Source organism: Taudactylus pleione, unplaced genomic scaffold, assembly GCF_031769625.1.
Source record: "Taudactylus pleione unplaced genomic scaffold, aTauple2 ptg000755l, whole genome shotgun sequence".
Classification (NCBI taxonomy): Eukaryota; Metazoa; Chordata; class Amphibia; order Anura; family Myobatrachidae; genus Taudactylus; species Taudactylus pleione.
This window is the reverse complement of record NW_028285157.1, coordinates 1,619,371-1,763,549: the sequence shown is the minus strand read 5'-3', so window position 1 is coordinate 1,763,549 and position 144,179 is coordinate 1,619,371. Positions and strand designations below refer to the sequence as shown.

At 43.3% G+C, this 144,179-nt stretch overlaps 1 protein-coding gene and 1 long non-coding RNA gene across 4 annotated transcripts; one reads left to right on the top strand and one right to left on the bottom strand.

The window, feature by feature from the left end:
* Positions 1 to 42,674: 42,674 nt before the first annotated feature.
* LOC148477053 (uncharacterized) lies at positions 42,675 to 110,659 on the bottom strand. 3 transcript variants are annotated; one of them, XM_088457301.1, is made up of 9 exons: positions 110,449 to 110,659; positions 68,302 to 68,412; positions 68,150 to 68,212; positions 62,063 to 62,227; positions 61,445 to 61,616; positions 59,527 to 60,785; positions 50,141 to 50,193; positions 49,775 to 49,811; positions 42,675 to 45,455 (listed from the first exon to the last, which is right to left on the bottom strand). In XM_088457301.1, the coding sequence occupies exons 1-8, from the start codon at positions 110,524 to 110,526 to the stop codon at positions 49,778 to 49,780; spliced, it is 1,935 nt and encodes a 644-aa protein (XP_088313427.1). In that variant the 5' UTR covers positions 110,527 to 110,659; the 3' UTR covers positions 42,675 to 45,455; positions 49,775 to 49,777. The 3 variants fall into 3 exon arrangements, with proteins under 3 accessions (XP_088313427.1, XP_088313429.1, XP_088313428.1); XM_088457303.1 differs by having other exon boundaries at positions 110,394 to 110,457; XM_088457302.1 differs by lacking the exon at positions 110,449 to 110,659 and adding an exon at positions 69,483 to 69,839.
* On the top strand, positions 109,764 to 119,462 carry LOC148477052 (uncharacterized). Its single transcript, XR_015872563.1, has 3 exons — positions 109,764 to 110,006; positions 118,716 to 119,024; positions 119,346 to 119,462. It is a non-coding gene; the product is annotated as an uncharacterized LOC148477052 (long non-coding RNA).
* Positions 119,463 to 144,179: the final 24,717 nt, after the last annotated feature.

Sequence of the window (144,179 nt, the reverse complement as noted above, 5' to 3'; positions counted from 1 at the left end):
ACCGAAATCCCTCTGGTTTGTCATTTATGGGCATACAGAAAATCTGCCCTAACTGGAGAGGAGGTGACATTTCAAAAGAATTGAGAAAAAAGGAAACAAAATGGATTTTCTGGATGCAAACCTTGCAACCTGCAGGTTTAAATATGGATATAGAGATAAATGCTTTCCTTTAAATACCTATTAATCAATTAATTCTATACATTGCTTAAATTTCTCTAATTTTTACATCACTTTTTATAATATAATACCATTCTCATAATAAAAACACAAAAACGCAATACCTTAATTTTTATTTATTTCTAAAAGGAAATTATACCTAATTATACCTAATTATAGAATTAGGTTTTTAATTGAATCAATTAAATCTTTCAATAAAATGGAGCACACAGGATGGAACGCTATCCTTGAAAAAGGGCCAGGAGCCTGAAACGCGTTGGTTTTAGCGCACATCTGACACACAGCAGAGACATAGTGACGTCATCACACTGCACCTTTGCAGCATCGGGCCGTTTACACGGACGAAGAAGACGATCACCCCGTGCAGGGAACCAGCCGGACGGAGCGGAAGCCGTTAAAGGTATTGCGTTACATTCATACATGTTTATTCACAAGCGCTCTTTATTTGTTACATATCCATAAAGACATGCCATTCCCATATCTCCATACGCATTATGAACACCGTGACAAAAGAAACATGATACCTGGTGAAATACATACAGCTACACAGTTGATTAGCGAAACAACTGGTTTACAACTTTTGGTAGCACTAGATCCCACCAGGATCGCTCGGGGAACTTTAAATTTTAGATACATCCAACATCTTGCTAAATTATTAGATAATATCACCTAGATGTATGATGACATGTTCAGGTATACAGGTAAGGAGTTACAGGCTTATAAGAAAGAACTTGTGCAACATAGGCTAGTGTTAAATTATTTAACAGCTGTTACTGGTAGATACTGTGTGACTCTAGCCACCCAATTTGGTGTAAAGTGTTGCACGTACATCACCTATAACACTAGTGGCCCCAAGAAGGTGATAGATCGGAAGATGAAATTCTGCAGCTGAAATGGGAATTTCAAAAGAACCATAATGCTTCACTGGCTGAAGTAGAGGCAAAGGTAGAAGAGTGGTTCTCTTGGCTGAACCCTATGAAATGGTTCTCTGGTCTAGGAGAGTGGATCCAGGAACTGGTTGCTATTGTGGGTAAGCTCCTTGTCCTCATACTTATTGTCATACTAGTAATTGGCTTCTGTGTCAGATGTGTTCCTAATGTCTTAAAGTGTGAAAAATGTACAAGAGCAAACACAGAAACAGAGATTATGATGTTGGCAAGCAATGATATTATGGATACCAAGGTCAAGGAAGAACTGCATTACAACCCTGAATTAGAGTGTACCATCAGATGATGGAATATAGAATCGTGTGGTCATGCATAGATGTATTATTAATGTTATTTTTAAACATCCTAGATAATGTAGTTTCAATCCTCCCCCAAACTTCCTTTATAGGTTCGATGAGATCCCACATCCCACCAATGATCCCTATAGATCCGCAGATGGCATATAAGGGTTGTTCTACCCTCTTGAAATGCATTATTAATGGTTCAGTGACCTACTTGTGGTGCACCATTTATAATCTTGAATAATACATTATTATGCATGACTACAAAAGGTTAAGATCAGAGTATGATAGCGTATTGTTTGCTATCAAAGCGTGGACTGTGAAAGTCAAATAATTGGTTATGATCATTTATAATTATTGTCTGATGATCTAGTCGTTTATGGGCTTATAAAGAGTAAATCAGGCGCTACTCTGCGTCGGAAGCAAGCCGATATGCACAAATTCGTATATATATGTCATTCAAGGTTTAGTCAAGTGTGTAAGAAGCAGAAAGTATGTCTGTAACAAGTAATTAAAAATACACAAAGATACTGTGTGTTTGCACATATATTGAGAAGCTCTGCATACAGATACAGTATGTCTGTGGCAATTGAAGTGTAACACAGACACTGATATGCTCAGAGGAAGTGTTCTGAATGTAGAGTTTGAAACAATTGTCAGAGGTTTGATTAGCATTAGCAATTGTATGCCTTGTGTCCAATGCTGATGTGGTTAAGAAGTACTGACAATTGTATTCTAAATAAGCATAAGAAAGCCTTTGTTAAAGTTATCAGACTTCTTAAATATGGCCAAGGCTTGCCCCACCTGTGAGCAGGACAAACTTCATTTTATATGACCTTTTGTAATCAGATTCAGATGGATATAATACCAAAATACCAGTTACTGGATAAAGCTATATATATATATATATATATATATATATATATATAAAATAATAATCCATGACACACACACTAATGCACATTTGCACACACATGCATACGCATAGACAATCACATGTGTATCCACAATGCGAACACATACTCGCTCTTATGCTTACGAACATACCCTGAAGACGTACAAGGCACATTAGCGTATGTAAGATAAAATGCATAAACACACAGGGCATAATTGCATTGTGCACAATACATACACGCACTGCAACATTTGCGCTGTGCTCAGACGCGCAACGCATACTTATGTATTTCTGTAAATATCTCACTATTACTTATGCAAGCACATATAGAAAAGGTTTAATTGGGCAATCATTGTGGTATAAAGTGTGCATATATGATATTTAAGGTATACAACATGTTAGACATGGCATGTTTGGTACTATACTGACACCCCGTTTATTTCCAGATATTCGGATCTATGAGCGAGAAAGTCGCATCTTGCATTCAATGGTTATGGATTATAGGAAATTATTGGTTAGAATGTATACTCTGTATGTAGTGTCTTAAACCAGTTAAAGAAAGACAATGTAATCTCAAGACATTGTTGGAGAACTGGGACATACCCCTAGTGACAACATATGAATTGTCCTATGAACTACAAAGACCAAGAACCAATGGAATTATGTTTGTCTGTCTACATTGTTATCATGATCTGTAGAGTTTATAACCTGCGCACCGGTTCCAGTCAGAAGCCATTCTCTTGGATGACCTCAAGATTGACTTCTGTATACTGGGACCGGTGCACATGCATATGTATCAAGCTGTACCTTTTGTATTTAATAGTCTTTGCGCTAATTGTGATAGATCAAAGTGTGTAACTTACTTTTTGTTGCAATAAGAACTTTTTGTGCTTTGGAACCACAATGAAAATCTGGAAAGCAATTATTTCTGTTTAGCTATATTGTGGTATTCACAATATCCACATTCTTGCAAAAGTATTGCACATAGTATCATGGTTCAACTGTGTCTATTATCAATCGAGCCTAATGATGCACCCTTCATGCATAAATTGGTTCATTTAACTCAGAGTACATCAACCCTGCAGATGCATGTATGAAATATTCAGGCAAATCCTGTAGCTCATAGACCTGATAGATTTATCATAAATCAATGACCACAATACACCATCCATATATAACTAATGCTGGGCATACACTATACAATTATCTGTCAGATATCTGTCCAATCTGACTGGTTGGAATGAAAATCTGGTAAAACAGACAAAAATTGTCATTCTCAGACAAATTGATTATATCAAATGAATTTAAGCAATTTGGACAAACATTTTTGTCCATTTTCCAGTGTTTGTGCAGCATTATTTGTAGAACACATGCCATACTTACTGGGATTATGATAAATCTATCTGGTCTATGAGAGATATAATTTTGGTACTCAATATCTGTTTAAAGCTACAGAGATCTGGTCTAATTTAGACTATAAACTATTGGTACAACTGCTATATACATGGCTATATTTTCTGTGAAATTATGAAATTTATACTACAAATGCAATGAATAGCTACAGGATTTGGGATGCAGTCAGGTAGCCGATGGTCTAAATGCCGACCGCCAGCTTCATGACTGTCTAATCCCGGTAGGGGTCTAATGATAGGCATCAAAATCCTGACGCTTATCATTATCCCTACGCCAGGAGCCTGGCAAACCAAACGAAGGTAAACCAGGCGGCAGGCACAGACAGCCGCGGGGGTGGAGGGTTAGGTTTCAGGGCTCCCGGGGGGGAATTAGGGTTAGGCAACCCCCAGGAGGGTTAGGCTAGGGAAAAGGTGGGCTAGGGTTAGGCACCCCCGGGGGGAGGTTATGGTTAGGCACCCCCCGGGAGACTTAGGTTTAGGCTGTGGGGAAAGGGGGGGTTAGGTTTAGGCACTTACAGTGGGGATTAGGGTTAGGCACTTGGGAGGGAGGGAGGTTAGGGTTAGGCACCCCAAAGGGAGGGTTAGAGTTAGAGGGGGAGAGGGTTAGGTTTAGTTAGAATACTTACCGATCAGGATTTTCACTTGTCAGTGTTGCAGCGTTGGGAATTGAACCGCCAGGCATAGGTCTGGCGGTCATTCATACAGATGCCCAGGATTTGCCTGAATATTTGATACATGCATCTACAGAGTTGAGACTCGATTGATAATAGACACAGTTGAACCATTATACGTTGTCAACAAGATATTATGTGCAATACTTTTGCAAAAATGTGGATATGCACAATACATATGTGATTTTTTTTATGGATTTGTAATTATATGTGATAAATCGAAACAATTAAAGTATGCATATGCATTAGTTTCTTTGAAATTTTGTGTCATTGAATAAATTGGACTTCTGATGGGAGAGAGTCCTACAAATACTTTTGCTCTGTGTGTGTACCAAAGCATTTACACTTCCCTGATTGTACAATAAACCTACAGCCATACCATACTAATAAGCCCAATCTTGTCTGATCTTGGAAGCTATGCAGTATTGGGCTTGGTTAGCACTGGGATGGGAGACCACCTGAGAATACCAGATACTGTAGGTCAATGAATATAGGAGGATAATTGGACAAATGGTTCACAGCATTGCATTAGTTTATTAAGTTAGTAAGGGTAACAATCCTCACGCTTAATCAGTATAATATCTGGAAGAGTGTGCAAGTTTAGGAGATTCATTACCTTACCTTAATAATTTTGCCACAGATCACACAGGTGTAACACAAAGAAATATATATTTTTTTACACCTCATATTTTTATGAATTATATAACTGTATTCAGTGAGAATACAAATTAGTTTTGAACAATGTGTAGCATGGGTACCTTTTAATTTTTAAAGTACTAATAAAAGTTACATTTTATATGAATCTAGTATAAATTCATACTTAAGAGTGCCCTAGCAACAAGTCCTTTCTTTTTCTTCTTTTCCTTGTGCTATAAACTATAATTGGGCTTTGGGAGCACCACCAACAATGAAACATAATAAACAATATATGATATGTCATGAATGTATTACGGTTGGTACGTACATACAAATAATTTACAGTCATTCTGTGCAGAATCTCTCCTTCGTTGTCTTTGATCAAGGAAAGCCAAGCCCACCAAGTTGGTATCTACAAATCAAGGTTGAACAATGGCATGAGTATCTTGCAAGTATACCTATTTGTGATTTTAGTTTTAAATAAATACAGTCTGAAACTATAAAAATAAAGTAAGCATCAGAGCAGCAGCACAGTAGCACGGCAGTTTAAAAAAATATAGGACATCTATGAAACATTTGCCACACAGCAGTGGCAGACAGGATTGCAGTTTAGTAAACAATAACATTAAAAATGTCAGGGAGCAATGCCCCAAACAGGAAATAATGCAAAGAACAGAGGTGCAAGATGGAATTGTCCTTGGCCCCTTCCACTCACCCTGATGTTGTATATATTAAACAGGACATGCACAGTTTAACAAACCAAACAGTTCAGTGACAGGGACTGCTAATTGTCGCTGAAGCGATTGGTTTGTTTGGGCCCCCACAAAACAAGCTGCCTATGGGTAGCTGACATTGCTGGCAATGATCTCTACATGCACGATATGGCTTTAAAAAGGCAAGATATTGTCACCATCATCATCCTCATCAGTGTGTTCATCATCTTCACACAATATTAATTTTTCTTCACTTGTATCCACCATTACAGGTGCCTCTGTAATTTTTGGATGTAATTGGTGGTAACGATCTTCCTCGTGGAATTTGTAGTATATTTTGATAAACATCATCTTTTCAACATTTTGAGGTAGCCCCCTACCCCGATCACTTACAAGGTTCCCGGCTGTACTGAAAACTCTTTCAGAGTACACACTGGAGGGTGGGCAGCTCAAGTAAAGCAAAGCCAGTTTGTGTAAGGTCCTCCAAATTGCCATTTTTTCCTGCCAGTAGTCAAAAGGACTGTCTGACGCTATCATTAAAATAGTCCTCAACCATGTTTTGAATGGTGACCGTATCAAATGGAGTCACAGTAGAGGTCTCATTAATTGTATGTAATTCTTTTAGACCCGACAAGATGTTAAAACTTGGTTGTGTTGACTCATCTGCATCACCAATGGGTCTTTTGGGAAAGTTTAGTTTTTTTCTTGGCAACCGCACTTGCTGGATAAACTGAAGAAACATCGCTGCATCATGTGTGCTTGAGCTGACAATTTGCTTACCAACAGCTCTTTGCATCTCTTCAGATCTGTGGGGCCGATTCAGACCCAGACGTTAAGCCATGTTCGCTCACTATGGGCAATTATCGCATGCATATGCGGCAAAATACGCATGCGCGAACCAGTCTGTGCGATGGGGAAGTGCTCACACATAGCCCGCAGCTCCAGGAAAATGGGGGAGCGGATTTGTGAATGCAGGCATGTCTGAGCAGCAAATAGGCATTTTATAGGCATCCATAATTACAAGGCAGCATCATTGTACATGTCACAAGGCTTTATTTTGTGACTGAAGCACTCGCAGTGCTTGCGGTAGGGTAGAGTCTACCACAAGCACTGCGTATGCCTCCGATGGTTCCCGATGTTACTGATTGTTTTGTACACTTCCTGGAGATGATGTGCGTAACAAAGGGCAAGTGAGCACCATTATGCTGGCTTGCGAGGACATTGCTGCCGCATGCTAAGACATAGAGGGCGTCATTATCTCTTGCTGTGCGATAGCAGGATTTGAATACCCGGCCGCCTGGCGGCTGCGTGCAAGTGCAGCATTGCGTCTGTGTCTGAATCACCCCCTGTGTCGAGTTGATAGTGTGAGCCAAACATGGGACGTATTGGAATTCAATCAACTGTAATGCTCTCACAATATTGGTGGCTTTGTCAGAAATCACAAATCCCTCGGAGAGTCAAAGTGGGGTAAGCCATTTTGAAATGACTTCTCTGAGTTTTTCTAAAAGGTTATTAGCGGTAGTGAAACCGGTGAAACACAGTAGCCTGCCTCTGAATGAGCTGCTGTTTCATAGATGCTGCTTCTGCTGTTGGTGCAGTTGAAGGCAATACACCCACCAGTGGGCTGTTACAGAATGTAATCTTGTGTTTGCCCTTTTCCGCTTGTCTATAGATCTGTGGTTAAGTGGACAGTGGATACAACAGCATTTTTTGAGGACACTAATTAAGTTTTTTTAACGTCCCTGTACAGGCTGGGAATTGCTCTTTGTTAGGATCCGCGACAATGGATGATCTTGGTGGCAGGTCCATGCTATAGTAGCCACTGGGATACTGCATCTTGTCTTGATCCATGTTCCGGCTGTTGCAGGCAACCAGATTTTTGTCTTGTCTTTATACAACTCTAGCTGTTTGTCTGTGTGCTGGATTCAGCTGCACACTAATTATGTCTTGTCTGTGTGCACAGTTCTGGTGCACATTAGCAGTCATTAGGATGGGCTCTCTGCAGGAAATGCCTTTGATTGGATCCTGCATCGCATAAGGTACAGCCAGCCCTTCACTCCTTGCCGGCTATAGTGTTTGTAGTGGCTTCTGGTTCCAGTGAGAGGTTATCCTTCTGTGTGTTCCAGCTCCTCATGTTCAGTGTCTGTGATCTCAGTGCAATTTACATCCAAGCAGTGGCTGCTGCTTCCCAGCGTGTGTGTGATTTACCTGCAAGTGACAACAGAGCAGTATCTGCCACACCTCAGTGTCTGTGTGGATTCCCAGCAAGTACATTAAAGCAGTGTCAGCTGCATTTCAGCATTGTGAACTTTTGTTTATTCATTCCAGCACTCTCAACAGCCTCTCTGTGTCTATGTGGCCAATCAGCTAATAACACCTAGCTGTCTGCAGTACTATTCAGTGATATGCGCACTATCTCCAATTTACAACTCCTCAATTTCAGTTGCAATTCCTTGTCAGTATATTCAAGCAAGCAAAAACTTTACATCAATTCCTGATATCACTCCAGCAAATCAGGCTGCAACTAGCCAAGTGCATACTAGGGGTGTGCACCGGCCACTTTTCGTGTTTTGTGTTTTGGTTTTGGATCTGGATCTTTCTTCGTGTTTTGGATCTGTTTTGGTTTTGCCAAAACCACCCTTCCGTGTTTTGGGTTCTGGGTTTTGTGTTTTGGATCTGTATTTTTAAAAAAAAAAACATAAAAACAGCTAAAATCACAGAATTTGTGTGTTTTTCTGCTCCTATGCTATTATTAATCTCAATAACATTAATTTCCACTCATTTCCAGTCTATTCTGAACACCTCACACCTCACAATAGTGTTTTTATATCCAAAAGGTTGCACCGAGGTAGCTGGATGACTATGCTAACAGATACGAGTGGGCGGCACAAACACGTGGTCCATCTAGGAGTGACACTGCAGTGGCAGACAGGATGGCAGTTTGAAAAACTAGGCCCCAAACAGTATATAATTCAAAGAAAAAAAAGAGGTGCAAGATGGAATTGTCCTCCCACCCACCCTTATGTTGTATAAACAGGACATGCACACTTTAACAAACCAAACATTTCAGCGCCAGGGTCTGCCACACGACTGTGGCTGAAATTATTGGTTCGTTTGGGCCCCACAAAACAAGCTGCCAATTAATCTGTCCCTGCACAAACTGGCTCTACGGAGGCAAGATGTCGTCCTCATCCTCCTCATCCACCGATTCCTCACCCTCTTCAGTGTTGTGTACATCCTCATCCTCACAGAGTATTAATTCGTCCCCGCTGGAATCCACAACCACAGGTCCCTCTGTACGTTCTGGAGGCTGGTCTCCCTGGAAGAGTTGATAATTCATTTTATGAACATCATCTTCTCCACATTTTGTGGAAGCAACCTCCTACGCCTTTCGCTAACAAGGTTCCCGGCTGCACTAAACACTCTTTCGAAGTACACACTGGAGGGGGGGCAACTCAGGTAAAATAGAGCCAGTTTGTACAGGGACCTCCAAATTGCTTCTTCTTCCTGCCAGTACAGGTACGGACTGTCTGACATGCCTACTTGGATGCAGTCACCGATGTAATCCTTTAACAGACAGACGCACGCTTGTTGCTGCTGCTTTGAGGATGCAAGTGCGGCTACAGCCCACACAATTCACAAAGACAGAAAAAAAAAGAAGAATTTTTTTTATTGTTTGTGGAGCGCACTTTGAGGGTTACACCACCCTTTAACAGACAGACGCACGCTTGTCGCTGCTGCTTTGAGGATGCAAGTGCGGCTACAGCCCACACAATTCACAAAGACAGAAAAAAAAAGAAGAATTTTTTTATTGTTTGTGGAGTGCACTTTAAGGGTTACATCACCCTTTAACAGACAGACGCACGCTTGCCGCTGCTGCTTTAAGGATGCAGGTGCGGCTACAGCCCACACATTTCACAAAGACAGAAAAAAAAAGAAGAATTTTTTTATTGTTTGTGGAGCGCACTTTGAGGGTTACACCACCCTTTAACAGACAGATGCACGCTTGTCGCTGCTGCTTTAAGGATGCAAGTGCGGCTACAGCCCACACATTTCACAAAGACAGAAAAAAAAAGAAGAATATTTTTATTGTTTGTGGAGCACACTTTGAGGGTGTTACCACCCTTTAACAGACAGACGCACGTTTGTCGCTGCTGCTTTAAGGATCCAGGTGCGGCTACAGCCCACACATTTCACAAAGACAGAAAAAAAAAGAAGAATTTTTTTATTGTTTGTGGAGCGCACTTTGAGGGTTACACCACCCTTTAACAGACAGACGCACGCTTGTCGCTGCTGCTTTGAGGACAGTATCATATGCAGTGACAGTAGACTTGTCAGAAATTGTTGACACGTCCTTCAGTCCGGACCAGATGTCCAAACCGGCCCTTGACTTATGACACAGGCGCACACTTGGCTCTGCTACTGTGTTGATGCACATGCGGCTACATCGCACACATGTCACAGACACATAAAAAAAAAGTTTTTTATTTTTTGGAGCACTTTGAGGGTTACACCACCCTTTAACAGACAGACGCACGCTTGTCGCTGCTGCTTTGAGGATGCAAGTGCGGCTACAGCCCACACAGAGTAGTGCACTTTCTGGGTTACACCACCCTTTAAGAAATGAGCCAGCCGGCTCTTTACTTATGGGACACAGGCGCACGCTTGGCGCTGCTCCTTTGTTGATGCCCTTGCAGCCACAGTGCACACAATTCACAAACACAGAAAATATTTTTTTATTTGGTTTGGAGTGTACTTTGAGGGTTACAGCACCCTTTAACGGTCAAGCCAGCCGGCCCTTTACTTATGACACAGGCGCACGCTTGGCACTACTTTGTTGATGCACGTGCAGCTACTGCGCACACAATTCACAAACACAGAAAAAAAATATTTTTTTTAGCACTTGGGGGGAGCACCCCTGATGGACAGAGCACCCCCTGGACAACACTACAGCACCCCTTTAGGACTGGGACACTGCACAGGACTTTGGAGTGGACACAGCCCCTATGGAAAACTGACTGCACAACACAGTCCAGCCAGCCCCTATGGACTTTGAAGTAGTGGACACAGCCCCTATGGACAACAGCAGCACAGCACAACACAGCCAGCCCCTATGGACTTTGAAGTAGTGGACACAGCCCCTATGGACAACAGCAGCACAGCGCAGCACAGCACAACACTACTCTGCACTACACTACACTACACTACACAGCCCAGCCAGCCCTAACTCCCACCCTCCCACTTCACTGTCCACAGCCGAGTGAGAAAATGGCGCCGACGCGGGTACCTTATATAGGATCCAAAACCCGCAAGACCCGGAAGGCGGGATGATGACGTTTTGCCTCAATTTCAGATCCGAGTCAGGCGGGAAAAGTCGAGCCTGACTCGGATTGGCCTCGGATCGGGGGGGCTCGGGGGGGTTCGGATTTCAGAAATCCGAAACTGCTCACCCCTAGTGCATACCAGTCCTCAAGACTGCAACTAGCCAAGTGCATACCAGCTATTCAGGCTGCAACTAGCCAAGTGCATACTAGTTCTCAAGAATGCAACTTGCCAAGTACATTTCAAATAGGAGCCATCTTGTCCTCACATTTCCTTATCAATTGACTCTTTATGTATCTTTTATCAATTGACTCTTGATCAACAAATTCACTATACTCTCCTGAACTTCACGTTCCTGGTATGATTCAATTGTGAATCTTCTCTGAGACCCATAACTTTATAGCCGGCCTCATTACAGGCATTGAAGCCATATGCTTTTGCCATGGGTCCTGCTCGGCAAAATCTGGTCCAGTCTTTACTCTCAAGCCAGGCAACCTCAAGTCAGAATCCAGATGAGGATCCAGTTCTGGTCCCTGTTCAGCACATTGAAAATCTGTTAAGACATGCACATTCTCACATCACAAGCCTTCCTGGGGTTATCCATCCATGTAGATGCTCTGCAGCAGCAGATTTCTGCACATACAAATTTTCTGAAAATTCTAAGCTTTTTCAAACTTGTGGACAAAGAGTTTTTGGCACCTTTCAAAATGACTGTTCTCTGCCCCCTCAGTTTACCAGTAATGGTAGTCCTGCACAACTAAGGATCAGGGCCGGATTTCCCACAAGGCAACATATATACAATATGCCTGCATATATATATACACACATACTGCTTTTCCTATGTGGCCCCGTCCTCTTAATTTTTTCAGACAACAGTAAACCTAGTAGCACCAAAATAAATATTATTTTAGCTAAAAAATTGGGCTCTTGCCAGCCCTGTCCCCTACCCAGCTCCAGTTAGCTCCAGCCCGCCAGCCCCAGCACAGTAGCCTCTGCCACTGACTGCCAGTCTTGGCACATGCCACCAGCACCATGCAGCGGCAGCACACAGTGAGGAGCAGAGGGACGGGCAGTGGCTGTCTAAGTCTATCTAAGTGAGAAGGTGAAGGATCCAGATCTCAGGGAAGCACAGCAGCCAGGCATGTAGGGTACTACTACTGTATTATCCTTAATTACTCTAATATAGATTGAATTATGTAGGATTTTATTTGTATGGTAGGTGGGGTCTATGGGGTGGACAGGTCTTCCTTATATTACAAGTATATTGTAATATACATTATGATGATCATGATATTATTAGTACAATAATTCAGGATGATGGTATTTTTTATGTTAGGTACTTGTAATATACTTGTACTATAAGGCAATCCTGTCCACTTCCAATCTACCATAAAAAATAAATCCTACAGTGTACTTTAAAAAGGTTGGTGGGTGCGAGGGAGGTTTGTGGGGTGGGAGGGTGATGGTGATGGCTCATTGTCATTGTTGCACTAAGCTGGCGCAGTCACACACATTACTGTGCATGTCCGGTGTGAGTCTCCACTGCAGATGCCACCTCTCAGCGACCTTCTAATCCTTAGCACTCATTCAGATCAGGCTTATATGTTGTATGTAATGGGTAATGGGGAGGGGGCCCCCGCCTTTATAGTACTGAGAGGGAAGATCTTAGGGTTAGGGTATTCGAGTTAGTTGAAGACCTTGGGTTAGGGTATTAAGGATAGCATATTAGGATTGGAGTATCAGTTTGGATTAGGGAAGTAAAGTTAGTTTAGGTGTTTGGGTTGGGGTATTAGGGATAGGGTATTAGGGTTGTTGTAGTATTTAGTGGTTAGAGTATTGGGGTTAGGGTCAGGAATAGGGTAGGGATGCTTTAAATGAATCAGGAATGCAAATATAGTACTATGGATTGTTTGAGGGAGGGGGCCCTAAACTGGTATCTTGCCTAAGGCCCCATGAGGTCTAAATCCAGCTTTGCTAAGGAATTTTTATGCTCCTGATGAGCAGTTAATAACATCATTCCCTGAAAAAAGTCAGCAAGTTTCTAAATTATTTGTAAGTTCTTCGGATGCCACAAATGTCGCTTCCCTATTTACTGAGATCGAAAAGAACAACATATTCTGGTTCCCCTAATCTAGGGTTGACTCCTTCCAGGTTGTCTGAAAGGAGATTCCAGAGTTTTTGGTGTGTCAAACTTTCCGAGGCTGAATGTCAGCGACGAAAGGATGATCTGATATGCATGTATTGTGGAAGCACAAGTCACTTAATTAAATACTACTCCTTCAGCAGCTTAAGAAAAAGTGACACTCAAAATCTCGAAGTACAGACCGACATGTCACCTCAAGTGATTGTTCCAGACTACCTTACTTCCAATACTGCCAAAAGTTCCCCAAAAGGGATCAGGTCTGTAACTGGGGTCCTCTGACCTGGAGCCCCAAGTTAAGATTGGGAACCAAATGAATATTGCAAATCTCTCCTATAACCCTAGGATATACATCTAACACTACCATTCGTGGAGGGCCTTTTAGCTCTGCTGCCCCGAGAGGGGCATTTCATTTATCAACAACCTCTGGAGAGGTCTTTGATAACATTGCTGATGTCCTAGTCGATGACCGATCTCCAAGAGTTGTTCCCTATGTACAGAATCCTGAAGAGGTACTTGAGGCCCAGACTCCAGGAGTGTCTAATGCACCTACTCCAGAAGGGGTGCCCGATATCCCGGGTCCAGGAAGGGAGCCTGAAGTACCGACCCCAGATGATGGGGATAATGTCTGGTTCCTTGAAGGGGTATCCAAGTCTCCAGTTCCAGGAACAATATCGGATCTGTCAATCCCAGGAGTGACATCTGATTCTGTGGACTTAGAAAAGACATCTGATTCTGCAGTCCCAGAAAGGACATATGTCTTCGTGTCTTGTACCGTAACCCTTGGAGGGGGATCTAACTCTGTGTAAAGTCCACAAGCCCCAGAAGGGGAATCTGTCTTTGTGTCTAGTACTGTAACCCCTGGAGGGGTATCTGATTCTGAGTCTAGTCCTGTAGCCCCTGGAGGAGTATCGATTCCAGCTGAGACCCCAGGGGGAGAGAGATCCTGCTAAGTTCCCTGAGGAGGAGATTTCAGCTAAGACCCCAGGAAGGGGGATAGATCCTGCTGAGTTTCCTGAAGGGGAGATTCAAGCTAAGACCTCAGGAGGGGTAGATCCTGCTCAGTCTCCTGATCGAGTGATTCCAGTCAAAACCCCAGGAGGGATGGCTCATCTCTTGTCTCCTAAAGAGACTTCTGAATATCCAGCTTCTGTAAAGACTTCTAAACATTTAATTTCTGAAAAAAACTTCAAACCTGTCAGTCCTGGGAGGGGCCCTGCACCCTGTAAAGTCTGGAAAGAAATACCAACCAGTTATTTCAGCAAGGAATTCACAGCATCCTCCTAAAGACTTTTAATCTATTGTTCTGGACCAAGAACATGATCTAGTCATTTTTTATGGAAAATTAGAACAATATCAGGATCTGATGCTTCAGTGTCTAGAAGTAGCTCCACTACTTACTCCAGCTGAGAACATACAATGCTTGACTATATCCTTCATAGGAATGGGTTAAGCCACTTATTTGGTCCAATGACCCTATTCTTAAAAATTTACAAGCCTTTAATAATGCTGCTATTAAAATATTTGGTGGCCCTGACTTAATCCCTTCTGATAAGCCAATGCACCAACAAAAAGAGTCAAGCTTGTAAGAACCCAGCTTCTGAGAACTTCCAGTCTTGAGTTGATCACAACACAGCATTATCTTCTTCAAGGTCTCCAACCAGGAAGTTAACTGTTGGCTTTACCTCTTTGTCCTCATCTTGCAAAGGAGTTTTGAACAACTCTGATTTATTGTATCCAATACCCGTCCAGGCCGTTGGACATTCTACCTGGGCCCAATCTAATCATGTATCTTTTCCATCTGTCTCTGAGAAGAACAATGTAATCCTTCCTCTGGATGTGGATTCTAACTCTGATTACAACTCTGAAGCTGAAGAAACTCCTTTGATTGATGGTACTATCAGTTCTGACAATATTTTTGAACTTACCTTGGTCAGACCTCAGCAATCTCACAGAAAGAAGATGTCTCAATGCAAATTAGGCATCTGCTTTGTCCATCTGTTTTCTTGTTTTTGGTTCCCCTTAGTTCTGTTGAGGTGTCCGGAGTCCACCATTAAGGGGGGAGCAGGTTACTGTTAGGATCCATGACAGCGGATGATCTTGGTGACAGGTCCATGCTATAGTTCTCACTGGGATACTGCATCTTGTCTTGATCCATGTTCCGGCTGTTGCAGGCAGCCGGATTCCTGTCTTGACTGAATACAGCACTAGCTGTTTGTCTGTGTGCTGGATTCAGCTGCACGCTAATTAATCATGTCTTGTCTGTGTACACAGTTCAGGTGCACTCTACCAGTCATTAGGAAGGGCTCTCTGCAGGAAATGCCTTTGATTGGATCCTGCATTGCATAAGTTACAGCCAGCCCTTCACTCCATGCCGGATATAGCATTTGTTGTGGCTTCTGGTTTGAGTGAGAGGTTATCCTTCTGTGTGTTCCAGCTCCTCGTGTTCAGTGTCTGATCTTCCTGCAAGTTACATCTAAGCAATGGCCATTGCTTCCCAGAGTGTGTGTGATTTACCTGCAAGAAACAACAGAGCAGTACCTGCCACACCTCAGTGTCTGTGTGGATTCCCAGCAAGTACATTAAAGCAGTGTCAGCTGCATTTCAGTATTGTGAACTTTTGTTTATTCATTCCAGCACTCTCAGCAGCCTCTATTTGTCTGTGTGGCCAATCAGCTAATAACACTTAGCTGTCTGCACTACTATTCAGTGCTATGTGTAATATCCCCAATTTACAACTAAATTTACAACAGATATTCAGGTTGCAATTAGCTAAGTGCATACCAGTTCTCAAGACTGCAACTATCCAAGTGTATACCAGCTATTCAGGCTGCAACTAGCCAAGTGCATACTACTCTTCAAGACTGCAACTAGCCAAATGCAAACCAGCTATTCAGGATGCAACTAGCCAAGTGCATACCAGTCCTCAAGACTGCAACTAGCCAAGTGCATAGCAGCTATTCAGGCTGCAACTAGCCATGTGCATACCAGTCCTCAAGAATGCAACTGGTCAAGTGCACATCAGCTAATCAGGCTGCAACTAGCCAAGTGCATACCAGTCCTAAAGACTGCAACTAACCTAGTGCATACCAGCTATTCAGGCTGCAACTAGCCAGGTGCATACCAGTTATTTAGGCTGCAACTAGCCAAGTGCATATTATCTATTTAGGCTGCAACTAGCCAAGTGCATACCAGTCCTCAAGACTACAACTAGCCAAGTGCATATCAGTCATCAAGACTGCAACTAGTCAAGTGCATACCAGTCATCAAGACTACAACTGGTCAAGTGCATACCAGCTATTCAGGATGCAGCTAGCCAAGTGCAAACCAGTCCTCAAGACTGCAACTAGGCAAGTGCATAGTAGCTATTCAGGCCGCAACTAGCCAAGTGCATACCAGTCCTCAAGACTGCAACTGGTCATTGTGCTGATGATGGAAAAACCCCGGGACCTTAAGACGGATGTCTCAAGAGTCACGCTGTCAAAGACAGATGACCCAGATCCAGGTAAAGGAAGGGCCCCTGAGACAACAGGTCCCGATGTTGAGGCAGAAGAAATGGAACGTCAATGGATAGGCCCAAAGATCGGAGTACCTGGGATGCCTGGGCCAAGCCGTAGCCACTAGCAGAAACGTGCCACCATCCTGTTTGAATTTCCGAAGGACCCGAGGCAGCAGTGTTATCGGAGGGAATAGATACGCCAGCTGAAATGGCCATTTCACTGACAGTGCATCCACCAGGCTTGCACCAGCGTCTCTTGTCCTGGACCTGTACACAGGCAGATTGTGATGGGAGGCCATGAGGTTCATCTCCAGCAGTCCTCACCTGTCCACGAGTAGTTGAATTACCTCTGGGTGAAGGGACCATTCCCCAGGATGCACATCGTGATGGCTGAGGAAGTCCACTTCCCAGTTGAGATCTCCTGGAATGAAGACTGCCGAGATTGCACTCCACCCAAGACAGGATGCGTGACACTTCCGATATTGTTGCTCGACTGCGAGTCCCCCTTTGTCGGTTGATGTATGCCATGGTGGTGGCATTGTGTTGAAGCTGAATAATTGGCTGAGACAAGTTCATTTTAAAATTTAATCGCAGCGACGCCATCTTGCGAATGGCCGCAAGACTCCATTTTAGAAATGAGATCGCAAGACGCCATTTTGCGAATGGCCGCCTAAGCGCCATTTTAGGTAAACTCACAGTATAGTACATGTGGCGATATTTATGTTAGCACTATGCGATCCCTTCTTTCATCATTTCTCATACACACAATCATACCCACAAGAGCGCTATTAACTAGTCGCATATTAGCGAATGCATAAGACTTTGAATGAAACCGCTGTAAAAGTAGCTTTATGCGCACGCATCTGCCCCAAGTTAACTAGCGTCCTTATATCAAACCCTGAATACCCACACATTCCATATTCACACATAAGGTTCCCTTAAGCATCAAAATGTATGATTTCAGTTGGTTAAGTTAGTTTCATAGCTGAGAAATAAAGGTTTTTGATAACTAAGGTATTATACATGATAAGCAAGTTGTGTTTGGTCTTGTTCTGATGCGTACGCTTTTTACAGCATTCTGGTATTATCGGTGGAGAGATCGCATCATGCAAACTCAAGTTATGGATCGCAGAACCTACAAGCAACAAAATGTTTAACTGTTGGAATGTACAGAAGGCGTTACTAGAAAGATTCCCCTGCTGTTAGAGGCAGGGAGAGTCTATTTGAACCAGCCTGTTAAATGTGCTGTAACATATGCTTCTCCTCTGGGAACCAATGACATCAGCAAGAAACTTCCCCTTTGTCCTGTTTTAGTCTGAAGGGGATAAATATGTGTGCCCGTATACTGGTTTTTGATTCCATGCTGAATGCTGTATGAACTGAGGGTCTCTATTCTGAGGTCTATCTCTGGGTCCGGAGGCGCAGCATATGTATACTGTACATGGGTCTGTAATATTTCCTTTTACGCCTAAATTGTGTATGTATCAATTGCGTGTAACTGACTGTACTTTTACCTGAATAATACTTGTGCGTTGGAACCACAGATTCCACTCCTGTCTTTATTTGCGGTCAGACTGCGTACGCAAATTAGCGTTATTCTTAGAGGTTTATAGGAAGGATTTTAGAAGGTATAGGCAGGGGTATATAAAGGTTCTGATCCAGTTTTGTTAGTTGGGGGCTCGTAAAGAAGTCACTTACCTGCTTACACGGTACATACGGTCATTGATATTTCAGCAAAGGGTGGAGTGGCCACATGCAGGGTTTGCCTGCAACGGCTTTGTGCTGAAAGATCGCTATCCATCTCCATGTGAATTAAGGAAGCTGACTAGAATCCAGGGACAAGAGAGGAAAAAGTTTGTTTTCCTCTGTTGATAGAACCTTGCGTTTAGAGGGGTGCCGCAGTATTGCGTACGCGGCTAAAATGCATTTTTGCATACACAGTTAGAAAGTCATTAAACGGTTGTGTGGTAGTCGCATTAATGTGTATGCGGATGGTCGCACAATAGCGTATACGCACTTCCGGTTCTGCTGCCACGTGTTTGAACAAAGCCATTGAGGTTTACATTTTTTTCTATTACCAATATCTGGGTTAAATGTGTATTTTTCTGCTCAGGAAAAAAGTGTGTAACAGTGAATACTTGTTGAACAAAGTTAAGGGTATCGTATGATCCTTAAGGGCTAGGTGCAAGGGTTAGCCTAGTCGCTCAGTAAGCAGCTTTACCGTTCTATACACAGTAGCAGGTGTACATGTTGTCTTTGTTGTTTAGAGGTGCGTGAGAGTAGCAGCCGACATACTGTATAAACTCTCATAGGTTTGGAAGTAGCCTTACTAAAACTTATCTGGGTGTGGAAGTTGCCTGTTTCAAATCTTATCTAGGTGTGGAAGTTGCCTTACTAAATCTTATCCAGGTGTGTGGGCACCGCCGACTTAAATCATCCACAGGTAAGTGAAAGTATCTTGATTGTCTTTCACCAGTTTAAATTTTTATTGAAAAGCGTAGGAGTTGTCTCAGAATGGGAGCCACGCAAACAGTAGAGATGTTAGGCAATGATGTGCTGCTAATGGAGGCTCCGATTGGATCGGCCCGTCGTATTATGCATACGAAGTACGGTACTTATGCAATAAGGTATTGTGATTTATAGTTTAATATGACGAGGAAGAGTGTTAGACCGTTTCCCAGAATTGGTAGTTTTGACAAAAATGTGTTAGACAATGTCCAGGATCACATCAGTATGGTGTGATCCCGAGAGAAAAAGATTAAGTATTTTGAATGTTTAAAACTATGGCAGCATGAAGGGGATGCTTGGCTTAAAAATGTGCAAACGACACAAGCTAGCGTTGCGAGCGCATTGCCAGAAAATACGTCCACGATGCTGAGTTGCAATACGGGCGAGCCGCAAATTGGCGCACACGTGCGGCAAGGTAGCGTCATGGAGAGTATTGTCAGCAGTTCACGCTCACCTCCCCCACCTTATGTGGATGGAGGTACAAGTACAGTTACCAAAAATACCCATAAAAATGTAACAAGTAATTTGTACCCCCTCTTAAGTAACCATAAAGAAAGTGTTTATGATATAGATGATGAGCCTACTGTAATGTCTGCCATTTCCCATGCTGTGCAAATGATAGATGCTGCATCACCACAATCATGGGTGGTGCTGCCATCTCCATCGGTAACAGCAAGGGAAGTGTTAACACACTCTGCACCCATTGAGGAAATTGTTAATACCATACGTAGCAGCAGCAGATTAAACCCCCAGCCAGGTAACCAGGTCAGAGGTAGCAACGCTGCCGGTCTGCATCCCATTCGGACAATAACTGTTCCGAATGGAAATGCGGATGCAAACGGTGTAGTGCCCACGAGGGAAGTAGTAATGCATTGTCCATGGACAAGAGCAGAACTAAATTCCATCATAAATGATTTCCCTGCTCCAAAAAAGGAATTAGCCAAATGTCAAAGATTTTTGAGAAATTTGGGTAGTTCTCATGAGCCCCACTAATAAAGATTGGCGTGTGGTGTTAAGGGCCTGTCTACCACGCAATACCGACGTGACAAAATTTATCACGGATTGTGTATTGGATGGCGACGTTCCCTTAACAGACCAAGTAAACCAAGGTAACATTTCCCGCATTGTGACTCAATTGGGTGTATATTTTCCAGTAGTAGTTAACAGGAACAAAGGCCCTCATTCAGAGCCGTTCGCTATTTGCGTTCGTTCGTTCAAAAACAAGGGGTGGCTATGCAAATGATCCGTTTGCACATTGCAGTCTGTTCACACCTCTAAGTCTGAACGAGCGAGCAAAACATACGCTCTTTTATTTCTTAAAAACGCCCCCTGGCCGCTCACACCATACGTCATGTCCGCTATTTATTAGATTAATCGAGTACATCGAACAGGATATGAACTGCTCGCTATTCTTGTGGTTGGTTTTTTCAACCGCTATTTTGCGAGCAGTTCTGAGTTAAAAAAAACCAGGTGACGTGGTCATTGATGCTGCTATATTAATTATGCACACCCATAAAACGCCCGTTTTGACCTTTAAGCACGCCTGCGATCGGATCTCAACTCCCCGTTTTCAAGCACCTTCCCCTGTTACCACCCACATACGCCTCATTCTGTCACTCAAAATAGCAGGCATTCGCTATATTGCATACAAATGATTTTCGGCCGCACTGCCTGGTTCGCGCATGCGTACTAAAAACCGTACGCATGCGCAGATGTGCGAACATCGCTCGGAACGAGCATACTGCCGATAGTGAGTGGCTCTGAATGAGGGCCAAAATCTTCACAATCAAACAAAAGGAGAGTGAAACTGCAGAAGACTATTGCGACCGGGCTCTACAGGCTATCACCCAGTACACTGAGATATAAGATATTAAAGATAGCATTCACCACAGGGGAATGATAGTCACAACATTGATGGACGGTTTAAAAGAGAATTTAAAAACTCGGATTCAGACCTCACAGCCTGGCTGGAGGGGACTTACAATAAATAACCTCATAGAGCCTGCAATAGAACATGACAAAAACATCTCAAAAAAGAGGGAGACCCAGAGCGAAAAATTAATGGCTGTCAGTATACAAGCTCTGGAGGGAATGATGGTAACATCACAGCCAACAGACACGCTTGCACTTGCACACACACTCATATCAGAACAAGTTGCTCTCACTAACCCCACTCAACAACAAACACAACTCTATCCCACTAACCCAATGCAACCAAAGGTCCCAAAATATCCTACTTCTTACCCCCCACAATACCCTTACCCTCCCTATCCTTACCCATATCCACCACCTTTACCCTCTGCTCAAACTTCACAACAACACATGCTTTCACCTGAATCACGGACATGTTTTAATTGTAAACAAACAGGACACTTAAGTAGAAACTGTACAGTAAAAAGAGTATGGACCCCACATCAAGGGAAACCTGGATACCACCATAAGGGATATGCACAGAGACCAGCAAATGTTCAGCAAACACCAGCTCCAATTGTAGCCGTAAATGCTTTATTGGAGAATGGTAGCCAACGCTAGGGGTCAGGTCATACCTGTGGTCTACAGATAGTCAGGTTAACGGGAAGTACTAGGGAAGAACCGGTCTTGATGGTTGATGTAGTTGGTACTGAATATCCTTTTCTTGTAGACACAGGGGCTACCAAGTCAGTGATGAAATCTCCCGTTAATTTACAGGTGACCAATGAGACAATACCAACAATGTGTGTGACAGGTAAAGTGGAACGTTATCCTTTAACAAAGTCTGCAGAGGTTAGGGCCGTTGCATACCAGACATTCTTTTCTACTGGCTGCTGCGGCTCCTACTAACCTGCTGGGCAGAGACTTGTTATGTAAAATGGGATGTGTTATATATTGCACCCCTGATGGTGTATATTTAGATATCCCAGAGAGAATGGTATACGAGGTGTGGGATATGTTAGACACTCCTCAAAGGTTAATGTATCACTCTACCGTTTTAAAAGAAAATCCATCACAAGTAGATGAAATGTTGTCCCAAATTCCAGATTCCCTTTGGACAAAAGATGGACAGGACACTGGATTAATGGCAAACGTAAGCCCAGTAATGGTAAACTTAAAAGGCGGTAGGCAAGCTCCAAAAATTCCCCAGTACCCACTAAAACAGGAAGTAGAACTAGGGGTGATTCCAATAATTGAGCGATTATTGCAACAGGGAATTTTAGTTCATACAGCTAGCGTAGCCAACAGTCCCATCTTTCCAGTAAAGAAGAGTGGTGGGAGGGGTTATAGGCTGGTGCAAGACCTTAGAGGTGTTAATAAGGTAGTAGAGAGCCAATTCCCTGTTGTGCCAAATCCAGCTGTCATCCTGATGCAGATCCCACCAAATGCAACCCATTTCATTGTCATTGACCTCTGTTCTGCTTTCTTCTCTGTGCCTCTCCACCCTGACTGTCAGTACCCATTCGCATTCACATACAGAGGTGTGCAATATACATGGACACGATTGCCCCAAGGTTTCATAGACAGCCCCAGTATTTTCTCCCAGGCATTGCATGACTGTTTACAAGCTTTTCAACCTGCCAATGGATCAGTTCTAATTCAATATGTGGACGATTTATTGCTATGTTCTGACTCGTTTATGTCATGTTTGAATGATACTAAACTTTTGTTACTTCATCTCTCGCATACAGGACACAAAGTGGCTAAGGACAAGTTACAACCGTGCCAATCCAGAGTAAAATATTTGGGACACTGCCTAACCCAGGGGTTATGACATCTTACAAATGATAGAATCCAGGCCATACAAAACATGACACTGAGGCAGAATCAACAGCAAATTCGTACCTTCTTGGGAATGTGTGGATACTGCCGAATGTGGATCCCAGGTTTTTCTATTTTGGCCTTGCCTTTACAGGAACTAGTCTCTTCCTCAAAGCCCGATCGCGTCATACACACTGAGGAATCAGAACAGGCTTCTCTTAATCTTAAGGATAGTCTGACAAAAGCTCATGCATTGGGAATACCCAATTATGAAAAACCTTTTGATTTCTATTGTACGGAAGCCGATGGTTGTGCTGCAGGTGTCCTTACACAAAAACATGGTGATGCCAGTAGGCCCGTAGCATACTACAGTGCCGAATTGGACACGGTAGCAAGATCACTCCCCACCTGTTTGAGAAGTGTAGCTACCGCTTTATTGGTGAGTAAAAGTGAGGACGTAGTATTGGGCCATGATATGATTGTCTACACTCCCCATGCTGTATCTGCTCTGTTGAACTCAGCTCAAACCAGACACGTCTCCTCGGCTAGGTTCACCAAATGGGAACTAGCTCTAATCGCTCCTGCAAATATTACTGTCAAACGTTGCAGTACGCTGAATCCAGCAACATACCTACCATATGTACAACATGATGTACAAAGGGTGGAAGGAGAAGAGTTGCTGGCGGGAGGTAAGTTCGGCAGACATGATGATACTCACGATTGTATGACATATTTGAATCAGACCTTTACTGCTAGACCTGACATACATGACACACCTTTAGAGAATGTTGATGTAACTTTCTATACGGATGGGAGTTGTCATAGACAAACAGACACAGGTGAATTATGTACAGGTTATGTTGTTGTAAATGACAGACATCATGGAAGCTAAACCTCTCGGTCCTCCTCACTCAGCCCAGGTGGCAGAGTTAGTAGCACTGACTAGAGCATGTGAACTGGCAGCAGGCAAATCTGCTAACATTTACACTGACTCGAGATACGCGTTCGGGGTGGTGCACGATTTTGGGGCTCTATGGCGTCTGAGAAATTTTATGACAGCAGCAGGCACACCAGTTGCACATTCCCGACATATAAAACATCTTTTAGAAGCAATCCAACTGCCAAAAGCAGTGGCAGTAATTAAATGCAAAGCCCACACATGTGAGGATGACCCGGTGTCACTGGGCAACAATAGAGCTGATGAAGCAGCAAAATGGGCAGCAGGGTTAAAAATGTCTTCCCCAATTGAAACAATTATGTCATTCCAAACCAATGATATGCTGAAATTAATTGAGATGCAAAGTTTGTGTTTAATTCAGGAAAAATCCATTTGGAAGTCCAAGGGATGTGGGCCAGAGTCCTCTGGGCTCTGGAGGGACGGACATAATAAGCCAGTAGCCCCCAAGGCATATTACCCCAGCCTGGCTGAGGCAGTACACGGTCTAACTCACCTAGGTAAACAGGGTATGTGCAAGCTGGTGAAGGCATACTGGTGCGATCCAGGTTTTTCTTCACAAGCAGAGAAGATGGCAATGTCCTGTCTGACCTGCTTGAGAAAGAACATAGGGAAAGCGATCCCTACCGAACCGTCCCACATTCCACCTACTGATGGACCTTTCCAGGTGATACAAATTGATTTCATCCAATTACCACCCTACAGGAACCTTAAGTATGTACTAGTGTGCACAGACGTATTTTCCAACTGGGTTGAGGCCTACCCAGCGGCCACTAATACTGCTGCGTTTACTGCCAAGAAAATAGCCCAGGAATTTGTATGCAGGTACGGTATCCCTAAGATCATCGAGAGTGACAGGGGTACTCATTTCACAGGTGATGTGTTCCAAAATATGTGTAAGCTGATGGGTATTAATAGCCGACTTCATACCCCCTACCGACCGCAAGCCAGTGCCAAAGTGGAGAGAACGAACGGGACTATTAAAAATAAATTAAGTAAAATTATGGCAGAAACTGGACTAGGATGGCCCGAAGCGTTACCTTTGGTCCTACATAGCATAAGGACCACTCCTAGACTTCCTCTGAATCTGTCCCCATTTGAAATACTATTCGGCAGACAACCTCATTTGATTATAAGTCCCCAGGAAGACTTGAAGGGTAACAACGAGGTAACTGTAAAGTATCTTATATCAATTAATAGGCAGTTAAAGCAACAGCAACAGAAACTGAAATTGTTGTCTAATGATATGCCTGAAACTAACTGTCATGATGTTGAACCAGGAGAATATGTAATGATCAGAAATTTCTTGCGTTCAGGTTGTTTGACTGATCGATGGGAAGGTCCATACAAGGTGCTGCTGACGAGTATTACGTCTTTGAAGATGGCCGAGAGAGATACCTGGGTCCATTCCACTCACTGCAAAAAGGTCAATCAACCGGTGGAGAAACAAGGCGGAGACAAGGCTGATAGTGTGGACCTGTCACTCGCGAACTTGTTCCGGGAGGATTGTAAAGGTCATAGTGAGATACCTGAACCGAGAGAAATTTTGCAGGACTTGTTGTTAAAATGGACGGGCCTGCTGTGTTCATTCTCATATTCTCTTTTAGAGTGTTCACCATCCTGGTCAGTTCGGGAATATCCAGTGTCTGTGATGGGGGACCTATTGAGGAAATGGGAGCTGATGGCAGTGCTGATGGAGTGGAATCAGGAGGAGTGCAATGCCAATCAGGGGAGTGTCTGACCAATCTTAGTACTGTTATTGTTAAGAGAGCTGTCATTCCGGATACTCGGGAAAGGTGTGGAGGTTTATCGTCTGAAAATTCCTGTATTTGTGAGTTTTGTGGGTCCCTAGTTGATGAGAACTGTATCCAACGATGCCAACCCAAATATAACCCGTACTGGGGAGGGTATCCTTTAGAGGATTATCACAGCATGGTAGGCAAAGTGTTAAATCAAACTGATTGCTGGGTGTGTTCACATGTGCCACAGAGACAGCATAATGTAGGGTTGGTGCCATTTCCACTGAATGTCACAGAAATTTTAGAACTGCAAAAAGGGAAAACATTGGATGGAAAATTCCTCTCATCCAAACCACCTCATTTCAAACTCTATCAATTCCAAGTAGATAGATCACTTTTGTGTTTAAACATAACCAACCCCAATAAACCCGGAGGTTGGGCAGTGATGGGGAATAATCAGACGATGACCTTCTCACCAAGAGAAACTTGCATATACCAGATGGAAGAGCCTGAGATAGGATTGTGTGCAAGGGAAATGTGTGTAATGATAATGATGCATGCCATTCCTTATGTTCTCCCCTATAATGTATATTTTATATGTGGAAGAAAAGTGTACAAATGGCTCTCCCCGAGTTCCGAAGGTTTGTGTTATCTGGGAAGAGTAGTCCCAGAAGTTATGACCCTCACACATGTTGAAATGTTGGGAATACATAAAAACACACCGTCACCATATCTTCACACACAATATGAACACAGAGGCAAGAGAAATATGATACCTGGAGATATGCATAAAGCCACTCAGTTAATCAGTGAGACAACTGGCTTCCAAGTTTTAGTCGCCCTGGATCCCACCAGGATTGCTAGGGGTACATTAAATTTTAGATATATCCAGGAACTTGCTAAATTAATAGATAATATCACCGAGATGTACGACGACACATTCAGGTATACAGGGAGAGAATTGCAAGCATGCAAGAAAGAACTAGTGCAACACAGGCTAGTGTTGAATTATTTAACTGCTGTTACTGGAGGGTATTGAGTAACGTTAGCCACCCAATTTGGAGTAAAATGTTGCACTTATGTCACCAATGGTACCAGCAACCCTAAGGAGGTGATAGATCAGAAGATAGATGAGATTCTGCAGCTAAAGTGGGAATTTCGTAAGAACCATAATGCATCAGTGGCTGAAGCAGGGGAAAAGATAGAAGGATTGGTGTCATGGCTGAACCCAGTGAAATGGTTCGCAGGTCTAGGGGAATGGGTCCAGGAAGTGATCGCCAGCATAGGCAAATTCTTGATCCTTATACTGATTGTCTTCATAGTAATTGGCATATGCGTCCGGTGTGTTCCTATAGTGTTGAAGTGTGGAAAATGTAAAAACAGAGTAAAAATAAAGAATGAAACTATGATGGTGGTCAGAAATGATAATATGTATACCGAGGTAGATACAGAACTGCATTACAACCCTGAGATAGGAAGTACCATCATTTAAATGTATAATATTTAGACATGCATAGAAGATATTATTGAAATGTTATTTATAGAACACCTCAGACAATGTAAAGTCTCAATTTCCCCTTCAAGACTGCTGTTATAAGACTGGTGCATTCCCACACCTGTCACACGATCTTCCAAGATCCGCGGTGTGCGTATAATAGTAGTTTTATGTCCCCACCCAGAGACACATTATTGATGGATTAAGATTCACCTTGTGCCATCCCATAATAACACTAAATAATATGTAAATGTAAGCCTAAAATAAATTTAAATAGCAGATTGTGATAGCATGTTGTTTGCTATCAAAGGGTGGACAGTCGAAGCTGAATAATTGGCTGAGACAAGTTCAGTTTAAAATTTAATCGCAGCGACGCCATCTTGCGAATGGCCGCAAGACTCCATTTTAGAAATGAGATCGCAAGACGCCATTTTGCGAATGGCCGCCTAAGCGCCATTTTAGGTAAACTCACAGTATAGTACATGTGGCGATATTTATGTTAGCACTATGCGATCCCTTCTTTAATCATTTCTCATACACACAATCATACCCACAAGAGCGCTATTAACTAGTCGCATATTAGCGAATGCATTAGACTTTGAATGAAAACGCTGTAAAAGTAGCTTTATGCGCACGCATCTGCCCCAAGTTAACTAGCGTCCTTATATCAAACCCTGAATACCCACACATTCCATATTCACACATAAGGTTCCCTTAAGCATCAAAATGTATGATTTCAGTTGGTTAAGTTAGTTTCATAGCTGAGAAATAAAGGTTTTTGATAACTAAGGTATTATACATGATAAGCAAGTTGTGTTTGGTCTTGTTCTGATGCATACGCTTTTTACAGCATTCTGGTATTATCGGTGGAGAGATCGCATCATGCAAACTCAAGTTATGGATCGCAGAACCTACAAGCAACAAAATGTTTAACTGTTGGAATGTACAGAAGGCGTTACTAGAAAGATTCCCCTGCTGTTAGAGGCAGGGAGAGTCTATTCGAACCAGCCTGTTAAATGTGCTGTAACATATGCTTCTCCTCTGAGAACCAATGACATCAGCAAGAAACTTCCCCTTTGTCCTGTTTTAGTCTGAGGGGGATAAATATGTGTGCCCATATACTGGTTTTTGAGTCCATGCTGAATGCTGTATGAACTGAGGGTCTCTATTCTGAGGTCTATCTCTGGGTCCAGAGGCGCAGCATATGTATACTGTACTTGGGTCTGTAATATTTCCTTTTATGCCTAAATTGTGTATGTAACAATTGCATGTAACTGACTGTACTTTTACCTGAATAATACTTGTGCGTTGGAACCACAGATTCCACTCCTGTCTTTATTTGCGGTCAGACTGCGTACACAAATTAGCATTATTCTTAGAGTTTATAGGAAGGATTTTAGAAGGTATAGGCAGGGGTATATAAAGGTTCTGATCCAGTTTCGTTAATTGTTGGACTGAACTTGCACTGCCCTTACTTGAAGAGCATGACCAGACAACTGGAAGGCCCTGTACACGGCCCAAAGTTCCAGAATATTGATGGGAAGAAACGCTTCCTCCACTGTCCAATGGCCCTGAAGTGAAAGTGGACCCGACACTGCCACCCAACCTCAGAGACTGGCATCTGTCGAACCCAGTCTGGGATCCAAAAGGGACGGCCTTTGGTGAGATGAGATGTCTGAAGCCACCAAGCCAGCGACAGGTGCACCTCCGGAGACAACACCAGCATCTGATTCCTGATCCGGTGTGGTAACCCGTTTCATTTGGATAGAATCAGTCCCTGCAGGGTCCTTGAATGAAAATGGGCATACTCCACCATGTGGAATGTCGACACCATGGACCCCAGAACTCTCATTGCTGCGTGAACCGACACCTGGGAACTCTTTAGACAATTGCTCACTCGTAGTTGTACAGAGGAAACCTTTTCCAGAGTCAGAAAGATCCTTTGCTGACGAGAATCCAGAAGGGCTCCTAAATGAACCATTCTCTGTGATGGAATGAGGGAGGACTTCTTTCGGTTTATCAGCCACCCGTGGCTTTGCAGAAAAGCGATCGTCAGGTCCAGATCTTGCAGAAATACCTCCAGAGAGCCTGCCAGCAAAAGCAGAAGCCGTATCCCCTGGCTGCGCAGACTGGCAGCCATGACAGCCATAACTTTGGTGAACATCCTTGGAGCCATGGAAAGACCAAAGGGCAGAGCCTGAAACTGAAAGTGAATCTGGCGTATAGAAAACCTCAGATACCGCTGGTGCAAAGGGGCTATAGGAACATGAACGGGAACAACAACCTCTGCTTTCAGCAAGGACTCTATGGTTTCCTGAATCTGCAAAGCCTTGGTCTTGTCCTGAGAAAGACTTGTGCAGAAGAACTTTTGGGGGGGTCTGTTACGGAAAGACAGGGCATACCCCTGAGAGACCTTCTTGTACCCAAGCATCCGTGGTGGTATTGCACCAACACTGGGAGAATTGAAGAAGTCGGACCCCCACTCTGGGATCCCCCAGAGAGAGGCCTGTCCCATCAGGCTGAAGGTTTATTGTCTGGCTTGGAAGCAGGGCGTCTAGTGCTTCAGGTCTGCTTCTTTGGTTTATGGGCAGTCTTGGTTGACAACTGCCTCAGGAAGGACTGACCCTTGGACTTACCCTGTGTCCAAAAGGACCGAAAGGCTGAGGTCCTAGCCTTAGAAGGCACTGCTGCTGACGGCAGAAACGCCGACTTAGATTTTGCCAAGGTATCAACAATTTTGTCCAGGTCAGGACCGAACAAAATCTCCCCATTAAAGGTTAAGGCCTCCAGGCCCTTCTTGGAATCCACATCTGCTCTCCAAGAATGAAGCCACAAAGACGGGCAAGCAGAAAGCGCTGCCACCGAAACCCTGGAAGTCAGAAGACAGGTATCCAAAGACGCTTCCCAAATATAGGAAGCGGCATCCCTCATCTGTCCAACTAAAGCTCTCTGAACCTCTGGAGCATCCTCAGGAAAAGTATCCTCCAGTACACTGGCCCATCTCTCATTGGCTTTAGCCACCCAAGAGATGGCCATGGACAGACGGGCCACTTCCCCAGAGAGAGATGTATTTTAAACAAGTCTCCACTTTCCTGTCTGTGGGATCCTTTAGGAATGAAATGGATGGCATAGGCAAAGTGGCACTCTTAATCAAGCGAGTAACGAGAGAATCCACCGCAGGCGGGGTTTCCCACTTTTTGCAATGACTTGCAGGAAACAGATAACTGGATGCTAAATGTTTCTGCGGCTGGAATCTCTTACTAGGCGACTGCCAGGCCTCCGCTATATGATAAGTTAGGTGGTCGGAGAGAGGAAAAACAGCCGAAGTCACTTTTGCCTGTTTAAAATTTGGATACTTGGATATCAAGGACGGTGCATCATCGTCTATATCAAGAATGGACTGCATCAATGCCAGCACATTAATGGAAGATTTCGGCTCTACTTCTGCTGCAGGGGAATTCGAATCAGAGTCTTCATGAATTTCTCCCTCATCCGAGGATGCCTCCAAGTCTGATAGCTGCGCAGACTGGGATGACATAACCGTGCGTTTTGATGCCTTGTGAGGCGTGTCACTAAACAGCATGGTTTGAAAGGTGGAAGATGAGGCTGCCAAACTTTGGACTGAATTGGAGGACACATCGACCCAAGGTGGTTGACCCGTTTGCGGGAGACCCTGGAAGGGAATGATGGACTGCCGCATCATTTGAGGAGAATAAGCATACATAGGGAACCCAGCATATGGATGAACAGTCTGAGGCCCAGGGGGAGACTGCAATAATTGCGGTACACCCAGAGAAGGGGGGATGACTGGTTGGGGTAACCCCCTATGGGGGAGAGCAGTCGGGACCGCCAGACAGTCCACAATGGAAGGCAGCACCTGAGAAAACACCGACCAAGGGAGATCCTGTCCCAAAGTTGGTGGATTAGAGGGACCAGGTAACTGACGGCACCTCATACACAACCCATCCTGTGACAAATCCTTCATATTCCCCCTGCAGTGCAGCGTCTGCAGGAGAGTAGAGTGGGAGCCGTAGAGCACTGAACTTCCTCATCAGACATGATAATATATATATATATACCCAAACATATATAGCAATACAACAGGGAAGCTCAGAAAGTATTCTTGGCACACCCACAAGTATGCAGCACACAAGCCCACAAATATGGCACCATGTAGCACACCACAGTATGTGACCGACCTCACAAATACATGAATTTATACAAGTGAGATCCTTGAAAAGCCCTTCCTACAGACACCTGCCAGGGCTGTAGGAGAAGGTTATAGACTGACAGTAAGTAGAAATAAAGTACAGACAGTCATCACTAGCAAAAGTCACATACAATGCAGAAAGTCAATACTCACTGCACCTTGTCACTACATTCAACCGCCCATATTCAGTGTCTGGGAAGGCTACAGTGCTGTGTACACTGACCTTTAGCCGGGGAAAGGAAAACAGGGGGACCAACTGCATGCTGCCTGCGAGATCTGCGCTGCCCACCAGAGAAAAGCTGGCCGTCGGAGACCTCAGAGGAGGAGTGGCGATAGGAGGAAGCAGCTCAGCATTGCCAGACTGAAGCAGAAAGGCACGCTGAGCTGAGGGGAGGAGCCACTAAACAGGGAAGGCTTCCTCTCCTGGCTCCCGCATAACACCCTGGTGGTCTAGTGGTCCTGAGGGGTATGCCTCCAGAGAGGGGGAGCCTGCCGCCACTTGCTAGCACCTTTGGTTACCTGATCCCTGGCATTCTGGCAGCAGTCGAGGGAGAGCCCAGAGCCCATGCTAGTACAGACTCTGGGGTCCCACCACGATCCCCAGATCTGTACTGGCATCACGGCACCAGCGGGGTGAAGGAGCGGCAGCTTGGACGTCCAATGGACAGTCTGATGCTGCCGCTCTGAAGAGTCCCTTAAAGAGTAAAATAAGAAACTCTAAATAAGAAGCTTAGGGGCTGCTAAGCAGCCCCCCTGCTCTAGGGTGACCCGACTCCGACCAGGCACCAAATATGAATACCCCAATATCGCTAAACATGAAATAATTGCTTTCCAGACTTTGATTGTGGTTCCAAAGCACAAAAAGTTCTTATTGCAACAAAAAGTAAGTTAAACGCTTTGATCTATCACAATTAGCGCAAAGACAATTAAATACAAAAGGTACAGCCAATACATACGCATGCGCCCCGGATCCAGGTCATCAATCCTGACGTCTGCGGTCATCAAATGGGTATGACTGAGATCTAGCCCCAAAATCACTAGCCTATATACCCTCCAGAGTGTTACACCAACAATAGAGACAAGTATACGTGATTCATTGGTTCTTGATTCTTGTCATTCTGGTACAATGCAGGTCATAGGACAGTTCATATGGTGACAACAGGGATATGGTCCATCCCTCCAAATGAGTTAAAATTGGTTAAGACACTACATACAGAGTACACATTCTAACCAATAATTCCCCATAATCCATAACCACCGAACTCAAGATGCGACTCCTTAGCCGATAGGTTCGGATTTCTGGAATTAAACAGGGTTTCAGTTTGATACCAAACACAACATATCTACTAAGTTATATACCTTAAATATCATATATGTACATTTTACACCATCATGATTAGCTAACAAAACCTCTAATATCATGCTCAATGCTAGGGAACCTTTTATATATGTGCTTGCATAAGTGAATGTGAGATATTTACAGGAATTCATCTGTAAATCAACTGGCATTTTTGATATTATGTCTGTCTGAATCTAATTCCAAGGAGTCATATACAATGAAGTTGTTCTGCTCACAGGTGACATAGCAAGCTTTTGCAGGAGTCAAGAAGTCTGATAACTCAACAAAGGCTTCCCTCTGCTTATTTAGAATATAATTGTCAGTTCTTCTTAACCACGTTACCATTGAACACAAGGCATACAATTGCTAATGATAGTCAAACTTCTGACAATTGTTACTAACTTTGCAATTAAAATATTCCTAAACACTTCACAGTATCTTTGTGTATTTTAATTACTAGTCACAGACATTTATGCAGAACCTGTTTCTCATCCCTGACTAAACCTTGCATAGATATAAATATACATATATGCATTTGTGCAAATCGGATTTCGCCGATGCAGAGTAGCATCCGATCTATTCTTTATCAGCCCACAGACGACTAGATCATCAGATAATAATTACAAACGATCATAACCAATTATTTGACTTTGACACAACTAAGTATAGAGGAGGATGGACCCAGTGCATCCTGGGAGCAACAATAGCTTTAACTGCGTGGTGCCCATGGATCCAGATCCAGCTATACCCCACGGTCAACCCTGTGGACCCCCTATGGAACCTGAAGTAGAAATATCTGTTATTATAATATTAATAAATAAGGGGCACTACTTTAGGGGGCCCTGCATATAGGGTAAAACTACAGGGGGCACTGGATAAGGGACACTATTTTAGGGGGGTCTGCATATGGGGCACTACTTAAGGGGGCACTGCATATGGAGAAAAACTACAGGAGGCACTGCAGAAGGGACACATACAGGTGGCACTTCATAAGGGGCATAACTACAGGGGACACTGCATTTGTAGACAACTACTTGGGGCACTGCATAATTGATACTATTGCCTGAGACCCAGTGGGGGGGGGCAGCCTGAGAGCTGGTGAAATGATGCCTGCTTTCATGCTTATAGGAGCAGAGTGGAGTATGAATGTGGGCTGGAATGGCAAGGGAGGGGGCTGGAGTGACACATGGAGGAGCTGAAGTCTGTAATTTGTGAATCTTGCTTTATCAATGTATTTTATGTGGTTCTGGATTTAATAATGCATTTTATGTGGATGTGGTTTTTAAAACAGTTTATGTGTCTCTGGCTCTTTTAATATACAGTATTTGATATGAAAGTGGCTTGTTGCAGTGTATTTTATGCTGAAGTGGCTTGTTTCAGTGTATTTTATGTTGATCTGGCTTGTTTCAGTATATTTTATGTTGATCTGGCTTGTTTCAGTGGGTTTTATGTAGGGGTGAGCGGGTTCGGATTTCTGAAATCCGAACCCCCCCGAGCCCCCCCGATCCGAGTCAGATCCGAGTCAGGCTCGACTATTCCCGCCTGACTCGGATCTGAAATCGAGGCAAAATGTCATCATCCCGCCTTCCGGGTCTCGCGGGTTTTGGATCCTATATAAGGTACCCGCGTCGGCGCCATTTTCTCACTCGGCTGTGGACAGTGAAGAGGGAGGGTGGGAGTTAGGGCTGGCTGGGCTGTGTAGTGTAGTGTAGTGTAGTGCAGAGTAGTGTTGTGCTGTGCTGTGCTGTGCTGTGCTGCGCTGCTGTTGTCCACTACTTCAAAGTCCATAGGGGCTGGCTGGACTGTGTTGTGCAGTCAGTTCTCCAAAGGGGCTGTGTCCACTCCAAAGTCCTGTGCAGTGTCCCAGTCCTAAAGGGGTGCTGTAGTGTTGTCCAGGGGGTGCTCTGTCCATCAGGGGTGCTCCCCCCAAGTGCTAAACAAATCATATTTTTTCTGTGTTTGTGAATTGTGTGCGCAGTAGCCGCACGTGCATCAACAAAGTAGTGCCAAGCGTGCGCCTGTGTCATAAGTAAAGGGCCGGCTGGCTTGACCGTTAAAGGGTGCTGTAACCCCCAAAGTACACTCCAGTCCAAACCCCCAAAAAAATATTTTCTGTGTTTGTGAATTGTGTACGCAGTAGCCGCACGTGCATCAACAAAGTAGTGCCAAGCGTGCGCCTGTGTCATAAGTAAAGGGCCGGCTGGCTTGACCGTTAAAGGGTGCTGTAACCCCCAAAGTACACTCCAGTCCAAACCAAAAAAAATAATATTTTCTGTGTTTGTGAATTGTGTGCGCAGTAGCCGCACGTGCATCAACAAAGTAGTGCCAAGCGTGCGCCTGTGTCATAAGTAAAGGGCCGGCTGGCTTGACCGTTAAAGGCTGCTGTAACCCCCAAAGTACACTCCAGTCCAAACCAAAAAAAATAATATTTTCTGTGTTTGTGAATTGTGTGCGCAGTAGCCGCACGTGCATCAACAAAGTAGTGCCAAGCGTGCGCCTGTGTCATAAGTAAAGGGCCGGCTGGCTTGACCGTTAAAGGCTGCTGTAACCCCCAAAGTACACTCCAAACCAAATAACAAAATATTTTTTGTGTGTTTGTGAATTGTGTGCGCAGTAGCCGCACGTGCATCAACAAAGTAGTGCCAAGCGTGCGCCTGTGTCATAAGTAAAGGGCCGGCTGGCTTGACCGTTAAAGGGTGCTGTAACCCCCAAAGTTCACTCTAAACCAAATAAAAAAATATTTTCTGTGTTTGTGAATTGTGTGTGCAGTAGCCGCACGTGCATCAACAAAGTAGTGCCAAGCGTGCGCCTGTGTCATAAGTAAAGGGCCGGCTGGCTTGACCGTTAAAGGGTGCTGTAACCCCCAAAGTACACTCCAGTCCAAACCAAAAAAATATATATTTTCTGTGTTTGTGACTTGTGTGCACTGTGGCTGCACGTGCATCAACAAAGGAGCAGCGCCAAGCGTGCGCGTGTGTCCCATAAGTAAAGAGCCGGCTGGCTCATTTCTTAAAGGGAGGTGTAACCCACAAAGTGCACTACTCTCCAGCAAAAATAAAAAAATATTTTCTGTGTTTGTGTGCGCTTTAGCCGCACGTATATATCAATATAACATAAATGGAGGACCAAACTTTCTCTGATAAAAATAAAATAGGGAAAGATCAAGAACCACTTCCTCCTAGTGCTGTTGCTGCTGCTGGGAGTTGTTCATCATCCCAGAGAGGAAGTAGGAACACCACCACTTTTACTAAACAATTGACCCTCCAACAGTCCCTAGCGATGAGGATGAAGTACGACAGCAGTCATCCTGAAGCAAAACGTATAACTGAGGCCTTGACTGCTATGTTGGTGTTAGACGTGGGTCCGGTATCCGCCATTAGTGCAGTTGGATTTAGAAAATTGATGGAGGTAGTGTGTCCCCGGTTCCAAATCCCGTCTAGATTCCACCTGCATCCTCAAAGCAGCAGCAACAAGCGTGCGTCTGTCTGTTAAAGGGTGGTGTAACCCTTAAAGTGCGCTCCACAAACAATAAAAAAATTTCTTTTTTTTTCTGTCTTTGTGAAATGTGTGGGCTGTAGCCGCACCTGCATCCTTAAAGCAGCAGCGACAAGCGTGCGTCTGTCTGTTAAAGGGTGGTGTAACCCTCAAAGTGTGCTCCACATACAATAAAAATATTCTTCTTTTTTTTCTGTCTTTGTGAAATGTGTGGGCAGTAGCCGCACCTGCATCCTTAAAGCAGCAGCGACAAGCGTGCGTCTGTCTGTTAAAGGGTGATGACACCCTCAAAGTGCGCTCCACAAACAATAAAAATAGTCTTCTTTTTTTTTCTGTCTTTGTGAAATGTGTGGGCTGTAGCCGCACCTGCATACTTAAAGCAGCAGCGACAAGCGTGCGTCTGTCTGTTAAAGGATTACATCGGTGACAGCATCCAAGTAGGCATGTCAGACAGTCCGTACCTGTACTGGCAGGAAAAAGAAGCAATTTGGAGGTCCCTGTACAAACTGGCTCTATTTTACCTGAGTTGCCCCCCCTCCAGTGTGTACTCCGAAAGAGTGTTTAGTGCAGCCTGGAACCTTGTCAGCAAAAGGCGTAGGAGGTTGCTTCCACAAAATGTGGAGAAGATGATGTTCATAAAATTAATTATCAACTCTTCCAGGGAGACCAGCCTCCAGAACGTACAGAGGGACCTGTGGTTGTGGATTCCAGCGGGGACGAATTAATACTCTGTGAGGATGAGGATGTACACAACACTGAAGAGGGTGAGGAATCGGAGGATGAGGACGACATCTTGCCTCCGTAGAGCCAGTTTGTGCAGGGACAGATTAATTGCCAGCTTGTTTTGTGGGGGCCCAAACGAACCAATCATTTCAGCCACAGTCGTGTGGCAGACTCTGGCGCTGAAATGTTTGGTTTGTTAAAGTGTGCATGTCCTGTTTATACAACATAAGGGTGGGTGGGAGGACAATTCCATCTTGCACCTCTTTTTTTTCTTTGAATTATGTACTGTTTGGGGCCTAGTTTTTCAAACTTCCATCCTGTCTGCCACTGCAGTGTCACTCCTAGATGGACCACGTGTTTGTGCCGCCCACTCGTGTCTCTTAGCATATTCATCCAGCTACCTCGGTGCAACCTTTTGGATATAAAAACACTATTGTGAGGTGTGAGGTGTTCAGAATAGACTGGAAATGAGTGGAAATTAAGGTTATTGAGGTTAATAATAGCATAGGAGCAGAAAAACACACAAATTCTGTGATTTTAGCTGTTTTTATGCTTTTTAAAAAAAAATACAGATCCAAAACACAAAACCCAGAACCCAAAACACGGAAGGTGGTTTTGGCAAAACCAATCCAGATCCAAAACATGAAGAAAGATCCAGATCCAAAACCAAAACACGAAAAGTGGCCGGTGCACACCCCTAGTTTTATGTTGATCTGGCTTGTTTCAGTATATTTTATGTGGATCTGGCTTGTTTCAGTATATTTTGTGTGGATCTGGCTTGTTTCAGTATATTTTATGTTGATCTGGCTTGTTTCAGTATATTTTATGTTGATCTAGCTTGTTTCAGTATATTTTATGTGGATCTGGCTTGTTTCAGTATATTTTATTTGTGGGCTGGCCCCCAGCGTGACTAAAAATGGAGGTATAACACAAGGCGACTCCTGCACATGTCAAACGAAAAACGTGCACATAAAAATGGGGCGTGGCCTTGTGACAGCTAGGCCACGCTTCATTTTTATGCGCACGCATGCTCTTGACTCTTTAACTTGACTACAGATATTTTTGGACTCTTTGCCTCCTGGAACAATAATAGGTAAAAAGATTTATATGCTGCCTGGCAGAGGCAGAAGGGGGCTAGCTTTGTTTGTTTGTTTGTATGTGTATATGTATGCAAAACAAAAAATAGGATGACAACAACCTCTGGTGTCCCAAGCCCATAAAATTATGACTGAGCAGTGTGTTAAAAATATAACAGCAGTTTTATTTAGTAAAAACAAATCAGGCAAACAATATATTCCGTAAAATATCACTGTAAACGTAGGCTAGAAATAGGTAGAATAATAAAACAGCGCTAAAATAAAATCAGACACTTTTGCACTAGTAGTCAAATAAAAACGGCACTTAAAAAATATATATATATAAGTAAAAGATGGTAAGATGCTTATCTTTCAGGAGAGGGCGTGGCCTCTGGGACGTAGACGTGGTGACGTCAGACGTGGTCTTTCCAGTACCCGAGACTGTGGTCCGGTGTGACTTTTTTGGTGCAGGCACGGATGTGTGTCCGGTGACGGGAGACGGACCGTTACACTATCTGGAAGTGTCGGAACGGACCCCCGGGATCCATCAACGTTACCTGCGGTTACTTTTGTTGATGTAAGTGAGCTACACTTTGTATTATTAAAATTTTGTATATACACTCACTAGTGCGCCCTCCGCTGTCTTTCTCTTTTATATGTTCCTGATACACCTGTGGTAAGGTGTCGATTGGAGAGGCTGCAATACATCCTGATTTGTTGGAAAAAGACTGCCTTATCTGAACTTTTAGAGACTGTGGCGCATGCTGATGTATATATTATATATATATATATATATATATATATATGTGTGTGTGTGTGTTTTTAAAACCAGGCGCATATGCTGCATTTCGATATACAGGGCTGTAAGGAGGGGTGTGCGGCCGCACAGGGCGGGTTCGCCTGGGGGTGGTACAAGCCATACCTGCCATTGGCTGCAGTCCACGCCCTCTTCCGGCTCACAGTTTATGTACTGTATGGGGCGCCCTGCCTATTTTGTCAGTCCCGGGCCCCACAATTTCTGATGGCAGCCCTGAGGGGGACCAGTACTGGGGGCAATGCATTGGGGGGGGGGGGACTACTACTGGGGGCATAATATAAGGGGCACTGCATAGGGGGGACCACTACTGGGGGCACTGCATCACTGCATCAGGGGACCACTACTGGGGGCACAATATACAGGGCACTACTGGGGGCACTGCATAGGGGAGGAGGACTACTATTGGAGGCACTTTATAAAGGGCACTGTGTAGGGGGGACCTCTACTGGGGGCACTGAATAGGGGGGACCTCTACTGGGAGCACTGAATAGGGAGGACCACTACAGAGGGCACTGAATAAGAAGCACTGCATAGGGGGCATCACTACTGGGGGCCTGCATAAGGGGGACCACTACTGGGGGCAATGCATTGGGGGGGGCTACTAGTGGGGGCATTATATAAGGGGCACTACTGGGGACACTGCATAGGGGGGACTAGGGCCGTAACTAGGGTAGTGCGACCTGTGCCATGGCACAGGGCACAGCAGGCTAGGGGACGCTGTTTGGGCTGTCACTTTTCCTGTTTATTATCATTCTCACTTGTAGCTTCCTCTTCTTTTATACCCAGCATCTCCTGGCTGCCTCTATCTCTTCCCTGGCCCTTCCCCATGAGGCCATGGCCCTTTTTCAGGTGCACTATCTTATGTCCCTATTTTAAAAAAATGGGGGGGGAGGCAATGCTCTCTCTGGCACAGGGCACCAAAAAGTCTATTTATGTCTCTGGGGGGGACCCCTACTGGGGGCACTGCATCAGGGGACCACTACTGGTGGGAACTATATAAAGGGCACTGCATAGGGGGGACCTCTACTTGGGGCACTGAATAGGGAGGACCACTACAGGGGGCACTGAATAAGAAGCACTGCATAGGGGGGCCTGCATAATGGGGACCACTACTGGGGGCACTGTATAAGGGGCACTACTACTGGGGGCATTATATAAGGGGGGGCTACTACTGGGGACACTGCATAATGGAGACCACTACTGGGACCACTGCATAGGGGGGGACCACTACTGGGGCCACTGCATAGGGGGGACTAGTGAGGGCACTGCAGAGGGGGGCAGTTATGGGACATAATTAAAATTGTAGGAGGGGGGCAGTTATGGGTCATAATTGTGTGAGGCCAGGGGGCAGAGTTTAAATACCACAGTATAGCTTAGTGGCCCTCGGCTTCTTTTAAATTTTTAATGTGGCCCACACTACCTTAAAAGCTGAAGACCCCTGGCTTAAACCAACAGGATCCTGAAGTGAGAGCTATGGCTTGGTGGGTGTCCCAACTTCTACAGTCAAGTTCAACTAAAGTATCAGCCATAGATTCAACAGGACAGTATAACTGTACAAGCTATCATTAAATCGATTGACACTGGCTTTTTTTTTGTAAAGTAAATGCACCTTTATACTCTCCCTATAAAATGTGTTTATATTTCTTTAAACTGGTAATCCCACATTTTTGTCTCTTTCAATGAGAACCCTGCAGTCAGCTGTTTATAATTGTGGGCCTGATATAGAGATGTACACTAATGACATTGCCACTGCGATTGCGTATGCAGCTGCTGTGCTAAAATATGCAAATGTCACAGATGCCGAGGAATGTATTGCGACACCCACTTGCAGCTTTGCAAACCCAAGCATCGGCGTACAATGATGCAGCATTTGTCGTAGATCATTTGATTATCACAGTTCCGAGAAACCTTATGGCTACTCAGAATGGACACGGGAACAGATGCTGGATCCACTTTCACTGCATATGGAATCGCAGACAGACTGTGACACACCCCAAAAACTGTTGCGACAAGCTGCGGCTCCAGAGGTGAGTCTGCAGCGCAGTCCAAAATTCAAATAGGGGAGTCACACCAACTGCCCTTCCAAACATTGCCAGCCGGGACTCACTGGCAGTTGTTGTGACTCCATTTGAATTTTGGACTGCGCTGCAGCCCCACCTCTGGAGTGGTCACTGGTTGTGACACACCTGCATTCTTTGCCGCCATTCTCTATTACCTCCCCACAAATGTTCCCTGCCTGTCAATCACGCTGCAAGTAAAAAGTTGCTGCGAGTGACTATGGTACCTTGACACATGCGCAGTGCGACTCAGATTCAGGCGCAGATTGACGTTTATCGCTCAACTGCACAAACATTACAATAGTGTTAATCTCTGAATCAGGCCCTGTGTCCCCGGAGGATCCTAGATGCTGAACCATCTCTAAAATTGTTGGAATTCCAAACATGACCATTGCTGTGTGGGGGTGGTTTCCAGCTTATCTAGAACCACTGTCCATTCTTCTTTATATTGCTAAAGTGATATATAAAGTGCCTGATTTCAGTATATACATCCTCACACCATTTTTTTCTTTGGAGTTTAAGTTTTTTTTTCATTTAGTGTAAATATTCTCTTATTAAATTGATGCTTGCAAATTATAGAATTCTAAGCATGTTGAAATATTTGCTATTTTCTTATCTTTACTGATTCATATGAATCTCACTAATATATTACAGATGTAACAAAGTGATAGAACAGTCATAGCCCAAAAATTCAGTTTTGACAATAAACAGACAGGGGCTGTAATCTGTACCATGTAAAGGGTGGAAATTACAACACTGGTTATGTATGTTATATACTAGCATATTTAGCAATATTATTTTTACTAAAATAATATGAGAACAGGAGTTTTCAAACCCTTTTCACATTATTTTGTTATCTCTTAAAATATATTAAAGGACTTGTGAAGCAGTTTTCTTTTTTTTTTAATATTCTACTCCAAGCCCTTACATTGGCATTATTTTAGTAAGCAGATCGCATTTCCAATACTTGTAATGGGAAATGTGATCTGCCCAAATTTTCTAAAATTAAATAAATAAAAAAAAATAACGGGGGAAGCCCTGAAATAAAAACACGACCTGGAGATGGCATTATTAGGGCTTTCCCCCTGTTACACTGACAGGCAGAGCAGGGAACGGGCCCCTGTGATCTGCTTTGTGTGTCACTCTAAATAAAGCACAATATGATCACTGTAAAAATATAATTAAAGAAAAACACTTACTGTGCCTGCACCCAGGGACTGGTGATCTGGTCAACTCCTCAGTGACCGCAGTCAGCTGATCGTCGGGCTGCTCTGTGCTGTAAACTGAGATTCCGACATGTCAAGTGGTCAGCTGCTCTGTGCTGTAAACAGAGATGCAGGAATCTGTTTACAACACATTGAAGCTGAACGGGGTCAAAGAGCATGAGCCCATTCAGCTGACCGGAGTCACAAAGGAGCTCACTGTATCACTAATCAGCGGTCCCCATAGTGAAGGTAAGTGTAACCCTAGTGGGGGTCCACGGGAAATGGGGGGGTGGTCATGGGGGAGCATTCTGAGAGGCATAGCATACTGCTCATGCTCGGTTACACTCTCAGGGTAGTGCATGGAGAGAGATTCGCAGGGAAGAAGCTTTCTCGCAAGCATCCTCGATAAATTCTTGCAATATATTCAAACATCGCACTGCGATTTTGGGAGAATTTATCACATCCCATCCGCATCTCAGATAGTGACTTCGAATTGTGATAAATATGCCCCATATTGAGAATTATAGGATTTTGTTTCTTTTTAGAAACATTAAAAAGAACACAACCACAAGATACATATAAAAACATTTATTAAATATACAATTTTTCCTTTTTTTAAATAAGCATATTTAAAAATATACACAATTGTGTTAAAATATAAAAATACATTAAAAAAAGGCTCTTAATCGAAACAAAAAAAACAAACTACGAGAATAAAATTCTGTGTCCAGCACAGAAAGATCTAAACCTCCCAGAGATCAACTCCTGTTAAAAAATCCCAAATTAATGACACAGCATTTTTTAGCCAAGTGCAGATTCTTTAAAGGGAAACTAAAGTCATTTTAGTAAGTTATCATACATTGTAAAAATACACTGCCTTCCGCTGTTGACAACAGATCTGCTGACTCGGAAAATTATTATATGGTCTCCCCATCCTTATTGAATTCAGGGGGTCATTCAGACCCGCTCGCGAGCGCAGGACGCTCGCAAGTGGGTCGATGTTGCCCCACTGCGCATGCACACGACGGAGGGAGCTCCGTCGCGCGCATGCGCGAGACCCGGATAGTGACGGGCTCTCCGTCGCTCCGGGTCTCGCACCAAAGGGGGCGTGCTGTCGATGTTGATTAACAGCACGCATGGCTGCCAGATGGAGGCGTTCCCATGGGAGCGCCTACCGTCTGAAGCCGGCCCCACTGCCATCACTAGTGATGTCAGTGGGAGTGATTTTGGCTCTGATAGAGCCAAAATCACTCCAGGGCTTGCGGCAGTGAGACCCTACCGCAGGGTCTCCGTCGCAACCCCGATGGTCGCGATGGTCTTGACCATCGCGACCATCATCATGGACGCTCGCATAAGCTGTGGGTGGTCACCCACAGCTATGCGAGCGTCCAGGAGGACGCTCCATTTTCATGGAGGGCCCTGATTCAGAGCGAGCGCTCTGGTCAGAGCGTTCGGCTCTGAATCAGGACCTCACTTATAATTCATCCCACTCCTGAACTTAAAAGGCAAATTCCAACAAAAACAAAAAGTTTATTTTTAGTAGAACTGCTGTAGCAATGCCACAATCAGCATGAATCCTGCAATCATGTGAGAGTCCAGCACAGGGGATCCTCCCTAAAAAGTTCTAAATATTATATTTTATTATTGCTTTTAGTTCTCCTTTAAGTAGGAGACTCCACCAGTCTGGCCCAGTAATGAACTAAGGGACTGATTCACTATGGATGACTATTATAATCACAGCTGTGATTACGCACGCAAGTCTGCTGCAAAAATATGCTAATAAAATGTAATCGCAAAGCCGTGGCACAGCCAGCATAGACGCACACTACCGCAATCTCAAATCTGTAAAACCTTATAGTCCTGCGTATATATCGGCCCTCACGCAGAATTACAACAGGTCCGACCTTACTCAGAAATTGCTAACCTTGTCAAATGCAGTTAGTGCTCAAGCTGCGTATTCCGTCGCAGTGGCTAATTTATGCACACCTAAGTAACAGCGTTCAAATGGACAGGCACGCCTGCATTTCTCTTGCCACTCCCACGTCACCACCGCCATACGCTGACCCCCCCCTCCGTCACTCACTCTGTGATGGCTTTGTATCTGCGTAAGTGATTGCAGTGCGATCGCTATGTTAATTCACGCACGCACACTGCGGTGCATACACATGTGCAGTACACACCATCGGCCGATCTGAGTACGCTGTTGCAATTGCGATCTGTAATGAATCAGGCCCTAAGCTGACTGATGAGTGTTGTACTCTCTATAGTTCATGTATAGGTTTGATTACAAAGTGCCCATCATCTGTGTTCCATGGGGCAAATACATCAAGCACAGAGTAATGTTCTGAGCACAATTTAGCGACTTCTTGTCTAAAACTTTAGATGGAAAAATCGTAGTACCATGCTATCACAGAAATTAGGGTTACCATTTCTAATGAAGTGCAAAACAAATATTGTCTATGTCATAATACCACATTGTTTGTGTTATTTCCTATGACAGTTTGTAAAATGCCATGCTCATATACATTTACACAGCTTCTTATAACGAATATATAAATTACAATCTTTTGTTTTAAAACAGAAATGAACCTATACTGGTAACATTCCATTCCTATCCATAAAGTGACGGCAGCATGAACAGAGGCCATGCATAAATTGCTTTTATCTGTCTGCCCACTCGCCATTGCTGGCAGCTTTCCTAAGACTAGAGTCCTTAGGGAGGAGTTTTAAGCAAAGAGGAAGCAGATGAGTGTACATAACTAAACAAATAAACCTGAAACAAATGACTAACATGATATAATGGCAGTTTGACTGATATCCAGTATATCTTTTTACAATGTACTATAAGCAGCTTGAAAACTACCGAAACTCCTTCAACTCTGTTACAATGTCAGTTCAATAAGGCTACCAGCAGTTGTTAGCCTGACTGCTTATCTGTACAAACCTCTGCTTCTATTCACAGAGTAAAAAAATGTATTTACAGAAATGCACTACTGGTGTGATCAGCTTTCACCTTTGTACTTACATAAACCAATAGCTGTGTATATGACAGTCTCAGTTTTTCAAACCCTTCCTATATATGAGACACTTTACGCTATCCCCCCCCAGTCTGTTCCTTGGGTAGGTCATGCCAATAAAATGTGTTCAGTAGAGTAAATAATAGTCACATGAAAACCTATGGACGGAAATGATTTTTCAGGTATTTGTCTGGCTCATGAGAAAAGCCAGCCTCCGGCTAAGTAAGAAGCAGGGTGAGTCTGCTTTACATGTTTTAACCTCACAGGTGACAAGATGTACACTAGGCGATAATCAGGATGCAGTCTTTCGCAACTCATGTGCATTCCAAGTAAGACCTGCTCCGTTGGCTGTCAGCAACCTTTACAATTCCTTCTTCAAACAGTGAAATCAGTTCTATAAAACAAAAGTTGCTTGCATTAACAGTTTGTAGCAGAAAGAGTTAACAATTTAATGCTATACAGTTTGTTTACTCGACCAACAAAGCCTAGGACTAGCCTACCTCTCTCAGGCCTTTGTATGGCAGTTACAAAACACACCTGTCTGAACATAGAATGGAGTTATTTCTTACCAGGTTTTGCCTTCCCCAGGAATTTGGCACTATCAACACTGCTTTTCATTGCTAAATTACAATTGATAGCTCCTGAGCAGAATAACACACACACACACACACACACACACACACACACACACACACACACACACACACACACACACACACACACACACACACACACACACACACACACACACACTTCAAAGTTTAAGATCACCCCAATATAGACATTAAAATGGACCATTCTTTTAAACTGTAGCGAATCCATGAAAATAGTCAGGTCTCGGTGCTTCATTTTTAAAACTGTATATACTGTAATTAGATTTATTAGACACACAATGAAACAGCTACAGGATTTTGGAGAGACAAAAAGGATATGGGCCAATTTATTAAAAAAGAAAAAGCTCTATCGCTGGCAATAGAGCTATTTCTCGCTTCACCTATACAACAAAGATTTACTGCTGGCATGAGGAAGCTCATGTATATCGTGGCTAGCCAGGAACACAGTCACATATTTATCCTTTATTTATTCATGCCATTATTCCTGAGGCAACCTTGGCAATATATTTTTGATAAATTGCAGCAACATATAAAGAATTTTCTTTTTTGTTTTTAGTTTTTTAAAGTGATTGTACAATAAAAATGTCAAAACTAGTTACTGTAATATGCATGACAAATAATATTTCAGTGCACTATTTTTTAACACCAGGTAATCTTGTTCATACAGTATATGGTGTATTGATAATTTTGTTTATAGTACATTTTTCAGGTATTATTGCTTGCTTTCTGTACCACACTCTACCCACCAGTAACCTGATTAGCATGTTGACCATCCATAAAGCCTCCTATTAAGATGGGTAATTTTCGAGTGGTCAGTCTCTGATTCAGCACTGCCTGCTCAGAGCTGCCAATACTGTATGTATTGATCGCACAGTACCTCTGCCTCTGAGATAAGAACAAACATAAAAATAATTTGGGGTGCTACACTGTCAACCAATATGACTATTGGCTGCACAAACATTGGGAGTGCTTAAGCACCCACAGAAATAGAGATATGACCTCCCCTACACAAAAGGAAATTCCACCATCCCTCCATTAAAAACCAGCAAGCTCACTCCTTCCTAAGCTTACCACTTATATCTATAAGTCTTAAGGTGTGTACACACTAGACTATGTGCTCACGATGTGATATCATGAACGATTTCTCTGGAACTCTCCCCGGCAGCTCCTACGGACTCCAGGACACGATATGCAGCAAAAACTGCACAATGTGACACAAGATCTATTGTGCATGATCTAACAATTTGCATATCATTAGATCGTGTGCGATAGCAGACAGAAGCAAGCATAGGCTCAGGGAGATCTGTGATGCATGCATCTGTGTTAAAAAAGAATATTCACAGATGCACGCACGGATCAGTGAGATCTGTGCTGTAAGCATCAAGAAACAGATGCATGGATGGATCAGTAAGATCCATCAAATTACGTGCCCCCCAAAGCACAACCAACCCCAGACTTTTCACAGCCGGTCCTGGTTGTGAAAATACAATGGACAAACTACGTAGGGGTCCCCTGTATTTAGCACAACCAGCACTGGACTTTTCAGAGCCAGTGCTGGTTGTCAAATACAGGGGACAAAAAACGTAGGGATCCCCTGTATTTAGCACAACCAGCACTGGGCTCAGCTGAACTGGTTCTAGTTTTGGAAATACAGGGGACAAAAAGAGTATGGGTCCCCTGTATTATCCATAACCAGCACTGAGTTCTTTCTAGAAGGGTAGTAATGCCACAGCCAGGGGAACCCTTTCACCGGTTCCCCCGGCCAAAGCATTACCCTTGACCGCTAGTCAGCCCAGGCCAGTCAGCCCAGGTGGTCAGGGGTAATGCTTTGGCCAGGGGACCCGGTGAAAGGGTTCCCCTGGCTGTGGCATTACTCCCCTGCTAGAAAGAGCTTGGTGCTGGTTATGGATAATACAGGGGACCCCTACTATTTTTGTCCCCTGTATCTCCAAAACCAGTACCAACTCAGCTGAGCCCAGTGCTGGTTGTGCTAAATACAGGGGATCCCTATGATTTTTGTCCCCTGTATTGTCACAACCAGGACTGGCTGTGTAAAGCCCGGGACTGGTTGCGCTTTTATGGGAGACATGTATTTAAGAAAAAAATACACTGTTTATTTTTTATTTTTTTAACACAGATGCATGGACGGATCTTCCTGATCCATCCATGCATCTGTGTCAATGTTGTCAGGCAATGTGCGGGTCCGAACGACATATCGTTCAGGCATTAACACTGAATGATATGCCACCAGATCGTGTATGAAATTGATAGATCTTGCCTGCTGTAGGCAAGATCTGAAGATACGACTTACGGTCCGCGGGTATGCGCCTATCGGCATCGTTATCTTGAGTGAACATATTATGCACGATCTGTAGTTCAGATGCGATGATAGCGGCCAGAATGTGCATAATATCGTCTAGTCTGTAGGCACCTTTAGAAAGAACAGAACATATTTATGATTGGTGGAGAATTTCCCATTGATGTAAGGGAAGGTGAGATACTGCAAGACCAGAGCCATGACCGTAGGTGGTTCTAGTGATATACACTCACAATATAATATAATTAACTTAAATATATACACAATATAATATAATTAAATAAAAAATATATTAAATGATATATATATATATATATTTAATACACCTAAAATATACCACCGAAAACTCTTTTTGAATCTTACGACTGAAGTCTTAGGGGTAAATTTACTAAGCATCGAGTCTGACAGAGTTTGTTTCTTTTTTAACTCTATTAGCATCGCCGAAAATCAGGTGATATTCCAGTTTTTAAACTCGCAAATTTACTAAGAAGTGAGTTTAGCTGAAAGTGAGTTTTCCGATGGTGAAGCAGATCGAGATTTCTCCCCCAAGTAGTAAGTTTAGATGAGGATATTCACCCGAGATTGCAGTGTTTTCTCTCTGCATAATTCTCCCGAGCAAGCAGCCTGCACATATCAGTGAGATATGTGAAGGCTGCTTGTGTGGTCTACCTGTTAAACAAGGGTTAAATCTTTTTAAAAAAATGACGTAGGGTTCCCCCCCACAAAAGCATTACCAGCCCAGGACTGCTCAGCCAGTTCTGGTTCCTAAAATTACAGGGATCAAAATGAGTAGGGTTCCCCCATAATTTAGGAACAAGCACCTGGCTGCATGGCCAGTGCTGGTTTTAAATATAGAGGGGAAAAAAATGCATAGTGGTCCCCCTATGTTTAAAACCAGCACCGGACCCAAAGCAATCGGGGTGTAATGCCACAGCCAGGAGACCCTATCACCGAGTCTCCATGACCAAAGTACACATGCAAAAACATCCAAAATTCACACAGATATGTGTATGTTTCTACAAAACTCGCAGCTCAGTAGGTGGAGTGTTTGAAACTTCAATTTATCAGGGAGTTTGCTACAACCTCACCCAAGATTGAAATCTGGATTCTTGGTAAATTCCAGAGTTGCATCTTTTTCATGAAAAGTACTTCAGAGTTTGACCCATGGTGAGTTGACTTGAGTTTGCAATCTCACCCGAGAAGAGAGAAATCTCTCCCAAACTCACACGAGTTTGTCTTTAGTAAATTTGCGAGATGTAAAACTTGCCTAAACTCACCCGAGATTGTCATCTAAACAGGATTCTTAGTAAATTTACCCCTTATTGTCAGGGTGCACAATGGAAATCCAGGATTTCCCAATAAAAATCCCATAGTCAGCATAAAAATAAAGAAACCAGGTCCCTTATAAGGCTTCAGCAAGGTTGTACACAACTAGTGATAAAGCCTGTGTGGGCCAATTGCATTTTTTATCCTTTGGTGCACTGCGCAATTTTTAGAGTCTATTATTGTTACTTAAGCAAGGTTGATTACAGCCAATATATTGATAAAAACCCAGCATCAGCAAAACCAGTCACATTGTTTACTCCAGAGTAAGAAGGTTTGTGCATGGGTGACTCTCAGCTCCTGTTGATGCTATGTTTTCCTTTTTTATACACACAGTATTCCATGGTAAAAAAAGGTGCATTGAAATGCAATTAATGGTCCAAATCATTACAATATCTGATTTCATCCTGTATGATACCATTCTTTTAAATAACCTGGCACAAAGGATAAAATACTCACCAACTACACCGTTTCAGTTGTTTGTACCTGTAAGGGCCTGGAAGAAAGAAAAAAAAAACAGATTAGTGACAAAACTGACATATGACAGAAAGAGTGTAGTGGTATATTTACTAAAGTGTGGGTTTTTAGAAGTAGAGATGTTGCCCATAGCAACCAATCAGATTCTACTTAACATTCATTTAGCACCTTCTAGAAGATACTAGCTAGAATATGATTGGTTGCTATGGGCAACATCTCCACTTCTAAAAACCCGCACTTTAGTAAATATACCCCTAGGTGTGATAAATGTTAAGATATAACAGACTGAGAATGAAGGGAACACAACAAAATGATGGCATATGGGGAGTATATAAAGACAAAGCTTACCTCAATTCAGGCAACTGTAGGTCACAGTCTCTATGTAGTCGTCTTTGTAATAACTGTAAAGCAGAAAAAACAATTGGAACCACATTAAAGCCCATAACATTGTTACATAATTCCAGATATCTCATATTTATGACAAACATTGACTTTTTTCTGCAATAAAGCCACAATCGCATAATGAATTGAACATGAAGATATTTGCACAAGTCTGATACTGTAATCCAAAGAAGTAATTTCAGGAAGTGCGGAGCACCAAGGAGGCTTTGCCAGTCATACAAGCAATACGGGTTATTTTGGTTTGATTGGCTTCCAAGATCTTGCTAACATGTAAGCTACAGTATGTGTATGTTATTACTGTACACCAATGTTGTATAGAACATTGTACGTGTTTAGTGTTTCCTGGTTTTTTAAGTAAAAAACAATAAGTGTTACTGCCAAACATCAGCTAAAAACACTTTACAGAAATTATGACTCCAGAAATGTAAGCGGATGTCAAGTTAATACTAGGGGTTCTGTTCAGCAGTAGTGACTATGTTGCACAGATTATTATCGGGCAACATCGTCACAATTTTTTTTTTATCAATTATAAATATTTATGGCCCCTATTCAGCAATATTTTTTGCAGGGACAGCGATTGTGGTAACACGCTGTCCCTGCGAAGTTACAGAAGGCATTGATTTCAGTTTTCGAAAACAATCCCTTCTGTTTCTGCGCATGCTCAGTCATGCGCTCGTGAACAATCTCGGTCCCTGCTTTGCAGTGACCGTGTACGGGTAAGTACAACTCCAGCCTGTCTAAATAGATGGACATGTGTATACATCCTTTATATTAGTCTGTATACATGAATATTTATGTGCTTTTATATTTAAAATGTATATATACATTTTAAATATAATAGCACATAAATATAAATGTATACAGGCAAATATAAAGTCTGTATACACATGTCAATCACTTTCGGCAGGTTTAACAGGCTCTAATTGGTCCTACCTGCCAGCGGTCAACGGGAAGTAGGGACTGAGACTGGGGCGGTGTTACAGGATGCTGCAGGGACTTATGGGAAAATTTTCCTTTGTCCCTGCAGTTTTCGGGAAATTTAATGCATTTTCTTCATACAACGCCATTCTGAGATGTAAAGTAATGATTGAGTAATATAACACTTTTAGCTATGCTGAATAGCAAAAAGCATCAAAGCATTGTAGAGATCAATGGCTGATCCTTACAGTGCGAGATGGAGAAGATAATTATGTTATCTTCTTCATTTTCCCATTTTTGAATAGGAGATTTACATAAACAATATGAAAATCATAGTTTCTGGATTTTTTAAGTAAAAAAAATTATTGCTGAATAGACCCCTAGATCATAATATATTTTAAGGTGTAATATAAGATAGCTGTGCATATTAGTTTAAGAATAATCATGTTTTTCATTTAAGTTATTTATTGCACTCACAGAATATAGAAAATGATATTTTGTTTAATTCTTGCAATCTTCTTAGGCCTAAATAACATTCCAGGGCACAAAAGGCCATTCTTCAGAAATAACTCTTGCTTACTTTCGTATTGTAGTAATAAATTAGATATACTCAATGAAGAATGTCACATGAGCACTCTAGTGGGCGGGGGGATGTAGTCGGCATCCTGGTGTGTGGGATGCCGAAGATCTAAATACTGGCGCCGAAATCCCGACAGGTCGGGCTCCCGGAACCAGTATCCAGACCACTGGCATCCCGAATGGTAAGTTTCGGGGTGCTCGGGAAGGGGAGCGTTAAGTAGCTGGGTTAGGTTTAGGCATTAGGGGGAGAGTTAGGGTTAGGCCCCGGGAGGGAGGGTTAGGATTAGGGTGCGAGGAGGGAGAGGTTAGGTTTAGGCACCGGGGAGGGGATCTCAGGTTTAGGGTGCCGCAGGGGCGGATTGGGCCGCCGGGAGAGTTCCCGCTGGGCCGGTCCCATTCTCCCCTCATCAGGGCCGGCACACCCTGCACTCGTTCATAGTTCGGCCGGGCTAGCTGCAGAGCTTCCTGGATTTGCGTTCTGCTGTGGATCGCAAACCAGAAGCTTTAACAGTCATCTACTCAGGCTAGCTCTGGGAGCAGAGCAGCGGAGAAGTGTCCTTATTACCGTCATCCATTATTAGCTGTACCGATTAGTGTGTGTAGAGCACGCTGCTGCATGCCCTGGCTCTGCATATGAAAAGTGGGGGTCATTCAGACCCGCTCGCGAGCGGCAGGACGCTCGCAAGCGGGTCGATGTTCCCCACTGCGCATGCGTACGACGGAGGGAACTCCGTCGTGCGCATGCGCGAGACCCGGCGAGCGACGGGCTCACCATCGCTCCGGGTCTCGCACCAAAGGGGGCGTGCTGTCGATATTGATTGACAGCACGCCCCCTTTGGTGGGCGTGCCGGGGGCGTGCCTGCCAGACGGAGGCGTTCCCATGGGAACGCCTACCGTCTCAAGCCAGCCCCACTGACATCAGTAGTGATGTCAGTGGGAGTGATTTTGGCTCTGATAGAGCCAAAATCACTCCAGGGCTTGCGGCAGCGAGGCCCTACCGAAGGGTCTCCATCGCAAGCCCGATGGTCGCGATGGTCAAGACCATCGCGACCATCATCACGGACGCTCGCTATAGCTGTGGGTGGTAACCAACAGCTATGCGAGCATCCATGAGGATGCTCCAAAAAAAGGTAGGAGGGCCCTGATTCAGAGCGAGCGCTCTGGTCAGAGCGTTCGGCTCTGAATCAGGCCCAGTGGCCTCATGGGAGTTGTAGTGTTCTTTCCAATCCGTGTTAGTCTGTGGCTTGGGAAACTCCATTTCCCAGCATGCTCTGGGACCCGAAAGCTTGCTAGAGCTGGAACATGTTTTAACAGGAAGTGCAGGGATCACCGAGGAGAGCTGCCGATCTACCTACACACAGGAGACAATCTGATCTGGCCAGCCCTTTTTATGTAAGCCTTCTGCTCTGGACATCTGTAGTAAATGTGATTATAACACACTTAACTCAGCTCTGTCCTGTTCTTCTACATCTATCACACACTATCCTCCTCTGCTACATCTATCACCCTACACACTATCCTACTCTGCTACATCTATCACTGTATACACTATCCTCCTCTGCTACATCTATCACACTATCCTCCTCTGCTACATCTATCACCCTACACACTATCCTCCTCTGCTACATCTATCACACTATCATTCTCTGCTACATCTATCACCCTACACACTTTCATCCTTTGCTACATCTATCACCCTACACACTATCCTCCTCAGCTACATCTATCACCCTACACACTATCCTTCTCTGCTACATCTATCACCATACACAGTATCCACCTCTACTAAATCTATCACACTATCCTCCTCTGCTACATCTATCACACTATCCTCCTCTGCTACATCTATCACACTATCCTCCTCTGCTACATCTATCACCCTACACACTTTCATCCTTTGCTACATCTATCACCCTACACACTATCCTCCTCAGCTACATCTATCACCCTACACACTATCCTTCTCTGCTACATCTATCACCATACACAGTATCCACCTCTACTAAATCTATCACACTATCCTCCTCTGCTACATCTATCACACTATCCTCCTCTGCTACATCTATCACACTATCCTCCTCTGCTACATCTATCACCCTACACACTATCCTCCTCTGCTACATCTATCACACTATCCTCCTCTACTACATCTATCACCCTACACACTATCCTCCTCTGCTACATCTATCACCGTACACACTATCCTTCTCTGCTACATCACACTATCCTCCTCTGCTACATCTATCACACTAACCTCCTCTGCTACGTCCATCACCCTACACACTATCCTCCTCTGCTACATCTATCACACTATCCTCCTCTGCTACATCTATCACCCTACACACTATCCTCCTCTGCTACATCTATCACACTATCCTCCTCTGCTACATCTATCACACTATCCTCCTCTGCTACATCTATCACCCTACACACTATCCTCCTCTGCTACATCTATCACACTACCCTCCTCTGCTACATCTATAACACACTATCCTCCTATGCTACATCTATCACCCTACACACTATCTTCCTCTGCTACATCTATCACTGTACACACTATCCTCCTCTGCTACATCTATCACCCTACACACTATCCTCCTCTGCTACATCTATTACACTATCCTCCTCTGCTACATCTATCACACTATCCTTCTCTACTACATCTATCACCCTACACACTATCCTCCTCTGCTACATCTATCACCGTACACACTATCCTCCTCTGCTACATCACACTTTCCTCCTCTGCTACATCTATCACACTATCCTCCTCTGCTACATCTATCACACTATCCTTCTCTACTACATCTATCACCCTACACACTATCCTCCTCTGCTACATCTATCACCGTACACACTATCCTCCTCTGCTACATCACACTTTCCTCCTCTGCTACATCTATCACACTATCCTCCTCTGCTACATCTATCACACTATCCTCCTCTGCTACATCTATCACCCTACACACTATCCTCCTCTGCTACATCTATCACACTACCCTCCTCTGCTACATCTATAACACACTATCCTCCTATGCTACATCTATCACCCTACACACTATCTTCCTCTGCTACATCTATCACTGTACACACTATCCTCCTCTGCTACATCTATCACCCTACACACTATCCTCCTCTGCTACATCTATTACACTATCCTCCTCTGCTACATCTATCACACTATCCTTCTCTACTACATCTATCACCCTACACACTATCCTCCTCTGCTACATCTATCACCGTACACACTATCCTCCTCTGCTACATCACACTTTCCTCCTCTGCTACATCTATCACACTATCCTCCTCTGCTACATCTATCACACTATCCTTCTCTACTACATCTATCACCCTACACACTATCCTCCTCTGCTACATCTATCACCGTACACACTATCCTCCTCTGCTACATCACACTTTCCTCCTCTGCTACATCTATCACACTATCCTTCTCTGCTACATCTATCACCGTACACACTATCCTCCTCTGCTACATCTATCACCTTACACACTATCCTACTCTACTACATCTATCACCCTCAGTTACACACAATATACCCTACTGCTGTAACACCTCTCTGCTATATCAACCCCCCCACTCCTCACCCTACCTCTTGGCTACCTAGACACTGTACTCAACATCCCAGGGGCAAGCACTATTCACCATGTCACACATTCCCAGCCCCCCAGGGAGATACACTGCCCACCCTACCCCTGTCCCAGGTTTTTATTTTTTTTTAGTGTGGGGGCCATTGTATTTAATATTTACCTATTGTGACCAATATGTATGTATGTTTGTTTTTTCCTTCAGGGACAATCTGTTTTATTTTATTCTTGTGCAATGTATTTTTTGTCGGCGCTTGCATTGCAGCATCTGTACACACTACTGTAGGCCCTCAGTCCTTGCATATTCAGATGTACACCAAGGAAGGACTGCGTAGTGGCGTTAGCATAAAGTCGCATACACAGATTCAGCAAAATATGCAAGGAAAGCTACAACTGTGTCCAATTCAGAATTAGGCCCTCCCCTTTTGACAGACCCCGCCCCCATTAGGGCTGCTTCCATAAATTTCCCAGGCTGGTTTTCTAACCCAATCCGCCCGTGGTGCCGGGAGGTTAGGTTTAGGCACTAGGAAGCAGGGCCATGACTAGGGTAGTGCAGCCTGTGCCATGGCACCTCAGGGCAGGGGGCGCTGTTTGGGCCTGTCAATTATCAATCTCACTTGTAGCTTCCTCTTATTTCATCCCCAGCTTCTCCTGGCCTCCCCTATCTCTTCCCTGGCCCTTCCCCATGAAGTATTATGTCCCTATTTGAAAAATGGGGGGTGGGCGCCATTGCGCTTTCTGGCACAGGGCACCAAAAAGTCTAGTTACGGCTCTGCTAGGAAGGGGGGGGTTAGGTTTAGGCACTGGGGACGGAGGGTTAGGATTAGGCTAGGGGAAAAAAAAAACCTTGGGATCCAATGGGTATCGGTATACTGGCTGTCGGAATGCCGCTGTTGGTATTCTGAACAGCGGCATCCCGACAGCCGGGATATCATACCCAACCCCTCTAGGGTACATACTCAACCCCTCTATGGTGAGCTAACATCGAAAGTGCATTGACCTACAACAACCAATTAAATATTTCCTCTCATTAAGCAGACTTACACAGGAGCAAGTGGTGAAGGAGGAGTTCTTAAGGGGCTCAAGAGAGGTAGGTTCAAAAGAGCTGTATGAGGGGGGAAACCACACGAGGTGAGATAAACTGAGGTATAAGATAGCAGGGCCCATGGAGAGCTGTGACAGGGACAGAGATGTGTGGCATACTGTGTTTTAAGGGCTATTAATGTGTGGCATATTGTGTATAAGGGGCATTACTGTGTGACATAATATGTTATAAGGGGCACTACTACTGTGTGACAATGTTTATAAGGAGTATTACTGTACTATGTGGCATAAAGCGATAGGCTCTACTATTTGGCGTATTATGCCTTTCCTTTTCTTTGTATGTGATCTACATCAATCTAGTGCCAGCTTTACCTAACAGAGACGGGGGCTGACCTCTCTCAGCCAATGACGACCAGATACAGCTCTACAAAGGTAGTAGCCACGTCTGAGCTCTTCATTCGGGAGGTAACAACCATTGTGGTTGTTGCCTGTTGCGTGTATCGCGTTACTCTTTTTTTTTAAATTTTACCAAGGATGCCTACGGGGAGAAGGGGACAAGCCCAGGTAATGTAGGGGAGTACGTGTGAGTGTGTATGTATGTATTAAAACTTTACTATCATGGTGTGTATGTATTGCGCTTATTTAAACATTTCTTTAAAGGTGAACTACAGGGACCAGCAGGCCCTTAATGTCCTGCATGCTGGTACTTGTGGTTCTCCAAGTGGACCTGAAGTTCTACTAAAGACAATTTTTACACTTATCTTTGTTTACACTACACTTACGCTATCAGCCTAGGCCAGGGGTGCCCTGGAGAGGGGGACCCCTTTATTGGGGGGGAGGGGGGTACCCAACTCCCCAGGGATTCCTGGCTTGGGCTGACTAGCGTTCAGGGCTGATGCTTCAGCTGGGGGGCCCAGTGAAAGGGCTCCCCTGGCTGTGGCATCAGCCCCTCACTAGAAAGGGTCCAGTGCTGGTTGTGAAAATTACAGGGGAACCCTAAGCATTTTTTCCCCTGTAATTCCAGAACCAGGACCAGATCAGAGCCCAGTGCTGTTTGTGCTAAGTACAGGGGAACCCTATGCAATTTTTTCCTTGTACCACAACCAGGATTGGCTATGAAAAGTCCAGGGCTGGTTCTGTTTTAGGGGGGCCCCACGTCATTTTTAAAAAAAAACTTTAACACTTTCTAAGCTTTTTACAGTAAGGTACACACATGCATCTCACTGATGTATGCATGCATGTATCTGTCAATCCGACCTGCTCATGCTAAAATCGAAAGCATAAAGCAGGTCTATTCATTTTGGGATTTGAAGTTCAATTTGAAGTTAGATTCTGAGTTCGATTTCAAATTGAATAATAGTAAATAAGGGATTTGTGTGTTGGTCAAAAGCATTTTACTTTCAAATTTGCCTTTAGTAAATCTCCAAATGCAAAATTCGAATTTGAAATCACACTAAGATCGAACTTTAGTAAATTTACCCTAAGTGACTATTTGCTTTATGACATAAATAGTGCACAAGTTAATATAGAAGTGTATTTTACCTCATTTTGTACTAACTAACCTATGCTCTGGAACTAGAGTAGGAGAAAAAGATCTGAAAGCACTTATTTTATAATTCTGTATATGAGAATTACATGTAACAATGGTGAACGTGTTTTTTTTTAAACTCATAAAAAAAAAACATCTGCAATCCAGCTTCATCTGAATGATGAGCTCTGAAGTTTTAGTTAACACACACACACACACACACACACACACACACACACACACACGTTTAAACAGTAAAGGTGTATGGGGGATATAGGCCCTCCATTCAGAGCCGCTCGTAAAGCGGCCGCTCGCTCGTTCTGACCCATGTTCGCACATCTGCGCATGCGTACGGATTTTAATACGCATGCGCGAAACAGTCAGTGCGGCCGAAAATCGTTTGTTCGCTATATAGCAAATGCCTGCTATTTTGAGTGACAGAGGGAGGCGTATGTGGGTGGTAACAGGGGAAGGTGCTTGAAAATGGGGGTGTGGAATTAGATCGCAGACGTGCTTAAAGGTCAAAACGGGCGTTTTAAGGGAGTGCATAATTAATACAGCAGCGTCATTGACCACGTCACTTGGGGTTTTTTTACTCCGAACTGCTCGCAAAATAGCGGTTGATAAAACCAGCCACAAGAATAGCGAGCAGTTCATACGCTGTTCGATGTACTCGATTAATCTAATAAATAGTGGACATGACGTAGGATGCGAGCGGCCAGGGGGCGTATTTTTCAAAATTACAACCGCAAGTTTTGCTCGCTCGTTCAGACTTAGAGGAGTGAACAGACCGCAATTAGCGAACGGTTCATTTGAATGGCCACCATAGTCTTTGCAGTCAGTTATTGGATTTGTGAGGCTGACTTTCACAGAAATATAACACCCAGCATACAAACAAGGAAAAAAAATTCTTCTCTACAACATATTAAAATATACATTTTTTATTATTTTGACTTTAAATCAGTTTTGACATCTCAACCTCTTCATATTGCAACATATTCACTGTGCAAATTAAGCTGCCATGATAATCTCTCTAAAAGATGGTGCTGCTACACTAGTAAACCAAAGTAGATTATATAACAGTGGAAATGTTTTGTTCTAACCCCTGACTAGACAAGATAGAGGAACAAACCGATACAAATAGCTAACAGACAGTTTTATTAGAAAATCACCTACAAATTTCAATGTTGGATTAATCAGGGCCGTAAGTAGCTATGGGCGACCAGTGCCACCGCACAGAGTGTAGAGCTCTGTGGACAGCACCGCTGCTCACCCATGGTCCCTGTGAAGCCTGAATGCAAGGCAGGACCTAATCATCTATTTCAATTTTGTAATCCTTCTTTAACTCTTAACTGTGCCTGAAAGTAGCCTTTTTTCTGGCTGAAGTTTAGAAATCAAAACTCTTTACTTGCAGAGAGCTATGGCAGGAATTAAGGTGTCAGCTATTTCATCGGAAATTATTTAAGAATAAAATAAAATAGGAATAAAAATAGATTTCTGGAGCTCCTCAAGTAGTATTACATTTATTAGTGCTTAATCAATACATGTGCTACATTAGGATAAAATATTCCTCATGTATGCCATAAAGCAATCTGCCATACACATATATAGCTGCACCACAAATACACTCTGTACTCAATATAAAATTAGGACTCACCCGATAATGATATCTGTAGTAAAGAAGGCCACATAGACACAGTAGTCCCAGGAGGATTAGAATGATGGGGAAGATGACGAAAAAGTTGGACTGTCTATGTTCTTCCGTTCTGCCATTACCATGCTTCTCTGTTTCAATGACAGGGAGCAGATTAGAGCCTTGGTTGGGACCAGCAAAGCGGTTTTCCCTGTTGTCAGATATGAAAGCAGCTAGCTCTGCCTCTTGCTGTGGAAGAATGTTGTGTGTGTACACTCCCTTATGCACTGTTAAAGCTGGGTGTTGCTTAGAAACCTCTGACAATATAGGCGTGACTCCCGAACCAGGAGAGGACATAGGGAGTCCAGTTCTAGAGGACTTAGTAGCAAGCATACTAGAAGAAAGGTAGTTGGAAGCCCAACCAAGGTTTCTGTCCACTGTCCCTTTCTCCTGTAACTCAGATTTTGGGAATTCAGAGTTAGACAAGCCATTTCCAGTGGATGGGAAGCTGGCATACAGTGAAGTAAGAAAGGGAACATCTGTACCACTGACCACCGTGGATTGGGTAGGTGTTCTCACAAATTCTCTGGAAGTGTCATCCACATCTATAAGAGACCGTCGTATTTTGGTCACACTGCTGAATGAAGACTCTATGCCAGGTTCTTTGCTGGGCTTAGAAATAGATTTATCAAAGATTATCACTTTTGAGTGCTGAGAAACAATGTCACGCTCTAAAGTTTCCAGCATTTCACCAACTGCTTTTGTGACAAAAGATAATTCTTCATTTATGACAGAATATGTATTGGTGCTTGGACCACTGGTGGTAGGGGACTCTCTTTTAGCATCTAAACCTTCTGTATTTGAAATTGAAGGTACTTTGCGGACTTGCTGTGGATCTGCACTAAACTGAGATGGATTTAAAGTCATGTATAGGGTCTCAGTGGTACCTTTTGGGAATTCTGTGCTTATGAATGTAAGATCCATAGCATTATGTGAAGATTCTGTGTTAGCCCCAGCATGCATTGTGGTAGCGGTATGTGACTGATCCATGATGGTTGTCAGTGCCTGTAGTTCAATTTGCATATTTGTTGAGATGACTGATGACGTATCTGCGTCTTGAGTGCTCTTCTGAGGATTTGTTGGCTTGTGTGGATAAGTGCCACTCATGTCCTCTACCAAGGAAATGGTATGGGAAGGGGGGCTTGTTGAATATGTAGCACTCTTATGTTCTGACAAGTTCTGGGTAATTAATGTTGTTGAGGAAGGACAAGCACATTCAGAACCTGCAAGATTCAGAGAAATAGGGAAAGGCTTCGATGAAGCCATGGTCTATGATAGCACCACACACATGCTACATGCCATACAGGAAGTTAGTGGTTAGTGTACTTGCTGGAAATTTTAACTAAAGCTGCATACACACGTAAAGATTTTCTGTCCAACCATCCAACTAGTTTGATTGGTTGGAATGAAAATCTGGTAAGGTATGAAAGCAAATGGCAATCAGCAATTTGCTCCCAAACGCCGGAAAATGGACAAAAACTGTTGTTTGAACAAATTGTTTAGATCAAACATTTAACAAACTTGTCTGACAACCATTTTCATCTGTTTTCTGGCATTTAGGAGCAAATTGCTGATCATCAGTTACCCCCATACTTTACCAGATTTTCATTCCAACCAATCAACTAGTTGGATGGTTGGACAGAAACTCTTTACATGTCTATGCAGCTTAAGGTAAATCAGATAATGTAATTGTGCCACATAAACTAAGACAAAAAAGCATTTAATAGAGCATGAACTCCCAAGTTCTATGTAACCAATAAGCCCCTGTGCCTCAAAGCATTTCAGTGTATAAATATGGCATGTGTGCTCTAAGTAATTTGTTAAGCAGTGAGCTGTGTGCTGCATAGATCTTGGTTAAAAGTACATTATTGCTTTTTCTTACCTTTAGTAGTGTAATCGCTGGCTATCTTACATTCGTTATAAAGGTCTGCACATTTCTCATCGGATTCAGAATCTGGTTGGAACTTTTGATATATCAAAAATGAAGCCTTCACTGTCTCCAAGATGTCAGTAGGGCTCAAGTTTGTTGTTTGTGAGCAGGCCATGATGTGGTCCTAGTAAATAAAAATTATATGAAGGTAAAATGACAGCTAAACACCAAGATTGAAATCTTCAAATATGAACCATGGATGTAAAACTCTCAACATTCCAAAATTTGGAATCAGAACAGTGCATAGTCAACAATCAACTGCCCCCGCTATGTGTTACAGATGAGAGGTATGGCAAAACACATTGTACAGTGTTAACCTGAAGCTCTCTTGCATCTGTTAAAAAGTGAAGTATTACCTCACAACTCCACTAAAGACAGTGGGAACTCATATAGGTCAAAAAGCTGATTATGCTGTTATTTCCATGTTAAATATAGAATCCCCTGCCACTGCGCCAGTTACGTAATTAAGAATGTAACCTCAGTAGATAATTCCAGCTTGTATGCATTAAGCACTAAGAATTAGACATTTTAGTTTAGCATGTAATCACTTCAATGTAGTATACGCCTTACCTCTTCTATGTCATCCCCACTTTTGATGCAGTCGTACATTACATTTTTATACAGGTCTTTAAAAGCTTCTGTGTGTTTATGACCGGGTGAACCATTTTTAAATGTTAGACTATTCAAGAGATTCCATAGTTGATGCAACCTTATTTTATTGTAGCAATAGTCTGTCTGAAAGAAAGTTAGAATCACAGGCAATCAAAGAATGTTAACAATTATGCATGCTTTATATTTTAGAAAATCACTTTTACGAATTAACTCCCCTCTCTGTACCTGCATATGAGGGTCCATGCCCTTTGTGTTAAGAGGGGATGGAAAAAATAAGACCTCTACAAAAGAGAACCAAGATCTAAATGAATGGGCCTTTAAATATCATTATGTCACAGAAATGAAGTGGCAGCATAAGAGAGTCAGGCTGAATACCCCACTGCTTTCAGTTCTGCAAATTTTATCTTCCTATCTTAGGGCTCCAGTTCTGCAGGGATTATTATTATTATTATCATCATCCTTTATTAATATGGCGCCACGAGGGTTCCGCAGTGCCTTACAAAGTACAGAAACAAATGAGCACACAAGACAACAGTTATTAACAGTACAGACAATGCAGGACAAGTACATGATTTATAAACAATGCTGCATAACACCTAAATAAGCAGCAGGGTGTCAGTAACCAAGTTTTAGGTGCCATTGTGAATTAAAGTAAAAGTAAGACAAGAAGAAGCACGTGAGGGAAAAGGGTCCTGCTCGCGAGAGCTTACATTCTAAAGGGGAGGGTCAGATAAACAGGGGTGGCACAGATGGGCTTAGATAGTGAGGAAGGAGCATAGAGTAGTGGGTTAGGATGAGTGATGGAAAGCATTGAGGAAGAAATGGGTCTTGAGAGCCCATTTGACGATTAAGAGCCAGGAAGCCAAGTGATGGAGGAAATTTGAGCGATGGCTAGGGAGACAAAAAAAGGCAGCTACTCGAAGAAGTTGGAAGAGGCAAATCTCATGAGTGTCGAATGGAAATAATGAGATGGAGGGTTCAGATGGTAAGAGTTGGTAGAAGTGACCCAAGGATAGAAGTAACCCAAGACCACCACCATGGGAACCTCCAGGTCAGGGTGTGTGAGAGAATGTGAGGCCCCCAAAGGAGATACCGGCAGGGCAGTGATGTCAGATGGCTAAATCCAGGGTTTGGTGATGGAAAGGAGAATCAAGCAGATGAAGCGCTCATGAACAGGGACCAATTTATTATAGACAGAGCTGGCTTTCCAGAGGGAACAGGAGAGAGGGACAGAGTTAAGAGGCGAGAGGAGAATGAGATTATTAGGGTTGATGTAGTGTGGAGGGGATATTGATCTAGAGCAGGGGGAAAAAGAGTGTGGGGGTATGTGGCTGGCTTCTGAATGAGGAAGAGTGACAGCAGGTAGTGGGTAAGGTGGAGGTTTAGTGTGGTGTGGGGGGAGGGAAGAGGACAGGTAACTTGGAGAAAAGAGAGGGTGCAGGGTTTAGTGGTGGTGCAGCAGGACCATGGTGGAAGAGAAGTGAGTAATACTAGAGTTGTGGGAGATGCAGTGGAGAGACTTATATGTGATGAAGACAGACAGAGGAGGGGGAGAAGGTAGAGGAAGAAAAGAGACATACTGTAGATGAGGCAGTTGTGGGGAGTGATACTCTGATGTAGAAGGTAGGCTTGGTGAAGACATTTCTATATGAGACTGAGATGGTTCATCAGTTAATATAATGTGTACAGAATTAGCAGCGTAGTACTACAAAACAACAAAAGTGTTTATTGTAAAAACCTATCTGGGCCACTTATGAAAACTTGTACAAAGAAGAAAAAAAAACGTGGTGTTGCTTCTTATTGACGTTGGATTGGGAACTTAACCAAACAGTTGGGGAAAAACAACAGTTATACTAACATAAGTAGTTAGTGTAGAGACTATCCAAGTTGGCGGATGGGGATTCTTAAAAGTTAGTTGTGGAGTAAGAGTGTAGCCATGTGGTGTTATTGTAAATATTGAAAACCATCACAAAAAGACCTATATTTAGTTTGTATGCTTGAAAATTACAGCAAAGTTGTATTTTTATAAAGGTTATGCAATGAGTAATACCAAAATCAAGATCAGGTTTGAGTGTGGATAGTGCAGTCAAATAAACCTGTAGGATCGGGAGAGGAGTTAAGTAGCCAATAATTTTATCCCAAGCACGAAGGGTGGCTGTAATGGCAAGGACTGGTAACTTATCCAAAGGCCTGCCCTTAGGGCGGTAATAAAATAAATCCCTTTCTAGATAAACATAGGGTTTAAGCAACACTTTTGCGTGTCAATCTTTTATTTGTCCCAAAATGCAGCACTAGAGAAAGTGATCAACTTTCATGTAGTGCAGGTAATGATGTTTCAGGGTTAGTAAGGAACAAATAAAAATAATCCACAAAAAGGTATAATTTATGCATGGAGCCTTTGGAACAGGAGCCTCAATGGCATCACAACATCTTATTTTTTGCCCACTGGCACAATAGCTAAAACAAAAACTAAAGGGGTTAGAGGCCAACCCTAACAAGTTATATTGCTAATGTCAAAGGGTAAGGACAAGAATTATTTGCTAATATCTCTGGTGGAAGGACCAGAGTAATGTTGGATTGGAAAAACCGAGCAGATTTAGTCAACACCTATTTCATGAATCCCCAGTGTAATCAAGCAAATGCCTTTCAGTGTTAAGCAATAGGAGTAAAAAAGGTTTTGACATGTTGCAGTGGAAATCAAAACACTCTCCTAGTGTTGTTTACCACTTTTCTCCCTACCACCAAACTGACCTTAGCAACCAATTAAATCCTAATTTGTCATTCTTTTGTTGGTTTAAAAAAATGAAAGCAAGCATCTGGTTGGCAACACCACCTCTTTTCTTTGTACCAGGTTTTGAACGCAAGTCAGTTTTGCTGACTTATCTAGTGTGTTTTCACATTGCCCATACTTCTGTGCCAATCGTATGCAAATTACATGTATCTCAGTCACATCTACACTTGCAGCTGAATGGATGCAATGGCTCATTCACCCATAGGCTAAGCCCAGTGATGGAATTGTGGGCTTGGCAGAATTGTGCATACAAGTCATTACACCTGTTTCAGACATATAATTTTCACCAGGAATAATTTGTGATTATGATGACTATGAAACCATGCATACGGATAGGGGTGCTGCAGCTGCATACATGTAGTGTTCCTGCTAGGCTGTTTTAGCGGGGTGCTGTGCCCTGCCCGATTTCAAAAGGGCAGAATGCACCCTGCTCTTTTGGCGGCGCCTCGCTAAAACAACCTGCCAGGTGCCGTCCCCACCTGCGGGCCGCAGTGTCACGCGTGTAGGAATATTAGCAGTACACCGATCACCACTGGTGAATAGATGACAGGCACATGTGCCTGGCATCTATTCACAGAGATAGGAGAACTTGAGGGGCAGCCTGGAATGTCCCCAAGAGTGATGAAAAGGGGGTGCATCTTAAAGATATCCACCCTTTTCCTGTGGTCACGCCACCTTTTTGGGCACGTGCAGAAGTGCCCCTTTCTAGGTCTGGTGCCCTGCCCAGCACCAGACCTAGAGTGATCACTAATACATGTGTGCAACTCTGCAAACAATTATGGCCAACTTGCGTTCACCTATGCATAAGGCCCCTTATGTTTAGTGTGCTTCCTTTATGAATGAATAAGTGTGCTACTGTACGGAGTCTGAAAAATATTTTAGTCAACTATACTAGTAAGATATGCCTGGTATGTGTCCTGACATGTCTGATGATAAACTGATCAGATCTTACCGTTTTGTTGGAATCTGTATGTGTTATTTCATTTTCAAGCTGAATTATAAAAATAAGACTACAACTACCACACAAAACGAATGCAGCACTGTATAACAGAGCTGAAGAAAAATATTTATTTCTACTATTTATGTGTTTTGTGGTTTGGTATATGCTAGGTACTGTCACCTTCAGACCCATAGGTGCTAGGTACTGTCACCTTCCGACCCATATATGCCAGGTACTGTCACCTTCAGACCCATAGGTGCTAGGTACTGTCACCTTCAGACCCATATATGCCAGGTACTGTCACCTTCAGACCCATAAATGCCAGGTACTGTCACCTTCAGACCCATATATGCCAGGTACTGTCACCTTCAGACCCATATGTGCCAGGTACTGTCACCTTCAGACCCATATGTGCTAGGTACTGTCACCTTCAGACCCATATATGCCAGGTACTGTCACCTTCAGACCCATATGTGCTAGGTACTGTCACCTTCAGACCCATAGGTGCCAGGTACTGTCACCTTCAGACCCATATATGCCAGGTACTGTCACCTTCAGACCCATATATGCCAGGTACTGTCACCTTCAGACCCATAGGTGCTAGGTACTGTCACCTTCAGACCCATATATGCTAGGTACTGTCACCTTCAGACCCATATATGCTAGGTACTGTCACCTTCAGACCCATGCAAGTTTTTGTGCTGGATAATGCAGTAGGACAAAGCAGGCTCAGTAACAGATTTCAATTATTCAAGAAGATTACATGCACTTTGCCCACATAAAAACCTGATGAAAAATTGATAATAATTGTATTTCACAGAACGCATGAATTCCGCATGAAAAAATTGTCAAATTGTTTTTTTTTCCCTACATACAGTATAAACACAATGGGCCTTATTCAGAGACCTACATAATTGTAGGCTGCCTCTTTTTCTGGTCGTAACTTGCACTTTACTTTAGTGTCTTTTCAACAGTTTTTTCAGGCACATCCCAGACTTGCAACTTATGTATGGACCCGATTTCCAGTTCTGCCGATCAAAAACGCCAATCTGTGGACATAGATGACCATTGATCCATCGACGGATTGGGAAAAAACTGCATATATTAAAAATCCCTGACTCACCATTTCCTATCATTTTTGTAGGCATCAGTGAATCAAGGAGCTGAATTTCCCTGATTCCCTGATGCTGGCAGAAAGTTGAATTTGTCTGCGGGCGGGAGGGTTAGGGTTAGGCTGCGGGCTGGACGGTTATGGTTATGTTAGATGGGTAACCGTTGGGCCACAATCATGCATCTAATCTGCACTATGTAAGCAAATCTTGCATCCCCTAAAATGCAGCCATACTGGCCTTCAAATCTATGTGCTTACCCATAAAACAGGAGGAAAAGTAGATGTATAATGTCACAAGCATTTGCACTGCAATTCTGCAAACTCCAAAATAGGCCCTAAGGTGTAATTCAGAGGCAGATGCATTGCTGATCTTTGCGCAGTTGAGAAATTATTTGCTACTGTGCATGTGCAAAAAGTCCTAAAAACTCCTAGGGCGCATGCGTTACCCTAAGTGTACACGAAGTTAATTATTGCTCACGGGGGCACTGGCATTGGAAACGGTGAGGAAAAACCATGGGCATTCCTAGTTGGTGTCTGTGAAGTGGCCTTAAGTGAATGCAAAAAAGAGCTGTCTCATGGTCATGTTAGTGAATGCAGCTGCATTCCCAAACAGAGCCACATCTACAGAGGCCATGTTTAGCTGGAGTTCAGACGGAAACACTGCCAGCCATAGGCTGGTGCAAGTGGCGATGGTGAATGCAATGGTGGAGTGTTTGGAACCACGGGCGGATTTGCACTTTCCACGGGCAATGAAAGTGGGCATCTCAGGGCTTGTACTGTCCGATGCATACCAATACACGTGAAGGCTAAAACTAGAATTTGCATATTACCGCTGCTTAGTCTCCGCAAAAAATCACAACCAGGGCAGCATTAGCGTCCACCTCTGAATCAGGCCCTTAGTGTGCTACAAAGATCTGGTGAAGCAGCATTTACCATCTGTACAGAAACTTAGGAGTTAAATTAATTAAATATTTTGTGCCTGTATTTTTAGTTTGCAAATAACACCCACTTGTAGTCAATATTTTCAATACTCACTTCCCATAATGTTAATTGTATCACTTCTGTGACTATTTTGTGTAAATGCTTATCACTGTATCCACAATTTGCAACATTTAGCTTTAGTTTCACAAGCCTTACAGAATAGCCACGTAACACTTAAATAGCAGTTTGCACAGCTTATTATATTATACTAATAAAACTTACCAAGTGTCCTTTTACTACGAGGTCTTTACTAATAGTACATGAAGACTCTAACTGACCAGCAATCTGTAATAGACATAGTTGTAAGATTTTATGTTCAGTAGTACATCACTATTACAGTAATTTCCTATACATTCTTATAGCCACTGATTTACCATTTCATCCAGATATTTCTGGTGTATGTCAGTGAAAACATCAGGACATTTCTGCACAGCACTGACCCTTCCAACCAAGGAGATAAGCACAATAATCCAAAATGTGCAGACCTATCAAGAATAGACATGTAAATCTTAATTTATTATATAAAGACAATTGTATAGAAAATTCTGTTTTTTCTCATAATGTCAAGCACAGGAAATAAACATGTTAAGCAATTTCAAAACATTTTATATGCTGCAATAAATGGCAAATGTGCAGCTTCTGTCTCAGTGCATTTGGGTATATTGTAAGGTGCTGAAGCAGAATTCTATAGTGGACTTTATATTGTCTGGGGCAGTGGTTCCCAAACATTTTTCAACAAGGCACCCTAGAGTATCAGCATTGTTTTCACAGCACCCCTAAGCCAAAAGTTAATTGCGAAATGCAGAAAAAAATTAAGTAAAGTAGTAATATGAAGTAAATTGTGCTAACCTATCATCCTTATAGTCAGTTTTGTGGTGGGGGACAGGTTTGTGCTTCTATTTGTCCACATATTTACATTACATTGACCATAAATAATTTTATTTGGTGCTGGACCACCAACCTGAGGCACCCCTGCAAGTGTCCCAAGGCACCCCAGGGTGCCACGGCACACATTTTGGGAACCACTGGTCTGGGGGATACTGTTCAGATAGCTTTGAGTAACTTAAATTAAAATAAGCATTCTGATTGTATAGGACTTGTGAGGAAACTGTTGTTGTAAAATATATTACATGGTATGTAAGTGCATATTATTAAGCAATCACATACACACATGTATCTCTCCCCCTCTCTACACACACACACACACACACACACTATATTACTTCTGCGAATGAAGTTGTGTATGTGTCCCCATGAGACGTGTACAAATCATGTACTCTGTATGTACAGTACATACGTGATCACAATGTGCGACTACTGTACTATCTAGCTGCTCTTGTAGGAGCAATGCGAGTTCCATGCGTGTGCTGTGCGCCTCCAGCCAGGTGTGCGCTGCCCCTTATATGTGCGCTCTGTAACATGACGGCTCACCTATAACACTAGCCGCCACACATGTAACACGAACATGCAGGACTTTGAGAATTCACATATATACAACGTACAGTACAAGTTTCTATGAAGTATGACGGCTGATGCTGCTGCAATGTGCTCTTACCATTGTGGCTCCCCGGGACCGATCGGCTCTTCTGATTCTGAACATACAACTCAATCCAGAACACGGGACCGGCGGGGAATTGCTGGGGATTTTCGTGGAGCGTTGCGCAATCTACTTTGTTTCTTGACAATTTGTTAATCCAATCTGTGCGTAGCTATACACGGCAGCCTGGGACCTTACTGAGGGGAATGGGTTCCTGGTTGCTGTGTACTAGTCCGGTCTGTGTGGTGTAGAATCAGTGATCACTGCTGGTCATGACCGTAACTCGCACACGTATCCCTCTGCCGGCATCAGCACTGACTGCTCTCTGCTCCGAGCTCCGCTTGTTCCCTTTATAAAGGATCAGCCTCCCAAGACAAGGCATGTGGTTTCTGGGAAAGTACCCTGGAGTGCAGCCAAACAGATCAGCGCTTTCACTGCTGTGACAATGTCCCCCATGCCCCAGCCTCGCTACCCTCTCTTTTCTATTGCACAGCCGCTGATTAGCTTATCATTCATTTGTAGTTCACTGTTGGAAACATGTAAAGGGATATTTGTATTGCCTACGTATTACAGAGCAGTGCTAATCATGTTATAGCAGTAATTCCCAATCCCGGTCCTCAAGGCACACTAATAGCCCTTTTCCATCTAAATTCCGGGTCTAACCCGGAGTTGGAACAAAGTTCCTATGCGGATCAGACCCAGAATTTTGCCGGCGCCGACTCGAGATATTCCCGAGTCGGCGCCGCACACACCGGAGTCGGGTCTGCATAGACCCGGCTTTTCTGGAGTGAAAGTGGTCGCTTGGAAATGATGTCATCTCCAAGCGCCACTGAAGCCGGACCAATCGGCCGGCTAGCAGCGCACTCCAGGTCATCGTGACCCGGAGTGCGCTGTTCTCACAGCAGGGTTTCACGGGCTACGCCCTTGTTAAACCCTGCTAGTTACCTGGGTTGGATTGCCGGGTCACCCGACCCGGCGATCCAACCCTCTCCCCTTTTATACCAGGGAGCTGCCCCTTCAAAAAAAACCTTCAAAAACCCGGGTTTTAGCTTCGGTGTAAAAGGGGTATTAGGGGCATAATACAGTATGTATAAAAGCTTGATGTGAGATAAAATTGAGATTTATATCACCAACCAATCAGCTTCTAACTTACATTTTGCAGGCTGTGTTTAAGAATTGATAGTTTGGAGCCGATTGGTTGGTGATATATATTTCACAATTTTATCTCACATCAAGCTTTGATACATATGCCCCTAACAGTTCTGGTTTTAGTGATATCAATGCTTGATCACAGGCAGTTAAATCAAAATAACTTAAGTACTAATTAAGTCAACTGTGCTCAAGTATGGCTATCCTTAAAACCTGGACTGTTAGTGTGCCTTGAGGACCATGGTTGGCAATCCCTGTGTTATAGGCAAGAATCAGAGTGTGCATCTGAAGCAAACTAATAAAATACATTACAGCAGTGGTTCCCAAACTGTGCGCCATGGCACCCCTGGGTGCCTCGGGACACTTATAGGGGTGCCTCAGGTTGGTGGTCCAGCACCAGATCAAATTATTTATGAACAATGTAATGTAAATATGTGGACAAACAGAAGCTCAAACCTGTCCACCACCACATAACTGACCCTAAGGATGACAGGTAAGCACATTTACTTTTTTTTATTTTTTTTTTCTGAATTTCTCAAAAACAAGCTTTTGGCTGAGGAGTGCCATGAAAACACTGCTGATACTCTAGGGTGCCATAATTCAAATAAGTTTGGGAACCACTTTGATTATAGGAAAAGCTTCTCCCAATAGGGGATATATTTATCAAAGTAATTTTGAGGGAAGTACATGCACAAATTATGGGCCCTGTTTAACACCGATACATAAACCACTTCAGCATTCACAAAAGGGGTTATGTCATGCTTTCTATATTTTTCAACCATCAGTAATCTAAGATAAATGCTGTTTGTCACTGCATCGCTTTCTCCATCTTTAGATGGCTAGAGTGATGCGGTCCTGGCAGCAACCTTTCCAGCTTCAGCGAAGCCTTCCAGGTATTGCCGGGTCCCTGCCATGTTAAACAGTCATGGACATGCGCAAAGTGACCATCGCACATGCGCATGACAGAATTCTGACATATTCCTTTGCATCACTGCGATATGCAACAGTTATTTAGATTCGTTGTTAAATGGAGCCCTAAGTATCCTCAGGATGTATGAAGGGGTGTATCTGCTGTGGTCCCTCCATTTTCGATCACAAAATTAGCCTCCATAGGTTTAGGGAGAATCTATGCCAAATTGTGAAATTTCTCAAGCTCTGGAATGCAAAACTTTCCAGATCATATCCCACAATAGTTTATGGATTACTGTTCCACATGTTTTTTTTATGTACTGTATATGAAATCCTCTCTGTGTGCTCGTACTGGTATGTGCGCATTAGACTTGCCAGGTGTGTACTCGTTAGTAGTGGTGGTTGCAACTGTGTGGATGCAGTGCCACGCAGTTGCAACCAGGGAAGGGAAGCCGGGCAACACAACAACATCAAATGCACCCGTAAATGTTGCACATCCTCATCAGGAGACAGCGGGAACAGCAAGCCCACCGGGGACCAGCTGGGTGCACTACAGCAGTGGCTGATTAGCCCATCCCCCAGAATCCGGTGGCAAACAGCTCCTATTGGCTACCTGACTATCTTCTAGCCCTCCAGACTCCTCTGTCCCCTCTTTTAGGTAAGGACAGCACAGCAGCCCCGACGTTGCAACCGCCACTGCTCATGAGTAAAGTGATAGTGGTAACTAACACTTTGTTTCTAACTCTTCGCTGAAACAGGACTTTCTCGCAAGCTCTGTCCTGCACCTGAACTACTGTATGATAAATTTTGTCATTGCAATCTTGGGCGATATTAACACATAACAAAACCACTTTAAAAACGTGGATTGTGATAAATATGTTCCTAGGGGGCATATCTTTTTTTACTAAAATCATATCTTAGTGCAGCCTAGAAATAAGGGATAATGGGCATCCTCCAGTCCCCAGTGGAATAGTAAATTCGAGAAATCTCTCCTCCAGAGCAAACTGTCCCAAAAATGAAAAAAAAAAAAAAAATAGAATAAATTCACAATGTTTGTACAGTGTAAATCACGGCAATGCTGCTCACCTGAAATAGCTGCAGGTTAACACATTACAGGACCCCTTATGCGAGTGTGCAGAATGGGTCCTGCTAAAATGCATGCAAGCCTTTGAATGCCTCTGCCTGATTGACAGGCAGAGGCATTTAAGGGACGGCTGGCATTTCTGGAAACGGGGCGTGTCCACCCCTTTTCCAGGAGTGGCCAGCCCAGGGACTGCGTGGATGTAAGCAGTCTGCTGGGCTTGCAAGCTGGCCATCCTGAGTAAGCTGAGGAGCTGTCCACCATTGCGACCATCGACCACCGATGGTGGCGATGGTGATGCCAGCCTGCGACCTCCGTCGCAGTGCTGGGATCGCAAATGCAACAGGGGGTGTCTTACACCTCCTGATGCATTTGGATTATTGCAAGAATCGCAATTGCAAAGCTGCCTGCGTGCAGCTTTACATTTGCGATATTGGCTGAATCAGGCTCTAAGTCAAGTCAGTGCAGAGAGAACCTTTCTGCTGGCCTTTAAGTAACGAACTAGACGTTTCTCCAATGTATTGTTTATTAAAAACACCCCAGTAATACTGCAAATGCACAGCCCAATAAGATATGCTCACTTTCACTAGGTGAAGGTTTCAACAGTGTAGAAATCACCTTTCTGCTGGCACTTTATGCCTATGGAGGCATTTTCGCAGAAGAGGGACCTTGCGATCCATCCCCCGCAGCCTCCGACCTCCGCCGTTTTTGGAAGCGACACTGATTGCATGTGAAGGATCATAAAGTGTGGAGGAATCTTCCAAAAGGGGGAATTGTGCTGGGATTTAATTCACAGGGACAGCGGGTTCCACTAATTGTCCTTGATATAAATGTGTAATACACATCATTAGCAATTATCAAAAAAAGAGGCCTCAATACAAATTGAAAAACAAAATCACAGCACATCGTCTGTACATAGATTACAATGGAATATGGCATAGAAAAAAGAAGCAGTGTAAATAGATTCAGATACTGTACGTGGGGTGTGTAAGAGGGTTCTTAATATGGGGCAAATATGGATTCCTCCAAGGTTGGGTTATTACAATGGTCATTTCGCAAACACCAATCAGAGATGTATCTAAAAGGGGCTGCCTAAGAGAAGGCTATTATGTTAGGGAGATCAAGTCCTCCATTATGTTTGGGTTGGATGACACTGATCCTAGCTATGGGCCTGATTCAGACCCACTCGCGAGCGGCTGTCCGCTCGCAAGTGGGTCGATGTTATGCACTGAGCATGCGCACGACGGAGGGAGCTCCGTCGTGCGCATGCGCCAGATGCGACGAGCGAAGGAAAGTCCTTCGCTCGTTGTGTCCGATCAAAGGGGGCGTGCTGTCAATGTTGATTGACAGCACGCCCCCTTTGGTGGGCGTGCCGGGGGCGTGCCTCCCTGACGGGGGCGTTCCCACGGGAACGCCTCCCGTCAGAAGCTGGCCCACTGACATCACTAGTGATGTCAGTGGGAGTGATTTTGGCTCTGATAGAGCCAAAATCACTCCGGAGAAAACCTCAACCGCAGGCTCCGGCTCGCAATTTCGATGGTCGCGATGGTCTCGACCATCGCGGCCATCACAAAGCACGCTCGTATAGCCTGTGGGTGGTGACCCACAGCTATACGAGCGTCCAGGAGGACGCTCCATTTTCATGGAGCCCGGCCCTCATTCAGAGCGTGCGCTCTGCTCAGAGTGAGGGCCTATGTGCGGTTTCTTGCCTTTCCAAATGAATCAGGGCCGGGCTTTTTTTTTTTGGAGCGGCCTCTTGGCCACTCGCATAGCTGTGGGTTACCACCCACAGCTATAGCGAGCGGCCATGATGATGATCACAATGGTCAAGACCATCGCGACCATCGGGCTTGCGATGAGACCCTTGTGGTAGGGTCTCGTCCATCGCAAGCCCCAGAGAGCTTTCAGCTCTATCAGAGCCGGAAGCTCTCCACTGACATCACTCGTGATATCAGTGGGGCCGCCCCCAAACGGCAAGCGTTCCCTCGGGAACGCCTCCGTTTGGGCAGCCACCCCCCCTGGCCCGCCCACCAAAGGGGGCGAGCTGTCACTCAACATCGACAGCTCGCCTCCTTTGGTGTGAGACCGAGAGCGACGGATTGCCTGTCGCTAGCCGGGTCTCGCGCATTCGCACGACGGAGCCAGCTCCATCGTGACCATGCGCTGTGGGCCACCATCGACCCGGTTGCGAGCGCTCAGCGCTTGCGACCGGGTCTGAATCAGGCCCAGAGTGCAATATCCTTGGTGAGAAACATAGGAAGCATCTGAAGGGGATAAGTCAATTTAGAGAAAACTATGCTTTTTAGAGCTGAAATTCTGCCTAGTAATGATTATGGTAAATAATTCCAATGTTGCATGAACTGCATTATATTTGTAATATCAGTGTAAAATTCACACTATATAGACGGCTCAAGGAAGAAGAAATATAAACACCTAAATACATTTTTAGTGATATGGAAATGAGAAGAGAGAACAGTATATTGGTGCAGAAAATCTGGGGGAAAGAGCAGTAGAACTGATTTCTGCAAATTGTTTTATAGCCTGCACATTAACTAAAACAAGCAATATCTTCAAATATAGCTGGGACAGAGATAGAAATGTGAGATATAAATAAAAGCATTTAATCTGAGAATAATGGGTATTAATACATAGACAAGGTTCTAGTTTAAGGGCAACAAAAAAAGAATATAGAGGACAGACCTGTCGGGAGCCTCTTTGGATAGGAAAGGCAAAGGAAATAATGCTATTAGTAACAATACCGGAGGTGGAAGCAGAGTACAATGTTTCATAACGATGGTTCAAAATTACTTTCATCTAAAGCTTTCTCAGCATCAAGAGACAACAGGATCTTGAGAGCATATTTATAATTATCTTAAATACTCTGCAGAGCAGGGGAAACTTTTCAGATCTTTCAGTGTGGTCTTAATGCACCAATAAGGGGATTACAGATTTAGGGCCTGATTCAGAGATGTATGCTAACCCAATGGTTAGCGTACATCTCCGATGTTTAGGGGTCTGCACAGACGCTGGATCCATTCAGCACATGTGCAGAACAGGTCCTGCGATCTCGCTCACAGTCCCCCCATAGCTGCAGCATGACTAACATGCTGCGTCATATGGGGGCAGAGTGAGGGTGTGGCTGAGCAGCCTTCCGAAAATAGGGGTGTATCGTTCCCATTTTCCGAAAGGGATGAGGCCAAGGTCTGCATTGGTGGATGCAGATTCCCTGGCCTCCCAATTGACCAGGCACCAGCCAGGCTTACGCAGTCTGGTCAAAGGAGTGGTTGCGATAGTGATCCGAGGCAGCATACAGACACTGCACTCGGATCGCAAAAGCAATGCAGGAGGTGTTTATTTCCTATAGACACCTCCTGCCGCCTTTGCATTTTGTTGGATGGTATTGCATGGTTTAACACTGTATTCAATTTCAAAGACTTTTTGCAGGTTCGAAAAGTCTTTGAAAAAAACGGGGATAACTTTTCACCACTGAATAGGTGGCGAAAAAAAGTGCAGAATAGGGGTTTAGGGGTGCAGGCTTAAAAAAAAATAGCCTGCAACCCTGGGAATGACATTTTAAAAATAACTGTGTCAAAAAAAGTTTTTTTTAAAAATAGGGACACCCCAAAAAATTAAATTAAAAATTGGGGTAAAAAAAAAAAAAAAAAGGAAAAAAGTGTTTAACAATAGGGAAATAGGTTCATGGCTATTCTGCAAATATGCGGCATATGTATTCTAGAATAAGTTATTAGCGGCAGGTGCATAGTTGCAGATTTTTTTTAAAACTTACTTTAGGGACATAAAAATATGCTAGTACCCATTTTCATGTACCCCAAATTTGATGGGACCACTTAAAAAAATGAAAAAAATAACCTAAGTGCTCTTCTGCAACACTTCTTCAAAAAAACACCTGCTGCGGCTATTTAAATCCCCGACTTTCATTTGCAGGCTAAAACGGGGGTACCCATAGTGATTCCCCATGTTTTTACAGTTTTAGGGAGGTCCTACAATTTATTCCAGATAAATTTTGTTTTTTTTTGCAGATCCCACTCCGCAGGTTCCCGTTTTCATAGGTTTTATATTGAATACGGGGATAAAGCGGGCGCGCGCCCAATACTTTATCCCAGGAAATTCTCCAATGTGGAGAATACCCCCTGTATGTATCAACACTACACTTACAGTGGAGTTAATGCCACTCCTGCTTTGTCCCCCCCGCTGTCTCCTAAGAAATCTGCTGCCGAAGAAGTTGAATGTTAAGTTCACCCCTCAGCAGTTTCTTTACAGATGCTTTCCCCCTCCTGTTGTTGTAGTGCGCATACGCACTTTAATTTCCTTTGCACAAAGTATTCAGCTGTATGCAGTCTCACAGCTCGGCACACTTTTTTTTTTTTTACAAAAAACTTTATTGAAAAATTACCAGAACAACAACGATGACATCCACATTTCTCCTCTTTTCACTGCTGAAGGAAGCTAACAGCAGCTTGAAGCTGGCGCTGGAGAAGACACTTGACAGCAAGTGACATTTCTTGTTAGTAACAGTTGGGACAATTAGCACTGCCATAGATGCCTAGGGCAGTGCAATTTTATAGCCTGCTAATAGGCTGAAAGCAGAGAAAAGCCTTTAGTACCTATAGAGAAGTAATATGTACAGAGAGTTTCTGTGCCTTTTTTGTTTGACACCCTTAACTCAGGTTAGTACATGGACCCCTTAAGGCCTTTAATGACTGTAACGACATCCACTTTACTAGTAATGGGCAGGGATAACATATCAAAATGAGTTTCAGATATTTGGGGCAAAGATACCTTACTCCAGAATAAGGTTTTATTCTCATATTGTATTGGGTCTTGGGAATATAAACAAGAGAAGAAAGAATGAAGAAAATTACAAATGTCCGGGTCAGTATACATACATTAAGACACCTAAATCATCTCTCAAAGCTAAAATGTTCCCCTCATAAAAGATTAAAGAGAAGACGGATGGTTTTATTGTCATGCATATGAAAGGTATATTTGTTAAAACTGACCTGACCAATCCCCATTTTCTGAACCAATCTATCCACATTCAGCACATTTTGCCTTTGTAGTTGCGGAGGTAGAGTTATGCAGGCACTGGTAAGCTGTTGTAAGAACTGCGTGGGTCAATTGAAGGAACTCTCATTGTTTATTTTTTTTAAATGAGAGGTAAATTAAATAATATTCCCCTGAATGACAGGTTTAGCAGTTTTCCAATAAAGAGAGAGATTATCTTGGTGTTGGGAGTTAGAAAAGGCACAAGCATTCCAAGAGAACTCCAGCAGATCCTTAAAGTTGTGGTAGGCTGTCAAATATCAAAAGAAATGCCAGTGATGGAATTACTCAAACAAGACTAGAGAATGCACTTCAACCCATATCAAGTAGTAGTCCAAGGGACGCAGGGTTTTCAGTGTTTCCATTGGGCAACATAATATTCCATTCTGCAAGCATTGAGTGGCTATACTAAATAAATGCTCCCTGGATTTGATTTTGCTCGTGATAGAGGAGTCAACCAGGGAGCTTAATATAATCAAAGAGAAGATTCAAGATTTTGAGATTAATTCCAAAACAATCTTCACAGAGGGTAAAAGCTGCAATTGGTTGGACAAACTCAATACTCAAATAGAAAGTTATATAGAAACTTTTAGAAGTGATCAGCAAGGAGGATATAATCCAAGGGTGGCCAAACCCAGTCCTCGAGATCCCCTAACATTTCACATTTTTCAGACCATCTAGCTAGTGCACAGGTGTACTCATTACTGTCACATTTTAAAACAAGTGGTGCATTTATTTCTAACTGACACATTCTACAGATCCACAGGTGGTCTGTAAAACATGAACTGTTAGGAGATCATGAGGACCGGTTTGGCCACGCCTGATAAAATCTTTTCTAGAATGGGCCTTGAGTGGTATAGAGTAAAACGTGAATTCTTTATAAAAGGGGATTATGTAGTTGCCAGACATCTACAAGATGCAAATGGTTAAGAAGGTAGGTGACACCATCCTCATGTTGGCAAAGTAGGCCTTGAGCCTAGGATTGTCTATCCAGTAGATGTTAGGAGGAGATTTCAATGTGGTCACCTAACACTAGAGAGGCTTCAGCATAGGCAGGGGCATTTTAAGAGAGGAGGGGGCTGACTCAGTGCGGATCCCCTCCTCTCCCTAGCTATGCCCCGGTGGCTGGAGGATGCAGTAGATTCTGTCTTAGTGCCATAATCTACTGTGCATGCACTGGTCTCCAGAAAAATGATGCCCACACTGGTTTCCCAGGGACATCAGTACTGCACATGCACTACACACTGAGAAAATGGCCACTGCCATCTTCCCAGTGATTTTTGCTGCTCTTCAGTGCCAGCCTGGCGATGCAGAGCAGCAGTCTGAAAACTACGGATGGGTAAGTATAAAGACTAAATGAGTGCAGGGAGTGGTCTGCACCCTTTATAGGAACTACCCTGAGCATAGGGGTACAACAAAGTAAGAAGTGACAGAAAAAAAGACTTCTCATAGATGATAGGTGCAAGTTACAAGACATATATATTGTAGTAGAGATGAGTGATTTCGGTTTCCTGGAAACCAAATCCACCCGAATTTAACTTTACTTAGCAGATCTGAGTCGCTGCTCAGATCTCCATGCCATTTTCGGATTTGAAAACGAGGTGCAATGCCATCTTCCCAGCATCAGATCTTCTGTGTTTTAGATCTGATATAAGTCCCTCTTGCAGTGATCTGGTGTCATTTGTCTCAGGACCACTGGAGGTAAAGTTAGTGAGAGAGTGAGACAGTTAAAGACAGGTTCAGTGACGCTGTCTTTGATGGGCAGTGCCATCCACATCAGACCCCTAGGTAATACTGGGGTGGGCAGTTTTTTTTTGTTAAAAATATATTTATTTTTTGTTTAAAAAATTTCAGGTTGTGAAACTTTGTCTGTTATATACTGTATAACAGTAACGGTCAGTAGGTCAAGGGCCCCCGCCTTAATAATAGTATGTATCTGCGCAGTGTGTTGCAATTGGTGGGTAGTCAATATGGAACATGACGATCAATCAACAGAACAGCAGGAGCAGTAACCAAGCACTAGCGTTGCAGCTGCTGCCACCACCAGTCATCATGACGATACCACTTCAACATTATCTACTAAAGCCGATGCTCAAGATCATAGAGGATTTCAGTCAGGGCATCTAAAATCTCAAAAACCATATTAAACTCCATTGCTAAAGTAAAAAACACCTAAAAATAATAAAAGGAAAGTTTCCAGCAGAAAAAAATATAAAATTGGCAACATGCCATACACTACACACAGTGGCAAAGAAAGGCTTAGGTCTTATCCTTTATTTCTGAGTGGTAGTCCTGCAACTGCTGGCAGTCTGGAATTTTCTTCTGCCTCATTTGACCATGCAAGAGAGTCTAACTCTAGAAGAGGTGTCAAATAAAATGAAAACCGGAATACCAGTGCAGAAAAAAAATACTAAAGCAGTAGAACTAACAGTCTGTTGTTCAGAAACATTACAATTCCCTGAGGAGAGTCTAAGGGGTATATTTACTAATGTGAGAGATTTTAGAAGTGGAGATGTTGCCCATAGCAACCAATCAGATTCTAGCTATTATCTTGTAGAAGGTGCTAGTTAAATGATAGGTAAAATCTGATTGGTTGCTATGGGCAACATCTCCACTTCTAAAAACTCTCACTTTAGTAAGTATACCACTAAGTGTGTCCACAAGTGCTATGTGTGAACCTGACCTTTCTGATACTGTACTCATAGATAAGTAGCCTTCCAAAATTTCTGCACCCTTTGCCAATGTGAGGATGAGTAGCAAGCAAATCAAGAAGATGCAGATCTAGAAATTAAGGATGCTTTGGTGATAGTGCAATAGGGGGATATTTGTGTAGCTATTGAGGATGTTGATGATGAGAATGTTGCTTATATAAGTGAGGCACCACTGGAATAAATTCTTGCCCATGAAGAGAAAAAGGCCATTGTCATGCCTGGGCATAAAATGAAAAAATCCACCTCATATGTGTGGAATTATTTTTACCCAAATCCTGACAACAATTGCCTTGCCATCTGTAGCATTTGCAAAGCCACAGCAAGTAGAGGTAGGGACTTTAACCAACTAGCAACCTCCTCCCTGTTACATAATTTGCAACACATTCATGAAATGTTTTTGGCAAAATCAGAAACTTATGCTAAAAAAGTAACAAACAGCCCAGAATCAGCTAGCTCCATTCTCTCTGCTAGATCCAAGAAGGAGAATCCTTGAACACTAGGCTTGCTGCTGCTGCTGTTGGGGTGGATCTCCATTCCAGAAGAGAACCAAGAAGACTACTACTAGTAGCAGTTTGAAAAAAACAATTGACTTCTAAACAATACTTTGCTAGAGGAAGCAAGTATGACAGCTGTCACCCAGTTGCACAGCAGATCACTGATGGCATAACAGCTATGTTAGTATGAGATTTGCATCCAATATCCACCATTAATGCAGTGGGTTTTAGAGAGTTAATTGAGGTCCTGTGTCCAGGCTACCAAACCCCATCAAGATTCCATTTCACTAGAAAAGCAATTCCCCACCTGTACATGGATGTTAAAAAAAACTTAATTAGTGGCCTACAGAATAAGTTGTACCCACTGTCCACTTAACAACAGATATGAGGACAAGCAGAACTGGGCAAAGTAAAGATTACATGACTGTGGCAGTCCACTGGGGGGCTGCCACAGCAGCAGCATCTAACAAACATCAGCTCATTCAGAGGAAGGCTACTGTCTGTATCACTGGCTTCACTAAGAGGCATACTGGTATCAACCCCGCAGGAATGCAAAATGGCTTACATTGATTGGACTTTCCTCTAGAGTTCTGATTTCTGACAATGCCACAAATATTGTATTATTAGATATTGCATTACAGTTGGGTGATTTCAAATTCGTCCCATGTTTTCCTCACATAATCAATTTGGTGGTGCAGAATTTTTTTGAAAAATGACAGGGGCATGCAGGAGATGCCCTGCATGCCCCTGTGGACAAAAAAATGTTGGGACATTTTCAACATTCAGTAGTTGCATGTAGAAGATAGCAGCAGCTGCAAGAACAGTTCAATTTGCCCTGCCACCAGCTAAAGCAAGATAAAGGAACAGCAAAAAATGAGCCATAACATAGAGAGAATGTACCTTACTCCAGCATAGTGGAGAATACTTTGCTGTGCAAGGTGCTAAAACCCATTGAAGTAGTCACCTGTAAAGTGAGTTCAGACACAGTCAGCTTGAGTCAGGTGATTCCCCTAATTTGACTTTTGGAAAGCAGCTCAAGAAACTGAAGGAGGAGATGAAATGAAGAGATTCTGCTAAGTATGTCAGACTTGTAGATCACGTTCTTTATTAACTTTGCCAAGGTCCAAGGGTTGTCAGCATCTTGAATTCAGATAAATAAATTTTGGCGACCGTGCTTGATCCTAGGTTTAAATCATATGTTGTGTCTATCTTTCCAACAGACACAGATCTTAAGAGATGCAAAGAGCTTTTGAGTAGCAAGTTGTCAGCTCAAGTGGCATGTGATGTAGCGACGTCTCCTCTTTCAGATTCTCCAGCAACTGGGGCTGCCAGGAAAAAAACTCAGCTCCTAAGAAACCCACTGTGATGCAGATCAGTCAACACAACATTTTGACATCTGGTCGGGTCTAAAAGAATTGCCTAAAATTAGTGACAATTCTACTGCGACTCCACCTGATATGGTCACCATACAAAAAATGGTGGAAGATTATTTTAATGACAAATAGGCATGTCAGACAGTCCCTTTCACTACTGGCAAGAAAAAAAGGCAATTTGGAGGCCCTTGTACAAACTGGCTTTGTTTTACATAAGCTGCCTACACTCCAGTCTGTATTCAGAAAGAGTTTTCACAGCCGGGAACCTTGTCAGTGATCAGCGTAGAAGGCTACTTCTTTAAAATGTGGAAAAGAGGATGTTCATCAAAATGAACTACAAATTCCATGAGGAAGACCATTACTGGCAATTAGCTCAAAGCCTGGATGTACCTGTAATAATGGATTCCAGTTGTATGAATATGATGTACACACTTATGAGGGTGAGGATGATAATTATGATGACATTTTGCCTCTGTAGAGCCAGTCTGTATGTAGAGTACAGTACATTGCCAGCAATGTCAGCTGCCCATTGGTAGATTGTTTTGTGGAGGCCCAAACAAACCAATCACTTCAGCCACAAGTGGCAGTTCATGTTGGTGAAGTGATTGGTTTGCTAAACTGTGCATGTCCTGTTTAATAATTCCATCTTGCAGGTCTTTTTATCTCTCTCAATTGCAAAGCTAGGAATGTTATCAGCAACTCCCAAAAGTTGTGGCTAATCTGTGAGAAGAAATTTGTCCAAATCAGGGCCCTGATTTGATCTCAGGTAGACCCACAGTTATCAAATTATTCCTGGGGAGAGGTTTTCCATGTTATAAACCTTATAAAGCAATTAAAAATGCTCCAAAAGAAAAAAAATCTGCAGATGCGATGTGGAAAAGAAAAAAAGTAGTCAGGTATCAATAAAAATAGGTAGTCTCACTGATCAGGTGAGCTAAACTCCATTACTATCACCCATATTCATTCACCTGGTTAGAAGTAGGGAGCAAGTCAGTCAAGTAATGAAGCTATGGGTGGGGTCCTGGAGTAGTAACTTACTGAGAAGACAGCAGAGAGTAGTCAGCCTTCTATCCTCAGGGTAATGGCAAAGGATAGACAACAGGGCAGAGGAAAATGCCAGACAGTGACCAGATGCTGATCCTAAACCTTCTCTTCAGTGGCAGCTGCAGCAGTCATGGAGTTGGTGGGTCCATAGCAGTGGAAATACCAGGCAGTAGGCATGAGGGCCCAGGCAGCAGAGTCATAAGTATATATATATATATATATATATATATATATATATATGCAGCTAAGGTGCAGCACTCCCTTATAAAAAACCACACAGACCACCAGGGAAATAAAGGAACGTTTCAGTACTTTAAGTACTATCTTAGATAGTACTTAAAGTACTGAAACATTCCTCTATTTCCATGGTGGTCTGTGTGGTTTTTTATAAGGGAGTGCTGCACCTTAGCTGCATATTCAATCCTTTTTGTGCGGGCACCTCTGCAGGATATGTATCATTTTTTGGAGTGCCGGACCTCTTGAACTGTATATATGTATATATTTATATATATATATATATATATATATATATATATATTAGGGGTGTGCACCGGCCACGTTTTGTGTTTTGGTTCTGGATCTTTCTTCATGTTTTGGATCTGGATTGATTTTGCCAAAACCACCCGTCCGTGTTTTGGGTTCTGGGTTTTGTGTTTTGGATCTGTATTTTTTTGAAAAAAATGCATAAAAACAGCTAAAATCACAGAATGTGTTGGTTTTTCTGCTCCTATGCTATTATTAACCTCAATAACCTTAATGTCCACTCATTTCCAGTCTATTCTGAACACCTCACACCTCACAATACTGTTTTTATGTCCAAAAGGTTGCACCGAGGTAGCTGGATGACTATGTTAAGCGACATGAGTGGGCGGCACAAACACGTGGCCCATCTAGGAGTGACACTGCAGTGGCAGACAGGATGGCAGTTTGAAAAACTAGGCCCCAAACAACTCATAATGTAAAGAAAAAAAAAGAGGTGCAAGATGGAATTGTCCTTGGGCCCTCACACCCACCCTTATGTTGTATAAACAGGACATGCGCACTTTAACAAACCAAGCATTTCAGCGCCAGGGTCTGCCACACGACTGTGGCTGAAATGATTGGTTCGTTTGGGCCCCCACAAAACAAGCTGGCAATTAATCTGTCCCTGCACAAACTGGCTCTACGGAGGCAAGATGTCATCCTCATCCTCCTCATTCTCCGATTCCTCACCCTCTTCAGTGTTGTGTACATCCTCATCCTCACAGAGTATTAATTTGTCCCCGCTGGAATCCACCGCCACAGGTCCCTCTGTACGTTCTGGAGGCTGGTCTCCCTGGAAGAGTTGATAATTCATTTTTATGAACATCATCTTCTCCACATTTTGTGGAAGCAACCTCCTACGCCTTTCGCTGACAAGGTTCCCGGCTGCACTAAACACTCTTTTGGAGTACACACTGGAGGGGGGACAACTCAGGTAAATAGAGCCAGTTTGTACAAGGGCCTCCAAATTGCCTCTTTTTCCTGCCAGTACAGGTACGGACTGTCTGACATCCCTACTTGGATGCTGTCACCAATGTAATCCTCCACCATTCTGTCAGTGGTGACAGTATCATATGCAGTGACAGTAGATTTGTCAGAAATTGTCGGCACGTCCTTCAGTCTGGACCAGATGTCCAAACCGGCCCTCGACTTATGACACAGGTGCACGCATGGCGCTGCTACTGTGTTGATGCATGTGCGGCTACTGCGCATACATTTTGCACACAAAAACAGAAAAGAAAGAAGAATTGTTTATTTTTTGTGGAGCGCACTAAGGGGGTTACACCACCCTTTAACCATTTAACTGACAATTTTTTTTTCCAAAAACTGCTCCGAAATTGTTGTTTTTTAATGATTGAATTAGGTCAAGATCTTTTTTTTTTAAACTATTTCAACGCAATTTTTTTTTTAAACACCATATACCATAAAAATTACAATTTTTATGGTATACTGTAGTTTTGGTCATTGACAGCTGTACCATCGATGGCCGATAGATTCAACCATCGATAGAAACAATCGATTGTTTGGCATCGGTTGGGGCTCCACACACACTAAGTATATATATATGAGTGCATACACGTGTGTATATATATATATATATATATATATATACATACTGTATATACACAGTATGTGTATATAGCCATGTGTATAGATCACAATACACATACACACACATTATATATATATATATACACACACATATATATAGTGTATATATATATATATATATATATAGTATGTGTATATATATATATATATATATATATATATATATATATATATATATATACAAGAGTGAGCCCGGCACTCAGGACAATAAGAAAAACAGTATGGGTGCCCTCCTAAAAAAATATAGCACAAGATCCTTCTGGCATGGGTGTATACCCAGCACACAATAAAGGAAGGCGGCACTCCAATAGAACATGTAATTCAATGTGTATTAATAATCAAAACGGCATATTAACATCCATGTGTCAACGTTTCAAGGCTGAACGCCTTTTCATCAGGACATGTCCTGATGAAAAGGCGTTCAGCCTTGAAACGTTGACACATGGATGTTAATATGCCGTTTTGATTATTAATACACATTGAATTACATGTTCTATTGGAGTGCCGCCTTCCTTTATTGTGTGCTGGGTATACACCCATGCCAGAAGGATCTTGTGCTATATATATATATATATATATATATATATATAAATATATATAATATATATACACATACATCTAGGGCTTTGCTGTTTAAATATATGGGGTGGGGCTTGCAAAAATGGAGGAGGGAGAGAAGGGGTTGGCTCTTTGGCCAGCGGCTGCTCCCTCTACTAATTGCAGCCGCTGGGGAGCCGCTAACAGGGCGGTGGGGTGGAGAGAGAGAGGACAGCACTTATAGCGCTGTCCTTCTCTGCCCGACGGCTGCTCTGCCATCAGCCGCCGGGCTGCTGCTCTCCGGAGGTGGGAGAGAAGGACAGCGCTATCAGCGCTGCCTTCTCTGCCCTGTCGGCGGCTGCTCTCCAGAAGGGGAAGGGAGAGAAGGACAGCGCTATCAGCGCTGCCTTCTCTGCCCCAGTCAGCAGCCGCCGGTCTGGTGTCGGGGCTGGGTGCGCCTTCGTTGGGCTGTACAATCACTGCTAGCAGTTATCGGCTGGCCCACAGGGAGGGACAGTGTGCAGAGGGACCAGGAGGTCCCTCTGTGATTGGCGGCTGCTAGAAAATTATTTTCCAGCAGCTGCCCACAGAGCTTTCCTGACTGGTCATATCAGATACGACCATGTCAGGGAAAGCCCAGTCTGGTATGGTCGTATCTGATACAACCATGCCAGGCAAGTTATAAACAGACTTATGGGACACAGGCGCACGCTTGGCGCTGCTACTTTGTTGATGCACATGCGGCTACTGCGCATACATTTCGCACACAAACACAGAAAAAAAAGAAGAATTGTTTATTTTTTGTGGAGCGCACTTTGGTGGTTACACCACCCTTTAACAGACTTATGGGACACAGGCGCATGCTTGGCGCTGATCCTTTGTTGATGCACGTACAGCTACTGCGCATACATTTTGCACACAAACACAGAAAAAAAAGAATTGTTTATTTTTTGTGGAGCACACTTTGGGGGTTACACCACCCTTTAAGAGATGAGCCAGCTGGCCCTTTACTTATGGGACACAGGTGCACGCTTGGCGCTGCTCCTTTGTTGATGCACGTGCAGCCACAGTGCACACAATTCACAAACACAGAAAATAATCTGTTAGAGCCGAAAGCTCTCTCGGCCTTGCGATGAACGAGACCCTACCACAAGGGTCTCGTCGCAAGCCCGTTGGTCGCGATGTTCTTAACCATCGCGACCATCATCATGGCCGCTCGCTATAGCTGTGGGTGGTCAACCACAACTATGCGAGCGGCCAGGAGGCCGCACAAAAATAAAAAACGCCCAGATTTAGAGCGAGCGCTCTTTCGAGTGAGGTTTCTCTACTTTCTAATTGTTACCTCCTGCCTGGAGCAGCCGGGTGCCAGCTGCAGGGTCATGCCCGGCTGTGTGGGGAGGATGGAGTCAGTGCCCACCAGGCAGCCGGAAACTGATGCCTGCTGCAGTTTCATGCCATGGACAGTTCCCCCCGGCTCCACCGCATGGGCAGAGACATCAAGTCGTTATGATGTCTCTCCACACAGACTCACAGTGCAGGAGGTGGAGCAAGGAGTAATGGAAGGAAGGTCTGTGGGCAGCAGAGGCTGCCACTATCTATCACACAACGCAGTGCGGGTGCCTGACAACTGGCCTTGTGACTGCCGCTAATGAGCAAGAAAAGACAGCCTGGCGCGCTGTGCAGATTTGTGTAATGTATTGCGACAGGCGCCCAGTGCTCTGGGCTGGTAATAAAAATACTGCAGGGCTGACCCAGCCTTTCTGCATCCCTGATTGTGAGAGGGAGGCCTGGAACACCTGTTGGTCTACACCGGCCCAGTGGAAACTGTCCCAATATCCCGGTGGCCCAATCCGCCCCTGACCCCCCATACAGTACCCCCAGTAATGGCCACACTCTCCATACAGTGCCCCCAGTATCGGCCCCCTATTCAGTGCCCCTAGTAGCTCTTCCCCCTATGCAATGCCCCCAGTAGCGGCCACCATCTCCATACAGTGTCCACAGTAGTGCCCCCCTATATAGTGTCCCCAGTAGTGCCCCCGTGCTCTGCGAGTCCCGTGCCCCCCTTACACACACACACACAAATAAAAAAAAAATACCTGAATCCCTACTCCTGCTGATACCAGCCGCTGTCCACTCCTCCGGGCCCGCTCTCGCTCTGCACTATGGGATGGGAGACTTGTCACGGGGGAGCCGGAAGGCGGAGCTCATCAGTGAGCTCCAGCCGGCTCCCGCCGTGGACGATGCCCCTTACACAGTGCCCCCAGTAGTAGTCACCCTTATGCAGTGCCCCCAGTAGTAGTCTGTTCTATGCAGTGCCCCCAGTAGTAGTCCCCCTATGCAGTGCCCCCAGTAGTAATTCCCCCTTTGCAGTGCCCCCAGTAGTAATCCCTCCTTTACAGTGACCCCAGTAGTAGTCCTCCCTTTACAGTGCCCACAGTAGTAATCACCCCTATGCATTGCCCCAAGTAGTAATCCCCCTATGCAGTGCCCCCAATAGTAATCCCCCTATGCATTTCCCCCAGTAGTAGTCCCCCCCATACAGTGCCCCCAATATTGGCCACCCCGCCATACAGTGCCCCCAGGAGCGGCCCCCCGCTATACAGATCCCCCTAGTAGCGCCTCCCTCAATACAGTGCCCCCAGTAGCGCCCCCTTATATAGTGACACCAGTAGCACCCCCCTATGCTCTGCGAGTTCCCATGCCCCCTTACACACACACAAAAAAAAACTTGCCTGAAACCCTGCTCCTGCTGATGACTGCCACTGTCCACTCCTCCGGGCCCACTCTCGCTCTGCACCTTGGGATGGGAGAGACGTCATGACGTCTCTCCCATCACCCGCTGTGGGGGGAGCAGGAAGGCGGAGCACATCAGTGAACTCCAGCCGGTTCCATCAATGGACGATGCAGGAGCCAATGAGAGTTTTGTCTGACTCTCATTGGCTGCTATAACAAGCACATAGCCACCACTGGCAGCTGTGTGTTTGTAAACTGTGTAGGGCAGACCGCTCTCACTGTGGTCTGCCCTACACTAGGGGCCCGAGGGACACTAGCGGGTGCGCATTGGCGGCTATGGGCTCCTGTACCACAGCGGGCCCCAGTGCTGTGCACCGGCTGCACCGCCGCTATTCCCCCCCCTGAGCCAGTACCCGCCTCTGCCCGAGGCAGACTGCTTCCTCCCCATGCAGGAATATCAGCAGTGGCAGCTATGCGATGGGGAGTAGGGGTGCTATCAGCCACGGGCCCTTGGAATCAGGGCATTTTTTTTTTTTTGTGCGGCCTCCTGGCCGCTTGCATAGCTGTGGGTGACCAAACACAGCTATAGCGAGCGGCCATCGGGCTTGCAATGAGACCCTTGTGGTAGGGTCTTGTGGACGCAAGCCCCAGAGAGATTTCGGCTGTAACAGAGCCGGAATCTCTCCACTGACATCACTCGTGATGTCAGTGGGGCCGCCCCCAAGTGGCAGGCGTTCACATGGGAATGCCTCTGTTTGGGCAGCCACTCCCCGCGGCCCGCCCACCAAAGGGGTCGAGCTGTCACTCAACATCGACAGCTCGCCCCCTTTGGAGCGAGACCCGGAGCGACGGATTGCCCATCGCTAGCCAAGTCTCGCGCATCCGCACAACGTAGCCGGCTCCGTCATGCGCATGCGCTGTGGGCCACCATTGACCCAGTTGCGAGCGCTCAGTGCTTGCGACCGGGTCTGAATCAGGCCCTGGGTTGGAAACCGGATCAGACTCGGAATCTAGCTGGTGCCGACCCGGGAAATTCCAGAGTCGGCGCCGTTCACACCAGAGTCAGGTCTGCAGTGACCCAGCTCTTGTCAATGGAAATGGACGCTTGGAGATTGTCATCTCCAAGAGCCAATGAAGCCGGCTGGTGCAGGTCATCGTGACCCAGATCGCGCCATTTACACTGCAGGGTTTCACGGGTCATTCCCGTGTTAAACCCTGCAAGTTACCTGGGTTGAATTGCCAGGTCACTCGACCCAGGAATCCAACTCTGTCCCCTTTTACACCAAGGAGCTACCCGAGTTAACCCTGCAATAACCCGAGTTTTAGCTCTGGTGTAAAAGGGGTATAAGCCATTAGATGCGACAGTAAGGCCATCCTGTTGAGCTGAGTGTTTCTATTGCAAATGTGGGCACCAATCCGGAGCATGGTATCAAGTCAGGGAGTCTGGGGGAGCAGCAGAATAACCTAACACTGCCTTGGACATATATGTACATATTGGGCTCTATAGCAGTACATCCCTAACAGTGAATGTTTTCCAGATCTCCTAGTTGGTGCACATGTTATTTATTGCTGGCTTATACAGTACATGTTAAAAGATCCACCGGTGGTACTAATTATTAATTTGTTGAACGGAGAAGAACATGCAGCACTAGTAAAATTATATTGTATTACTATCTCTATTGTGGTCATTTGCCTATACTGGGAGGGATCCTATTAAATCCCTCTCGTGTGAAAGTTCAGAAAAGAATCCCATAGGCATTTTTAGCATTCCACCCTGAACTGAAATGAGCAATTTTAAAATATTATTCCTCAGAAAACTAAATATAGTTGTGGGTGGTATGATGGAGAGAGGAAAGAATGGCTTTGATTTTATTTTCACTTTTTCACTGCCAATTGTAGATTTTGAGTTTTGTGAGGAGTTCTTCTTTAACTGGGTTGTTTATTAGATCTACTGAATAACCATCTATATTCAGCTGCTGGACTCAATGAGTTCACCTGTCTCTGCTGTTGCTATCTCCTAACCTCCTGTGGTAGTCTCCAATGCCTGCTTGGTGGTACCAGCTGCTGCCGAACATGTGGAATAAGTGAGCAGTGAGACTCTGCTTGCAGATTCACCACAAGAATACCTGTTATTGTTGGTGGCTGATAAGGCTGCTGCCTTACAGTGGCTACACACTTTCCTCATTAGCAGTTATAATTGTTTTTTCACTACCTTAACTCCACAACTTTTTGGTCATCTTAACCTTCTATTTCACCTCATTATATGTAATGTTTTGTATCATGATCCCCTCATTGTAGAGGGGTTGGTACAGGATCTTGACTGACGCAATGCCAATGGTCAGAATCCCAACAGTGGCATCCCAATGGTTAAAACCACGCTGATTTTGGTATCTATTTTTAAACCTTACCCTAACTCACCCCTCCCGCAGCTTAACCCTAACCATCCTTTCCCACAGCTTAACCCTAACCCTCCACCTAGTGCCTAAACCTAACCTTAATACTTACAGTCAGTATCTGTCAGTATTGTGACGGTCGGGAACCTTACTTCATCCCATGTACAGATCTGTTGTAATATGTCAGCACTATATAAAGTACTAATAATAATAACAACTTATTATAGTATTCATTTATTAACTCTTAAGGTAATAACCAGTTCCTAGTTGTTAGTTGGTATGTGCAATTATATGTGGTGGGGCAATATGAGATGCATTCAGCTCTCCAAATAGCAGATAAATGGACAAATGGCTAAACAGTGTGTTGTTCCAGCAAACAAGCTGTTAAATGCTGTAAGGCATGTCTTGATCGGAAGCATATTTTCTAATATCTGAAACTTGGCATAGATATATTTGTTCTGCATCATTGAATTTGGCACACGTTCCATGTGAATTGTGTGTAATATATTCTTAATACTGTATTATTATAAGTGCAATTATAATTTCTTGTAACAATATATATATAAGTCAAACAGCTTAGATCTACATAATTGTGCACTCAGTGGCGTAACTAGGGCAGGGCGAGCGGGGTTTGTGCCCTGGGCGCCGTTGGACCGGCGGCGTGGGGGGGCGCCGCCAGCCACGGTACCGGCCCGCCCGCCCTAGTTAGCCAGTGTAGTGCTGACCGCAATGAGTGCGGTCAGCGCTACACATTTGCACAGGACCGGCGCTAGGCTTCCAGCGCCGGTCCTGTGCTGCACGCCTGAGCCCGTTCCCTCCCCCGGAGCGCTTGCCCAATAGCGCCAGGAGGCGGGCTCAGGCTGTGCATAACACACGCATCGCCGCCAGCGCTGGCGGCGATGCGTGTGTTGAACAGCAGCCAATGAGAGTCAGATAGACTCTCATTGACTGCTGCAGCACCCACTGCAAGAGCCGGACTTCCGTCCGGCTCCTGCAGTGGGTAATGGGACTGACGTCATGACGTCAGTCCCATAATGCTGAGCGCGCCAGCCCGGGCGGACTGGAGGGCGGGAGCGGCATCGGCATCGCCCTCGCGGACAGGAGCAGCGTGGAATCAGGTAAGTATATTTTTATATATATTTATTTATTTTTAAACCTATGTGCACAACGGGGGAGGGGTTGGCTACTACTGGGGGGGACATCTACTGGGGGTGCCATTGGGAGGACCAATACTGGGGGGGGCTACTCTACTGGGGACTACTCTACTGGGGACTACTACTTGGGGGGGGGACTACCACTGGGGGCATTCTAAAAGGGGCCTAGTATTACTAGAGGCACTGCACTCGGGGGACCACTAATGGGGGCAATAATAGGAAGGGCCACTACAGGGACCACTGGATAGGGGGGGGGGTCACTACTGGGAGCCTGCATCAGGGGGACCACTACTGGGGGCACTGCATGGGAGGGGGGGACACTACTGCTGGGGGCACTATATAAGGGGCTTACTGCTAGGGGCACTGCGGGGACCACTACAGGGGGCACTAGATAGGGGGGATCACTACAGGGTGCCTGCATAAGGGGACCACTACTGGGAAAACTGCATGGGGGGGACTACTGTTGGGGGCACTATATAAAAGGGCACTGCATAAGGGGATACCGCTACTGGGCGCACTGCATTGTGGGGGCACTGCATAAGGGAGAACACTACGTGGGGCACTGCATTTGGGGGGCCACTACTGGGGGTACTGAGTAAGGGGAACTAATTGGGGGCTGTATAAGAGGGACCACAACTGCATACTGGAGGTACTACTGGGGTTAAGGTGCATATGGATAGGAATGTTCAGTTTGAAAATAATGGGGTGTGTCATGTTGACACGCCCCATTTTTAAGTGACCACGCCCATTTTTTGCCGCGCGCCGAAGGGGGCGGGTGGGGTCTCCCTTTTCAAATTTGCCCTGGGCTCCAATTACCCTAGTTACGCCACTGTGTGCACTAGAACAATGGTCAATGGTCAAATGCAAATGAAAGCAGCATTCTTGCCCTTAGGGTTGCATTCTTTAGGCTGTGTTTACTGAGTTGAATTTTTGGAACCAGAAGAACTGCGTTTAGCTAGCTTGGATGTTAGGTTTTTTAATACAGATTTTTTGTGCTTTTATGTGTGTTAAGTAAATGGTGAGATTTACTAAAGGAAAAAAACACATTTCAAAGCACATTATTTCAAACTACAAGGTTTACAACTGTCATTACTATTTTAAACATAGGAGGTATATTACAAATTGCCATGAATTTTAAGTTTTTAGTACAAAAAAATAGATGTCGTACTGTACACACAGGTGAGAATGAAGAAATCACATCTGTTTGCGATACTGTATCTTGTATATCAGAGCTAGCAAATATAAGTAGTATAAAACCCCTGCCATTTTAGCCAAGACCAGTGCAACCCAAGATTTGGGCCTAGTCCTATTGAGACCCCACACCTAGCAAATTTTGCTCCAATGGTGTGTAGTCCCTTCTGGTGCTCCTGACTGGTGAGTACCAGGGGGAAAAACTTGAAAACACAGTGCAAGCATTTGTTGCACTACTAATGCCAGCATTCCCGAATAACCATGCTTGCCTACTTTTGAAACAGCATTTCAGGGAGATTGTGAAAGCTACAGCTATGACCGCGGCGGTAAAGTCGGCATGTACTGCTACATCTGAGAGGCGTGCTATAAAATTTACTTAAAGCCACATGAAAATGAGCCCCAAAGCAGTTAGTAATATCTATCTTTTGATGAAAACACACTTATACATTACAGAAAATGCATGTAGTCATAGGGATCACAATACCTTATAACCAATGCAGGGAAATTATACTAATGATCCCATTTGAATGAAAATATTTCTGTTTATTTTTCTAAATAACATATTTACATAAATAATCTGGGTAAGGTACAGTAGAATCTGGGAGATTGCTAGGCTCTTCAGGGATACAGGGAGATTGCTACTGTTTCAGGGAGTTTCCCTGACAATCAGGGAGAGATGGTAAGTATGCGGAATAACCCATGGCTGTTCTTACACACTATGGGTCTCATTCAGACCCACTCGCAAGCGGGTCGATGGTTGTGCATTGTGCACCCACAGCTTAGCGAGTGGCCAGGAGGCCGGCTTTTAAAAAATAAGCGGCCGCCCTAATTCAGAGCTAGCGCACACATTTTGCGAGCAGCTCTGAATGAGGGACAATATTTTTTGAACTACAAGCATATACATGTTACATAATATCACTTGTAAAGCCACAGCTTTGTACTACAGTATAAGCGTTGCCCCTAATTCTAGATTAAAAAAATTGTCCTGATCCTGCCCCAATCTTAAGTCTATACATATACACTCCACAATAAATAAATATTAATGTCCCAGAATCTAGACAAATAAATATTAATGACCCCATTCCTATGTAAATAAATATTAATGCCTACATTCTTACATATACAAATATCAATGACCCCATAAATAACATTTAGTAATTTGAATAAAAAGGTAATGAGGACTCACACTAGCATACCTCCCAACATGTGAACACTTCAAGGAGGGACAGGTCGCGCGCCGAAGGGGGCATGGCTTATGCAAAAAGAGGTGGAGCCTCTGGAAACCAGGGCGGAGCCTTACGGCTTCCCCCATTTTTGTCACTTTTGGTGCGTGCCCAGCACTCTCCGAGATGGTGGGCAGCCCCCAGGCAGTCCGTATGCATGCGCACGGCATCTGTTCTCCTCCTGCACACTTCCTCTCCCCAACTTCGCCCCCACCGTGGGACACTGCGACCCGTGGGTTAGACAGTACCAGAAAAATTGGACTGTCCATCTGGATGCGGGATAGTTGGGAGGTATGCACAAGGAACCAATGAATAAAGTAAACTAGACACATGCTTAGCACTGCACTGTTCAGAGAGCAACACAGAGCTTGGAGGTGTGAGTTGTTTGCTTGATGATGCTGTAGAAGTGCAGACATGAATCGTCTGATGTCCTGGTACCAATCTTTTCACTCATCGATGCCACCCACCAGTGTCAGACTGGCCCACAGGGGTACAGGGGAAATCCCTGGTGGGCCCTTCTGCCTGGGGGAGCACACCTCCTTAGTGGGGCCTCATCCCCTTTTCTAGGTTACCTGGTGAAGCAGGACCGTTGATGAACATGGGTGTTTGGTTTGTTTCTATGGAAACTACACCAAGATGCACCTTCCTGCAAATTCAAGTTTTCTTGTGTGAAAATTAGAAAACTTAAGTCAGAATGTAGTGGCATAATATCATCTCAGTTGTAAAAACTTAGATAATATAAATTCTTTTACAATGACAGGCATTTGGCCTTTACTAGACCTAATGCAGTTCTCATTGAGGTTTAAACACGGGCTGGTGAGTGCAGGGTCCCCAATCACATGTGCAGCACATTAATGTGGTACATATAGACAGGATCACCATTATATGCTTAATTATTATACATATATATCATACTTGCCTACTGTTGAAAAAGGTTTTCAGGGAGATTGTGAAAGCAACACCAATGAACACAGCGGTAAAGTGGACTGTACTGCTACATCTGAGAGGCGTGTCATAAAATTGATTTACATCCAAATGTAAGTGAGCCCCAAAACACTTAGCAAGATCTATTTGATGATGGAAACACACTGATACTTTTCAGAAAATGCATGTAGTCATATGGATCCTTGTGCATTACAACTAAAGATGAGCAGGTCCGGTCCTGGCGCATCTGAAAACAAGGCAAAATGTCATCCGCCGGCTGTCGGATTCTCGTTGGTTTTGGATTGTATAAAGGTCCCGGTGATCAGTGCCATTTTCACTCCAGCTGTGGAGAGTGCACAGAGCAAACGTGCTCTGGGCCTGATTCACCTTATTAGCTTGTTGGATCATCACTAAGCTCCGGTTTGAATAGCACGGCTTGCCCAGCTAGTGAGCACAGGAGACAGAGGATTTGCTGGTGCAGCATCAACCCAGCTCCGGCGGCTGCCTTGGAGACACGAGAAGCCAGATCCACCACTTGTTACTTTAGTGTTCAACGATACTCGCTCCACAGATCAACCGCAGGTACTTTGGAGTTATTTCCTTGTGACAGTTCAGCTTGTCAATTCACTTACCAGTCCAATTGGACATCATTGTGGAATATTTAAACTGGACCAAGTACCATAATTATAGAAATATTATACCCAACGCAATATTGCAAAAAGTGATGTGTGCACACATAAGAGACTTTTTATGATTATTATCATTATGCTTTAATTTTTGCAGTATTTTTTTTATTTATTTCTTATTATGCATATTTTTTATTGTGTATTGATTGAAAATTTGCATATAGCGAAAGATCTATGTTGTTAATTAATTGTGAGTAAAATAAAATAATTTACCTTACGATTAATGGAGCTGTGATTGCTATATCTAATTTTCTGCCATTTTACAAATTAAAGATTTTTTATTAGCACAGTCCTTTCAATATATTTCTGTTTAACCACTATAAGTTGTAGCGCAGTGTGTTATTCTTATTCATAAAAAATCTTATGATACTGTAAGTCATTGATACCGCAGTGTAATATTTAAAATTGGTACAAATTGATGTGTGTGGTACCCCACTTCATTCGTGTTTGTTGTTATGGAGAACTTGATCAGTTGAGAGGAGATCAGGAACCACATAGTAGTGCTGGAGCTGCTGCCAGTGCCACCAGTCATGACTATACTAGTCCGTCTACATCATCTACTAAAACACACAGGGCTTATGTCAGGGCCTCTAAAATCAAGAACCAATCTTTTACAGTGGTAAAGAAAAAAAACATCAAAGGGAAAGTTAGCTGCAGATAGACATAAATATGGCAATATACCTTTCACCACACAAAGTGGCAAGGAAAGGCTAAGGCCTGGGCCTTTATTTATGACTTGTTGTTCTGCCTCTTATGATGATGTAAGCACAAGTAAACATGCTGACATAGAAATCAAGGATGCTTCTGTGGAAGTGCACTAGGATGAGCAGGATATTTGTGCAGCTGACGCTAATAAGGATGTTGTTGATGAGGATGTTGTTTGTGTAAATCAGGCACCAGTAGAAGATACAGTTGTTGCCCATGATAAGGTTAAAGCCCATTGTCATGCCTGGGCACGAGACAAAAAAATCCACTTCTCATGTGTGGAATTATTTCTACCCAAATACAGACAACAATTGTCAAGCCATCTGTACCCTTTGTAAAGCCAGATTAAGTAGAGGTAGGAACCTTAACTATCTTGGACTCTCCTCCCTTTTACGTCATCTGCAGCGTATCCATCCCAAAAATTTTTCAAAATTCAAACACTTTGGCTAAAACAAGCAGTCCAACGTCAGCTAGCTCTCTTCTTTCTGCTAGCTCCAAGCACCTGCCATCATCACCACCAACATCTGCATCAACAATATCAATCATGAAGCGATTGGTTTGTTTGGGCCCCCCAGAAAACAAGCTACCAATTGGCAGATGACATTGCTGGTAATAATCTTTATGTGCACAAACTGGCTTTACAGAGGCAAGATGTTGTCGCCATCATCATCCAATTCCTCACCCTCATCAGTGTGTACATCATCTTCACACAATATTAATTTGTCCCCGCTGAAATTTACCATTACAGGTGCCTCTGTAATTTTTGGATGTAATTGGCATAGAATTTGTAGTTCATTTTGATGGACATCATCTTTTCCACACTTTGAGGAAGTAGTCTGTTACACCGATCGCTGACAAGGTTCCTGGGTGTGCTGAAAACTCTTTCTGAGCACACACTGGAGGGTGGGCAGCAAAGCCAGTTTGTGCAAGGGCCTCCAAATTGACTTTTTTTTCTTGCCAGTAGTCAAACAGACTGTCTGACATGCCTATTTGATGCTATCACTAAAAAATTTAACATATTCCTCAACCATTCTTTGAATGGTGATCGTATCAGATGGAGTAATTAATTGTAGGCAATTTCTTTAGACCAGACCAGATGTCAAAACTTGGTTGTGTTGACTCATCTGCATCACCAGTGGGTCTTTTGGGAAAGTTTTGTTTTTTCTTGGCAGATGCACTTGCTGGAGAAACTGAAGGAGAAGCCATTACTGCATCACATGCCACTTGAGCTGACAATTTGCTTAACAACAGCTCTTTGCATCTCTTCAGATCTATGTCCGTTGGGAAGAAAGACACTTATGACTTAAACCTTAGATCTTAAATCTTGCATTTGCACTGTTCAGCTTGTCCACATTTCTGTGGTTAAGTGGACAGTGGGTGCAACAGCATTTCGAAGGCCACTATTTAAGTTTTTTTTAATATCTCTGTACAGGTTCGGAATTGCTTTTCTAGTGAAGTCAAATCTAGATGGGATTTGGTAGCGGGGACACAAGACTTCAATTAACTGTCTAAAACCCACTGCTTTATTGGCAGATATTGGACGTACATCTAATACCAGCATATATTTATGGCATCAGTGATCTGCTGTGCAACTGGGTGACTGCTATCATACTTGCTCCCCCTTGCAAAGGATTGTTTAACAGTCAATTGTTTTTTAAAGTACTACTAGTAGTCTTCCTTGTCCTCTTCTGGGATAGAAATCCACTCCCAGCAGCATGCATAGTGCTCAAGGATTCTTCTGAGGCAAGGACTGATGTGAATGATTTAAATATTTTTTGTAAATCCCTCCCCCCTCCCCTCCTCCCTCATAAATTTGCTTTGGAATCAAAAAATTCAACTAACTTTACTACTAATAAAATCTTCCTTTCCCTGCCTTCAACTACATACATACTCCAACTCCCTCTGGCCACTTGAATAATAAAAACTTTGTTTCCTGATGTGCCATGTTGGAAGTTGAACTGCCACAGCTGCTGCAATATTTGCCATGCGGTTGCTGAATGCCAAAAATGTCCACAAATGTTTATGGCCACAGACAGTCTCTCCTGCATGCTCCTTTAATTTGAAAAAATATTCTGAACCACCAAGTTGATTTTGTGGGCAAAACATGGGACATATTGTTCATCCATGCGCTCCCCTCTTCCATCATAAATTTGCTTTGGAATCAAAATTTTTTATTAAATTTACTACAAATCAAACCTTCCTGTCCCTGCCTTCAACTACACAGATACTCCATCTTCCTCAGGCCTCTTGATTAATGAAAACATATGTTTCCTTATGTGCCATGTTGGAAGTTGAACTGCCATGTGTTTGTGCTGCCCACTGCTGCCGCTTAGCTTAGTCAGCCAGCTAGCTTGGTGCAAATTTGGGCCTAAACCGAGGTTAATAATACTGTAGGAACAAAAAAAAGACCAAATTATGTGATTTTAGCAGTTTTTATACATTTTTGAAAAGAAAAAATACAGATCCAAAACCAAAACACGCAAGGGCGGTTTTAGCAAAACCAATCCAGATCCAAAACACGAAGGAGATACAGATCCAGAACCAAAACACGGGGGTCAGCACACATCCCTACTTATAACCAATGCAGGGGAATTACATTATACTAATGATCCAATTTGAATGTATATATGTTTTTTTTATATCTAAAAGTTTCATAATGGGGTAAGGTGCGATCAGGGAGATTACTATACTCTTCAGGGAGTCAGGGGGATTGCTACTATTTCAGGGAGTCTGTATAATCAGGAAGAGTTGGCAAATATGATATACTGTATATATACATTATACTGCTATCCTTTAACTATCGCCTACATAACCTTCATAGCTTCCCTATCTAATTACATCCCTTCTTACAGTCCACACATAACCTCCCATATTTTCTCTTTCTTCAATTTCACATCCTCCCAACCCTAGGCCAACATTCCATTATGACTGGATCATACAGCTCACCAAGAACCTCTGCAATCTGGATGGACCAATTTGCAATATGTAGCACCTATCCTTGTGTATCAACACCTATTTCCCTATAGATTGTAAGCTTGCGAGCAGGGCCCTCTTACCTTTGTGTCTGTCTCCTGTCTCTTAGAACCCAGTCTTGTTCTATTAATGTTGTTTCAAATTGTAAAGTGCAACAGAATACTGTATGCTTCGCTATATAAGAAACTGTTAATAAATAAACTATAGGGTATTCGCTACAGTGCATTGCTGTTACCAATCTGGTACATTATACTGTATGCATAAGTATAAACTATATTTAAAGAGACCCAGACCATGCAATGTAGTAGCTATGTTCTCTGCAGGCTGACTATGGACCTGACTCAGCTTGGATTTCAGTTGGTAATACGCATGCAATCGGCCTATTGTCATGTTCTGCGCATGCGTATGTATCACAGTGCAGGTGTGTGAGCCAGCCATTGTGATCGGGACTGCGATTGCAGAGGCTACGCAGATCCATTGCAGAGTGATTGACAGGAAATGCCATTTGGGGGTGGTGACAGGGGGGTGATTGCGCAAACGCAGGCATGCAGGAGATTTCCAACAGTGTAGCTGGGGCGTGCATATATTATTCATTGCTACAGTCTACGCAGCCGGAGGTCTCATAGTGTGTGGCTGTTAACAATTTTTGAGTGAAGTCTGAGCTTGTGCAAGTGTGCGTATGGGTCCGATGTTACTCGATGCTACCGATTATTTTGCTATATTGCTAAAGTATAGGGATGTGAGTAAGGGGTAGTGGGCATCCTTATGTCAGGCTGATCGCAGTGTGAATGCAAACATTTGCATATCGCCACTGATATTAGCAACTGCGTTGCATGTGTATTAGCAGAATAATGATCCAAGCTGAATCAGGCCCTATGTCCTTTCTAATGGTTAGCCAACCCACTGTGGTGGCTGGCCACACACCTTAAGCATGGGCCCCTACCACTGCAATCCCCCGGTGGGCATTTCAGGCCCCAGTCCAATACTGCCACTAGCTTTTGACAATGAACAGTCCAGGCACAGGGCCTGATGGTGGAGTATGCTTCAGCTATTCCCTATATCCCCCAAGTCATTGTGGTCAAGGTCTGAAAAAAAGTGTAAGGAACATCTGTAGCCTGTAGCAGGGAGGGAGACCTGGAACACATAATATCCCTTTGACTAGAAGAGGGACTACAGTGCAGCCTATACCACCTACAAGCATACATGCTCATGGTTTTCGCGGGAGCCTCCCAATTTTTCGGGTAACCCCCTGCACCCCCAGAAGGGTAGGCATTTCTCCCACATTCTGCCCACTTCCTAGTGAAGTGGGCAGAATGGGGAGAATTTCCACGGCAATCGCGGGTCCCCGTGTAGGGGGCAGGGCTTAATGACGCGATTCTCCATAAATCGTGTAATTTAGCCCTGCCCCTTCTTAAATTTAAGCTAATCGTGGCAATTTACCACAAAGGGGGAGGGGCTTAATGATGTGACCCATCAGGCCCCGTCCCCATCACAGCCCATCTGGTTCTCCTCCCCAGGCTGCTCCCGTTCTGCGGGGGAGGAGAAACAAAAGATAGGCAACTATGCTACAAGTCAACAAAGGAATATGTGGTAATAGCCTTTATTTATAATATTATTTAAAATATGCCATATATGTTCAGTGCTATTTTTCAGCATTAACTATGATGTAATGTTTAGGTGTTGTTGTAAATTAAAGTAGGAGAAAGTGAGGGAGAAGCACATGAGGGAAGAGGTGTATATATATGTATATATATATATATATATATATATATATATATATAAATATATACATATAAAAAAGAAGTGAAAAAGGACGCTGAACAATTGTAATGCAATTGTCTTGTTGAATATCATTACATTTTTGTATATAACAATTCCAAATAGCAGTTCATTTGGGTATATAAGTCCATAAGATCAATCAGTTCTGGATCGAAGTTAATGAGATCCTTTCCTGCAGATGGACCCGGCAATTCCAAAAATTCTCTATATGATAGGGTAGCAGCACACTGCTCCTCCAAGTATTGGTAATCCACTTGACTTATACTGAATAACCCTCACACCAAAAAGTCACCCAAAACACGGCCCAAAGGCCTCTGTTAATAAATATAAAATATATTTATTCCATATAAAAACAAATTTTTTAAAATTGGATAAGTCATCTTACATTAATTGTAATCCACAAAGATTGGTACAGTGTAATCACATTCAAAGGATATCCACATCCATACTCTTTAGTTAACGGCTCCACAAAGTGGATTTAAGGACTCCAATTAACACAACCAATGCTATTCGTCCTTATAAGGACTTCCTCAGGTGTTTTTTTCCGGAGTTCGTATATTTACCATAAGACATAACATGTGTCCTATTAAATTATTGGATCCGATCTCAAATGTTCACGTTATGATGTGAGAAATTCCAGTCTATGACCAGATTAATTAACCAACCACTTTTGACTGCAGCTCCAAACACACCATGTCAGTCTCTGTGAGTATTAATCCCTCATTACCATAGGCCACGCCCCCTAAGTGATGTTATTTGGATGCATGCCTGCATGGCACACCTCCAAATAACGTCAGGCTGGGGGTAAAGCCCAGCCCTCTGTCACTGGGCTGGGCTGGTTGTTATGAAACTTTTTAAGGTTATCTTTCTAGGGTTAAATCAATAGGTACGGCTTATTGTGCAAATTTATACTTATCGCGCAATCCTATTAGCTGTGGTATTCGTGTTTGTGAATTTTGAGTTTTCACCATCCCATTAGCATGTTAAGATTTGGGATAAATCACTATTTCAAGGTAAAAATATTGGGACTCGGTTCATAACCACTAGGACACCCTCCTTAATGACTAATTAGGCAAACAATTATTTTTTAATTAGCTTAATTTGGCCAATAATAACATGTAATCTTTGGGGTGAAAAAGTGCAAATTGTAGGAAAATTTATGTGGGACAGGTATATGGGGGTGTTATTTGAATGGTACCAGTGTTTTTAAGATTGCAGGTGGGTGTATAAAGCATATTTTGAATTTTTTTTTAAAAAGTGTCTTTAAATGAGACAAATATATACTTATAGGCATTTTCATGCACCCATTTTTTTAAAAGAATATTTATTTTGCCAAAGAACATTTTCTTTCTATCATTATTTGACTGTTTTAGAAATATGCATAAAACGGCCATTTGACACAATTTAAGAACCCCAAATACTTTTATTAGGGCCACTAATACACTTCTATATTGTTATCCTACATCACCTTGCCTTTTCTTTGGGTACAGGAAGATTTCGCCATTCTCACCTATACTTATCACGGGTAAAACCAGGAAGAACTTTTGCACGAATGCCATATCACAACCTTTTTCAATTGGTTTGCATGAAAAACAGGAGTGCGCATAGATGTGATAAGTGAAATTTGCATGCGAACAATGAGAAAACTTAGGTGGTCATTCAGACCCGGTCGTTAGCACAGATGCGCTCGGACCGGGTCGATGGCCCCCACAGAGCATGCGCACGACGGCGACGGCGCCGTCGTGCGCATGCGTGAGACCCGCTACGACCGACAGCGCCAGTCGTAGCAGATCTCGATCCAAAGGGGGCGAGCTGTCGATGTTGATTGACAGGTCGCCCCGTTTGGAAGGCGGGCCGGGGGGGTGACAGCCCAAACGGAGGCGTTCCCATGGGAATGCCTACCGTTTGGGGGCGGCCCCACCGACATTACTAGTGATGTCAGTGTGGAGCTTCCAGCTCAGACAGAGCCGAAAGCTCTCCGTGGATTACGACAAAGGAGACCCTACCCTAGGGTCTCGTCGTAAGCCCCGATGGTCGCGATGGTCTTGACCATCGTGACCATCACCTTAGGCGGTCGTAAGGCTGTGGGTGTTAACCCACAGCCTTACCACTGCAAAGGAGGACGTCTTGAAAATTCAAGACGTCCTCCCCTCATTCAGACCGACCGCACGCTCTGTGCGACCGGCTCTGAATGAGGTCCCTAGTGTGCCAAATATGATCGCATTATCGCTGCTAATTCAATTCCCCCCATATAATTCCTTCCCCTTAACAAGCCTAACTATTGACTTATTATCACCTACAATTTATCATTATCTCTCAACAACTGCAAATTACATTTGTAGCTCCACATTTGATAAACAGAGATTCTGTATTACAATGTATAGCCCCCACCTGCTACATTATATGAAAAAAGCCCACATTACAATAATAATATATAACATGTATTTGCATTCCTTGAACTGCAACATGGTTTGTCCAGGTGCAAAGTTATACCCCTTTTACACCAGAACTAAAACCCGGGTTATTGCAGGGTTAACCCGGGTAGCTCCTTGGTGTAAAAGGGGACAGGGTTGGATTTCCAGGTCGATTGACCCGGCAATCCAGCCCAGGTAATTTGCAGGGTTTAACAGGGGAATGACCCGTGAAACCCTGCAGTGTAAACGGCGCGATCCGGGTCACGATGACCTGGATCACGCCGCATGCCGACATCTCCACGCATCCACTTCCACACTGGAAGCGCTGGGTCACTGCAGACCCAACTCCGGTGTGAACGGTGCCTACTCAGGAATATCCTGGATCAGTGCCGGCTAAATTACGGGTCTGATCCGGCTTGGAACCCTGTTCCAGCCTGCGGGTCAGACCAGGATATTAGGTATAAAAGCGGTATAACATGCTATTTTTGCTTTGCTCCCAACTCAGAATCAGCTCAATAATGTCTGGAAATTGTCCTGCAACTTCCAGTGAGGATAATGCATCTAATACCACTGGGATTTGGAACATGGTTCCAAACTGGGTGAGACCCAGGACAGCCCCTTTCACATTGTGGCACCAACCCAGGTTATTCCCGGGTCGACGCCGTACACTCCACCCGTGTCCAGGGGAACTCTACAGGCGGCGCTTGAAGATTACATCATCTCCAAGCGCCAATATTCCCATGATGCTGGAAACGGGACCCCAGTCGAATAACCAAGGATACCTATTTCCCCTGAGCCCTACCAGGGTAGATCCAGGGTAAAACCCTGCTAGCTACAGGGTTGGATTCCTGGGACACTGGACCCAGGGTGACCCATTTCTACGACTAAAATTCCAGGGTTAATGCGCATTCACATGCAATAACCTGGGATTTTGAGGATAGTAGAAAAAGGGTATAATATGTCTAGGTAAAGCATTAGCATGGATATGAAACTGCAAGTGATACAAAATTTAGAAACTGGGGATCATCAGGTTAATGTCGGTGCCTCTATGAACATAGTTACATTGACAATCAGAAAAATTATAAAAAATGCAGATATAAAAGTTTCTGCAATGAAAACCACAAAGCTATTATCAATGTAGGTTACTTGTCAAGAATCCATTTGCTTGAAAAAATAGAAAAGAACCTTAATATATAACCAAACAAAGCAAAATGTGCAATTAAAATAGCTGTTAATTCATCACCACAACACTATGCTTCTTAACCACTTGCCTGGCATGGTCGTATCAGATACGACCATACCAGACTGGGCTTTACCTGACATGGTCGTATCTGATACGACCAGTCAGAAATGCCCACTGGGCGGCTGTGGGAAGCCAATCTTCCCGCAGCCGCCTATACCACAGGGACCTTCTGGTCCCTCTACACCCGCGGCTCCCCCTCCTTTGTGTCCTGATCACTGCTGGCCACAGTGATCGGGGATACGGCATCACCCCCTTTCTAGCGTGGTTGACATCCATGCTAGCAGCAGCCACGGCTTCTTTAGCCGCGGCTGCTGCTGAGTCCCGATCACTGTGGCCAGCAGTGATCAGGACGCCGGCATCACCCCCCGCAGCGCAGTTGCAGGGCAGCCTATACCTCACTGTAAGCTCAAAAGGAAGGTAGAAATCACATAACCTGCGCTTAGCTACCCATCAACCTGAGTATAATTCTCAGGCAGTTTACTGTTCACTGGGTCACAACCTTTATGTAGTATGATCTTCTAAAGGGGTATTTTCTCACATGTCATGGCATTATCCAGAAAGAGAATAAATTAGAAAGGTGCATATAGTGAAGCACAGTTTAATAAACATGTATAAGACATAACAGTGAAAATGACAATAAAATCACAAATATGTATTCCTCTATATGAGGTGATCTAGATGAATGCAGAATATGCAGCATATATTCTTTTGGGTGTATCCCACATGGACAATAGTTTGCAATTACCGGATGATCAGGTGAATGAGAGTATATTCAAGTCTCAGTGGAAGTCCCCTGGCTCTCCGCTGGGCACCGCTTAATTCCTCCTCTGATTCGGCTCTGCAAGGTGTGTGTCCATGAGTGGTAACCCGAGTGATACCAATGCGTTTCGACCCCGTATGCTGGGGTCTTTTTCAAGGTAGGCTTTCGGTGCTGCTTCAATGTTGACATTGTCCTTAAGTACTGACACTGTCCAACCACTGTGCCGCCGCCGCAGCTGATCCCTAAGTTAAGACTGACTACAATGTCCATGATCCTTTGCGGCAGCATGCACGTGTTTCCTCTAAATGTTACATCATATCCGGCATCCCCGAGACGTGGATAGAGTCCTCTTTCCAAATACAGAGAAGGGCAGTTTTCGTCTCCATGTGTCGTATCCGGTGTTATTCTCTGATGTTTCTTGTCGTTGTCATGGTTACATGTGCTGACTTACGATCATATTTTAAATCCCCGGTGACACAGATACCCTCATGATGTATCAGTCTTTATGGAAGTACATTCCTTGTATCAATCCTCAGTAAACAGAAATAGAGAAGACAATAAATTACAATCAATGAATTAAAAATATATCATAAGTAAAAAATGCAATTTAAAGAATGAAAGATATAAACATGCAATATAAAATGTAATAGTACAAAAATATTAAGAGGGTATGCAAAATAGTGCAAAGGATCAGAGAAACCATTTGACCTCAAAATCTAAGTTTAAGCCACCTGGATATAAATTCCTAGTTCAAAGATCAACTTCATTTCAGCTTTGGCTAACTGTGTAGCCAAATCTCTTCTTCTCCAATGGCCTTTTATATTCTGCAAGCCCATAAAGCATATAATACCATTTGGATCACTGTTATGGCATTTTTTAAAATGGCTTGAAAGGGCATGGGTTTCCAATCCTTTGTGAATATTGCGCAAATGTTCCCCAATCCGAACCTTTAGGGGTCTGGAAGTTCTGCCAATGTAAAAAAGATTACATTTGCATCCTATTGGGTAAATAACACTTTTGGTGTTACACGTAATAAAATCCCTAATGGGATAGAGTTTCCCATTGATATTTACTTCTATTATCTTATTGTTCCCATTCCCTTTAATCCCCCTGCACCCCAAACAAGCTCTGCAATGATAGAAACCTTTAGATAAAACCTTTCCTGTGTTTGCATCTTTAGGTAATGCACTGTTTACTATGCAGGAGCCTATATTGGGTGCTCTCCTATATATGCATTTTGGTACTTTTGGTAACTGGGGGCCAAGTATCCAATCTTTTTGCAATATTGTCCAATGCTTCCTTAATGATCTTTCCAACATTTTATATTGACTGCTATACGAAGTAATGAAAGCCCATTCGAGAGTTGGAGACATAGGACCTTATTCAGAGTCGGTCGCGAGCGCCGATGTGCTCGTAACCGACTCGATGGTTAGGGTTGCGCACGCGCAGCGGCCGCACTGCACATGCGCAAGCCCCGGAGCGACAGAGAAACTCTGTCTCTCCGGAGCTCGCTACCAATGGGGCGGCTGTCGATGTTGATCGACAGCTGCCCCCGTTTGGTAGGCGGGTCTGTAACCCACAGCTTAATGATCGACAAGGAGGCGGCCGTTCAGGATGCAAGCGGCCGCCCTTATTCAGGGCGTCCGCTTGCAACTAACAACCGCCTCTGAATGAGGTCCATAGTCTCTGTTTCTCTTATTTTGTTTCTCAGAAGATCATTTCTCTCTATTTGTCCTACTTGTTTAATGGTCCACTCAATATCATTGGTATCATATACAGATGCTATGAATTTTTGTTTCATTTCTGGCGGGACAACGCAAAAGGCTAAAAAGAAATTGTAGCCGCCCTGAGGTTATAAGATACAGGCAATGGAAATAAACAAAAAATCATAGCATCTGGATATGATACCAATGATATTGAGCGGACCATTAAAGATGTAGGACAAATAGAGAGAAATGATCTTCTGAGAAACAAAATAAGAGAAACAGAGACTAAGGGTCTGATTCAGAGCCGGACGCTCTGACAGAGCGCTCGCTCTGAATCAGGGCCGTCCTTCTTGTTTTTCAGAGCAGCCTCCTGGCCGCTCGCATAGCTGTGGGTGGCCACCCACAGCTATAGGGAGTGGCCAGGTAGATGGTCACGATGGTCAAGACCATCACGACCATCGGGCTTGAGACGAGACCTTTGTGGTAGGGTCTCGTTGCCGCAAGCCCCAGAGTGCTTTCGGCTCTAATGGAACGCCTCCATCTGGGTAGCCACTCCCCCGGCCCGCCCACCAAGGGGGCGTGCTGTCACTCAACATCGACAGCACACCCCCTTTGGTACGAGACTCGGAGCGACGGTTTGCCCGTCACTATCCGGGTCTCGCGCATGCCCACGATGGAGCCGGCTCCATCATGAGCATGTGCACTGGGCCACCATCGACCCGCTTGCGAGCGCATAGCGCTCGCGAGCGGGTCTGAATCAGGCCCTAAGTCCCCAACTCTCAAATGGGCTTTCATTACTTCATATAGCAGTCAATATAAAATGTTGGAAAAATCATTAAGGAAGCATTGGACAATATTGCAAAAAGATCCGATGCTTGGCCGCCACTTACCTAAAGTACCAAAATGCATATATAGGAGAGCACCCAATATATGCTCCCGCATAGTAAACAGTGCATTACCTAAAGATGCAAACACAGGAAAGGTTTTATCTAAAGGTTTCTATTATTGCAGAGCTTGTTTGGGGTGCGGGGGGATTAAAGGGAATGGGAACAATAAGATAATAAAAGTAAATATCAATGGGAAACTCTATCCCATTAGGGATTTTATTACGTGCAACACCAAAAGTTTTATTTACCCAATAGGATGCAAATGTAATCTTTTTTACATTGGCAGAACTTCCAGACCCCTAAAGGTTCGGATTGGGGAACATTTGCGCAATATTCACAAAGGATTGGAAACCCATGCCCTTTCAAGCCATTTTAAAAAATGCCATAACAGTGATCCAAATGGTATTATATGCTTTATTGGCTTGCAGAATATAAAAGGCCATTGGAGAAGAAGAGATTTGGCTACACAGTTAGCCAAAGCTGAAATGAAGATGATCTTTGAACTAGGAACTTTATATCCAGGTGGCTTAAACTTAGATTTTGAGGTCAAATGGTTTCTCTGATCCTTTGCACTATTTTGCATTATTTTGCACAGCCTCTTAATATTTTTGCACTATTACATTTTATATTGCATGTTTATATCTTTCACTCTTTAAGTTGCATTTTTTACTTATGATATATTTTTAATTCATTGATTGTAATTTATTGTCATCTCTATTTCTATTTACTGAGGATTGATACAAGGAAAGTACTTCCATAAATACTGATACATCATGAGGGCATCTGTGTCACCAGTGATTTAAAATATGATCGTAAGTCAGCACATGTAACCATGACAACGACAAAAAACATCAGAGAATAACACCGTATATGACACATCTAGACAAAGATGTCCCTTCTCTGTATTTGATAAGAGGACTCTATCCACGTCCCATGGATGCCGGATATGATGTAACATTTAGAGGAAACACATGCATGCTGCCGCAAAGGATCATGGACATTGTAGTCAGCCTTTACTTAGGGATCAGCTGCGATGGCGGCACAGTGGTTGGACAGTGTCAGTACTTAAGGACAATGTCAACATTGAAGCAGCACGAAAGCCTAACTTGAAAAAGACCCCAGCATACGGGGTCGAAACGCGTTGGTATCACTCGGGTTACCACTCATGGACACACACCTTGCAGAGCCGAATCAGAGGAGGAATTAAGCGGTGCCCAGCGGAGAGCCAGGAACTTCCACTGAGACTTGAATATACTCTCATTCACCTGATCATCCGGTAATTGCAAACTATTGTCCATGTGGGATACCCCCAAAATAATATATGCTGCATATTCTGCATTCCTCTAGATCACTTCATATAGAGGAATACATATTTGTGATTTTATTGTCATTTTCACTGTTATGTCTTATACATGTTTATTAAACTGTGCTTCACTATATGCACCTTTCTAATTTATTCTCTTTCTGGGTAATGCCATGACCTGTGAGAAAATACCCCTTTAAAAGATCATACTACATAAAGGTTGTGACCCAGTGAACGGTAAACTGCCTGAGAATTATACTCAGGTTGATGGGTAGCTAAGCGCAGGTTATGTGATTTCTACCTTCCTTTTGAACTCACTTGTTTATAGGTTTGGGATACCTATTTTAGTTATTCACTTACCTGCTGCATGGGCCTATTGCACACAGATTCACTTTCTTCACTCCTTTTTTATTACCTCACTGTTAGCAGCAGCCGTGACTCCTGGAAGCCAGTCGCGGCTACTGCTGTGTAAGGAGACTCCGGCCGGCAACATCCTCGTCTCCACGCGGCTGCAAGCAGGGCTGCCATCACCTCCACAGAATGCAGCAGCCGTGACTCATGAAAGCCGGCCGCGGCTGCTGCTGTGACCACCCGGCAGCACCCAGCATCACCTCCCCTGTTCAGGTGCTCTCTGTCAGGCAGCTGAGCTATCTCCCTCCTGGCCGGGGGTTACCCCACCTCCTTCTCATTCCTTCCGGCCAGGAGCTGCTCCGCCTCTTCTACCTCCCTTGTGCCCGATCTTTGCTGGCCACAGTGATCGGGCAGTAAAGACACACAGCAGATATTATATACATATATATATTTTACAGTATATATATATATTTATATATATATTATATATACACAGTCTATAACTATATATAAATATAGTGTGTGTGTGTGTATATATATATATATATATATATATATATATATATATATATATATATATATATATATATATATATATACAGTGTATGTGAAAATTAATATATATGTTTTGCCCTGCTGACAGGCACCGACGCTGCACATCGATGGCAGCCCCAACCGATGTTAAGGCAACATTGGTGGCTGCAGTCTCAAATAATCAATGAACATTTTTATCGATGGTTTCCCCATTGACCTTCGATGGTACACCTGTCAATAGCTACCATTACAGTATACCATAAAAGTGCTATTTTTATGGTATACCATGTTAAAAAATAAAAATAATAATATAGTTTTAGATAAGTTTTAAAAAAGATGTTCTTGACCTAATTCAATCGTAAAAAGAAACAACCATTTCTGAGCATTTTTTTGAAAAATAATTTGTCAGTTAAGTGGTTAATAATCTGTTATCAAACCCTCACCATGATCAAATCACTAAATCACCTCTTTCTCCTCATTACACACCCTTCCCACTGTTAATTATCACATCACTGCAGCCCTGCTTCACTATGGGTTCTATTCAGCAATGATTTTATTACATAACAAATGCGGAAATCATAATTTCCGCATTTTTTCTGTAAATCCCCTATTCACCAATGGGTTAATGGAGAAGATAACGCAATTATTTTCTCCATTAATTCCCATCACGCTGAATACCGCATTGTAGGGATCAGCCATTGAGGAAGACATATGAAGCTCAGAAGTGATATCAGCGCTGATACCGTTTCTCCCTGATGTATCATTGAGGGTTGAGCGGTAAATGACAGGGGCGCTATCGGCGCTGCTATCTACAAGATAGCTCAGTGGAGCTGGCCGGGACTGAGACACAGCACTTCAGCACTAGGCTGATGCGATGCGGTCTCTAGCGGGTAGCACTAGAGACCAATGAGATGTTCATACATCTCATCGGTGTATACACAGTTGCATAGACTGCATGTGTGTATTCCAATGAGCACACAATTCGGTGAATTAGCAGCTCCACCATTTTGTGAGTGACAGCAATCTAACTCTTTGATGGCATACCATATCTGTATTGCGCAAAGAACACATCCATTAAGGCGTCAGCCTTAATGATCATAATTTCATTGCTTTTTTAAGTTTGAGTGGCATAAATTCAGTAGGTTTTGTGACATTTTAGATCATGTCTAAGAAGCCTTAATGGGCCATGTGAAAATGTAAGGTTTATTGTCTATGGAATATAAATATATATATATTAGGGGTGTGCACCGGCCACTTTTCGTGTTTTGTGTTTTGGTTTTGGATCTGGATCTTTCTTCGTGTTTTGGATCTGGATTGGTTTTGCCAAAACCACCCTTCCGTGTTTTGGGTTCTGGGTTTTGTGTTTTGGATCTGTATTTTTTTGAAAAAAAGCATAAAAACAGCTAAAATCACAGAATTTGTAGGTTTTTCTGCTCCTATGCTATTATTAACCTCAATAACCTTAATTTCCACTCATTTCCAGTCTATTCTGAATACCTCACACCTCACAATAGTGTTTTTATGTCCAAAAGGTTGCACCGAGGTAGCTGGATGACTATGCTAAGCAACACGAGTGGGCGGCACAAACACGTGACACTGCAGTGGCAGACAGGATGGCATTGAAAAACTAGGCCCCAAACTGTACATAATGCAAAGAAAAAAAAGAGGTGCAAGATGGAATTGTCCTTGGGCCCTCCCAGCCACCCTTATGTTGTATAAATAGGACATGCACACTTTAACAAACCAATCATTTCAGCGCCAGGGTCTGCCACACAACTGTGGCTGAAATGATTGGTTCGTTTGGGCCCCCACAAAACAAGCTGGCAATTTATCTGTCCCTGCACAAACTGGCTCTACGGAGGCAAGATGTCATCCTCATCCTCCTCATCCACCGATTCCTCACCCTCTTCAGTGTGTACATCCTCATCCTCACAGAGTATTAATTCGTCCCTGCTGGAACCACAGGTCCCTCTGTACGTTCTGGAGGCTGGTCTCCCTGGAAGAGTTGATAATTCATTTTATGAACATCATCTTCTCCACATTTTGTGGAAGCAACCTCCTACGCCTTTCGCTGACATGGTTCCCGGCTGCACTAAACACTCTTTCGGAGTACACACTGGAGGGGGGGCAACTCAGGTAAAATAGAGCCAGTTTGTACAGGGACCTCCAAATTGCTTCTTTTTCCTGCCAGTACAGGTACGGACTGTCTGACATGCCTACTTGGATGCTGTCACCGATGTAATCCTTTAACAGACAGACGCACACGCTTGTCGCTGCTGCTTTGAGGATTCAAGTGCGGCTACAGCCCACACAATTCACAAAGACAGAAAAAAAAAAAGAATATTTTTATTGTTTGTGGAGCACACTTTGAGGGTTACACCACCCTTTAACAGACAGACGCACGCTTGTTGCTGCTGCTTTGAGGATGCAAGTGCGGCTACAGCCCACACATTTCACAAAGACCGAAAAAAAAAAACACTATTTTAATTGTTTGTGTAGCACACTTTGAGGGTGTCACCACCCTTTAACAGACAGACGCATGCTTGTCGCTGCTGCTTTAAGGATGCAGGTGCGGCTACAGCCCACACAATTCACAAAGACAGAAAAAAGAAGAATATTTTTATTGTTTGTGTAGCACACTTTGAGGGTGTCACCACCCTTTAACAGACAGATGCACGCTTGTCGCTGCTGCTTTGAGGATGCAAGTGCGGCTACATCGCACACAAGTCACAAACACATTAAAAAAAATAGTTTTTTATTTTTTGGAGCACTTTGAGAGTTACACCACCCTTTAACAGACAGACGCACGCTTGTCGCTGCTGCTTTAAGGATGCAGGTGGAATCTAGACGGGATTTGGAACCGAGGACACACTACCTCCATCAATTGTCTAAATCCCACTGCACTAATGTCGGATACCGGACGCACGTCTAACACCAACATAGCAGTCAAGGCCTCAGTTATACGTTTTGCTTCAGGATGACTGCTGTCGTACTTCATCCTCATCGCTAGGGACTGTTGGAGGGTCAATTGTTTAGTAAAAGTAGTGATGTTCCTACTTCCTCTCTGGGATGATGAACAACTCCCAGCAGCAGCAACAGCACTAGGAGGAAGTGGTTCTTGATCTTTCCCTATTTTATTTTTATCGGAGAAAGTTTGGTCCTCCATTTATGTTATATTGATATATATACGTGCGGCTAAAGCGCACAGAAACACAGAAAATATTTTTTTATTTTTGCTGGAGAGTAGTGCACTTTGTGGGTTACACCACCCTTTAAGAAATGAGCCAGCCGGCTCTTTACTTATGGGACACAGGCGCACGCTTGGCGCTGCTCCTTTGTTGATGCACGTGCAGCCACAGTGCACACAAGTCACAAACACAGCAAATATATATTTTTTTGGTTTGGAGTGTACTTTGGGGGTTACAGAACCCTTTAACGGTCAAGCCAGCCGGCCCTTTACTTATGACACAGGCGCACGCTTGGCACTACTTTGTTGATGCACGTGCGGCTACTGCGCACACAATTCACAAACACAGAAAATAATTTTTTTTTTGGTTTGGACTGGAGTGTACTTTCGGGGGTTACAGCACCCTTTAACAGTCTAGCCAGCCGGCCCTTTACTTATGACACAGGCGCACGCTTGGCACTACTTTGTTGATGCACGTGTGGCTACTGCGCACACAATTCACAAACACAGAAAATAATTTTTTTTTTGATTTGGACTGGACTGTACTTTCGGGGGTTACAGCACCCTTTAACGGTCAAGCCAGCCGGCCCTTTACTTATGACACAGGCGCACGCTTGGCACTACTTTGTTGATGCACGTGCGGCTACTGCGCACACAATTCACAAACACAGAAAATATATTATTTTTTTAGCACTTGGGGGGAGCACCCCTGATGGACAGAGCACCCCCTGGACAACACTACAGCACTCCTTTAGGACTGGGACACTGCACAGGACTTTGGAGTGGACACAGCCCCTATGGAGAACTGACTGCACAACACAGTCCAGCCAGCCCCTATGGACTTTGAAGTAGTGGACACAGCCCCTATTAACAACAGCAGCACAGCACAACACAGCCAGCCCCTATGGACTTTGAAGTAGTGGACAACAGCAGCACTACACTACACTACACTACACAGCCCTAACTCCCACCCTCCCTCTTCACTGTCCACAGCCGAGTGAGAAAATGGCGCAGACGCGGGTACCTTATATAGGATCCAAAACCCGCGAGACTCGGAAGGCGGGATGATGACGTTTTGCCTCGATTTCAGATCCGAGTCAGGCGGGAAAAGTCGAGCCTGACTCGGATTGGACTCGGATCGGGGGGGTTCGGATTTCAGAAATCCGAACCCGCTCACCCCTAATATATATATAATATATATTATATATATATATATATATATATATATATATATATATATATATACAGTGCTAAGGTAAAAGATAGGCTATATTTTTTCATTAACGGAAATGTCAGTGTTGTCCATAATGCTAAGTGCACCAATAGCTGCACCTGTTTTGCAACGTTTTGTAAAATGTAGTCATTTCTATCTGCACTTGGCTTACTATTCGCAAATCATGAAGTTCACATAAATACACTAGAAATGTTTGTTTGTTTTTTGCTTTAGAATGTTGTACTCTTGTCTCTGGTTATATACTGAGAATAATGTGTGACGATAATATCTATCTTCAAATTATGTAGCAGCCATCGTCTCATTTCCTTCCGACTTTAGCTAACCACATGTCATAACTGCTCTTTCAGCACAGCTTCCTGCTATCAGCAAGGTTTGCCTAATAAAATCTTCAGAAAGTATCTGCTTGTTATGCTTGGCTCCTGGAGATTAAATGAGGGCTATGCCAAACCTTGATAAGAATAAATGGTATACTCTGGGCAATTTAACATTTAATTGTGCAAACTAATTTTAAAGAAGAGATCAATGAAGCAGAAAAGCAGGAGACTATGTGCAAACAATTTATGACACATTTAAAATATATTACTCAGATTTTTTTTCTCTAGTATGGATGAAGCATATACTAAAAGTGACACGAAGGTGAAAAATATTGTTATCTTTGATTACTAGTGATGGCAGAAAGAGACCAATTATATGCAGTTATACATATATACAATAAATAATTATAATTATTTGATGGTTAGGAACAAAAGGTTGTGCATATACACTTTTCAAATGCTTGATTCAGTGTTCTGGTTTCTCATAATAAATCATTGCTTGTTTATAATTAACTAAAATATTATAGTAAACATTTGTGCCAAAAAGGAAATGATTAAAATATACTTAAATATTATCACTGTAAGAAAAAGCATAAATGAAGACTCTCAAAGACCTTGTAATTGGTGTGTATTCCGATATGAGCCTCTGTGGTGTTATTCATAACTCTGTGGTAAAAGCAATTAAGAAAGAATTATCCTTAGTGAGGTTGGAGTTATTGTGGTTGGAATTGGGCATACACTGAGATACCTATTTCAAAGGACTTACGGTTTACATTTCTTTCTGGACATTACCAAAATTGCCAGGAAGCCTTCTGCTTATGGTGATGCATGTACCATTGCTTCAGAACTGCTGATCTCCAGTTATGGCCCGTATTCAACTAGAGGCAAAAAGTCAGAAAAGTTAAGCCTGTCCGACTTTCCACCTCCTTCGCCTGTTTCAGAGGCAGAATCTTTTCCTGCGCATCCTAGTTTCTCACCTAATTCAATTCCAAAACAGGCTAAAGCGGAAAGTGGCGAATGTGGAACAGGCGAAAAGTACTGAATAGTTTGGGGGAATCAGTGTGTACCCCAAAATAAGATGCACTGACACTGGAATTCAGTACAGATGTGTACTATTAGCACTAATTAAGGTACTTTGTGTCATTAATTTGTGTTAAAAGCTTTATATCTGCTTATTTGTAATAGTGCTGAATAATGGTAGAAAACAGTTTTTTTTAGGAGAAAATAAATAGTCCTGTCAAATTTGGAGTACTTGAAAATGGGTGCAAACATATTTTGGTGTCTCTAAAGTGAACTTTTAAAAAATTTGAAAAACCACCACATGCACCTGCAATCCCAAAAATACTTGGCCCCTCTTTACAGCACACCAAGAACCCTATTTCGATAGTTTTTATAGCTGTCCACTTTTTACTTTTTCACCGAAAAAATTACATGCCTTTTTTGGGGTGTTCTGAGGTAATTTTTTATAACTTTTTTAGTTTATTTGTCCTTTGGGGGGCTGTCCCAAAGGTTCTGAGTAATTTTCCCCCGTTTACACCGTAAAATAATGATTTTGCACTTTTTTTTCACCTGCTATTCATAGGAGATACTTTTCCGCCTACTGTATTACAATGCGTTGACTTTCCGCTTAGGCAAAATCGTCCTGGAATTGAATATGGAGATACTTTGAAAACAGGCAGAAAGTCCAAATCCGCAGAAACTTATCTCTAAATGGCACTTTCGCCTCTAATTGAATCCGGCCCTATGAGTTTGACCAATGTTCTGTGCTGTTCTATAAATGCAGATCAGTCTTACTGGACCAATGCAAAAGCCATTATTTTCTCTTGGCAGAGTTGGTAATGCCAAAAGTTTCACTGTTTATGATGACATTGATGCAGCTGTGTTGAGAGATTACTTTACTTTGGCAGATTTCATCTATGTCCCAATAACAGAGTACACTTCTTGTGAACAAAGGCCCTCATTCAGACCCGGAAGCAAGTGGCCGTTCGTACGTTCGGCGTACGTACCAAAATATGTTAATTTAAGCGCTCGCTCGTAATTTCGAACGCAGCTAAACTTCCTCCCCAAAGTCTACCGACCCCTCCTCTAGCTAACGAGCGTGCCAAATAGCGAGCGTACATCCCCAATGTGGCTTGCAGGGAACGCACGCACAAGTACAAACCGGAAGTGGGCCTGTCAGATTCCGATTACCTGCTCGTTTATTCTGTCTACCTCCCTCAATCGTATCATGCCAATCAATATATCAATTAGCTTAATTGCTCGTCACAAGTTGTTTTTTTTTTTATTTTGACGTGCAATAAACTTTACTCTTGTCCGTGTTTGTGTTTACCCACAAAATACGTACGGCTTAAACATTCGCTTTTATTTGTCAAAATACATGTTTGAGGCAATTATCCATTTGTTTTCTGCGTTTTTACCCACGCATATTTTACTGGGTTCATTTCTTTATTTAAATTAGCTTCCGCATGTCACTGCATCAAGCCTATCATAACTCTCAATAGATTTGTGGCCCTGTCGAACACATGACTCATACACTAACCAATAGAATTGGTCCTGTTAATTACCCAAATACATTAGCCAATCAAATTTTTTTTCTGGTCTTTATTAAAATTGTTTTATTAAAAAGACACCATTGCCATAATGAGAGCCTCGGCATTCACCAGGCGCGAGCTCATGGTATTAACCGAGGTGATGGACAGGCGGATCACCAGCCAGCCTCCCCCCATCACCAATCGGGAAAAGCGTTCCGCATATGCGGAGGTACGTGGCCACCTGCGTTCCTTCGGATCGGTCAGCTGGAGCGCAGGTGGTCCGACCTGCAACGGCGGACGCCCCGCTTGCTGGCATGCTTTCGCATGCAGATAGCGGAAAGTAAGTTTATTTGACTTTGTTTTTCATGTTTATCTTTGTGGCCCTAACTGCGTGTGCATGTTTTCATGTATGGCCTATTTATTCTTTGTACTCATATCTGCATGTGCATGTTTTCATTTTTTGGGGTTCAACAATTAGCGTTTAACAAGGTGATGTTCTAAACTAACCTCAATTTGTTTTCCATCATTTAGGGGCAGAGCGAAGACTACGGCGTCATCGCCGTCAAAGACGGCGCTCTCGGCTCCTCTCCCCAACCCTCAGCCAAACATCCTCTCCCCAAAATACCCTAAATTCCCCCTCCTCCCCAGCCAGCCCAGACCCTGTCGCACATCCCTCTGTGCTACTTCCCCTCCATCCCAATTCCCCCTCCCCTCCAACCACCCCTCTCGTGACTACCCCCTCGCCGGAATCCGTCATCACCCCTCCCACCTCGTTGGGGAATTTGGCCACCTCCGAGGAGGATGAGGGAGTTGGTTCTGGGCCAGCCGTCATTCTGAACGGTATGTTTCCCTTTTATCCTTTTTTGTTGTTTAAAATGTTTTGATCTAATCCTGTGTCTGTGCCTTTTCCTTTTTTTGGTTTGTCAAAAGTTTGGGTATATCTCTGTTTGTCTTTACCTTTTACTGCTGATTTCCCCATACACATATCCCACATGGCAAAACAGTCTTTTTTTGTTGGTGTCCATTTTTGTGGCCTTTGGTTTTTTTGGTTAAATGTGCTTTTGGTCACACTATTGTCATTTTTGGATAGCTCTGTTTTGCTTGTTTTTTCTGGGTGTTTCTTAAATTATGTATTAAGCCCCACACTTTTCTAACCCACAGAGGACCAGAGGCATTTGGCGGACCTAGCCGGGTGCGTCCAAGTGATGCAGGGCCATGTGATCGGCCTGCTGGTGGTCCTTGATCGTATGGCAGGGATCCTGCATCCATAATTTTTTTTTTTTTATACCCAAATTATTTTTCATAATAAAGTTAAATTTATAGTTCAGTCTCATTCCTTGTCTCCAAATCTTAGATTGTTTACACTTACATAAGTAGACTCTTGCAGCAAGTATTTGCAACTAATGTCACTAAGATTGTGTGTTGTAGATTTTTAGAAAACAGGCACATGAAACAGCTAACAGTAACAATCGGCTTGGGGCATTTTTTGGTTTTACATTTTTTCAATTAGTACATTTTACATGTTCCAATTTTGGGGGCAACCTGCTTAGCCCGAGATTCCAAAGCATACTGATTCTACATAATACCTTTTGGTGTTGGTTTTGACCCAGAAAGCATATTTCAATTTTGAGCAAATTGCGACATTACAGGATTAACCCTTAAGCAATTTTAACGTGGGTGAACCTGGTTACACTTGCTTGCAATGTTCAAGAAAATTAGCAAAATTACAATCTCAAAAAATGTATTCAACACATAACTAAAAAACCAAAGTGTTGGCTCACAAACAATACACACAGTGATAACAAAATGTACAACCCATCAAACACCATATGAAAAAAGTAAAGAAAAATCAACAACTGGTTGACGAATGAGCATGCCAACATGATTCCACAAATGTGGCGTTGCAATATTGGGTCCAGAATATATATCCAATGTGTCCCCATGAAGGTTTGTTTTGGGTAGCAGGAAGTAGTCATCGTTTCAGTCCCAAAGATTATGAAATCAAACAGAAGATGGGAAATAATAAACAAATTAATTAGATGGTCTCCCAAAATCCTTACCACATTGTGTCAAAGAACTTCTTTTGTGCCAATAATTACCTAAAATATCTGGCCACCACATCATCGCATATTGCCCCCCCACATACTGACCTCCGACCAACCTCGGGGGGGCCATCCTCAGGCAAGGCATCCTCTGGCTGCATTGGGACACCACTCCTTATGGCGATGTTGTGAAATATCCCACACAGGACCACAATTTTTTAAACCATATCCGGCAAATACATGAGCTCGCCACCAGAGCGGTGGAGGCATCTGAATCGGTATTTTAAAAGGCCAATACAGCGCTCCACCACTTGCCTGGTGGCTGTAAATGCGGAATTAAAATCACTTTGTGGCCCTGGTGTGGGAGCCAAATAAGGAGTGAGCAATCAGGGCGTGCAAGGGTAGCCACTGTCTCCTGTGAAAAAGAAGTGACAACATCAGGATCACTGTGTATCAAGCTTAACATTGTTATGTACTAAAGGTCTCCACTTACCCAGAAGCCACGCATCACCAGCTTGTAGGTTGTCTAATTTTTGCCATATCCCTGATTGCCGGATGACGAATGAGTCATGTGCACTCCCGGGTAATTTTGCATTCAGGGACAGGATCTGGAGGGAGGCATCACATACCACCATTACATTCAGGGAGTGATAGTGTTTGCGGTTCCTAAAAATGGCCTCCAGCCGTGCTGGAGGCAGAAGTGGTATGTCAGTACCATCCACAACCCCTATGATGTGTGGGAAGCCAGCTATTTGGTAAAAATTGGCCTTGGCCACACTAAGGGCACCCATATCCAAAGGCATTTGAATAAAATGATAGAGGTGCTTGAAAAGGGCCTCCATCACTGCCCTCAGGATCCTGGAAAAGGAGGATTGGGAGATTCCCGCAACTATTCCCACCGTGGTTTAAAACGATCCTGAGGCACAGATATGTAACACCGCCATAAATTGCGTAAGTGGTGGTATTGCTGTAGGACTGTCAATTTGCCGCTCAAGATCACTCTCTATTAATGAGAGAGTGTCTATGATGATTTGGGGTGGAAGACGGTAGCGTCTTAACACCTCATCATCGGGCATTCCAAAAAGGGTGACACGTGTTCGATATATCTGGGGCCTTGCACGCCTACGATGCCTACGCCTGGGACGAGATTGAGGTTGGTCAGGGTTCCGGGAGCATGGCCACAACAATCCGACCAAGATCAACCTGAAATGGCAAGAATTGAATGTAAAATTGAAAAAATACTTATCTTTACGTTACAATCCAATGATGCTTACATGCCGGGGTATTGTCATGGTTTACCAAGCCTAAAATTTTAAAAAAAAAAACAATGCAAAAATTTAGGGTGGCCATTTAGGATTCTAAATTGGGTACAATACAAAACATAAAAGGGGATAAACACACATTTTGCCAAAGAGCAAAACGACAGTGCGCAGACTACCACAATTTGGGCCCCAAAGTATAAAAAAATTGCTAACGGTAAATCTCAACCAATTTAACTACAGAAAATAACCAGCCATAAATAAGCTAATTAGTTCGCAAGTACAATACAGAAAATAACCAGCCAAAAATGCGCTAATTAGTTCGCAATTACAATACAGAAAATAACTAGACAAAAATGCGCTAATTAGTTCGCAATTACAATACAGAAAATAACCAGAGAAAAATGCACTAATTAGTTCGCAATTACAATACAGAAAATAACCAGCCAAAAATGCGCTAATTAGTTCGCAATTACAATACAGAAAATAACCAGACAAAAATGTGCTAATTAGTTCGCAATTACAATACAGAAAATAACCAGCTAAAAATGCGCTAATTAGTTCGCAATTACAATACAGAAAATAACCAGACAAAAATGCGCTAATTAGTTCGCAATTACAATACAGAAAATAACCAGACAAAAATGCGCTAATTAGTTCGCAATTACAATACAGAAAATAACCAGACAAAAATGCGCTAATTAGTTTGCAATTACAATACAGAAAATAACCAGACAAAAATGCGCTAATTAGTTCGCAATTACAATACAGAAAATAACCAGACAAAAATGCGCTAATTAGTTCGCAATTACAATACAGAAAATAACCAGACAAAAATGCGCTAATTAGTTCGCAATTACAATACAGAAAATAACCAGACAAAAATGCGCTAATTAGTTCAGACATTTAGGAATCACAAAACCAAAGGTAAAAACTGTAAGGTTAAACAAAGTTGCATTAAAAAAAACATGAACATTTAATAAACAAGTGAAAAAACAAATTACCAATAGAGGATATATAAGTCACCGGATATAAAGGTCGTTGGGGCAGAGCCAAAAGAAACCTACCAAAGGAGAATTGTTAAAGAAATTAGAGAACAAAAATTATCAAAAAGAAGGATACACAAAGTGAACAAAAGGAAGACGGCCAAAAACTTACCCAAAAAAGACAAGACAAATAAAAGAACCACACCAAAAAAAGCGAACGGAAAGATAAACTCCAAAAAAACACACAGAAAAAAACGCCAAACACCGCCAAATACAATTCCCGCCAGCAATCCACTCCGACCAACGTAAGCTCCAACAACCAACACCCGCCACCTCGACTCGAGACGGCCAAAGCCATAAATAGTTTTTATTTTCCCGCTCAAATTAAGGAGGGATCATAGGAACGCCTACTAGTGACATGTCTTCTACCTTGACTATGTGTGATATGGTCTCCATTCACAGAATGGTGGAGGACTATTGCAAAGATAACATCCTAATAGACATGTCAGACAGTCCCTTTCAGTACTGGCAGGAAAAAAATGGCAATTTGGAGTCCCATACACAAACTGTCTTTGCATTACTTAAGTTGCCCACCCTCCAGTGTGTACTCCAAAAGAGTTTTCAGTGCAGCTGGCAACCTTGTCAGTGATCAGCATAGGAGGTTACTTCCTCAAAATGTGGAAAAGATGATGTTCATTAAAATTAATTACAAATTCCACGAGGAAGACCTCGACCAACAATTACATAAAAAAATGACAGAGGCGCCTATGTTGGAATCCAGCAGGGATGAATTGATATTGTGCAAAGAAGAGGATGTACACACTGATGAGGATGAGGATGATGACAACTTGTAATGTAAAGCCAGTTTGTGTATGGGATTATTTTCTTTTCCATGTCCAAAGCACATTGGCAACTTGTTTTATGGGGGTCCAAACAAACCAATCATTTCAGCCACAATTGGCAGTCCTTGTCGCTGAAATGATTGGTTTGTTAAACTGTCCTGTTGTGTATACAACATAAGGGTGGGTGGGAGGGCCTAAGGACTATTCCATCTTGCACCTTTTTCCATTCCATTATGTGCTGAGTGGGGCATTGCTGCCTGACATTTTAAATTAATGTTATGGTTGGTTTATGAACCAATGATTTTTTATTATTAATTTATGAACAGCTAGGGGCTTCAACCAATGAATTGTTTTTTAATTAATTTATGATCACTTTAACAGCCAGGGGCTGCAACCAATGAATTGTTTTTTAATTAATTTATGATCAATTTTAACAGCCAGGTGCTACAACCAATGAATTGTTTTTTAATTAATTTATGATCAATTTAACAGCCAGGGGCTGCAACCAATGAATTGTTTTTTTAATTAATTTATTATCAATTTAACAGCCAGGGGCTGCAACCAATTAATTGTTTTTTAATTAATTTATCAATTTAACAGCCAGAGGCTGCAACCAATGAATTGTTTTTTAATTAATTTATTATCAATTTTACACCTGGCTATCACTGTCATTGGTGTAGCTGTGTAAGGGTGCTATGCTCCTGTCTGTCTAGGGGCTGCTGCCCAAAATAATAAATAAACTATTTTTTTTATGTGTGTGTGTCAGCCACACCTGTCATCAGCATAGCTGTGCAGGGGTGCTCTGCTGCTGTCTGGCAAGGGGCTGCATGAATATTGCAATGAAAACTTTTTTTTATAGTTATTGGGTTACAAAAAGTTTATTTTGTTTTAATCTTAAAAATAGCAGAAATTTTATTCTAACCGCTTATAATGTTATATGCTCTAAAACACTAAAGCCTATATATATAATATTTGTAAATGAACTAAAGCCTAATTCTACACAATCACACTGAATGACTGTTTCATGGGCGCTCCCCCCTGCTAGTAGACTAAAATCTGAACTCTGGATATATCAGAAGAAAATATATAAACAACTTTATTTAGCAAATATAATTCATTAAACACATAAAATACAATCATAAATGATAATAAAATCTTCAAATGATAATATTATTGTCCAACCTATTAAAAGACCTCCCAATGTGCATGTAAACAAGAGGAAACAATCACATGAGGGTAGAAAACACTTTCAAAAGCAATGTTATATTCAATAGAAGGACAAATTTCCATATGGATAAAAGCACTTTCCTTTTGCAAACAATGTCAATAGTGAATACACCTTATGAATAAAGTGCCAGTGCTTGTCAAGTAGATAATAATCAATAGGATTCCTACCATCAGAGAAAGTATGGGGCCCCTTAACCCCCCCGGACCTAGGAACTCCGGAAGGCTGAATAAGAGGAAGGATGTTCTGGGCTCCAAAGCTTGTACTTGATGGCTCCAATCCTCAGTCACTGCCGCCAACGTGTTTTGACCGTCTCCTGGGGTCTTTATCAAGGCTTAACTTACCTGTGACTGAGATGGGTTTAAATACCCTCCAAATAGCTCACTTCCTGTTTGGGTTATCCCCACTGGAAATGGTATCAAGGCACATAAATATAAAATATGTGTTGCTATGATGTCTCTCTATATGTGGTGTCCTGTATGGGCCCCATGTGGAAGACAAATACATATTGTGTTTATATAAAAACAATATGAATATAAATGGATCAAAACAAAGCAGTAAACCGGAAGTGACCTCACTTCCGGTGACCGCACTAGTCCGTTCCTGAAAAGATCCCCTATCGTATCTTCTTGTGGATCTCCATGGTGATGAGGAAAACAACTTATCTTCCCTGAGTGGGACTCCTCACATCTTGTTTATTGCCGCCCAACCGGAGATGACGTGCACTTCTGATCACGTGGTCCCGTTGCTTGCCGAACTTCCGGTGTCCACCAGAAGTGACGTTATGTCCTTTTCTACATAGATGGATCACCATGTTGTTTATGGGCAAGTGGTAATTTGATGATGATCCATCACGTGGTTCGTCACCTGCGGGACTCTCAAATTCTGCTGGGGCTCCAATCGGTTATCAACCATTTTGTTTATGGGCAAGCTTGTGGGAAAAAAAATTCCTTCCATGTATGTATAGTTCCAATTTGTCATGTAAAAGAAAAGAAAAAAATAGTAATATAATATTGCTGGTAATAATTATGAGAAATAATAGACATATAAATATCTGAGTCCTTAATCAATAAAAACATAAATTGATAAATATAAAATAAAGAGCCCTCTAAGACTTCTTATATGACTAATATAACCAGATGGAATGATAAACAATAAAGATATATATAACTCATTCTATAAACTCCAGCTGGAATTAATGGGAAATGATGATAACGGATATGGATTTAAACCCCATAGACTAAAGGAACCATTTTAGTTCAAAGTCAGCATTGAGGCCACCCGGTGTCAGCATTTTTAGATTAAATATCCAGCGCATTTCAGCTTTTGCCAATTTTTCATCTATATTTTTCTGTCTCCAATTTGGTCTGATGTTTTCAATCCCAGTGAAATATTTCATCCCTTCCAATGAACAATTATGAACTTTCTTAAAATGTTCAGGTATTGAGTGTGGTGCTGTATGCGTCTTTAGTGGTCTTGTAGTTTTTCCCACATATCTGAGGCCACACTTGCATTCCAATAAATAGATTACATTGCTGGCGTTACATGTAACAAATTGATTTATCTTATATGTTCTATCATTGCTATTGAATTCTTCAGTTTTTGTTCCTTCTCCTTTTATTGAGCGACACGCTATACAAAGTTCACATCTATGGAAACCGTTCATCCTTACGAGAGATCTATTGTTTTCATCAGAGGAACTCTTCACCAACTTATTCTTTAAATTTGGTGCTTTCCGATAGATAAAAGAAGGATTTAACGGAAGAATATCTTTAAGAACCGGGTCACTGCGTAAGATGTTCCAATGTTTCTTTACTATTCTTTCTACATCTTTATGTTTACTGCTGTATTGTGTAAAGAATGCCCGTTCAGCTTTTTTATCTTTCCTTTGATTTCTTAATTTGAGTATAAGGAGATCTTTCCTTCTTGTTTGGAGAGCTAATTCCTCTGCCTTTTTTAATAGATTTGGTTCATACCCACTTTGTAGAAACTGCTTCTCCATGATTTTAACCTGTTCCTTAAATATTTCATTTTCCATACAATTACGTCTCAGTCTTATGTACTGGCTTCTCGGAATTCCTTCGAGCCACTTTTTATGATGTTCACTTTTAGTATGGATGTATGTATTGGAATCCGTGGGTTTCTGATAACCTTTAGTGTGGATTTGAGTATCTTTAATATAGATTTCCAAATCTAAAAAGTGAATAGACTTATTGCTGGAAGTAAAAGTTAAGGAAATATTACAATTGCTGGTATTTAAATCATCCATAAAAAGTTTAAGATTCTCCTCCGTCCCTTTCCAAATAAAAATGATATCATCTATATATCTGAACCACCGGACCAAGTTCACCCCATAGGTACTTTCATGTAACTTCTTAGTTTCCCAATGCACCATAAACAGATTGGCGTAGCTTGGGGTGAACTTGGTCCCTATGGTGGTTCCTTGTTTTTGAAGATAAAAATCACCTTTAATAAATAAATAATTATTCCTTAAAAAAAATCAATACTTTCCAGAATAAAATTCTTAAAATCCTCCGTCATATTTGTATTGGATAAAAAATGTGAAATGGCTTCTTTCCCTTGCTCATGATCAATAATAGTATACAAAGATGTAACATCCACCGTGACTAAAAACATATTTTCTTTTTCCCATGTGATTTCTTCCAGTTTTTTTAAAATGTCCATAGTGTCTCTTAAGTATGAATCATTCTTTTTTTACTAAAGGCTGTAAGTGATAGTCTATAAATGATGAAAGATTGGATGTGAGACTATCTACCCCAGATATAATTGGTCTCCCAGGGGGGTTATCTGGATTTTTGTGGACTTTTGGAAGGACGTAGATCACTGGAGTTGAAGGATTTTCTTTCTTTAGGTAGCTATATACGTCCTCACTGATAGTTCCTTTCTTTACATACCGGTCTAGCATTTTTTCCATTTCTTTCTTTATTTTACTCGTGGGATCGCTCCTAAGTTTTTGGTATGTTTTGCTATCTTGAAGTTGTCTAGTGATTTCTCCCTCATATTTATCTTTATCCATGATCACCACACCTCCACCTTTATCAGCAGGTTTCACTATGATGTTCTTATCATCCTTAAGTGTTTTAATCGCTTTTCTTTCTTTCCACGTCAAGTTCTTTTTATCCTTCTGTTTTTTATCTTTACAATTTTTCTCAAGTTCTTCCTGTACCAATTGTGAAAAGGTCTCAATGAAGTTCCCCTTCATATGGGTGGGGAAAAATGTGATTTATTTTTAAATCTCAGTATCTCCCCCTCTAATGATGTAGTTGGTATCTCTTCTCCATCTTCTCCAATCTTTTTCCCAGACTCTTTCTCCTTTTTCTAAAAAAAATTTTTAAAGTAACTTTCCTGACAAACTTCTGTAGATCTATATATGTTTCAAATGGATTAGTCTCATGGGTGGGGGCAAACTTGAGTCCTTTCTTTAATAGTCCTTCCTCCTTTTTATCTAGGACTTTAGAACTTAAGTTAAAGATTTTTGTTCCTTCTATCTTGGAATTAATTATAGGGGGTACGGAAGTTGTATTATTAGAGATCTTTTTTAATTTTGCTCTTTTCTTCCTTTTGATTTTATTATCTTTTCCCCCTTTTCTGCCTCATCTCCTTCTATAATAATTTTGGTCAGAATCTTCTATACCCTCGATTTGAATAACTAGAGAGAATATCATCTTGTAGAAAATCGTATCTATTTTTCAATGGTATGGGTTTCTCCCATTTATAATTGTTCCTCCCTTTGTTTGTCCAAAAACATTTAGGTCTTTGCCACTCTGAAGGTCCTGGATTTTCTCTATCTATAAATTTATGTCTCCTTTCCTGTCCATATCTATCATTCAATTCTTGTGTATTTCTATATTTTTTCCTTTCCTGATGATGTAGATTGTCTTCATTTCTATCTCTCCAGTCATGGTTTCTATATTGTCTGGGCGTTTTCTCTCTTATACTTAATTCCTCCCTACTTTTCTTCTTTTTATTTTTTTCTTTTATTGGGTTCAACAAGTTCTGATCTGTCAGAAGCTTTATTTGTTTTTTTCTGAATTAATTTTCTTGTATTCTTTTGAATGTTGTTTTCTAATCTTTCCTCCAAAATTACAAACTCCTCGTCATTTTGAAATGGTTTCACTAAAGTCTGTAGAACCTCAATTTCATTGTTAATACTTCTTAATTTTTCTCTTCTCTCTTTGAGGATGAGCTCCATAAGAGAGAAGGAACAAGCCCGTAAAATATTATTCCATTCTTCAAAAAAACGGGTACTAGTGTCTCCGAAAGAGGGTAATTTATTGATATTTAATCCCTTTGAAATTAATTGTTCGGCTTGGTACTTTTCTAGTGTCACTACCTCCCACCAGATATTGTTCTCTTTTATAAGCCATGTCTCCAATCTTTTCATGGCTGTTTCCAGATTTTCATCTCTAAGCTCCATATTTGTTATGCATTCATCAATTGCATCTTTTACTAACAGTCATCTACTTTCTAAATGGGTGAACATACTGGTGCTGCCTTCACTAATCCTTGGTGAATATAGAAATCAAATAAAACAATTATATGGATAAGTGAAAAAGGCGCTCCTGGTAATATAGAAATTAAATAGATATTCTTTAGCAGCCTCTTCACCTGAGGTGTAAAACTACACAATCACACTGAATGAATGGTTCATGGGCGCTCCCCCCTGCTAGTAGACTAAAATATGAACTCTGGATATATCAGAAGAAAATATATAAACAACTTTATTTAGCAAATATAATTCATAAAATTATTTATGAATTATATTTGCTAAATAAAGTTCTATATCCCCAGGAGCGCCTTTTTCACTTATCCATATATTTGTTTTAAAGCCTAATTCTGCCAAAAGAGAGACTGACACCACAGCTAAACATAAGAGTCACCTTCTGGATGTGAATTGTCTCATTTGCATGGGGAAAACACAACCCTCAGATGAGATGGATCTCAACCAGTGGACAACATTGAAATCACCATTAAAAAGTCACAATGGAAGACTACAGTGTGGATAATCTTTCTTCACAGTCAGGAGAGGCCTCAGAGAACATGAAAAAAGATGCTCTAGTTGCTGAACTTCAAGAAATTTCTCCATCATGTTCTGCAGTATGGAAAGGCTTCATTCATATGTTTTCTATAAAGCAGTTCAATGTTACAGCCTTCCAAGTGTCTGGTAATTCCTGGCAAAGATGGGTGTTATAGATAGCCAAAGATTATTTTACAAGCAAAGGATTCATCTGTCCGGAATCTGTCTGGGAATTCATGGATCGTATTTGGCCTGAATGCACTAAGACATCCAATGATTCTGTCACTGTGTTCTGTAGCCCACTAGTTTATTCCTACCTAAATGGCAAACTGAAATACGGAATAGTAAGCACAGACAACATGGAGGCCTTTGTTATTCCGCTGCCTGCATGCCAACCAATACCTCCCAGACTACACCCACTTGGGGGACCAGGTCTTGATAATGACCATCCCCATCTGTTGCTTGGCCTTCTTCCATCCATGCTGGACTTACTGTCCAAACTGGGTAAGCAGGGTACAGATAGAGGATCTAGATGTCCCCAATTAATTTTTTTTCTTCTATCATAGATGATGTGGAGAGAATAAGAGCTTCAAATGTTGGACTTGGAACAGGGGCTCCCACCTATTTGGCTTCCGTCCAGAGAACAAAGCTCTGTTCCTCAGGAACTGTCTATGCCTGAGCTGATAGGTAGGTAGTCTCTGTCTGTTGGTAAACACCCTTCAGGAGATGGAAACCCATAATAATAAAAACTATAATTAATGTGTCTACTGATATAACCAGCCTGATCCCTTAACAGCAACATACTCCATATGGCCAACTCATAACATGACACCCAGTTTGCAGCCTCCTCAAGTTATGACACTAATTCAGTCGCCATGGTTGCTCCAGTCCAAGAATAAGTGGACAATGGGAACAATGGCAATTTGAAGGCCACTAATTAACTTTTTTTTTTTTATGTCCATTTACAGGTTGGAAAAATTCCATTACAGAACAGAAGATTTATTTTTGGAAAGCACGCTTCCTGGTCCCCTTCAGGGATGAAAAAAAAATGCCAGCAAGCAGGCATGGCGCAGCCGCACAACGTAAAACCTTAGGTCAGAAATGTTGCATTTGCTGCTCAGTTCCACTTGTTCACAATATATCTCATATGGTTAAGTGGACAGTGGGAACAATGGCAGTTTGAACTAACTATGTTTTTTTTTCTGTCCCTCTACAGGTTCGGAAATGCCAGTTTATAGAAGATTGGTAAAGCATTATTTAAGTCATTTGTTTATTTATTTTTGGAAAGCACACTTCCTGGTCAGCTTTTGAGCTGTGAGGTGGTCAAAATTGACTGGAAACGAGTGGAAATAAATGTTATTGAGGTTATTAATACTGTAGGAACAAAAAAAGGCCCATTTTATGTGATTTTAGCTGTTTTTTTTATTTTTTAAGAAAAAATCCAGATCCAAAACCAAAACCAAAACACGGAGGTGAGGTTTTGGCAAAACCAATCCAGATCCAAAACCAGGGGAGATCCAGATTCAAAACCAAAACCAAAATACGGGGGTCGACACACATCTCATAATAATATAAATTATTGTGGCAGAAAACTGAAACTCAGACACAAAACATGGTTTTTAAGAGAAATCATTCACTAAAATGAAAGTAATCAAACTCAAAGTGACGCAGCTACTGTACTAGTACTTTAAGCAGTTGTAGCAGAAATTAAGATAGTCATGATGATGGAAATGAGGAGGAAAATAGTCATACTGCATGGGGCCACATACGTGCCAAGTAACACACTGATTAATACAATGGTATTATGCAGGGGTGGATTGGGATGGAAAACCAACCCGGGAAATTTCTGGAAGCAGCCCTAATGGGGGCGGGTCTGTTGAAGGGGTAGGTCTGTTGAGTGGGTGGGGTCTGTGGATGAGGGTAGTATACTCTCTCCTCCCTTTTGCAAGCCACTGCAGGGAGCAGGGTTGGCAACATAAATTTTGGTGAACTATGCACTTTTTTAGGGGCCCCCATCCCTCTGCACTAGGTACAGGCATTGATGGACAGACCTGATTACCGATGGGGAGCTGTACATTTTTCGTGCACCTCCCTCTGCCTTCCCTTTCCCCTCCCTCTCCAGAGCTAAGGCGGACAGGTGGGATTTTATACTCGTGTCTGTACCATTCAGGGTGCCTGGTGCCCTACATGCCCGTGTAACATGCTTAATGGTCAGACCAGCAATGGGTACAGGCCAGTCAGTTTGAAAGTGTTTTCTTACCTATATGGTGGAACCTCTGAAGAATTTGAGACTCACTGCACAGCGTCTTCAGCTGGTATTCACTATTCAAGTAGGAGATCACACTGTCTGGAAGATGCCTGTTTACATAGAAATATAACCAATGTCACCATCATAACAAGATAATGTTTAGTAACAGATATTTTTGTGAAGGGCAAAATGTGAATTTCCCTGATATAACAATTTCTGACTCTCTCCAGGCCCCCTGTGTTACTCCAGAACCCCCTACATCTCCATCCTCAGGCCCCCCTGTGCTTTTCCAGGCCCACTGTGGCTCTCCAGACTACCTGTGTCTCTTCATCTCCAGGACCTCCTGCCTCTCTCCAGGCTTCCTTATGTCTCTCTCCAGGACCCCATTATGTTTCTCTCTAGGACCCCATTATGTTTCTCTCCAGGACCCCGCTATGTTTCTCTCCATCCCCAGGGACCCCTGCATCTCTCCATCCCCAGGGCCCCCTGCATCTCTCCATCCCCAGGGCCCCATGCATCTCTCCATTCCCAGGGCCCCTTGTGTCTCTCCATCCCCCGGGCCCCCTGTGTCTCTCCATCCCCAGGGCCCCCTGCGTCTCTCCATCCCCAGGCCTAGTGTGTCTCAGCTCCATTCCCCCAGACCCAGTGTGTGTCTCTCAGTCCCATTCCCCCAGCCCCAGTGTGGCAGTCTCAGCCACATTCCCCGGTCCCAGTGTGGCAGACTCAGCCACATGCCCCAGCACCAGTGTGGCAGTGTCAGCCACATTCCCCAGCACCAGTGTGGCAGACTCAGCTACATGCCCCAGTGTGGCAGTCTCAGCCACATTCCCCAGCCCCAGTGTGGCAGCCACATCTCCCAGTTCCAGTGTGTGGCATCCCCCTCCCCAGCCCTGTGTCTTCAGGTCCAACACCCCCCCAAGCCCTGTGTCAACAGCTCCAACACCAGGTCCAACCTCCCCCCATCCCTGTGTTGTCAGATCTAACCTCCCTGCTCAACCCCGCCTCCTGCCACCACAAACACTACCACTTACCTGCTGCTGCTGCTCCTCCTCTGTTTGGCTACCCACGGTGCTGAATGTCTGTGGGCTGTGGCCGGCATCACCGTGCGGCTGCCAACTGTTGCAGCATGCACGGAGAAGAGGGGCCGGGTAGCGGAGGGGCTGTAGGCGGAGCTGTCAGTAGTGACTGATAGGCTCTGCAAAGGTTTGTGGGAGGTGCTGCTGCATCTTGGCAGCAGCTCCCCCATTAGCCATTTTTTCCTTTTTTTTTAGTAAGCTACTGCGCATGCGCACTGTGCAGAAACTGTACAGCTGTCCGATCGGAGCTAACCTTCTATCTCAGCAGCAGTTGAGGGTGAGCATGATTCAGCCACCGCCAGCCACTGTATGGAATGGCCCAGCGGGAACCAGCATGGTGTCCTGGTGGCCCAATCTGCCCTTGGTATTATGAAAACACTGATGAGCAATTTCCCCTCTCCCCAGGGGCATAGAGAGCCCTGCCAAGCCCAGGTGAAGAGGGGGCGTTGCCTAATCGTGGGAGGCATGGCCACACCCCCTTGAGAAAAACAAACAAATAAAAAACTGCACTTTTGCAGTGTCACTCCCCTCCACAGGCATAGGAGACTACTGTGGCTGATGCTCAGCAGCCATGTGTAGTCTCCCATTCCAGCTCAGAACATGCTACTAAGCGTGTGTGCTGGGCTGCTGTGAGGGAGAGAGAATGGAGAGGTGGGTGGTGCCCGACCTCTGGGCCCCTCAGGAATCCCGGGCTCGGGTAAATAGTTCCCTCTCCCTCACCCTCTCATCACCCCTGCCTCTCACTAGAAGGAGCTGAAACTGAACATCTGAAGGATATGTAACACCCGCTATTTGGACAGTTCTATGTGTGGTGTAATGGAATGTTTTCTGTCGAAGCCGGATAACTGGCTGAGACAGGATCAATTTAAAATTAAATCTGCACTACGCCATTTTGCAAATGGCAATGCAACTGCCCAGCGCCATTTTAGTGAATCTCACCCATTATAAGTACATACGGCGATGCTATTATTTAGCGTCGTGCAATTCCCACGCAATAGAAAGAAGTTAACAGTCCTCATCATATAAATACAGACAGTCACTAAAACATATAAAATGATCAACCCTGCAAAACAAGTACCATGGTGTGCTCCACAAACACGTAGTCGCACAATGCTGACTAGCGTCTTTTCTCAATACCCCAATACTTACACACTGCACACTTACATAAAAAGGTTCCCTAGCATTAAAGTGTAATATTCAAGGTTTATTCAGTATTATTAATGTTGTGAAATAAATGTAATTTGATATCTAAGGTTTAGTACATGGTAAGTGTTTGGTGTCGTTCAGATCCACTGTGTCTTTGCAGATTTCCGGTACCATCGGTGAGGAGATCACAACATGTGTCTGCAAACTATGGTCCATAGAGAGTTAAACATTAAAATGTACTCTGTAATGTATCCAGCTTAGATTTATTATGCAGCGGGTAACAGGACACAAAGAGCTGTTGGAGGCTGGATTGTGTCCATACGAATTGACCTATGAACTGTACTGTAACAGAAGAACCAGGAAGAAGAACCAATGGAATCATGCCAAACTGTTCTATTGTATTGCCTATCTCTGCTAGAGTATATATGTGGGCTCTCTAAACCTGGATGCCAGTCTGCTTGCTTTGCTGTTGACGGAGGTTTCTACGTTGATGCCAGGATCTGGATCCAGAGCACATGCGTATGTAATGAATGTACCTTGGGTCTGTATGATTTATTTGTGCTAATTGTATTTAGATCACAGCATGTAACTATCTGTTTTTATATTGAATAATGACTTTTTGTGCTTTGGAACCACACTCAAAGTCTGAAAGCAGTTATTTCTTGTGCGACTCATAATGCTAAATAGCGACAATTTTAGAAGGTAAACACAGGTAGGAATCAATAGTTGGGGGCTCACAGTGTGAAATCACGCTACCGGTCACTCGGTAACACTCGGTCAGCGATCTCTCAGCAAAAGGGTGGAAGTGCCATAGCAGGAAAGAACGCATTGTGCCTTCGAAAATCTGCTACCACTTTGTTTGCTGAGAGTCCGCTACTCGTTACTGTGGCTTAAGGAGCGCTGATTAGAATCCAGGGACAAGGGAGGAAAAAGTTTGTTTTTCTTCATTGATAGATTTTCATGTTAAAAAGGGGAAGTCGCACAATAGCGTAAGGGTAATAATATGTTTTGTGTAGTAGTCGCATTATTGTGTATGCGACTAGTCGCACAGTAGCATATACGTATTTCCTGTATTACTGCCACGTGTTTTAAAGAAAGCCGTTGAGAGTGCATGGTTATATTGATAGATAGCATTATTGTAAATATCTTGATCAGTGTTGCCATAGTCTGGGAAAACGTGTATTTTTCTGCGCAGGAAAAGGGTGTGTAACAGTGAATATTTGTTGGTAGGGGTAACATGTTCCCTAGTTAAGGGTATCGTAGGACCCTTAAGTGCTAGGCGCCTGGTGTTGGCCTAGTGGCTCGGTAGTAGATACCGCAGTCTATACACATAAGCAGGTGTAGTTGTTGTCTTTGTTGTAGTTTCGGCTCTCAGTGTGATTGCAGTATTCAGTGATCAGTTAGGGTTATTTGAGCATTGTAATTGAACCGCACAGTTGTGGCAAAATTGTGATTGTGAACTGAGTAGAGGGTGGATGAAATCACTGAAAAGGGTAGGTGTTATTGGAATGCCTACATGCTAGCAGTTGAAAGGTAGTCAACAAGGGATTAGGTACGTGAAAGCAGCATGGTTATTCTTCCATAGGTGTGTGGGCGCATCCTGTTAATATCATCCACAGGTAAGTGAAAGTATCTTGACTTTCTTTCACCAGTCTAAATCTCTATTGAAAAGCTTAGGGTTCTCCCAAGATGGGAGCCAAGCCATCGGTAGAGATGTCAGATGATGTGCTGCTGATGGAAGCACCGCTTGGGTCGGCACAGCATATTATGCATACTAGGTACTTTACTTATGCAACTAAGTACTGTGATGTATGGTTTCAAATGATGAAGAGTGTTCAGAATTGGCAGCTTTGATAAGGAGGTATTGAACAATGTCCGAGATAGCATCTGTAGGGTGCATTCTCAAATGAAAAAGGTAAAATATAACAAGTGTTTAAAGTTGTGGCAGCATGAGGGGGATGCGTGGCTTAAAGATGTGCATTACAGGAGAGTGCGCACACAGCACTAAACTGCGGTGCGTGTGCGCCACGAAATAGCACGCACGTGCAGCAAGGTAGTGTTGGGGAAGGTATTGCCAGTGGTTCATGCGCACCACCACCACCTATGTGGATGGGGGTGAAGGTACAGTCGATATAAAAATGTAACAAGTAACTTGTACCCTCTCTTGAGTAATCACAAAGAAAATGTTTATGATGCGGATGATGGACCTGTCGTTATGTCTGCCATTTCCCATGCTGTACACATGTTAGATTCTCCATCACAACAAGCAAGTGGTGGCCCCATCTTCATCAGTGATAGTACAAGAAGTGTTAACATCCACTGCACCCGTAGAGGAAGTTGTTAACCACATGCATAGCAGTAATAGACTAAGGCCCTCATTCAGAGCCGTACGCTCTGAGCAGAGCGCACGCTCTGAATGAGGGCCGGCCTCCATGAAAATGGAGCGTCCTTCTGGACGCTCGTATAGCTGTGGGTCACCACCCACAGGCTATACGAGTGTGCATTTTGATGGCCGCGATGGTCGAGACCATCGCGACCATCGAAATTGCGAGCCGGAGCCTGCGGTTGAGGTTTTCAACTGCAAGCTCCGGAGTGATTTTGGCTCTATCAGAGCCAAAATCACTCCCACTGACATCACTAGTGATGTCAGTGGGCCGGCTTTTGACGGGAGGCGTTCCCGTGGGAACGCCCCCGTCAGGGAGGCACGCCCCCCGGCACGCCTACCAAAGGGGGCGTGCTGTCAGTCAACATTGACAGCACGCCCCCTTTGATCGGACACAACGAGCGAAGGACTTTCCTTCGCTCATCGCGTCTGGCGCATGCGCATGACGGAGCTCCCTCCGTCGTGCGCATGCTCAGTCCAGAACATCGACCCACTTGCGAGCGGACAGCCGCTCGCGAGTGGGTCTGAATCAGGCCCTAAATCCCCAGCCAGGTAACAAGGTCAAAAGTAGCAGTGCGGCCGGTCTGCATCCCATCCGAATAATAACTGTTCCAAATGGGAATGTGGATGCGAACGGTGTAGTGCCCACAAGGGCGGTAGCAATGCATTGTCCTTGGACAAGAGTGGAGCTAAATTCCATAATGAATAATTTCCCTGATCCTAAAAAGGAATTAGCCAACTGCCAAAGATTTTTGAAAAATTCGGGTAGTGCTCATGAGCCAACCAATAAAGATTGGCGAGTGGTGTTAAGGGCTTGTCTTCCACACAATACCGACGTGAAAAAGTTTATCACGGATTTCGTATTGGATGGAGATGGTCCCTTAACAGACGAGGGTAAGCAAGGTAACATTACCCGCATAATAACTCAACTGGGTGTATATTTTCCAGTAGTAGTTAACTGGAGTCAAATTTTCACCATAAAACAAAAAGAGAGTGAATCTGCAGATTATTGTATCCGAGCTCTGCAGGCTATCACTCAGTACACTGGGATAGAGGATATTAAAGATAGCACTCATCACAGGGGAATGATCATCACGGTACTTATGGATGGTCTAAAAGACAATCTAAAGACCCGAGTTCAGACCTCACTACCTGGTTGGAGAGGAGTTACTGTAGACACACTAATGGAATCTGCTATTGAACATGATAAAAACATCCTCAAAAAGAGGTTTACCCCGAGTGAGAAGCTAATGGCTGTTAGTATTCAAGCTCTAGAGGAATGACTGTAACATCACAGCCACCAGACACACATGCACCTGCACAGCTACACATCCTCACCAATCCTGCACCACCACAAACACAACCCTACCCCACTTATCACACACAGCCACAAAACCCATACTCTCCACAGCCACCATATTACCCTCAAAATCCTTATCCACACCCACAATCTTTCCCTGTCGCTCAACCCACACAGCAACCCTTTCACCCACCCCTCTCACGAAGGTGCTTTAACTGCAACCAAGTGGGACATGTAAGTAGGAACTATAAGGTGAAGAAGGTAGGACCCCCTAACCAGGGAGTACCTGGATAAGGGATATACACAAAGTACAGGAAATTTCCAATAGTCACCAGCTCCAATTGTGGCCTTAAATACTATATTGGAGAGTGAGAGTCAACACTAGGGGTCAGGTCATACCTGTAGTCTACAGACAGTCAGGTTAACGGGAAGTACTAGGAAAGAACCGGTGATGATGGTTGATGTAGCTGGTACTAAATATCCTTTTCTTGTAGACACAGGGGTGACCAGATCAGTGATAAAATCAACAGAGGTCAATATCGGGCCATTGCATACCAGGCATTCTTTCCTCCTGGCAGCAGTGGCTCCTACTAACCTACTGGGAAGGGATTTGTTATGTAAGATGTGATGTGTCATATATTGTACCCCTGATGGCATATTTCTAGATATCCCAGAGAGAGTTGTGCACAAAGTGAGGTATATGTTGGACACTCCCCAAAGGGTAATGTATCACTCTACCGGTTCAGGTAAAAATCCATCTCAGGTAGATCCAATGTTATCCCAAATTCCAGATTCACTTTGGACCAAGGATGGACAGGACACTGGATTAATGGCAAATGTAGCGGTAAATCTAAAAAGCGGTAGGCAAGCTCCAAAAATTCCCCAGTACCCATTAAAACAGGAGGTAGAGTTAGGGTTTTATCCCATAATTGAGCGATTATTACAGCAGGGAATTTTAGTCCGTACAGCAAGTGTAGCCAACAGTCCCATCTTTCCTGTGAAGAAGAGTGGTGAGAGGGGTTACAGGCTGGTACAAGGCCTTAGAGGTGTTAATAAGGTGGTAGAGAGCCAATTTCCCATAGTGCCAAATCCAGCTGTCATTCTTATGCAGATCCCACCAAAAGCAACCCATTTCACTGTCAATGACCTCTGCTCTGCTTTCTTCTCTGTACCTCTTCATCCTGACTGTCAGTACCTATTCGCTTTTACATACAGGGGAGTACAATACACATGGACACGATTGCCCGAGAGTTTCATAGACAGCCCCAGTATCTTCTCCCAGGCCTTACACTACTGTTTACAATCTTTTCAACCTGCCAATGGATCTGTTCTAATACAATATGTGGACAATTTATTGTTATGTTCTGATTCGTTTATGTAATGTTTAAATGATACTAAACTTTTATTGCTTCTTCTCTCGCAAACAGGACACAAGGTTGCTAAGGACAAACTACAGCAATGCCAGTCCAGGGTTAAATAATTGGCACATTGCCTAACCCAGGGGTTACGACATCTGACAAATGACAGAATCCAAGCCATACTGACCATGACACTGCCGCAGAATCAACAGTAAATTCGTACCTTCTTGGGAATGTGTGGATATTGCAGAATGTGGATCCCAGGTTTTTCTATTTTGGCCTTGCCATTACAGGACTTAGGGGGTCATTCAGAGTCGGTCACAAGTGCTGAGCACTTGCAACCGACTAAATGTTGCCTCACTGGGCATGTGCACGACGGAGCCGGCTCTGTCGTGCTAATGCACTAGACCCAGCTAGCGACAGATGCTCCATCGCTAGGGGTCTCGCAGCAGACGGGGCGAACTGTCGATGGTGAGTGACAGCTTGCCCCGTCTGATGTCAGTGAGGCCACCCCCAAAAGGCAAGCGTTCCAGTGGGAACGCCTCCGTTTGGGCAGGCACACCCCATTTGGGAGGTGGGCAGGGGGCGTGCCTGCCCAAATGGAGGTGTTCCCACTGGAATGCTTGCCTTTTGGGTGTGGCCCCACTGACATCATTGCTGATGTCAGTGGGTAGCTTCCTGCTCGATCAGAGCAGGAAGTTCCCTGGGGCTTACGAGTGCCCAGACCCAACCTTAGGGTCTGGTCGTAAGCCCCAATGGTCGCGATGGTCTTGACCATCGCGACCATCACCCATGTCGGTCGCTAGAGCTGTGGGTGTTAACCCAGAGCTTAGCGATCGACAAGGAGGCGTTCGTTCAGGATGAAAGCGGCCGCCCTGATTCAGAGCGACCGCTTGCAACTAATGACTGTCTTTGAATGAGGTCCTTAGTCTCTTCCTCAAAGCCTGATCATGTCATACACACAGAGGAATCAGAGCAGGCTTTCCTTAATCTTAAGAATAGTCTGACAAGAGCACCTGCATTGGGAATACCTGATTATGAAAAACGTTTTGATTTGTATTGTACGGAAGTTGATGGTTGTGCAGCAGGTGTCCTCACACAAAAACATGGTAATGCCAGTAGGCCCATAGCATACTACAGTGCACAATTGGACACTGTGGCAAGATCACACCCAACGTGTTTAAGAAGTGTAGCAGCAACTGCTCTATTGGTCAGTAAGAGTGAGGATGTGGTATTAGGCCATGATATGATTGTCTATACTCCCCATGCTGTATCTGCTTTGCTAAACTCTGCCCAAACCAGACATGTCTCCTCAGCTAGATTCACAAAATGGGAACTAGCCTTAATAGCACCTGCAAACATCACCATCAAAAGGTGCAGTAAGTTAAATCCAGCTATGTATTTACCATATGAGCAACATGATGCACAAAGGGTGGAGAGAGGTGAGTCGCTGGCGAAAGGTGAGTTCTGCAGGTATATCGATGCACATGATTGTATGGAATATCTGAATCAAACCTTTACTGCAAGACCTGACATACGGTATACACCTTTAGAAAATGTAGATGTGACATTTTACACGGATGGGAGTTGTCATAGACAAACTGACACTGGAGAGTTATGTACAGGTTATGCTGTGGTAAATGACGAGGACATTATAGAATCCGAACCTTTAGGCCCGCCACACTCGACCCAAGTGGCGGAACTGGTGGCACTAAAGAGAGCGTGTGAATTAGCGGAAGGTAAATCTGCTAATATCTACACTGACTCTAGGTACGCCTTCAGGGTAGTACACGATTTCGGCGCTCTATGGCATCTGAGAAAGTTTATGACAGCAGCAGGCACACAAATTGCACATTCCAGACATACAAAAGGACTATTGGCAGCAATCCAATTGCCTAAGACAGTGGCGGTAATTAAATGTAAAGCCCATACATGTGAGGATGAACCGATTTCACTGGTTAACAACAGGGCAGACAAAGCTGCAAAATGGGCAGCAGTTTTAAAAATGAATATACCAATTGAACAAATTATGACTTTTCAAACGATTGACATGCTGAAATTAATTGAGCTGCAAAATTTGTGTTCCATTCAGGAAAAGGCAGTCTAGTGGTCCAAGGGATGTGGGCAAGAGTCTTCTGGACTCTGGAGAGATGGACAAGGTAAGCCAGTGGCTCCCAAAGCGAACTACCCAAGCCTGGCTGAGGCAGCGCACGGTCTGACTCATTTGGGAAAGCAAGGTATGTGCAAATTGGTGAGAGCATACTGGTGTGCACCGGGTTTTTCCTCTCAAGCGGAAAAGAGAGCAATGTCCTGTCTGACATGCTTGAGGAAAAACATTGGGAAAATGATCCCTACCGAACCATCCCACATTCCTCCGACTGACGGACCTTTTCAGGTAATACAAATTGATTTCAATTACCACCCTGCAGGAATCTCAAGTATGTATTAGTGTGCACTGATGTGTTTTCTAATTGGGTTGAGGAATACCCAGCTGCAGCTAATACTGCTGCGTTTACTGCCAAGAAAATTGTTCAGGATTTTGTATGCAGATATGGTATCCCTAAAATTATTGAGAGTGATAGGGGTACTCATTTCACAGGTGATGTTTTCCAAAATGTGTGTAAGTTGATGGGTATTAATAGTCAACTTCATAACCCCTACCAACCGCAAGCCAGTGCCAAGGTGGAGAGGATAAACAGGACTATTAAAAACAAATTAAGTAAAATCATGTAGGAAACTGGACTTGGTTGGCAAGAAGCACTACCACTTGTCCTTCATAGTATCAGGACAACTCCTAGACCCCCTCTCAATCTGTCCCCCTTTGAGACAACCTCATTTGATTATAAGTCCACAGGAAGATTTGAAAAGTAACATCGAGGTAACTGTAATGTATCTTATAACAATGAGTAAACAGTTAAAACAGCAACAGCAGAAACTGATATTGTCACATGATATGCCTGAAACAAACTGTCATGATGTTGAACCTGGAGAATTTGTTATGATCAGAAAACCAAATTTGTTATGATTTTAAACCAAACCAACTGTTGGATGTGCTCTCACTTGACCAAAGGACAGCATAATGTAGGATTAGTGCCATTCCCAATAAATGTCCCTGAAATTTTAGAATTACAAAAAGGGAAGACACTGGATGGAAAATTTCTTAAGTCCAAACCACCTCATTTTAAACTCCACCAGTACCAAGTAGATAAATCACTTTTATGTTTAAACATTACCAACTACAATGAACCAGGAAGTTGAAGTTGGGAGGTGACTGGGAATAACCAGACGATGACCTTCTCACTAAGAGCTGATCGTGAGCCTATGAATTATGAACTGTTATGCACAATTAGGTCAGGTGGAAGACACTTCCGGTATAAATATATACTAAGTTCCACCAAAGAAATGATTGGTAGAGTACCAGAAGGGTATTGTGCCAAGATATTACAATGAGAAACTTGTATGAGTCAAATGGGAGAACCTGAAGTAGGATCACTTGCTAGGGAAATGTGTGCAACTATAATGACGTTTACTATTTCTTATGTCCTCCCTGATGATGTATATTTTATATGTGTAAGGAAAGCATATTAGTGGCTCTCTCCGAGTTCTGAAGGTTTGTGTTATCTAGGAAGAGTACTTCCAGAGGTTATGACCCTTACACATGGTGAAATGCTTGGTATTCATAAAAACACACCATCACCATATCTTCACACACAGTATGAACACAGAGACAAAAGAAATATGATACCTGGTGACATACATAAAGCCACACAATTAATTAGTGAGACAACTGGCTTTCAAGTTTTGGTAGCATTGGATTCCACCAGGATCGCTCGGAGTACACTAAATTTTAGATATATCCAAGATCTTGCTAAATTATTAGATAGTATCACTGAGATGTATGATGACACATTCAGGTATACAGGTAGGGAGTTGCAAGCTTACAGGAAAGAACTCGTGCAACATAGATTAGTCTTAAATTATTTAACAGCTGTCATTGGAGGGTATTGCATAACTTTGGTCACCCAATTTGGTTTAAAATGCTGCACTTACATTACAAACGATACCAGCGATCCCAAGGAGGTGATTGACTGGAAGATGGATGAAATTCTGCAGTTAAAATGGGAATTTCGAAAGAACCATAATGCTTCAGTGGCTGATGTAGAGGAAAAAGTAGAGTAATGGGTTTGTTGGTTGAACCCAGTGAAATGGTTCTCAAGTCTAGGAGAGTGGGCCCAGGAAATGATTGCGAGCATAGGTAAACTCCTGATCCTCATACTGGTTGTCATCATAGTAATTGGCTTAGGTGTCAGGTGTGTTCCTACTGTGTTGAAATGTGGAAAATGTAAAGATAAGGTAAACCAAAAGAATGAAATTATGATGGAGGTCAGTAGTAATAATATGAATACTGAGGTAAATGTAGGACTGCATTACAACCCTGTACTAGAAGGTACCATCATATGATGTATAAGATTTAGACATGCATAAAATGTGTTATTAAAATGTTATTTTAAAACACATTTTATGCATGTCTGTCGATGTTGAGAGACAGCTTGCCCCGTTTTGTAGGTGGGGAGGGGGGTTGGCTGGCCAAATGGAGGCGTTCCTGAAGGAACGCCTGCCATTTGAGGGCGGCCTTACTGACATCACTCGTGATGTCAGTAGTGAGCTTCCTGCTCTATTAGAGCAGGAAGCTCACTGGGGCTTGCGGGAACGAGACCCTACCTCAAAGGTCTCGTCGCAAGCCCGATGTTCGTGATGGTCGCGACCATCACCTGGCCGCTTGCAAAAGCTGTGGGTGGTCACCCACAGCTTAGCGAGCGGCCAGGAGGCCAGTATTAAAAAAAAAGTGGCCACCCCGATTGAGAGCGAGCACTCGCTTTTTGCGAGCAGCTCTGAATGAGGCCCTCAGTTCCTAAATTCAAACAGTACTGTAAATTATAAATAAACTTGTTCTAAGCTGTGGCAAAGCGTATGACTTCTGACTGTTAGTCACCTCCATTATTTTTTTATTGCAAGAGATATTCAACTTGACAACTGAAAACTCATCTATGGTGAATACTGTGTTGTCCTGTCTCGCAGTGTTTATATAGAT

What these genes read in the sequence shown, in the direction of transcription:
- LOC148477053 (XM_088457301.1), bottom strand. Translation starts at nt 110,526, where the DNA reads ATGTTGCCGGCCGGAGTCTCCTTACACAGCAGTAGCCGCGACTGGCTT. An exon ending in AGAAATATCTGGATGAAATG is followed by an intron (nt 68,213 to 68,301) that starts GTAAATCAGTGG and finishes TGTCTATTACAG; the next exon opens with ATTGCTGGTCAGTTAGAGTC. An exon ending in TCGTAGTAAAAGGACACTTG is followed by an intron (nt 62,228 to 68,149) that starts GTAAGTTTTATT and finishes ACTTTCTTTCAG; the next exon opens with ACAGACTATTGCTACAATAA.